Here is a 111196-nt window from a genome sequence, read left to right on the forward strand (position 1 = left end):
CCCCACCCTCCGAGGGCCAGGCCCAGGCGGAGTCAGCCCTGGGAGCCCCGCAGGCGCAGGTGGCAGGAGCACAGGGCACCAGTATGTGCCCACCTGGGGCCTGCACAGCTAACAGACAGGAGCCCACCACCTTGGTCTTCAAAGGGACCACACAGCCCAGAACGTGGGGACCCAACTAACTGCCCCACGTGCCCTGCCCACCCCACCACCCTGCCTTGGCCCACCTAAGACCTATTTACCTCCCTCCCTGCACCCCCGATCATCGGGCACCCCAGCCCCCACCTCCCTGGGTAACACGGGACTCTCCTTCAGGTTTGCATGCTGTTGGTTCACGGGTGCACACACTGAATCCCCGTAAATGTGTTTGGTCCTCACGAATGTCACAGAGGGATTCACTGGACCCAATTCGAGCCCCTGGAGCTGCATCCTCGTGTAGCAGGTGCTGCATAAGTGCTAGGCCCCCTCGCCCTGGCCTTGGTCACTGATGTGACAGAACTAAGTGCTGCCCCCTCCCCCATTCCCTAAGGGCCCATCAGTCCCCAGGGGAGGGAGACACAGGTGTCGTTGCCGTCTTGGCCTCGAGGCCCGGCCCCAGCTGTCCAGCTTGAGAAGAAGGCCCATTGCTCATTCCCCTTCAGTCTGCAGTTCGGGCAATCAATCAGTCACCATGGCAACCAGCATCCAATCAGAAGCAGGTACTTCTTGGCTGAACCAGCGCCACCTACCCACCCACTCAGGCCTGGCTTTGCAAGTCCCCAGCTAGGACTGCTTGGGTAGGGGGAGGGAGGTTCTGGTAAGAGCAGGAGCATCAGTCTGCATCACCCCCAAACCCTGGATTCCCAAAGTTGGGGCATTCTGTGGGCGCAGGATGTGTGGGGGTGGCATGCCCACACCAGCTGCTACCATTTTGCGAACGCGTGTGACATGAAATTGAACCCAGGACCTTTACACTAGACAGAGTCTTGCAAAGTCACTAAGTTGCTAGGCTGGACTCAAACTTGCGGTCCTCCTGCCTTAAGCCTCCGAGACATCTGGAATTAGGTGTGATGTGTGTCCCGATGCCTGGCTCCTCCCCTTGATGTTGCAAGGTTCACCCCCTTAGCTTCTGGCCTCAGCACTCAAAACAAGACAGCAAGGGAGGAACCTCGCACCCACTGAGCAGAAGCCAAAGCCAAGGCCCAGCTGCCGTCAGCGGCAGAGCCTGGCACGCACACCCCCGCCCGAGGCCACACCTCCCTCCACCCCCTCCCTGGCCTGAGGAATGGGCCCCACTGTGGCCTGCACCTGCCAACGCTGTGCCTGCCACATCCAGTGCCCACGTGTGCCGGGCCACCAGGGAGCAAATGCCGAGATCTGTGGACCTGCTCTCCTGCTGCCCGCAATGTCCAGCTGCAGCTCCCCGACCCAGACCCCTGGCCTTCCCACAAGCAGCCAGGACTGGGCAGCTCGCTGGCTCTGAGTCCCCAGAAGCCCAAGGTCATGGCCACTCCTCCCCAGACAGTTTGAGCCATCCAGGTAACCACTCTGCACCTCAGTTTCTGTTTGGAAAATGAATTTATTTATTCCTGCCTTACAGGAAGTGGTGAGAAGTCAGAACCTAGCACCGGGCCCGGCACAGAGTTCGGTGCACATGAGGCCTGCGTCCCCACTCTGGACTCTCTCGGCATACAGAACTGTTCCTTGGACCTGAGCTGAGGCTTCCCCACGCCACCCACCATCCCAAAGACGCAGGAAGCAAAAGCTAACTGATATTAATAACTGGTGGGGTGGCGGGGCAGGAGTTCCTGGGTGATTGATTGGCCTTCAGGCACCACTAGGAATGGGTGGGATCTCTGTCCAGTTCTGAGCACCGCCCGTCCTCAACGCTGCAGCCAGATCTGGCAGGGCATTCTCCAGCCAGAGCCTGTCACCTGTGCCACTGCTGCCCAGCTGTTCACTGTGCTCAGCACTGACAAGGACAGGCTGGCTTCCTGCACACCAGCACACGCCGTCACCTCTGCCCCAGCTGCCCTCCCGGAGTCTATTAGGGCCGCTAAGCAGACAGCACGAACCAGGAAGGCCAGAGGGAGATACGGACTCGGCAGTATAAGATTGCCACGCAGCCCCTAAAGGAAGCCGCTGGGCCTCCCCTCTGGGGCTGCCTGGGAGCCTCATCTCCCGGAGGACTAGATGGATGGAGGGAGGACGGCGATTTTAGCTGCTGTCACCGTTCTTTTCCTTCTCTCCCCTTCTCCCCAAAAAGCAAGCTGATCGCTCCTATTACCGTTTACTCTGTCAGGGGCACCCCCAGCAGGAAGCAGGACCACCAGCCCCCCTCAGCTGGGCCTGTCTCCGGCCAGCACACATGCAGTCCTCCGGCTCCATCCGCCCATGATTAAGCACTAATTGCAGCCACGCTCTCAACTTGAAGACTTTAATTTCCCAAAACGAAAAGGACATTCCAATCAGTTCCTCTCCCGGAGCACCCCTCCTCCAGCATGGGGACCAGCGCACAAGCCTCTAGGGGCCTCGGAGGATGTCGGGAGCTGCCTGCTGTTCCATCCTCCTGCCAGGCTGGGGACTGTTAGCTCAGCCTGGAGGGGACCCAGGTGGTGGATGCAGAGAGGTGATGCAGAGGTCGGTACAGACGACTGGAAGGGCAGGGCAGCTGCTCGGGTACCTCCCCCCACCACAGCTCCAGGTCTCGGGTCAATGTGGGCACTGGGTGCTCTGTGGCAGCTGCAGGCAGTAGGCTTCGAGGGCAGGGACTGAAGGACTGGGTGTCTGGGTACTTGGGCTTTTGCCACTCTCTGGGACCCAGGATCCTCACTGGTGCCAGGAGGAGCCCACAGGGGGTTGCTGGTCAGTACTAAGAGGGTTGTTTAGTCTGCACGGCCCAGGTACAAGTCTGGCCCAAGCAGACTGAAGGGCTCTGCTAATACCAAGTCTGAAGAGGGGCCAGGACCAGGAAACTCCTGAAAAAACGACCCAAATGATCCAGCTATGCAGCTGGGCTTGGAAACCTCCAGCCTAACTGACGTGAACCAACATGGGCCCAGAGAGGGTGAGTGTCCAGCGCAGGGGCACACAGCAAGACAGGGGTCAGGCTATCAACCCTTCCCTTCTAGGTGTTTCAGAGCAGCAGGGGAAGACAGAGTAGCCCCAGATAACTCTGAAGCTGAGGCAGAAGCATAGCATTAAGGCTGGGAGCTCCAGATCTGAGGGCGAAGGATTGTGGAGAGGGCTGAAGCCCAGCGTTCCCACTTGGGACCCTTCCCAGTGTTAGGTGCAGACCTCAGGCCTTTGAAGATAAACAGGGCCCTGGGGACTTTCATGCAGTGTCTCCAAGGTGTGGTCTGGCTCCAGGCGCCTCCAGCAGGGCCAGCTGAAGCTGTCATAAGTAATAATCTGCAGACCTTTACTGAGCACTTACTGTCCTGTCCTGGAGCTAAGCTGTGCTTCTGTGCCTTCTGCCCCGACACAGGCCCACCACCAGTGAGCACAGCAAGCCCCCGGGAGGAGGGATCTCTCCCCTGGATCCACAGGGATCAGTGGCTGGGCTGGATTCGAACCTGGGACTGGGTGAGCAGGCCACAGAGCCCGGCTCCCGGAGCTACCAGGCCCAGCACCCCGGGGGCTTCACTGAGGCCCAGCCCCTCACCCATCTTGGTCACCGTTAATGCACACTGGACACTATCAGATTGCACAAGCTGGGCGGCCAGCTAGGGCAAGATTCAGGCTGGCTGGAGAGAGGGGTGAGGGGAAACGGCAGTCACTCCAGGCAGAGAGAGGGTCAGGGATGTGTGGGCTCCAGTGGCTACCACCCCCTCAGTGTTTACAAGGCCCCACTCTCTTTCCAGAAACTGGTACTGCGCCCACTGTGTGATTCTAGTGTCTTAACCTCTCTGGAGGTTAGTAGTGTCTTCCCAGCCCAGAACCCCCGCGCGACAGAACGTTGCCCTGGAATGGGTTAAAGAGAGGGATGTCCAGATGCATGCCTGCCTTCGCAGGCACGTGTGTGCCTGGCAGCCGACACCGTGCAAGAAGCTGGCTCCTCCCAGGTGGGAGTCTGGTCCTGGGGGAAGCGAGGGGGCTGAGGCTCCGTATGGCACACACTTACCTTTTAAATATTGAAGCGTTCAAATGCATTAGTAATGCCGACAAACAAATAAAACAAAACACAAACATTTACAAGACTGAACTTTCAAAATATTACGATACCTGGCCTGCGTGCAGACGAGTGTGGGAGCTCCTGGGACGCTGCTGCAGGCGTGGTCACTGGGCCCAGCCAGCTGGCTTCTGCTCTCTGGGGCCCTCCCTCCCACCTCATCTGCATGGTCCCCTCCCCCAGCGCCACCCTGGTCACCAGGGCAACCCTGGCCACCTCCTGGGTGGAGCAGGCAGGCAGGTAGGGGTGGGGGACAGCTAAGCCTGCTCAGGCCCCAGGGCCACACACAGTAGGCGGTTCCTAGTCCAGCTTCAGGGACCCCCACTTCCCGGGCCCTGCAAGACACAGCCTGCAGTGTGAGCACTGTCCCCGGCGGCCCCCGTCGATCACGGGCTGCAGGATGCGGTCCTTCTCTCCCCTCCGGCTCTCCGTCCCTTGGCCTCATTGAGAATGTCCCCAGAAATGGTGACCACTATACGCAGGCTGGCAGAAGCAGCATCTTCAGAGTCCGGGGCCAGGGCAGGGCCAGGAGGTCTCCAGTGCCCCCAGGAGCTTATCCAAGGGGAACCCACAGGCCTCACTGGTCCCTCCAGGCCACTATGCACCGCACGGGCCCTAGGGGTCTGACACAGGTGCCCCAGTACATCCCCAGCTTCCTCACTGGCTCTAGAACCATCGGAGACTGAACGTCTTGGGAAAGAACACAAAGTGCTCAGGTTGACATCCAGACTTTGGACCTGGCCTGTGTCCAGGGGCTGCCCTGGTATGGTCTGGAGTCCTACGGTCGCTGTCCCCACATCGAGCAACTTTTCTTGGTTGCTGGAAGCAGCATCTCTTTGACAGTTTGGCTCAGGATGTCTCCCAGGCCACCAGGACTCAGACTTCCTTCTGAAGGTCCCGCTGCATGGCACCCTGGCTCCTTCCACACTGGAGTCTCAGGGGTGGGCCTTGTGGCCTGCAGCTCCAGGCCAGCTGTGATGACCCATTCAGAGTCCCCAGGGCCACAGGCACCACAGAAGGGCTCCAAGTTACAGCTAGGGTTACAGGTCAAACTCAGATTGAAGAGGATCATTCAATGGCCAGGCCATACTCCAAGTGGCCTTTGATGTGCAGTGGAGTCCCAGCTTTCTGTCCATGCCCTGGGCTTTGACCACAGACCAGCAAGCCCAGCAAGCCCAGCAAGATGGGCCTCTTCGATAGATGGAGAAACCGAGGCTCAGAGAATGTGAATTTCTCCAGGCTCTGTATCAGCCTGGATACTCTCCCCTCCCCCCCCCGTCTCCCCCCCTCCCCACTGTGCACAAACCCCTGCTGGATGTGGCCAGTGGAAGAACCTGGTGGGGGACAGACTGTGGGGACCCCAGGGATTTCTCTCCCCTCTGTCTGCATTTGGCACAGTCTGGCCAACTCAACTTCCGATGATGGTAGCATAGCTGTGCCAGGTTCCATGGTCCTTATGCTCCAGTAATGATGCCACTTGTGCCCACCAGCCCCTGGCCCTCCCCAGCACCCTGGGCATCCAATGCCCGGCGGCAAGTCCCCTGGGCCACCTCCAGCGCTGTTCCCACTGCCGGAAAGGATCTATGTCTCTGCCTCAGTGCAGTGTGGCCTCAGGCCGCCCTCTCTGACTCCAGCCTCAAGCAAGCCGCTTCCCCTCAAAGCCCTGGTGCTGCCTGAGCTTACGCTTCCTGGTTATTTGGGAGATGCCGGGTGCTTCTTGGAAGCTCTGCTCAGAAGCTCCTGAGGGCCAGGCCTGGCTGCGGTCCTGCAGCTGTGGTTGTGAGCCTGGTGTCTGCCTCCGGGCCTGGGCCGCCACTCACTGAATGAATGAGTCCATGGAAGATAAGCGAGTGCACGGCAGGCTATGCGTGCAGACAGAAGTGGTTTGTAGGCCAGGCTGCGAAAGGCTGTAGGAGAGAGGTGGGGTGGGGTCAGGGAAAATCTTCCCCCTCCCCTCGACTCAGCAGATGCCTGACTTGCTGTGTCCCCAAGTTCACACGGACAGCACAGTAAATGTGTCTCCCACTTCCTAAAACCTTCCCACCTGCCTGGCACTCTGAGCACTCACCACTGAGCCCAGTGGAGGTGGGGGGCTACACCAGGCAGGGTGGGTCACCTGGAGGCCAGAGACAGGCATCAGGTTCTCCTTTGCTCTGGGCGGCCCCTGGAGCCATGTCACTAGCTGTCAGCCTGTCCCCTCCCTGAACCACAGAGCCCTGTGAGGGCCGGTGTCAGCAGAGCCTGAGGCAGCCTGCGGGGCTGCTCATGGGGTCAGCCTCAAAAGAGCAAGATAGGGCCTACTTTAAAAAAGCCTGGCAATCCCAGGCACGCTGCACATCAAACCCGGGCCTGGCCCAGCTCCTGCCCCTCCCAGGGAAGCTAGGTGACCTAACCCTATCCCACAGTAGCCCCACATTGTGCACAAGCCCCAAAAGTGTAGTCTCAACCCAGGGTTCCCAGCTTGCTGGCCCCTCTGGCTGCCCTCTTGTCCTCTTCCCCAGAGAGGGAGGGGTGTAGCGGGGGGCACTGGTCAGACTGTCACCACTGTTAGCAGTGGAAACACCTCTGAGGAAGAAGGGTCTCAGAGGTTTCAGCCCGCGGTTACCTGCCTCACAGCAGGCAGCTTGGAAGACGGGAGAGCAGACAGAGCCAGAGAGGGAGGAGCCTCTTCAAAGCCACGCCCCCAAAGCCACACCTACTTGACCGCCCATCCAATCAGGCCACGAATCCTTACAGCACAGTCGCTATGAATTCATGGTTGCTTTAATCCAGTGAGCATAACCCATTCACATTCCTGAAGTCCCACCTCAGAACACATGAGCCTTTTGGGGGACAGTTTTGATCCAAATATGGCAGGCATGTAGGGGAGCAGAAGAGCCCAGGTGCAAAGGACCCTGGAGGAGGTGCACAGTCGGGCAAGTTCCAGAGCCTCTCTCTGCCTGGGTTTGCCCATATGCTAAAAAAAAGTCATGGGATTAGGCTAAGTGACATGAACCAGACACAAAGTGGGAGGGGCCTCCTGTCTAAGGGTTACAGGAGTCCCAGCTTGGGTGGCGGCAAAACTCGGGAAAAGGATTGTCCTGATGGTCACACAGCATTGTGAATGTATTCAGTGCCACTGATTTGTGCACTGGGAAAGCAAAAATACCAAATTTTATAATGCCAATTATTTATCCCAGTTTAAGCACAGACACGCACGCACACACACACACCCCGGGCCGCAGAGCTGGTATGGCTATGTGGCTGTGTAGGGACAGGAGGGGCTGGGAGGGGGACCACCCGCACCTCTGTCTTCCTGCCCTGGCCCTGCTGGCCAACCTCAGGCTGGGCAGAGCGGGGCACCCGGTGTGGATCCAGAGAGGTCCTGGGCACCCCCTCATCTTGCTCACACCCTATCCACTCCCTGCCCAGCTCTTTCCCTTCCTCAGGACCTGCCCATGAGGCAGGGGCCACCTTCCAGGAGGGGAGCTGAGGCACATCAGGTGCAGGGACACCCCAGCTCCCGGGAGAACGAGCCTGTGTCTGTGTCCCGCCCTGCCTCTCCCACTGCACTGAAGCCCGGCCCAGCACCCAGCTCGCCCCCGGCCCCCAAGGACCCTCGGTTGGCAAAGTTCGCCTTCCTTCTGCATCAGAGCCTCCTAAAGAATATCCATGCAGAGAAGGTGGAGACAGAGGACTCCTAAAAAAGCCCGGTCCCTTGGCGAGTCGCTGCTATTAACTTCCTAGGAAGCTCAAGAGGAGAAAGAGCAGAAGTGGGGCCTCCCAGCCCCGAAAGAGCTGGAGGGCAGGCAGCGTCAGGTGGCAGGTAGGTGACAGGCGGCTCGAGTCCAACTGCATTCGCCACCAATCTGCCGTCTGGCGGCTGCTGCCCGCCGTGGACACCTGCCCAGCGCTCAGGGCCCCTGCAGACCAGGTGGGCCTTAAAGGCCCAGGGCACCAAGAGTGAGACCCAGAGGGACAGCGGCTTGGGGACGTGGCCAAGGTCGAGCAGCTGAGAAAGGCCGGGACTGGAACCTGAGACTGCATCTTATGAGACCAGAGATGGACAGAGAAGTGGACAGATGGGGAAAGAGGGGGAGAGGAGAGAGGAAAGGGGGGGGGGCAGAGGAACATGGTACACGCAAGAGAGAAGCCGGGACAGGACACAGACACCTTCAGCACCGGAAGGGGGGGGCCGAGGGGCTGGAGGGAGGTCTTGGGGGGACCGGCCTGCTGCTCTGGCCCCGCTGGAGCTGGGAGAGAGGATGGGGCACCAAAAGCGTGAGGGATCTCAGCCCCCCACACATCTGCAGGCTTGCTGCCCACCCCAGGGCAGGGTGACAAGGCTCTAGGCCTTCTTCCTACCCACCCGGACCCCCAGTCACGGGGACAATCCCAAGACTTCGCGCCTGGGCCCTGCTCTGCCGCTGGTAGACTTGTGTGGCCTTCGGTAAGTCGCTTTCTCTCTCTGGGCCATGTTCCCAAAGGCCGATTCTGTCGTTGGAGGTTTCATGAAGTCTGAGGGCAGCCCCCCTCGTCCCCCCCTCCGCCCCATGCAGTGAAGCCTCTTGGGTGCACTTGAGACACATCAGACTCTGGAGCCCCGAGTCTCCCTCTTCACTGACGTCCTTTGAGGGGTGGGGGGCCTGCCACGTGCGTGGAGCCAGCCCCAAAACCACAAAACCTGGTCCATTTGGAGACCTCCTTTCTGATTAATTCTGGACCTTGGTCAGTGAGGTCAGTGAGAATGGAGGCAGGAGAAAAACACTAGGAGACTCCGTGGTCAGCCCTGCCAGGACCACTCACCTCTCCAGCACCCAAGGGAGCCCGAGATACCCCGCGCTAGCGCGCCCCATGGTCCCTTCGCTGCCCTGTCCTCCACTCCCCACCCCATGGCAGGAGGAGGGCCCGAGTCCCTGACAGTCCTCTCCTAAGTGGCAGAGTGGGGAGGTGGAACAGTCGTCTTCACCCCGTGCCCCCTCCAGGATCTGCCATGGCTCCCCATTGTCCAGCGGGGACCCCCTCTGCCCTTCCCTCCCTCTGCTCCCATGGCCCACCCCAGCCCCCAGCCCCGTCTGTCTTCAGTATCTCAGAACAGCCCCCCTCCCTGGAGCCCTGTCTTCCCTTGGAGGATGAGATGGGGCTCTCTGGGGGCAGCAGGAGTCCCCATATTCCGTGGAGCGAGGCTGTCCCTCCCTGCTCACCCCACAGCTGGCCCCGGGGTTTTTCCACCCCGAGCCTCCAGAAATCCACTCCAATTTCTCAGGCCCGGGCCTGGGAGTCGTGGGCTTCACTGTTGATTTGTCACAAGTGATTATTGGCAGCAGAATTTGTCACCTGCACAATGAGAGGAAAATGAACCTTTCATCAGCGCCAGCCTGAGCCCTGCGAGGCTTCCAGAGCTGGGGGTGAGGGCAAAGGAGGGGCGGGAGGAGCCTGGGCAGCACCCGACTGGCTGGTCTTTTGAAAGCCCCTGTCAGACAAGGGAAACTGAGGCACGGGTCGCTGGAGAGAGCTGTCCAAGATCCCAGGGGCTAAGGGACAATTTGGCTGTGTCCCCTCATTAATGGTGGCAGGGTGAGGACCCTGGGCTTCCGGTCACCAAAGCTGAATTAAGGCGAATGGGCCAAGGCCTCCCCCATTTCACTCACAGATAGGGAGACTGAACCCCACAGGGGACAGGGACTTTCGGAGACACAGTGAAAGCCTGGCCAGATCTGCAGCTCCTGCCCCACAGACTGAGCTTCCTCCTCTGCCCAAAGACTCCCCAAGGCAGCTGAGGGGGTCCTCCAAACCCCAGGATCTAGATCGCCCCCTCCTCTTGCTGTCCACGCTGCCTCCCACCACCCATACTCCAGGTCCTGCCATTCCAGCTCTGACTCGGTGGCGACCTGCCCGCCGCCCCGCCCCCACCCCACCCCCACCCCCACCCCCGCCTCAGTTTCCCAGCATTGAGAGGAAGGTTGCTGCTGGGGAGGAGGCGAGCGGCTTCGGGCACCTCCAGTCTGCAACTGTCTCTCAGCCCCGCCCGGCTCCGTCTGTGTTTCCGCCTCCTCCGCCCCCACCTTGGCCAGCTTTCCTCGCCCGCTCCGCTGGGCAGGCACTCGGCACTGTGGAGAGGATCAGACCTATCGCTGCCAGCCGGGAGACAGAGCCCGCCGGGGGCCTGGCTGCCACTTCTCACCCGGGCTCAGTCCGCCTCCTGCCACCTCCAGTGCCACCCTCTTCACCCCAGCCGCTGGCACCCCCTTGAGCTCTGCTGGGACCTCCATGCCCAGATCCACTCAGGTTGCCCGGATTCCCTTCCTCAGGCCCCTAAGGGTGGTGCTGGGTAGAGCCGGGCTGCGGCGCCCACCTGCCACCCGCCACTCCCACTCAACACAGGTTCCAGAATCGTAACCAGCTGCTGAACACAGTGGTGACAGTGTGGCTCACGGTCCCCTCCCTGCAGGAAAGACAGACGCCCGTCTGCATTGGGCTGGATGCCCCTTGTCTGTGCTCAGCGCGCACACACACACACCACGTGCACATGCTGTTCCTCGCCCTGGGGCCTCTGCACCCGTGTGGCCCACTGTGACCTCTGCAGTCACTTCCCCTTCCAGAGGGCTCAGGGAAGCACTGGCTCCTCAGCTGCCCCTAAGGGGTGCTCTGCCCTGTGTCCCAGCCCCTGGCTCAGGTGCCCCTGTGCCAGGACACGGCTGGGGAGGTCCCAGGCTCAGTGTCCATGGGCAAGGTGCTCAGTTGCTCTGAGCTTCAGTTCCCGCATCTGTAAAATGGGGCAGTCGAGGTGTCCCCTTGTAGGATTGTCCCTGTGAGGCCGCTGGGGCCCTCCTGTCCAGAGCTGCCCAGGCCCTGTCCCCTGGTCTCTGCCCAAGGCCTCTACCCGGGCCTCCCCGCGCCCCCAGCCGTGCTCCAGGGGTCTAAGTCATCTGTTCCCCACCTGCCAGCCTGAGGAGCTCGATCCCATCGAACTGCCTCCTCTTGTCCCTGCTTTCCCCCCACCCTGTGCTGGTCCAGGAAGCTTCCTGACACTCTGTGATCTGTGATCGGGGTCCTGCCACCCCGCTGTGTGACCTTAGGCTCACTGCTCTACCTCTCTGAGCTTTAGTTCCTGATGCATAAAACGAGCTAATAAATGTTAAACCTGAGCACCCAGGAGAGCTTCAAAGGACCCTAGGCATATACCTCCCTCGGGAAGGGTCTTCCCACCCTCCTCTGGCGGCTGTCTGTGCCTCACCCCCTTTTCCACGGCCCAAGGTCAGCAGGCCTGGTGTGGCCCACGAGGTGCTGTGGGTGCCTCCACCCATCTCCTTGACCCCCACCCCCACCCCACATCCCCACAATCATGGTTGATGACCCCGCCAGCCCCAGGCCCCACTTTGTGAGAAGTTCGACAGCAGAAAGGGCACTTGGCCTGGCCCCAGGGGAAGCATGGCAGCCTGTGACTCGGGGTTTGTGGAAGACACCCCATTCCTGGGCACCCTGAGGAGCCGGGGCTGGGCGCGAGGCGAGGGCCCCAAGTCCCTGCACCAGGCCACAGTGGGGTCCCCTGCCCCAGACTGATGCAAAGCCACCCGGGTGGCCTCCTGCCCAGCACTGCCCGCCCGGCCCAGCCTTCAGCCCCCCCCCCCAGCCTGGCCCCCAGGCCCCCTCTGGCCGCCCTCCTATTTCTCTTTGGATTCGCTTCTCCAAAAGCTCATTTTGAAAGAAATCGATTTCCAAGCTGCTCGGAGATGTAATTTGGTTTTTCATTTTGGAGAAATGATGGTTATGAAAAAGTTTGGAGACTTAATCACCGTGGAAGGCCACGGAAATAAAGAATCCTCTGCCCTCGGCTGAGACTGTCGGCTTGGGTGGGTCCTGCTGAGACGGCAGGAAACGGGCGTGCACAGGGTGGCACAGCCACGTGGCACATGCCTGCTCACCACTTGGGTGCACACACAAAACACGTGGGCACGCACACCCAACACGCAACCACACGCGGTACCTACAAACATACACCCATGTGTACGATGCAGCCTTCGCTCCGGGAAACACCCTCCACCAGCCCCTCCCCCCCAGCAGTCTGGGGAGGGGCAGCATTCTGCCGTGACCCCAGCTCTCTGCCTCTGTCCTCCGCTCTCGGGCCAGTGTCTTCCTCGTTGCTTTTGGGAGGTGTTGACTGTGACACCCGTTTCAAGGTCCTCTCCAGGTCTGACCCTGTATTCCAGTTGTCTCTACAACCTTCAGGAACATTCGCAGGCTGCCTATTGCCTAGCCAGACACCCCGGCCCGCCCCAGCGGTGGTCCCTCCTGGAAGCTGTGGGTCTTGGCCCTGGGCTCCATGCCCCTCCCCTGGCACAGCTCTGAGCCTTTGCGGTCCTGTGGGGTGCCCTCTCCATTCCAGGCCACCGGTCACAGGGAAGAGATCTCAGGGCTGCTGTAGTCCTGGACATTCACAGACACGCCTGTGGTCTGCAGGCTGTGGAGGAAGAGGCAGGGATCTGCCCTCAGCGCCCAGCTGCTCTTCTGGGGTTTTGGGGGGATGCCAGGGGGAGGAAGGAGACAGCTCTGCTGAGGGAGATTGGGGGGGGGAGAAGATTCCATTCACCTGGGGAATGGGCGGGATGGAGAGGCTTCACAGAGGAGATGCAGCCGACCGGGAGCCCCAGTGGGCATGCGGGTCTGGCCAGCCCAGGGTGCCCAGCTCCAGGGTGGCAGCCTGTCCACGGCCCTCACACCTGCTGGCCGGCTTCAGACTTGCATTTATCCACACCGGGTGCGTTGCCCACTTCAGCTGGTTGACAAACGATCTGCGGGCTGGGTTGGTGACCCTGATGCGGCAGGCTGGGGTCACCGCTCCCTTCAGCAACATGGCACCTCTATGACAGCAAAGGGCAGTGTGCCCGTGACAGGCATCGGTGGAGGATGGGCCCGTTCCTCCTCCTGCAGGGGCGGCAGAGGCCCAGCCCCAGAGGCCGGCCCAGCCCTCGACCCAGATTCCCTGTGTTGGCCCAGTTTGGGGCAGCGGCACCAGTGGCCCAGCAGCCCGGCCTACTTCTCAAGGATGTGTGGAGAGCCCAGAGAGTCCCCCGGAGCCCTCCCACACCCACCTGCTCTGGGCACAGAGGTGAGCCCTGGCATGGGACCCAGCACAACCTGTCCCCTCCCAAACTGATGCCCATGGCCTTCGGGGCCTTCTGTGACTACAATACAAATTTGAACACCGTGCCAGAGAGAAAGAGGTCCAGGCCCAGCCCACGGGCACGGAAAGGTATCAGGGATGCCCGTTTCTCCCAAGGACAGTGGAGTCACATAGGCGTGGGTTCCTGGCATTGAAGGGCAGTAAGGGACAGGACCCATCATATGTGCCCACCTGGCATAGAAATGGGCCCAGAAGCAGCAGGTCAAAGGAGCATTGTGCTTCTGCCTCTCACGCTGGCAGGCACCGCCATGTCACACGCTGGGCAGCCACGGGGGACAGGTGGCCCCTGTGAGCTCCAGCGACCCTCTAATGTCTCTGGAAAAGATTTCAGGGTGGACCGTGCCCCTTTTTCTCCCCACCTCAGGTGCTCCCGAGCCATCTTCCAACACTGCCCACCCCCTGGCCACTGCGCCCAGCGGAACTGAGAGGACAGAGCTCGCGACGCTGCCATTAGCGCTAATGACAGGAAGCAGCACCGCAGGGGTCGAGGGTTGCTGGTGCTCACTCCAGCCACCGGCAGTTGGTGCCAGAAATGCCCAGAACCCATGCCCATGCCCATGCCCTGCTCAGCAGCGCAGAGAGACAGACAGTGGCATAAGCAGACAGGCAGGTGGTGCCCGAGGGCTCCCCCACCCGAGGGTCTCAGACGGTCCCCTCTTGCTCCTGCGTGGTTCCAGAAATACCTTTTCTTCCCTATCTTTCTTGGTCCTGGCCTGCAGTGCAAGTGACCCAGCTGCACTGCTCTCCTGCCTCAGCCTACATGGACTGTGCGACCCCCCTGAGTCTCTGCTTCCCATATTCCTGGGTCCTCTTTTGAACAACGGGTGGCATTTCTTGATTTCCATCCAGCTGCAACACCCTACCAAGTCTCCTCCCCGGCAGCCACAGGTGTCTGGGGCCCAGCGCCCACCGCTTGCGCCCTCCTCCCCGTCCTGCCATTCCTCCTCCCCCAGTCCCATCCTCCGCAGCGGCCTCCTCTGACCCTGTCAATTAGGTGGGCTCCGGCAGGAGCAGGCTGGGCGCCCAGCTGGAAAATTGGGTGTCGGGAGCTGCCTGGAATATAATGCCCTCACCTCTCCCCTCCTCAGCTCCATCCAGAGATGGGTCTTGCCAGGCCAAGGCTCCAAAGCTGCCCCCCGCAAAGGAGTGAGCCCCCACCTAACCCCAGAATCCCCAGCTTCCCATGAAGCTCTGGCCCTCGCAGAGGTGCAGGCCGGGCAGAGAGAGCGCTGGGCCGGAGGTCCAGCTGCCACCTGGTGGCCAGGACCCTCCCTGTCTGTGCTCAGGCTGTGAGGCCCCTCCAGGCTGCCAGGGGACCACTCACACCTGCTCTGGGGACACTCTACTTATTTTGTTTCTCTATTGACTCAAGGGCCCCGGGCTGGGCCCGGCTCTGGGTCCTCACAGGCCATCTCCTCACCCTCCATCACAGGGCCATGCCACGCCCCTGTGTTCCTGCTAGGACCCTGAGGAGACAGTGTCCTTTCTCCTCCTAGGACCTCCAGGCCTGGTGGGTTTTAGGTACCCGTGACTAGGCTGCTAGCCCCTCCTAATCTCTTCCCAGTCAGCCCTAGGGACCTCCTGCTGTCCTCACCCCACCCTAATCTGTTCCAACCAAATCTAGTCTCAAGGACCCACAGAAATTCAGAAAGAACGTAAGTTGGCCAGGGTTGACGACCCTGATGGCCCACCCTACTCAATAGTTTCCTTTTCTACAATCACTTTACATTTTACTGATTACCCTGGTAATGGGAAATTCCAACAGGCAGCTTTTTAGCATCGCCTGCCAGGCACATATTCCACTGCTAGTGGCAGTCCCATAGGACTCCTGAAGTGACCCCCATCACCTCCAAGGAACCATCATTATCAAGCGCCATGCTGAATTCCAGGGCACAGTAAGGGATCCTCCAGGGGTTCCGCACACCCAATCCTCTAAGACGACCAAACAGAAGAACAGATCATGGCACAGTGACAACACCTCAGGGGAGATGGCACTGACACAGGGCCTGAAAGACAAGTAAAGCCATCATAAGACGGCTTGGGAGGCCAGGGGTTTAGCTCAGCGGCGTAGGAGCCTGCTTGGCAAACACAAGGTCGTGAGTTCGCTCCCTGGCATCAAAAAGAAAAAAAAAGGGCTTGGGAACTGCCTTTCTAGACAGAGGGGACACAAGTCCACAGGCCCTGAGGCGGAGGCATGTGGGTCACTGGAGGAACCAGTGGCCATGGTGGCCTGAGGGACAGTGGTAGGAGATGCTGCCTGGCAGAGGTCACGTCCTGCCCCCCAGAAGGGGTTGGCATGGAGTAGCCTCTGGGGCTGTGAGAGCGGTCTGCACCCTGCAGCACTGTCGTGAGCATCACTCTTTCTCGGCGGGGTCAGGATCCGCAAATGCCCCCATGGGGCTCCTGCACCTTAGGCTAAGTGTCTCTGTCCCCTCCCCAGGCTTGAGTTGCTTGTCAAAACCCTGCTCTGTGCCCTGTGTGTCTCCAGGAAGCAGGAAAGTCTGGAGCATGAGAGGAGAGGAAAAAAGTACAGTGTCAGAGAGAGATCTGCACCGGGACTCACAACAAGCCCGAGAGGGAAGCTAGCTTGCCTAAGGGAGAAGAGTGTCTTCCCCAGGGGCCTCACGCAGTGGGTGACCGTGACCACACAGCGGGAGGACGACACCAGTGACCATCCCAGGAGTGAGCACTGGACACGCCCACAAGAGGCACTGAGATTCAATTGCTGGACTGTATCAGAGGTGACACACCCAGAGCCATCACCCTCCACTTGCACGCGTGGCGGACACATCTTCCAGAGCTGAGCACACATGCATCCTAGGCCTGCACCACTCACCACCCCCTGGGCTCCTTCTGAGCAGAGGAACGGTTGCCTCTGGCCACCGAAAGCCCTGGGGAAGGAAGTTCCCACCAGCTGTGACCCATCCCAGTGCCAAACAGAAACACCTTCAACATCCATCAACAGGAGAACGAAGAAGTCATTGTAGCACATTTCCCAGCAGTGAGAAGGACCCGGCCACTGTCGCGCTCAGCCCGAGGGAGCCTCGAGCCACGCTGCAGAGGGACAGACGGAAGCTGTGCGGTTCAAGTGGCATCACTGTGCTCATACGAAACGCTCAAGGGGCTGGAGGTCAGGAGAGTGGTCAGCTGGCCCTTCGGCCCTGGACTGCCACACGGGAAGGGGCCTTGAGGGTCCCGCGGGGTGCAGGACACATCTGTGTCTCAGCAGGAGGGGGCGCCACGGGCGTCATCACTTTGCAGGAAATCCCATCATTCTGATCTGTCCAGCCTCTGAACGTGCAAGCGCTGACTTCAGTTCTTTAATTCTGGCGACATCCAAACAGTGAGTCAGGTTTAAAGAACAAACATGCACAGTGGAAGTATAGAGCAAAACGCAAGATCGCACCCCGCTTCACGAGACCGGGTGGGTGACCCGCGTCCCTTTTTCTAGGCAGCCGTGTGGCCTCTTTCAGTTATCAACATTTTCACCCAACAAGAATCGACCCGCAAAGATGAGTTGGGGGCTTCCCAGCCCCGTGGCATTGGCACCGAGGATGGCTGTGTAATTCTTCGGGGGTGAGTGGCCTCTGTGTCCTGTCTCATACTGAGCAGCTCCCTGGCCTCTCCCACCAGGCGCCACGATCCCTCCCCACCCTCAGTGCCAACCAGAAATGTCCCTGGACGTGGCCAAGCAGCCCCTCGGAGCACAGTTGCCAGATAAAGCACAGGACCACGATTAGTACGCCCTCTCTGGGGCGCATTTAACTTTGAAAAGCAGTGGCTGCTCATCTGAAATCCCCACATCCTAGGGCTACCTTATCCGTGTAGAGAACCTAGTGTCTGGGTCACCGGTTCCCTGGAGGGAGGCAGGACACCGTGATTAGTGGGTCCTTACTCTCGCCTTGCCCTCCAGCAAGTGACAGAAACACAGGGATCATGCTGGTGACGCTGTCCCTCCTGGCAGGGAGACCCAGAGACACCTGAGGCAGGTGCAGCAGAAACACCTTCTTCCCCTGCTCTCCCCTCTGCCAGCGCAGGCTTCACAGTCACCAAGAAGCAGACGAGGACAAGGCTGCCAACTGTCCCTCATGATTCATTGGCTGAGACCGGTCATGTGCCCACTCCTGACCTATCACTGGCAGTGGGTGTGGTTATGCATAGGCCAATCAGGAACAGCCATGGCACCGCTGACTCTCCATGAGGGGTCTTCCCACAACGCAGCTGCTGCGTGTGCAGGGTTGGCAGCAAACATCACCAGGCTGATTGAGAACTTTCTGTTGCTGCTGATGCTGCTGCCCAGCTTGGGACAACAAGAGAGCACTTATACACGTGGCCTGCATTGTTGCCCAGCTAGCTGACCTTTGCAATATTATTCCCCTTTAGCTTCCTTGCTCCTCCTCAAACTCCAGAACTACCTCAGGGACTTTGCACCTGCCATTCCCTTGCATCCCCTGAGCCTTCTCCCATCAGGCCCTTTGCAAGCATCTCCTCCACAGATGGCCGTTCCTGAGTGTCCCACCCTTGTCTCCATGCTCTGCCAAACTCTGTCATGTGTGTTCACAGACTGACTGTCTCCTCTGGCTTCAGTGGCAGCTTTTTGAGGGCGAGATCCTCCATGTCCTGGTCACTGATGAGTCTTCGGCCCTTATGGCACTGTCAGTGGCCCTGAGAAGCTCCTTGTCACACAGTCTGGACTCCATAGCAGCCCTTTCCTGCAGCCATGAAGGGCAGACACCCAGACCCAGCCCCCTTTTCCACACTTATTGGTACCGAACCTGGCCCACGCTGTTGTGAGACTATCTCTGTCACTGTTTATCCCATGGAAAAGCATCCCCCCCCACCGTTTTCAGGGGTCGCGCTGGGCGGGCTCCCCATGAGCAGGTGGAGTCAGGACGTGGTACTTGTGGCTAATACTTAGAAGAAGATTGGAATCAAAAGGAGGAACTGGGGACCGAGGGACAGGGAGGTGCCCACGCAGGGCTATTGTGGAGGTCACTACAGAGGGCAGCCGTCTGGGCTCCCCAGAAGTTGGAGGCTGCCAGGCTCGTCCCTGGCCCTGGGCTGTCTGCCGGGGTGGCCCCAGTGGGTCTTCATTCCCAGGACTTCCCAGTGCACTTGGGATGGGAGAGGCTGAGATCAGATGCAGGATGGAGACCCCAGGGGGTCTGCTGCCTGGGGCACCCGGGCGCTTTGGAGGGGTCAGGGGGCTGGGGACACCTGCCAAGTCAGCCTTGTGGGGGGTGAACCCCTCCTGGTCCCAAGGGAAGGGTGGCTGAACCAGAGGGACCCACTGGGGGAAGTCCAATACATGGATTTAACATTTTAACAGAGCGCTACCAGCCCCTCCTGACCAAAGTGGAATCTGCCCCCCCATTGCCAGCCACCCCACACCCCAGGACCCTGAAACAACAGTTTTGAGTCTTCGTGGTAACGACAAACAGTACAGCCCTGACCTTCATGGTTCTGTATTTGTTTCTCACCGTGACTCTGCGAACTATGTTTCTCTCACGTTTTAGGCAAGGAAACTGAGGCACAGAGGTTACAAACGCGCATCATCCGAGTTTCCACACTGGGTGCGTCCAGGGTGAGAGTCCAGTCCAGGTGGGACATTGGCCACAGGGTGATGGTGTCTCGAAGGACCGGTAACCATTAAAATTTTGCCAGACTCACAAGAGAGAAGTGATACTTCATTTTGTCTTATTTTGCATTTCTCGATGGTTATTTCTTTGGTCAGGAGTAGGACTGGACAGGTACCAGTAGCAAAGAACTGAGCCTGAAATATACTGAGTAAAATCTGGAGTATGGCAGACCTGAGCCGGCACATCAGGCCTGCCACTCAGTGTGTGGGTCAGCCGGGCCTTTCTCGTTCCTTAGACCTTTGTGATTTCTCTCCCTGCACCCTCACCGCCCAGTGCAGCTGCAGGAGCCCCAATCATCGTGTCTGGTGTCCCATGAAGAAAGAAGAACAAAGGAAACAGAGCACCTAACCGTTAGCTTGTAAGGGAGGTCTCTGGAGTCTGCTACTTCTCGTCAACTAGAGCTTGGGCACGTGGCTCATCCCACCCAGATGGGATGCTGGGAATATCTTTATTTTATATGACCACTCACCCTGCTAAAAATCAAAAGAATCTCTTGTGGGAGAAGGGAAAGTGGGTATCACAAAATGTCGTACGGTTTCTGCCACCGTGGAGAAGTCTATTTACCTAGGTTTCTTGGCCATATTTATTTCTCAAATATATCTCAATATGTTTTCGTCTTTCTATTGCAACTGTTCTTTTCCTAGTAAGGGTGCTTTCTATGGGGGTTCGCTGCTTCTCACACCGACCTGTCACCACAGTGCTTGGCTCCGAGGGTCTGTGTGGGCACTTGGGGCAGAGCCCGTGCCACGCAGCGGGGCCCTGGGTTCCGGCCGGGGCTGCATGTGCTCCTCTCCCCTCCGTCAGGGTCTCGGGGGCCGCTGAGCCTCAGGGCTCCCTTGAGGGCCTCAGTGTCAAAAGACAAGGCCGTCTGAGTGCTGAGCCCCCCAGCTTCACTCCCGCAAGTTCACCCTGGGTGCACTGTGACCTCTCCAGCCAGAGTGCAGACAGTAAAAAGAGCACAGGGCACACACACACACACACACACACACACACACACTCGTCTCGACTTGATATTTCTACTGACACAGCCCAGGCCTCGGCCCTGCAAACAGCGCCGTCACTCTGGGACCTGTCAGAAACCACAAATCCATGACACTTTCCCAAAGGAAGGGCGACAGGGAAATGGTGTATCTCTGTGTAGGGCTGCAAGCACTGTTTTCCTGTTTTTTAAAATTTTATTTTAAAGAAAAAAGTTCAAAACAAGAGAGTAAGAGGTAACCATGGTTACTGCATTGCATATGGTTATCTTCATTTTGTTCATACTGTTATCTTTAGTTATTCAAAGTACAAGATATTGGCACTGAATTGTCCAGACAATATTTGCCTTTCTTTTCAATGCACTAAAGGAAATTAGTAGCATAACCATCTTAGCAATCTTTTACATCTGCATTCTTTCTTTCTTTTTTTCTTTTTCTTTCTTGTCCCCCTTCATTTCCCCATCCTGGATTCTCTGTCCTCTTGAAGCTTCTCCCCATTTTCCAACAGGTATTGTACATTTTAGATGCTATGACTTTTTCAGCTTCTCACCCTCGGGGAACAAATGTTCACACATGTACATCTGCTTCACTTCTCATAAATAGTTGCATCCATTTAACTTGAAAAGTCCCCATGGTCTCCTTGTTTTGGGCCGAGTAGTACTCCATTGTATAAAAAGATCACATCTTTTTTATCCATTCCTTGGTTGATGGGCATTGGGGTTGTTTCCAAGATCTGGCTATTACAAATTGTGCTGCTATAAACATGGGTGCACATATATCACTGTGGTATGATGCTTTTCATTCTTCTGGGAAGATGCCCAGAGGGGAAATAGCTGGGTCAAATGGGACCTCCGATCCTAGTTTTTTGAGGAATTTCCACACTGATTTTCACAGTGGTTGTACCGGTCTACACTCCCACCAACAGTGGACAAATTTTCCTCCCCCCCCCAGCCCCTGCAGCACTTGTTAGTAATGGTCATTCTTTGTGGGGTGAGGTACAATCTCAGGGTTGTTTTAATTTGCATCTCTCAAATGAGCAGTGACGTTGAACATTTTTCACATATTTGTTTGCTATTTGTGTTCCGTCATCTGAAGAGTGTGTATTCATCTCAGATGCCCGTTTTTAGATTGGTCTTTAAATTTGGAAGGTCTGACCTTTTTCTGAGTTCTTTATGTGTTCTCAATAGTAATCCTTTGTCTGAGGAACACTCAGCAAACATTTTCCCACATTGTGTGTTGTCTCTTCACTCTGTTGGTGGCCTCTCCTTCCAAGCAAAAGTCTTTCAACAAGATGAGATCCCGGGTCTGATCCTCTGTGACAGCTCCTGTGCAATCACGGGTTTGTAAAGTCTTTGCCTACGCAGTGTCTCTGATAGTTCATCTCTTCCGGCAGACTCAATGTTTCTGCTTTAATAGTTAGATCTCTGACCCATTTCAAATTTAGTTTAGTGCGTGATAAAAGATACAGGCTCAACTTTAATTTTCAGCATGTGCAGAGCCAGTTTATTAAAGAGGCTGTCTTTCTCCCAGTGAATGTATTGGACACTTTTGTCAAAGATTAAGTGACTTAACATGTCTGAAGTTGTTTCTGCATCTTCTGCTCTGTCCCATTGATCTTTGGGTCTTTTTCTTTTTTCCTACTACCACACTGTTTTTATCACAGTAGCTTTAAAGTATAGTTTCAAGTCAGAGCTTGTGACAAGGCTGCAAGTATTGTCACCAACCAACCAAGGGCGGCTCTTTTGCTCAGTTCAGATGAAAATCACAAAATTAGCATGTTACTGGATCGAGTCCAAGGAGGTCCTCTTTTATGGTTTAGATCTGGGGTGTCCCTCAAAAGCCTCATGTGTTTGGAAGGTAATTGGTTTGTGGGGGAGTTATATCCATCAGTGGATTCATTCATTGATGAGTTCATACCTTAGTACATTGTCAGGAGGTGGGCACTGGTGAGAAGAGGCAGGTCATCTCATGCTTGCCAGGCAGGTGCTTATGCCACTGAGCCCCTGACCATGTGTTTTAAAAGGCTTTGGAACTCAGTTACAGGAAGATTTTGAGTTTGTAAAATTATAGCAGTGCCAGCTAGTGAAGCCCCACCGTGCTGTAAACTGAGCCTGATGGAAGCTGACGGTCAGAAGACCAGAATCTATACAAATACAGACAGTAAAGACCAGGCCCAGGAGGTTTCAGTTAGGAACAAGGATTCCATTGGCAGCTGGACTCAAGACCATGTGTGTTTATGCTCTGGCAGAAAATATGTCATTATTTTGCCCATGTCCTAAGACTTCACGGGAGACTAGAATTAAGGACAGCAGACTAGTTACCCTGGCAGGGGAAATTTAAAGGCAGCCCAACGTTTACACTGTAGCTCGGATACTGTTGCTGCTTTTAGCAAGAACTATAAGGAGAATCAGGAGCAAGTGGCAGAGTTAAGTGGTTTTAAAGGTAATCAATTCCATCAGGAAGGAAACACTTAAAAAAACTGGGGGTCTTTGAAAACACCATTACTGAAAAAATTAGCATTAAGACGCCAAATCCTTGTTATCAAGACAATGAAAACATGCCTTGAAGGCATCTGAGGAATTAGGAAGATCTTAACTTGCACAGGTGGATGTGGAAAAATAGAAGACTGCTTTGGGAAGAGAGCCTGAGGGCATCCTGCTGTGGGAGGACTGCCTAGGATACCAATTTTGGGGGGGACTCATTTGGCAATGCTCAGCCGTACAGGTACTGCGGGGCTGCTGCAGCCGTGAACCAGGATTCTCCAAGTGCTGCTCAGACTGGCTGCCTGGGCTTCGGGAGGCCACTTACACCTAGATTTCAGAAGGCTTGAGAGCAGAGGAAATCATCACTCAGGGCAGAGCATGAAGCTGAGAGGAACACTAAGCGCAGGGGAGACCTCGGGAAGTTGGAGAGACCAGGAACACAGACTGTCTGCTGAGGGAAGCCGCCCCCGGAGAGGTCATGAGGGCTACAGCCAGCCACGTTTCAGGGCCAGGTCCCCAGCTCACAGCTCATCACCACAACGTGCCTGGACACAGAACTACAGTGTTCGCCTGGCTGGATTTTCACATTGATTTGGTCCTGTTCCTTCGTTCCCCGTTTCACTGTTTTTAGATGGGAATGTTGGCCCTGCGTTCTCGGGAACCCGACCAAGAGTCCAACTGTCAATATCAGGAACCCGGTCAAAAATCTCGATAGACAATACTGGGGAACCAGCCAAGAATCTCGAACGTCGCAAGAAAAATAAAAAACAGAGACCAAGCCTTGTATTTTAACAATGGCTGGGGAGTCAAAGTGTCTGGATCTGATGAACCCCGTACTCCCAAAGCAGCCACTATTTATTTAGCCGTCTCTGGTCATAGGTGGGGCCGGGAAAGGATTGCAATTTATCAAAGACTCTTACTCTAGAGGGCGTAAGATAATCCGATGCTTGAAGTATCTTGACCCAAGCGTTATCCTGGGATGACTTAAAAAGGCGTAGATGATCTGGCGTTTGGAAGAGTCAGCGGGAATTCCCAGATGGGTGGCATCAACAAGCTCAATCTTTTCTTTCATCCCAAAGGGAAACAGGCAAAGCCAGTCACTGTGAATTGGTGGCCCCCAACACTGTGCGTCAGCAGTGTTTGGCTCTCATTTTTATTTTTCCAGGGGCTCCCAGCCAAGAAGTTGCCTTGCGTCTCAGAGGACTTGGACTTTTTAGCAGTGCTGAAACTGTTGGTGCGTCTGAAAAATGGACTAAATGAATTTTGCATGAAGAGATGGAGGTGAGCCCTTTGGGGCCCAGGGATGGGATGTTACGGTTTGGATCTGGCGAGTCCCCCAAAGCCTCGTGCTTGACTGTATTGTTACAAGGTCAGGTGTCATAGGGAGAGTGGGTCTCTGGGGAAAGATCTCAAAGGGTGTAGCTCCCTCCCCACCTCCTCCCTCTTCCAGCTGCTTCCCGACCACCATGAAGCGGGCTTTGTCACCAGATCATTGCTGCCCTGGAGCTGGCCAGCATGGGCTGTACCCAGAGCCACAATAAACTTCTCTTTCTTTAAGTTGCAGGTGTTGCAGGTGTTGCATCCCAGCAAGGATTACTCAGATACCAGTCACTAGATTGGCATGTTACCGGGTAGCGCCCGAGCAGGGTCCCCAGCTTGATGCTCCCAGGAGCTGCATCAGCTTCCGCCATAGAAAAACAATTTCCGGACATGTCAGCGAGAAGATAGGGGCTTCTGGGAAGCTGAGCGTTCATGATCAGACTGGCCCATTAGCAAAAGGACGGGACTAATTTTTGTGGCTTCACGGGGGTGGGTAAGGGCTGGTGATTTCCCATGAGTATTGGTTTTCTTAGACTTCTCCCTCAGGTTTTAAGGGTTTTCCTACCTGTAAGATAGTGATCAGCGGCCATTCATACCCTTGCAGATGCCCTGATGTCCTCCCCACTGGCATGGCACCTTGCAATAAGGGTAGAGGGGTGAGGGGAAGACACAATCCCTTGTTAGCAAAGGGGGACAGGGGGAGAGACTTATCTTCCTCCTTACGGGGTGGCAAGTCATCAGCTAAAGCCTACGTATCTCTGTCTCTTGACCCCATGACGGCCCCTGTCCTAACACAAAACCCCTACTCGGCGAGTTTAGGCGGAGACACTGTCTCTCATGAACAAGCAAAAGAATGCAGGCCCAGCCCCGGGTGACCCTCACTGCCACTGATTCCCCAGTGCTGAGCCTGGCCCCGCGCTGCTTCAGTCCTCAGAGAAGGTCTGGGTGTCTCACCAGTGCAAAGACGGAGAGTGGCTGTGTCCCAGGGAAACACAAGCAGGACAGCCAGAGGACAACCGCTTCGGCCGCAGAGCCTCCCAAGAGCTCTCTCTTGTCTGGTCAAAACCGGGTCTCATGATCGTCCCCAAACCGATCACTAGCAAGGAGTACGGGACTGCCAGACACACGTGCACACTGGTTGGTGGCATGTGTCGCCGGGGCCTGTGTGCCTTACACAGAACGAGCCTTCAGTGAGGGCAGCAGGGGAGACACAGGGGTTCCATGTGAGCAGGTGTTCAGGGAGGGCACAGGGGCCAGTGTGGGACCCGTAGGGGAGGAGAGGCAGACGGTGTCCCCCGGCTGTGTCACCTCGGCCCTCTGGCCGTGGCGTGGAGTGTGCTCAGCTCTAGAAACCAGCAGGATGCTTCCACATCTCTCCAGTAAAAGGTGATGTGGCTTGGACCCCGGGTGTCCAAGGAGGACCAGGGCAAAGAGGATCCCTAAAGAAGGTTGGCCAGGTATCATCTAGATGTGGGCGAAGAGCCCTGGCCTGCTGGCTTGGCTTTGAGGACTGTTACACAGGAAGTCAGAGCTGGGGGCCGCCGGGGAGTCTTCAGGGAGCAGCTGAAAGCCATCAACATATGGCGTGGAAGCCTCAGGACCCGGAGCGCACAGGAAGCAGTGGACCAATGCGCAGCCATCGCTGGGACAGTCAGATGCCTGGGCCTCTGTGGCCTCCCTGGCCAGGCAGCTGCTGGCTCCCACCTCATGGCCCCAAACCCCTGCCCCACGCTGGGGAGCCCCGTTATGGCTGTGGGTTCTGCTCCCACGGCTGCCTCCGGCTTCTCCTCACTGTAACCGATAGGCATCTGGCTCCATTTCACAGAGGTAGAAACTGAGGCGCTCACATTCAGGTGAGTGTTCTTGGCTACTGTCCTCCTGTGGCCAGGACACCCTGGTGGGGAGCCCAGCCTTTGGCACATGCCTGGCCTGGGATGTGTCATTCTCAATTCATGGGCACAGGGGCAGCCAGCTGGGGAACGGGCATGAGAGACTGGGATCAGGGTGACCGTGGGCTTGCCTGGTTCATCGGCCCTGGCTCACACACTGGGCTGGAGATCCCGTGACTTGATGCCTCCCCAGGGCACTGTCACAAGGCCTTAGTGGCTAATTCTTCATTTTCAGGGCCCACACAGGAGGCAAATGGTCCCCTAGTGGGATTCTCTAGGGGACGAGCTGAGACCAGACCTTTCCCAGGGGTTGCTGAGGGAGACGGCTGGCCGCTGCCATTGTCACTGAGGAAATGTCTACCCTCGGGTCCTAAAGCTGGCAAAGTCCTTAGACTGCAACGCGGGTGCAAGGATTGGAGAGGGCCAGAGCAGCATCAGAGGTAGAGTCTGGAGGCACTGGGCAGCCTCTGGCCCTGGGTCAGCTGAGCAGGATAAAGCAGGGGCCAGCCCTGGGGAGGCCTGACTCCTGCAGGGGCTGTGGGGCCTCTGCAGAGTTCACAGTGGCTTCCTGACTGCGCTGTGGGGGCACAGGCCGTGCATTTAGAAAAGCGTCTCTACAGGGGCCACACTGGACCTGCTGTCTCCACGGCCATGTCCCTACCCTCCCATGAAGACACGACGGGCCCGAGGACCAGCTGCAAGATAGTCACATCCAGCAGCAACAAGACGGAGACCGCATCTCCTTCGATGGGAAGGCCTGTGGGGCTGCGGGCTGAGGCCTGGCCGTGGAAGAGGGGAGGATAAGCTGCTACCTTAGCTGGAGACAAAGAGAAAGCCGGCCCTGCCAGGAGACTGACATTCTGACCTGCCTTTACCCGTCGGCTTCCGCCCTTGGAATGAGTTCTGCTTCCCAGCACCCCTGCGAGACAGGTGCCAGCCCCACCCCGCTCCTGGGCCCACACTCTGCCACTGGCCCTTGAAGCCCTCTCCCGCCCCTCAGTGGCCTTCCCTGCCCACCCCACCCTGGCCCAGGCACAAAAAAGCAAAGCCATTTCCTCTCCCAATGTCATTGCCAGAGCCTTCTCCCCCAGACTGGGCCCATCACCTGTCATCCAGCTGCCACCCAGGCACCCCTGGCCCCCAAGCCCAGCTCCAGCTACCCACTGAGGTAACAAATCTGAGAAAGATGACCAGAGGTGTTTTGAATATGATCAATCTAATAGCAAAAGGTCAGGAATCAAGCTGAGGAGCCGTTAGAACAGCTCTTGCCTTGACAACTGTCCCTGGCCTGAAGGGAGCTTTGAAGTTCCAATTGCTGGCAGTCCTCTCCTGTGGCAGCCCAGGGTAAAGGCCTGGCCCACACCTGTACCCTGAGCCGGTGACACTGGAGGCAAGTGCCTACACGTGGACCCCCCAAGCCACCTTCCAAGCTCTATCCACATCCCCCACCCCGACCCCCGGAACCCCTTGGCCATCTGGGTGCTGAGGGTATCCGCATGGGTGACACAGGCCCCCCAGAGGCCAAGCTGTGGTCACAGGTCTAGGGCCACCTGGGCCACAGTCCTGAGTCCCCAGGTATGAGGAGAACAGTCTAGAGAGAGGAAGCTCTGGCATGCACTTGTGACCCCGTAGCCTCGCCCCCATGGGGAGCAGCTGGGAGCCGAGGGAGGGTCAGTGCCGGCCTTTCTAGTGTACGCAGCCTGTGGCGGGGCCCTCCTGACCCAGCGCCACCTGTGTCCCCCACCCCCACTGAGTCACACTTCCTATGACCTGGCCTCCTTCCCACCTTAAACAAAAGATTACGTATCTCAGAGGTAACCAAAATTTTAGCAGTGTGGATCAGCACGTAGGGTCTGAGACATTGTCACTTAAGTCCAGGACCTGAGCGCATCACCAGCCCTGTGCCCCGGTCTCCCTGGACTCATGGTGACCTCCAGGTCAGGGTGTGGTGTGCAGCTCTTGCTGGTGCTTAGGCCTTTGTGCCCTGGCCCTCGGGTGGGTGGCTGGACAGAGCAGCCCAGCACAGGCCACACTTGGGGATTAAACAGGCCAGCGTCCTTCCCTAAACTGCCCCCTGACACGCTGCATCACCTCGGGGGCACAGCTGTTCCTCAAAATGTAAAACAGAGCTGCGCCGTGTATTGAGTGGACAGCAGCTGGCCAGCTGGGGCTGCAAGCCTCGGGAGGAGAAGGGCATTTGGCCCGGGGTTCACTGGAGGTTGGACCAGCAAATCAAGGATGAACCCTGCAGGCAGCAGTGACAGAGAGGGCAGAACCCCACCCCAAGAACCCCAAGAGGTGGGGGTCAGAGCAGCTGGTGCAGCTGCAGGGGTCGGAGAGGAAACCTGGGGCCCCAGAGGCTGCACCCCGACACAGTGGCACTGGTTCCATTACTTGAGGGTAAAGGGTCATGGAAGAGACTTCATGGGCCCGCGCCTGTGCCAGGCACAGTGGGCAGCGCCATACTGTGACCTGAAATCCAGAGCACAGGACAAGGGGCCTGAGAGAGAGCCCAGATTCGGAACTAGACCCCCCAACCTCAGAGACCATGAGGACAGTGAAGAAAACCCTGTGGTAGAAGCCACAGTCAGGGCCTGGGTGGACGGAGGGAATGCAGTGCTTCCCTGGGTCAGTCAGGGAAAGGAAATAGCCAAGCAGGTGCCGGGGGTCAGGCCCCAGGGGCAGCCCTGGGACAGGCTCAGGACTACATCTGTGGCGGCCTGGACAGGGACCAGAGTCCGGCAGAAGCAACCTGGCGACACCCACCTTGGGGACTGCGTTAGGACCCTTGCAGGAACATAAGCCAGCAAGAATCAGCCAGGGGAAGGGTGAGGAGACCAGGCCAGGGCCCTCGCTGCGGAGGAAGGGAACAGGAAGCCGTGGGCCCCCACTTAAGGCCCCCACCAGGGCCACAGCTCCAGCTGAGTTGAAGCTGCTCCCGTGAAGCCCACTCCCGTGCAGTCCCAGGGACCCCGGCTGGTCCAGGGCCTCCCAGGGCAGGGTCCACATGGAAGAGCCGGAGAACCGGGGTTTGAGAAGTGGGCAGTGGATGCTGCTTCCAGACAACATGACCTGGACCAAAGTTTGGGCAATTCACTCTGGGATGACAGGATAGTGACTTCCAACCCTGGGCTTGATCACAGCGACAAGCAACATCTCTTAATTCTCAAGGGAACAAGAAGAGTCACTCGCTGTGGAGAGAGGGTGCCCAGGACAGGTGACCAGGCCAAGGCTGGAGGAAGCTTGAGGACGACTCCACGGAGCCCTGACCACCACCCAGACAGGAAGAGGGGCGGCAGGCCTAAGGCCCTCTGGGGAACCCGGGGGTTGCAACCAGACCCCTAAGAAGCAGCCGGGACTGCGGACCCCTATAAAGGGCATCGCTGGAGAAAAGACTTCACTGATGCTGAAGCAGGGCCTGGAGCTCAGCAGCGACAGAGAAGAAGAAGTTCCTTGGCTAAGGCTGGCGGAAGCCGGCGGAAACCTTTTTACTATTGTTCCAGAAGCGCTGGGCTGCCCGGCCGCCCGAGGTCCTCCAGGGTGAGGAGGAGTCTCAGGGAGCCGGAGGGTAAGAAACCCTGGCTGTGGAGGGCTGGGCCGGACTGGGGGCTGCCGGGAGGCTCCAGACTCCAGGACACACGGGAGGCCACCCGCAGTGCACCCGGTTAGAAGACACAGTCCAGGAACGTATAAAGGGGGGCTTCCCCCTGGTCAGTGGGATTCTGCCTACAGCGCACAGCTCTCCTGTCCTTACCAATCTCCGGTTCAGGACTCAGCCTCTAGAGATTTCACCAACAGGCGTCCACAGCCTGGAGCTAAATTAGGAGAGAGTTGTCCCATCCCGGGGTGAAGAGGGTCACTTCAGAGAGAAGTGGGTGTGTGCACAGCTGGCAGGCTGAGGTCTGCCTGATTAATGTCTTGGGTTAAGATACCTGTGTGAAGCGGTTCGGGCATTTGTGATATTCACCCTATTGAGACAACCACAGTCTCCTTAAGGTTTGTGTCATTTGTCGATTTCAGGTCTTTTCCCTCGTGAGAAGACCACCAGGACGTGACGAGAACCCACAGTCGCCATGGGCGTCGGTGGAATTTATTTGGTAACAGGTTTGGCTCACTTTGTAAATAAGTGCCGGAAACACGGGATCAGCAAGTATATAAAACCAGTGACTACGAGCCTGGGCTGGTGGAGGACGCCCCCTCCATTATGTTAAGCAGGGTCACAGTGACCCAAGGCCACCCTCACCAATACATAGTTAAGGTGTAAGGTTACTAGAATTATAAGTAGAACATTTGTGGTTGAAATTAAAAGACAACAATCTTGGCATTTATGGTGTAATGAACCCCGAAAATATGAATATGTCTTTGAAGACATTTCCAAATTCCCAGCAACACCCGCAGAGGCCCCCAGGGGAAGGATTTGGACAACCCAGCCTCGTGTACACTTTGGGTCACATCTTGGGGGTAAAAACCAGCGTTCAAGAGAAAGCCCAGTATAGCAATGAGAAACTGAGGCAATTGTGTCCCAGGCAGGGTATCAGTGCCGTGCCTGGAGCCAAGTCAGGCTTGGGGATCGGGCAGCCCTGGCGCCGGTTTTGATGAGACAGATACAAGTGCCCCTCCTCCCCGCCCTGGTGTGGCTTAAGTCCACATTGGAAGTTTTCTGGGAAAGGGGGATCTGGGCACTTGGGGCTGAGCCAGGGGACAGAGCGGAAAGATGGAGGCCCAGCTGCAGCCCCTAGGAAGCTTCCTAGGGAACTGTGTGAGGACACAGGGTGGGATCAGGCAAGGGAAGGTGAGGAGACCCAGGGCAGGGCCATCTCTACGGTCCCACTCTGACTCCGGTAGAGGGACTGGGACGCCACGGGCTCCCTCCTAGAACCACCAACGCCACAGCTCCAGCTGACCACCTGGTTCGAAGCCTCTGAGGCCCACCATGTAACGTGCCTCACAGGGACCACTCTGTCCTCTGGCACACACTCCAAGCGGCCTATCACAGCTCAGGCCGGCTCAGGGCCTTGGGGAGCAGAGCTCATGTGGAGCAGCCGGATAGTGGGGGTCGGGGAAGGGGAACCTGGAGCCAGTCCGGGCACCCGTGGCTCCCGACTCCCTCTGGGCCAAGCTTTGGGCTGTTCAGCCTGAGGTCACTGAACGGTGACTCAGCTCTGGAGCCTGACCACAGAGACAAGCAGCATCTCTTGGTTCTAAGGGAACAAGTGGCCAGTAGCTTTGGAGGACAGCAGTTAGTGGAGGGCACCATGGACAGGGCAGGCAGGGTACAAGGGCAAGTGCCCAGCTCAGGCCTGGAAGAGGCCTAGGGGTTCCACAGAGCAGTGGCTAAGGGCCTCCGACGTCCCCAAGTGACCCTATACTCCATAGAGCGGTCTACAGAGTCTGAATCCAGGGCGAAGCAGCCCAGGAAGGAGTGTGAGGCCATTTGGCAGAGGAGAACCTAGGTTTGGGGGACAGGAGATCATGAGGCCCTCATCTTGCGGGTGCTGGGGTATGTAAAGGCCCTGTATTCCCTGCCGCCCACCCTGTGTCTGGCAGACCCATTCATTTCCCCTTGACTGAGGGCAGGGATGACCCCATCCATGTTCCCCACGGTTAGTCCCATGGGCAGGACCCTGGGGGGAAAGACAGCACGGGGCCAGGGAGCCAGAACCGGAGGGCAGGGGGCATCCACACAGCAGGACAGCACTCCACAGAAACCTTGGCCCTGTTGTTTTAAATAAGAAATTTATTGCAAATATAGAAATTGATTCTCTCCATACAGGAATCTCCGAGTTGAGGAAAACAATTTCGTGCCATTCAGTTTAAAACAGGAAATGGGGGTGGAGGGCAGATGGAGGGAGGAGAAAATAAATGAAGTTACCCCCATAAATGAAAAGGAGCAGGATCAAGGCCCCCAGAGGGAGACAGGGTCCGTACACAGCTGGGGTTCACAGGTTCGGAGTTCAGGGCCTCGAGCCCAGCTCTGTAGAGCTCAAAGCAGGTGCCAGGTCACAGCACACCAGGGGCCTGGCGGCCCCTGAGGAGGACAGGGACAAGGAGGAGAGGATGGCCGCCGCTGCTGGACCCGAACCCCTGCCCCAGGCCTGTGTGTGCTTGGCAGAGGGGCAGAGGCGTGGAAGAGGCGGCCCAGACCCTGCCCAGACAGCCCCAGGGCCCCTTGCCCTCTCCCTGGGAGTGACTGACCTCTAAGGAAAACCCAAAGGGGACAGACTGACTCTGTCTTCCAAGAGCTGGAAGGAAGTCCCCGTCCTGGGACGCAGGGCCCTGGGGGCAGCCGTCTTGCCATAGAGGGCAGACTGCGCTGGGCAGAGACGGCTTCGCATGCAGCCACACCCCAGCCAAGGCCAGGCTGGTGCTGGCGGCAGGAGGGTACCAGCCAGCCGCTCCAGGCCCTAATCTCTTTGTCACAGCTGCTGGCCCCTTCTGCAGCCCCGTGTCCTGAGGATGCAGCTGTCTGCCTCTTCCTCTAAGGGGCAAGGGACCCCCCCAGCCCGTCCCCCTATTTTCCTTCCCTGCATAGGGCTCACCACTGGAAAACATCTGTCTGTCTGTCCCTTCACTTTATCCTTATAATCAGGGGTTCCGTCACCCTGGCCCTGTCTGTCCCCTTGCTGTCACTGTTTTCTACAGGCCTTTCCATTTCTCTGCACTGCCTTTGTCTCCCCTTCTGTTAAATTTCCCAGAGTGGGGCAGGGAGTCAGCAGGATCAGGGGCCCTGGCCAGTCCCACACTCTTCACCCAGCTGGCCCCAGGCACCCTCGGGAGTGGCCTGCGCCAGACCTGCCCAAGTGTGTCTTGGCCATCGCCACCCGTCATCCCCAGCATTCCTCAGCCAGGGGCTGCCCTGTCCTCGGCAGGGGGCAGAGCTGAGGGCACTTGGTGCCCAGAGCACGGGCCCTTCTTGTTCTGCAACGAGCCGTCCACTAACACAATCACCCCCCCCAGACCTCTCAGAGAGAGTGGGTACCTCTGCGCCACCCCAGGGGAGTGGGCTGCAAAGGAATGGGCAGGCCCAGGTGTGGCCTCACGTGGGCCCTGGGCAGAGTCCACGGTACAGCACCCACATCTTCCCCAGCTGGCTTGCCCAAGCTGCCCACACTGGACCCTGCTGCACTCCTCCCTGGCCCCTTCCCTCCACCCAAGACACCACCCTCTCAGCCTGCCCAGGCCGGGCCAGGACCGTGGCCCGCACACACAGGCTCTTGGGGGGTAAATGTTCTTTTGTTGCTGTAGTTCACTTCTGCTTGGGGGAGAAATCATCCCCAAAATGACACAGATGCAGGGGCTCTTCACAGAGAGGCCTGGCCTGGCCTGGGCAGCTGGGGGCCTAGCCCAGCTCTGCATCTAGAACCTGCTCTGTCTCACGGTGTGCTCTGATTATTCTAGGCTGCCTGATCAACCAAGGGGGTCACGCCCCTCTATTGAGATGGAGCCTTGACTTGAAAGCCCCCTAAAATGAACTGGCCTGAGGGTTTATAGGTCTCCAAGAAGGAATGATGGCAGAAGGGCAGAGACAGCACCCAAGCTGCCACTGGGAACCTTCCTGGGCCCGGGCCGGGCACCTGGCAGCTCCCTGTCCCTCCCATCACTCGTCCCAGCTGTCCACAAAGCCCCAAGCTCTTGGCCTCTTGTCTCCAGCGGTGGGACTGACCCCGTCCCCCTAACCTGCAAGTCACCTCGCCTGCAAAATGGGGACAACTGGAGCACATGAGAGGGACTGTGAAGGTCCTCCCCCCGCACTGAAATGGGGCTTCCCTCTCCAGACATCCCTACGGCCACCCTCCCTGGCGTGGAGGTGGAAAGGGACCCGGAAGGAAGAGGTACACAGAGGACAAAAGAGATGGTCGTGGAGAGACGAAGGGAGCAGGGAGGTGGCACTTGTGGGCCTGATGCCCAGAAAGACAGGAGCCGGGGGTCGGGGCTGTGTTTCGGTGGCACCTGTTTTGGGTCACTGGCAGAGCTGGCCCCTCCCTGGGTTTCAAGAGCTGCTTAGATCCAAACGGAGGGAAGCTGGAAGGGAAGGGGGGAAACTGGACAGACTGGCACATACACGACAGATGTTTGCTCAGAAAAATACAGTAAAATCGTCATGCAAATGTAACAGGGAGCCTGCTTCCCACCCCGCTGGCTTCCCAGCCCGCCAACTGAGTGTGAGGAGAGGCCGCGGTCTAGGGTTGGGGAGGTCTGCCCTGCACGATCATGCCAGCCCAAGCCCTCCGTTCCCCAGGAGAACAGTCTTTTTCTTTGCAAATGTTACCCCTAGCCTGGGCTCAGCTCACCCCCGAGGTGACAATGCTAAGTGCTCGGCTGACCCCCTCCCCGCCCCCTGTAGCCCCCCTAGCATTTGGGGGTCGGTGTCCCACCCCAGAGATGGCACTCCACCCGCAGTACAAGTCTCAGTCCCCCCACCCCTCGCCAGTGTCTACCCTCACCCCAGTGTGTCCTGCTGTCCCAAGAAGCTCAAAAAGGTGACAAGCCAGGAGCTGGGGAGCCCTGGCAGGGACAGGGAAGAGCAGAGAAGGCTCCCCCACGCAGAGGGGCAGGGGAGCTGAGGGCACACGGGCAGGGTGCCCAAAGCCACCCAGGAGAGTCCGGCCCACACTCACCGACCCACCTCCCACACAAGGGAAGGGACCCTGGCTCGGCCCCTCAGCCTGCTGGCGCTCACGGTCCCAGGTCTCAAGGCCCCAGAACTGCTCCTCCCTGGGACTTGTCCCCAGAAACCCCCTTCTTGAGAAAGGCAGCCATGGCCCAGCCCTGCCCTGCCCTCCCTCACTGTGCTCAGCTGCCACCCACACTGAGAGAACCCCAGAGCCCAACGGCTGCTGACTCTGGGCACCAACTGACAGGCACCGGGTTGCCATGGTGATGGGCTAGCTAGGGAGGGGGCGGGGCCGAAAACCCAACCTGCTCCCCCCACCCCGCAGGGCAGTGGGGGAGGACCTCACTGTTTGTGCTTCGTTTGATGTTGGGTGAGGGTCAGAAAGGGAAGTGGCCATTTCCATGGAAACATGGGAGCCCCTCTGGCCAGGAGGCGAGGCAAAGATGGGGTATCAGGCACCTTCCTTCCTGTGGGCAAGCTAAGACCTGTCCAGAGACCCGGAGGTGGATGCCAGGCAGGGGCAGGATGTGAGGTGCAGGCAGGAAGTCCCCCGCCATTCCACGCCACTTCCCTGCTTCCCTCAGGCTACACAGTTCACTGTCACACCTCTGGGAAGGTGCGGGTCCCCCAAGGCCCAGGGGAGCTGGGAGCCTGGGGCCTAGGGCCTGCACCTGAGATGCCAAGGGACATGATCTGCCCCCACCCACCCCAGGCAGCTCCCGAGCTACTTGGAAGACACTTGAAGGAGTTTGGTGGCCTGTCCCCTCGCCCCTGCTCCCTTCCTGCTAGGGGGACCTCCTAGAATTATGAGCCACCGCCCCAGACCTCAAGGGTGCTTCCGTGGACTTTCTAGAGAGGAAAAGCACCTGCCTGATTCTCACAACCCTCAGCCCCAGAAACCTCAACCTTGATGGGGTGAGGAGTGGACCAGCTGGGGAGCCCAGGGGAGCAGCTGGGCGGAGGCAGCACTGGGCTGGAAAGGTGGGAGACTGAGACTGACCCGCTGTGTGGCCAAGGGGCCACCACTTCCTTTCCCTGGGCCATCCAGAGAGGAAGGGAATGACAGTGCCCATCCTGTGTCCAGTGTCCACCTGTCCGGTCCCCACCCTGAGGACCATGTCAGTCCATCTCCACCTCAGTTCCCTTTGCCCCCAATCCTGTCCTTGGTCTCAGCTCCCTCAGCCCCACACCCTCCTGGCTTCCTCGTCACCTGTCCTAGTCCCCAGCCCCACACACCCCGGCAGAGTCCCTGGGCAGCACAGTAAAGACGCCTGGTTTCGGTATCAGTTTGTAAACTTTAAGGAAAATGTGTCTTTGTTTTCCTGTCCGTTATTGTCGGGTGTTGGTTGGTTCACAGTCAGGTGGTGGTCAGGTGTGTGTGCGTGGTGCGTGCGTGCGGGTGTGCGTGTGCGTCCACTCCGAGCCCCCGGGGCCCTCGGTGCGCTGCCTGGCCCGGCGCCACCCTGTGGGAGGGCCCTTCCCGAGCGCCCCGCCCCCCCCTCCAGCCTCACCAGGGAGGAGAGGGGTCACAGCTTTTGCTGGGCCGAGACCCCCTTCCAGTAATCGAGGATGTCATGCAGGTCCTCGTCCTTGGCGAACTGGACCTTCTTGCGCAGGGCGTGGCCGGCGGCCATGTACACCTCCTCGCGGTGGTGCTTCTTGTAGGGCCGGAAGCGCTCCCAGATCTTGTGCGTGCTCTCGGAGGAGTACTCGGGGCTGGAAGAGTACCCCGAGTAGTAGTGTCTGGGGGAGAGCTGCGAGTAGGTGGGGTCTCGCTTGGAGCGGGTCAGCGGCTTGAGGAGGGACACGCGCTGGCTGAGGCTGTCGGCGCCCTCCTCGTAGTAGAGCGCGGGGAAGCTGTGGCGGTGCTCGCTGCAGTGATACGCCGGCTTCACCTCCAGGTGGTGGATGCCCCCGCCCGCGCCGCTGCCCCCGCTGCCCCCCGAGGGCACCAGCGGGAGCCGGTCCAGCGGGCTGTTGAGCGGGCTGCCCTTCTCGATGTACTTGGAGTCGCCCTTGGCCAGCGCCGAGGTGGCCGGGTGATCAGGCACGTCCAGGCTGAAGACCTTGGCGCTCTTGATGGAGCCGCTGGACGACACGCTGCAGGTCTTGCGGGTGACGGCGGCGTCGGCGCTGAGCTGGCGCTGCAGCGGGTGGTGCGAGCTCTCCTTATAGGGCGGAGAGAGGAAGCTGGGCCGCTCCAACGCCCCGGGCGCGGCGGCCGTGGCGGTGGCGGTGGCCGCGGGGAGGGACTGGCACTCGAAAGCCAGCTCGGGGTCCCCGCCGCCACTGCTGCCCCCCAGGAAAGAAGCCGAGTCCAGTTTGAGGGCGTCGATGCAGTTGTTAATGATTTGATTCACCTTGTCGACCTCCTTGGCGATGGTGGAGATCTCGGCAGCAGAGCCCTGGCCGTTCTCGAGGTCTGGGAGGTCATCCTCCGGCCGAGCCAGTCCATCCCCCCCAGCACCCGTGCGCACCTCAATATAGTTGCCTTTGGTGGCCACCTTGGGCGTGTCCAGCCCGGCCTCCAGTCCCTTGGAGGTGGGCAGCTTCTCCCCAATCATGGAGGGGATGGAGGACATGCGGGCCACGGGCAGCACAGGGGGCTCCCCCAGCTTCTGAGCGGCGTGCACAATGGAGCCCGCATCCACGTCGGCACCGTAGCGCATCTCCAGGATGGTCTTCTTGACGTTGATGGACTTCTGCTTCTCCTCTTGCATGCGGCGCTTGCGGAGGCAGTAGTAGACGGCGCCCAGCACGATGACCATGCCGAAGAGGCAGCCCAGGATGGTCATGATGTAGTGCGTGGTGGTGGAGGTGCTGGGCGCCAGGTCTCCGGGCACGGGGTCCCGGGTGGTGAAGGTCAGGCAGGTGTGGTTGAAGCGGCGGCTGTTGCGCAGGGAAGTCACGCAGAAGGTGTACTCGGTGTGCGCCCGCAGCTTGTCCAGAGTCACGATCTCCTTCTTGTTCTTGAGCGTCATGACGTCAGAGAAGTAACTGTTGTTATATTGGACCAGGACGTACATCTTGCTGTAGGGGTGCGGGATGATGACCACGAGGGTGGCCGAGGTGAAGGTCACGTGGTGCAGCTTGATGGCGGGCCCCGTGGACGCATCCGTGGTGGACGAGGCCGGCGGCTCCACCGAGAGGATCTCGTCGGGGTTGAAGCCCGAGTTCTCATCCGGCTCCCGCTGGGCGTCGGTGGAGTAGGGCGTAGGGTGGCTCACGGGCCGGGCGGGTAGCGAGCCGTTGCGGCACTTGGCCTGCAGGACGGTGATGGCGTTGAGGCTGTGGTAGGGCCGGGGCACCAGCAACGGGTAGCCGGCAAACTCCCGAGGCGACTCGCACTGCAGGCGGTCGTAGTTCTTGGTGACGTTGTTGAAGACCACGAGCCAGGCGAGGAAGCCAAAGAGGTCACACTCGCAGTTGAAGGGGTTGCCGGCCAGCTCACACACCATCAGGCTGGCCAGGCTGGCGAAGGTGGCGCCGTCCAGGCGGCTGAGGCGGTTGGAGGACAGGTCGATGCTGATGAGGCTCGGGCACTCGGAGAAGGCGGTGGGGGTGACCACCTCGATGAGGTTGTGCTGCACGAAGAGGAACTGCAGGCGGCTCATGCCCCGCAGCATGCCCTCTGTCAGGTTGCTGAGGCGGTTGTAGCCCAGCTGCAGGACCTGCAGGCTGGACTGGCCCAGGAAGGCGCCGTCTTCGATGTAGGAAATCTCGTTCTTGGTGAGGTTGAGGTCCGTGAGGTTCCCGAAGCGGTTGAGCGAGGAATACAGCACGGCCTTCAGCTTGTTCTCGTTCAGACGCAGGTCGTGCACAGTGCTGTTGATGTGCTGAGGGATGGTCTCGTAGGGCGGCTGGTTCTGGCTGCAGATGGCCAGCCACACGTAGCCCTTGTCCCCCTCGATGAGCCAGCAGTCCGCACGCACCGCGCCTGGCCGGCACACGCACAGCAGCGCCGCCGCGCACAGCCCCAGGCGCAGCATGGTGCTGGCCTCGGCCCCCAGGTGGCTGGGGGGGGGGCGAGGGGTCGGAGCTCAGGGACCTAGAGGCTGGAGGCTGGGGCTGGCGGCACAGTCCTCCCTGGGGCCGCCACCATCTTGGGGGCAACCCCTGGAACGGGGGTCCCAGGCAAGGTGGTCACAGCCGGTTCCAACTGCTGGGGACCTTTCAGGAGGCTGAGCGGGCACCCCGGGACTAGCTGAGGTGTGGGGAATCGAGGGCAGCTCCCCGCGGTGCTCCTTGACTCCTGCTGGGAAGGCGCACAGGGTCTCAGGCTTGGACTTCCTCTCCTTGGTCCTCTTCTTCCTCCTCCTCCTCCTCCTCCTCCTCCAGGTCTGGGCTCAGAGCTTCAGACAGTTCCCACCGGAGAGCAGGGCGCAGCTCTGCAGGAGAGCAGAGAGACGGGGGGCAGGAAGGAAAAGACCCATCTGTCACCTGGTTCCTGAAAGGCAGCACCGAGGGGGTGACGGGTCAGTGCGAGGGCCCAGACCAGCCCACTGGAGCTCCAGCGCAGGGCCCGGTCCCTCTCCATACCCCTGCTGGGGCCTCCGTGCCATGGAGCACCCTAGGGTCCCTGCTACATAAAGGAAAGGAGAGCAGGTAGGTGGCAGGGTGGGGGAGGGTCTGGGGGAAGCAGTGAGATAGAGATTAGTGGCATCCTGAGGACCAAGGACAGAGACAGGAGCCTGGACGGAAGGGAGTCAGGTGCACTCACACACGCACACACACACACATCCAGGACACTGGTGTGCACACACCCGCCACCCTGCACGTGGTCCCCACAAGGCAGCGCACCCTGGCGCGCACACACACATGGACACAGCCTGGCGCGCACACACACACACACACACACACACACACACACACACACACCCCTACCATCTGTGTACCCGATAGACAGACACATGCACAGGTCCACATACCCAGGTGGGCACCCCAAATCCAGAAAAAGAATTAAGAAGCCCAGCAAAATGCCTCCTTTCTCCATGCCCAAAGATAAATAATTCATTTGTTGTGTAACTGCTCTTGTTCCAAAAATAATTCCCTTGTCTCAGCTTCCATGGGGGAGGGGAGCAGAGTGTAGTGGCTGTGGGTCCCCCTCAGAGGGGGGGCGCAGAGGCTGGGGTCTCTGTGGAGGGAGGATGTGGGAGAGCTCACCCCACAGGCCCAGCTGAGCCAAGTGGAGGAGGGTAAGAGGCAGGGGACCTAGAGATACTCCCCAAGGTCATCGCCCGGGGAGTACTTTCCAGGAGGGACCCCTCATCCAAAAAGGGGAGCCTCAGACCTCTGAAACAGCCTAGCCAAACCTCCACATCTGCTTCCTCCGCTGGAGAGTCAGAGGCTCAGAGAGGGACAAGGACTTGCCCCAAGGGACACAGCACAGCCTAGGCCAGGATCAAGGCTCCCAGGCACAGTGAGCCCAGGGCAGGGTCCAGCAAGCCCAGGGCCCCGGCTACCCAGCTGCCTAGCCAGGCCATCCACACCTGTCGATGACTGCTTCCCAATCCACAGAGCAGGGCCCAGTCGATGTGGGAAGAAACAAGGTGATTTACACCATCCATCTCCAAGACACGGGCAGCACAGGGCCATAGCCACAGACTATCTGAGCTAACCCTTACTTTCCAAGTAGGCACACTGAGTCCCAGGCCCAGGAGAGGTATGACCAGGTCCCTTAGCAGACTAGACACACCATGTTGGCCAGGCCCAGCCCCAGCCCCCACTCCCACCCCATGCCCTAGACACAGACGGTCCAGTTCCGGCTCCCTCTGCCCTCAAAGGGGCCCAGAAAGCGAGGGCGAGGCCAGAGAAATCCGTGTTTAAAAAGGAAGGCCAGAGGCCCCTCGTGGGCCCTGCCTCCTCCTCCCCGACTCCTTCCCCTGGGAAACTCCAGGAAGGAGTGTGCTGGGGGGACGGGGATGTCGGACCTGCGCTGCTAAGGCAAAACCAATTTACAGCCCTGCGCCCCAGAGGGTGGACAGTGTGGGGAAGGACCCAGAGGAAGTTCAGAATGGACAGTGCTGGCTGAGAAGGTGGCAGGTGACAGCGTATCCACACAGCCCCCTGGGTCTATGACCAGTGCCAGGTCTGAGGCTGGACGGATTGGAACCTCCTGGGCTGGCTTCACACCTCCCACACCCGGCAGGGCCATCATGAGGTGGCAGGGGGCAGACACCATCGCTGTCCTTGGCCAGGCCACACAAAGGTTTCAAGGCTGGACAGACTTTGGCTCTGGGACAGTGTGGCTCATAGGGTCAGTCCTCACCCTCTCTGGGCCTCAGTTTCCCCGCCCAAGGCAGCCAGGCTTACTGGCGGAAGCTGAGTCCCCACGCTCACAGCTGTGGGATCCAGGAGCCCCTGGCCTGCCCCTCCTCCTCCTGGGGATGTCTGGGAACTGCATGTGTGTGCAGGTGCTCGTGCAGGTGTGCAGCCAGCTCAGGGCAGGATACAAGGATGCGCTGATGGGGGCAAGGAGACAGTGCACAGGCAGGCCTGGGAGCACGCGTGGGTGCGCATGCACAGGACATGTGAACACGTGGTCAGCCACAGGAGCACATGCAGGGGTATGCAGGGCACAAAGGTACGGGGCCAGCGGCCTCTTGGGAACACAGGTGGGGACCCACTTGCGGTCTGTGTGACATGCGCCACTTTGGTCACACCCGGCACCCTGGTCCACCCCTCCTAACTTCTGTGCTGCGCAAGCCAGCACCGTGTACTGAGGCCCCAACCCACCTCTCCCGTCCCCTCTCCAGGGCAAGCAGGGATCGTGGGTCCCCCCAGCCTGGACACTGAGTTCCGTTCCCCACCCTCAAGGTGACCGTGCTGGTGGCCTCTGTCCTGCTCCGCATGACGGCTTGGGCCGGGGCCCAGCTCCTGCATGCCCTGTGACTCACACAGAGGGGAGGCTCCTGCCCCATCCCGTGTGCGTCAGCCACCCTGTCCCTGTCCCTGGGCTGCCTGCCCACCCCTCACTGAGGCTTGACACAGCCAGGGAGGGGACAAGGAGGCCAAAAAGGCGCTGACAGCAGCACTTGGGCCCTGGCCCAGCTGCTCACCCACTCAGGGGCAGATGAACAGGGAGGGGGTGCAGCGTGGGTCTGATCAGGCTGAGGCGAGGATCCAGGGTCAACAGGCAAGGTCATGGTCTTCTCCTGCCCCCTCGAGGGCCTGCTTTACCACACATGCTGGGGGCGCCGAGCTGCGGGGGGCGGGCAGAGAGGAGTGAAATGGAGACAGCTGGAGAGCAGGGTCTGCGGGAGAGAAACCTCCACCACAAGACGGCAGATCCGGGGGCAGAGGAGGGGACGGGCAGGGAGACAGATGGCAGGGGCCCGCTGAGCCCCGAATGCAGCCTGTGACCAGCCAGCGGGAGGGCAAGCCGCGGGAGCAGCTGCTGCAAAGCCGGCCCCATGGTAGACGCCACTGTACCCAGGTGGCCTGGGAGGCACCAGGCCATGCAGGGAAAGGGAAGCCGGTGGCTGGCAGGTGGTGCACCCCAGATCAGCCAGTGCTGGCAGAGACCAGAGCTCCGGCTGCCAGGCTGGCCAGTGCCAGGCTGGGTGGCATCCCCTCTGGTAGGGACATCCTTGGACAAGAGAGAGAGAAAAGAGTGGGAGACCGGTGGGCACAGGCCGCCTGAGGGCCAGGACCGCTGAGCCACTGGGCAAATGCCCCCTGGTGGGTATACGCCTGGAGGGTGAATCCACCTGCCAGGGGCCATTTGGTCCCTGTGCACTCAGAACCCTAAAGCCTCCAAGCTGGAAGACTGAGGAGCCCTGGCTCCACCCACTCCCAGCCTCACAGAGGGGAAACTGAGGCTGAGACCGGAAGGCACCCGGTCGGGATGAAATGTCAGGCTGGGAGCAGTGCAGTCCCAGGTCCGCGGGGCAGTGAGGGATCCTGATGCGACAACTCTGAGTCCTCTCAGGGACCTTACTGTCCCCTGACACGGGCTCTCCCCAACTAACCCAGGGACAGTAGTATGTATGACCCCTGGCCCTCACCGGCATGGCTGTGTGGGAGACACAAGCTGCGGGATTAGTGTGACTTTATCTTCCCAAGATTGGGGCCTCTGGGTCCAGTTTGAGGGGACTCTGGGTCCAGGTTTGAGGGGACTCTGGGTTGCCACCTCCAAGGTCCACTGCAGGCTCAGCTGGAAGGGCTCTGGGTTCAGTCCCTCCCGCCCTCCACCACCTCGGTCTACACAGGGGGATGCACAGAGCAGGGTGGGCCATGAGTTGGGCCTGGCCGCAGGCGGATGGAGCCCGGATGAGCAAGGCAGATGTGGGGCTGCCCAGCTCTGAGACCTTACGGGGGGGGGGGGCAGGCCCTGTCTGCACCTCAATTTCTCTCCTGTGTGGCAAGGTGACTGCCACTCAGACTCCCAGGAAACCCAGGACAGAGTGCAGACAGGTTGCATGCAGGGCAGGAGTCTCTTCTGACAGATGAGAAAACTAAGTCTCCTCTGTGTCCTGTGAAGGGCTGGACTCCTGGCAGCCACTGTCCAAGTACTGGCCATGGTGGGATGGGGGCTCCCCTTGCTGTCACAAGAAAGTGTAAGGACTGTTCATAAGCCTCCAGAGACTGACTGCCCTATCAGTCAGGAAGTGCTTATTCCAGGCCAGCAGCACTCACCCCGGGCCCTTTGCACATGCCAGGCTCTCTGCCTGGAATGTTCTCCCCCAGTGTTCTCATCATCTTACTTCATTCAGATCTCAGGGCAAATATTCTTACGCTGTCTTGGACACCAGATCTGGGCTAACTCCCTGGGCACTCAACCTGGGCTTTGGTGCCCTCATGGCACTCCACCTGGCCTCTCTCAGTTCTTTATCTTTTACCCCTCTCCCCTGACTAGGCTCCCAGCAGAGAAATAAAGCAAGATTTATCTTGCTCTCCATGTGAGCCTGGGCCAGGGCTGAGCACGGGGTGTGGGAATGCCAGCTCGGGGCTGGAGACCAGGGAGAGCACCTGGAACATATGGGGGGGGGCAATCAGGGGAGCCCCACCCACATAGGGTGCTGGTGATGTGCCCCTCTGCTACTGCCCATCTTCCAGATGAGGAAACTGAGGCTCAGAGAGGTGCAGCAGTGAACCCCAGGTCACAGCACCAGAGCTGACAGGCAGGGACGATTTCTCACACTTGCACACTTCTAGCCAGGGGGCGCTCCGTACCTGCCTGGGACCACTCCCTCCCTTCTCACAGTCTGATTCTGGTAAAGCCTCTGTATGCCTCTTTTCTCGGGCCCTGCCTGCTGTCTGAAGCCACTGGGAAGAGACCGACATCCCCACGCGGCCCCTCCCAGGCTGTGGGTCTGTTACTGCTGCCCTCACCTGAGCTAAACAGTCCCACGACTCCACCTGCTGTGCCAGGCTGCGGCATGCAGCCCCGCCCACCCGGCTCCAGCCCGCGGTCCAGGTCCCTCCTACGCTGTCACCAGCCTGGTCTGAGCAGCGAGCGGCACTCACTGCCGCTGTCTGGCCCTGCAGTCTGTCAGCGCACAGTGCTGTGTCCTTACCTTGTCCTAGACGTCAACCAGACCAGACCCCCGGCCCCGTTACACGCACCCCACACGGCCCCAGTGCCACAGGACGTCCTTGGGCCACTAGGGCCAGGTCCGTCTGGGTCTCCCCCAAGCTGCTGTCCCGGCACCCCATTCCATCAGGTCTCATTACCCTCAGCCCCTCGCACCAGCTGCTCCAGGCCTCCGGGGAGCTGGCCTCAGCGTCCAACCCAGGCTGTGTCACCCTGCAGAGCCAGCAGGCCCTGGCCACACTGCGCCACAGGGACATGAAGAGCAGACCCAAGCCAGGCAGCCCCACTCTGGGTGGGAGGCACCTGCGGTCCAGCCAGCCACGGTCCTCCCACCTCGGTGAGGCAGGAAGACGGGCCCCCGTCCCCAGAGCTGCCAGCTGCCTCACGACAGCGGAAGACGACAGTGGCAGGGAGGGGACGCTGAGGCTTGGGCCTGCTGACCCTGGTCCTGGGGCTGGGGCCCTGTGCGGAGGGCCCCTCTAAGAGGTACCGGCCCACGTCGGCGACGCCTCAGCGCCTGGCTTTGGTGTGACCTCCAGCAAGCCAGCACCTTACCTCGCTGGGCCTCGGTTCCTCATCTGTTCGGAGAAGAGCAGTGCGCATGAGTGTCTCTGGCTTGCTGGGAGCCCCCTGTCAAGCTTCTGCCACTGTCCCCTAGGCCAGCGGGACTCACGGGTGCCCACGGCTCCCCGCTCCCAGGGCATCACAGTTGTCATTGGCACCTAACCACACCCAGCCCAGCAGAAGGGATAGCAAGAAGACACAGACTTGCTCCGCCTGACCAGAGGCCAGCCCTGAATGGCCAGCCCATGCCCAGCTACTGGCTACCTGTTCTCGTCCACCACTACAGGCACAGGGGACAGCAGACAGCCCACCGCCAAGGGAACCCTGTGACAGAGTCCACCCTGATGCCACCCCAAGGGTTGCCTCCCAGAGCCCACCCAGCTATTCAGACTTCCTACGCACACCTGGCCTTCACCTCTCCTCCCCAGAACTCCACCTCCCCTCTGACTCAGCCTCCCCGCAACACCCTGCCCTCTTCCCACGTGACCTTTAGCCCTTGACCCCTGCCCTCTTCCCATTTGACCTTTACCCCCTGACCCTTGCCTTCTTCCCACTTGACCTTTACACCTGACACCTGACCCCTCCCCATCTGACCTTTACCCCTTGACCCCTGCCCTCTTCCCACTTGACCTTTGCCCCCTGACCTCTGCCCTGTCTCCACCTGATCTTTACCCCCTGAAAACCCCTACCATCTCCCCACTTGACCTTTACCCGCTCTGATCCCTGCCCTCTCCCCACCTGAACTTCACCCTTGACCCGTGCCCTCACCCCACCTGGCCTGTCCTCCCCCACCTGGCGCAGTGGCAGCCCCTGGGCGCTACTCACCAGTCTCCACTGGACCCGCTTTCACCAGTGCCTGTGCACCACGGCTGCCTCTGCCTGCATGGCCTCCATTCATTCATTCAATAAACATTTATGGAGCACCTACTATGTACCAGGCGCTGGCTAGGCCCACCCCAGCCCTGCCTCCGCCTCCATCGTCCTGTTGGCTACTCCCTGCCTTCCCACACCCTCAGGGCTGTCCCCAGCCAGAGCAACAGGTCAGAGCCCACGGGAGAATGGGGTTTGGGGCTGAGAGCTCAGAGCTCAGAGGCTCCGAGGAGGAGCCAGCAAGCAGGACAGTTGTCCTGGGGCCTAGACACCTCCCAGCTCCTATGTCCACTCAGTCCTCAGTATAAGCCCTAGAGTCAGAGCTATCACTGTACCCACTTTACAGAAGAGGAAACTGAGGTCCTCCAACTGCTACTCAGTGGCTTCCCCTCCACAGACAGCGTCAGACCCTGCTCATGAGATTTTGGGGCACCCCGGCAACTCCAGACAAGGATTACACTTTTCATTGTTAGTTGCCTATATTCAAAACCTCCTTCCAGAATCCACTGACAACTCCGTGAACTGTAGCTGCGCTGGGTCTGTATGATACAGGGCAGAGCGAGGGCCCCACCCTCCACCCTGGCTCCCTGGCATAGGGTGTCCTGGTCTTGGGCTCCTGCAGAGGGGGAACAACTAACTCCCCACCTGCATGGGGGACTCCATGAGCCTCCCGTTCTGGGACCCAAGGGGCGCACAGGCTCCCCCACCCTGCTTCATCCTTCCTGGCCGAGGGCTCTGGGACACTGACAGTGTGGGTCTGCCCTTCTCAGGGTCCCTGGCACTGAGCGTGGCACTTGAGAGCACACAGGGTACATCTGGGACTCTGGGCTCCCGAATGCTGCTGAGTCTCCACCCCTGGGTCACACTTCTCCATGGTTTTAAGCACTCCGAGACCTGAGGACCCCGAGTCAGGAGAGCACCCCAGCGCCTCTCAGACCTGTCTGGCAGTCTGTGGGGCCTGCTCTTACTCTGAACCCTACAGGGTCAAGTCTGGGGTCCCTGCTGGGTCCGAACAGGAACTTCTAGCCCCAGAGGCCGAGGCCTGCTGCTGGGCAGAGAGCCACAGGGATCTCGGGGTCTGGGACAGCCCCTCTCCTCACCAGCTCCCCTCACACTGCCTGTGCTCCTGCTCCCTAACCAGGCCCTAGGGCCCTGCACCCTGGCGTCCTGCTGGCCGGGCTGAGGGACCCAACCCAGGGCCACAGCCCAGAGACCTGTCTCCTCACCACCTCCAGCCAGGGTCACAAGGGGTCTGCACTGCACGAGGCTCCTGGCCAGTGGGAAACCTTCTCCTCGGCCCAGCCTGTGAGGCTCTGAAGGGCGGGTGCCACTCCGGTGGGGGCCGCAGCTGCAGCTCTGAGAACAAGGGGACTCTTGTCAGGGCCCAGGGGCTGCCTCGGCCCCGGAAACGCCGGGGGGGGGGGGTGCACCGGTGACTCTGGCCATGGCTAGCTGGGCAAAACCAGGGGGCCCTGGACGATGTCAGCTCCACGTCCACCAACGCCTGGTGACCGACTCAGTGAAACTGGCCCTTCCTTACGACCACATCCCCACTAATCCAGGCTGCCCATTTAACCATCGCCCTGGCAGGCTGCTGCGTGTCAGTTTCCTCTCCAGTAAAATGGGCAGGAAGGAGACCAGCCAGAGGGAACAGCCACAGAGCAGGGTCTGGCACATAGTAACTGCTCAGTAAAGTCAGCTGCTGCAGATACCTCCTGACCCCGACCAGGAGCCTGGCACCCGCCTGGCACGTGTAGGACCTCGCCGTCCATGGCTGTAACCATTACAGTGAGGAAGGCTGAGACCTGACCCCCAAGAGCAGCCCCTCGGCCCTGCCCTGCCCCTTCCCTGAGGTCCAGGCCCTCGCAGGCCTGCTCCATCCACTCAGCCTGTTCCCGGCCTCGGTTTCTCTCCCATTGCCAAAGCACGATGGCTGTTATAATTAACGGATTATCTCAGTGCGACAGCTGTGGTCCTTTGAAAATTAGGTTGAATAACAAGATCCTGATGTATGGTAATTTCTTTTCATCTCTCTCTCTCTCTCCCCCCCCCTTTTTCTCTCCCTCACTTCGGCCTTGTTATGCATGCAAATGTTTCTGCCTCCTTGGCAAACACCTTCCTCCCTGGGGCCTCCTCTTTCTGGGGACAGACTTAGGTGCTGACTTCTGGGAGAAGACAGGAGCTCAGCCCTCCCTCCAGCCACCCGCACCCCACCCTCCACAACTCCTGGAATTCAGATTCTCCGGCAGACCCAAGCCCAGCCGCGTCCTCCTAGAAAACACTGTCACCCTGGGCAGAGGGCCCGCGCCTGGCTCTCCCGCACTCCCTGACTCTACGCACTGGGGAGGCCCTGGGCCCAGCTCTGTCCCTCTCAAACTGCTTCCTCTAGAACCATCTCGGCCCCTCCCAAGGCTTCTGTATCAGCCCCAGGCTGACCACACTTCAACAGCCACGTCCCTGGCTCCTCCCTGGCACCTAGAACTTCACCCACCCTCTACCCTCACCCCATCTAGGCCTGGACACCCAGCCTGCTACCCACCTGGCCCTGACTGGCTTCTTCCCAGCCCACTGGCCCGTCCGCCCAGCAGCCCACACCCGGGGGGCCTCTGTGTCCACCATGCTACTATGGGTGCTCTGGTTCTGCCCCGTTTCTAGCACCTCGCCAAGCTGTCTCTGATGCCCAACTGCACCCGGCCCCCAGCCTGGATCCGCTTTCTACACTCTTAGCCTGAGCGTGGCACTCACAGCTGATTCCAGGAAAATTCCAACACATAAAGCCCACCCACGAGGTTCTGCGGGAGCTGGCACCTGCCTCCCTCCCTGCCCTCACCTGGCTGGGTTCCCACGGCCCCTGGTCTCCGTCCTCGGCCCGGGATCCACGACTGCTGGCTGCCTCCCCCAGGGAACAGCCTGGCACCCGGCCCCCAGCATGTGCTCAGTAAAAGCGTGCTAATGACAGAAGGGAGAGGTCTGTGTTCCCTGCTGCAGATAAAGAAACCGAGGCCCAGAGGACTTCATGACTTGCACACCACCACACAGCTCATCCGAGACAAAGCCAGGATTTGAACCCAGGTCTGTGACACCAATGCCAGCCCTTCCCACTCCCTGGGGAGGGCCTTGGGCGTCCTCTTCTGCACAGGTCTCAAAGACTGGAACCCTCCAGCCTCAGTCAGATGAGAAGATAGGCTCCTGCCCTACGCTGTCTCTCACTCAAATTCAGCCCTGGCCCAGCAGGGTGACCCTGGGGACCTCAGTGTGCTCATCTGTAAAGTGGGAAGGAGCTCGGGTGCTGGAGAAAGCTGGCCCTGCTAACATCTGAGGAATCTTCCTACCTTTACCCCCTTCCCAAACCTGACTCTGGCAAGCACCCAGAGGCCTTGGGAAAGGCAGAACAGAGATGACCTCAGCATGGGGGCCTCGGGGCTCACAGCATGACCTTGGCAAGTAGCTTCCCCTTCTGAGCCTCAGTGTCCCCTCTGTGGATGGGGCCCAGTAGTGTCCACTGACGGATGGGCCTGCGTGAGGACTAGCGTGGAAAGTGCCCAGCACAGTGCTGATGCCACCACGGCCACTCAGCTGCAGGGCCCTGGGGGAATGGACCCCAGGAGTGCAGGGGCAGTGCGGGACCATCTGTCTCTGGCTCTCCCTCAGCAGCATTCCGTGGCTCCCACTGCCCCGGGACAGAGCTTACAGTCCTACCTGTGGCCCTCAAACCCCTCTCTAGCTCACCTCTCACCCGTCGACCGTGACCCTTCGAGGTTTCAGGGGCGTCCCCTACCTGTCTCCCAGACCTTTCCTGTGCATTCCTGAGCCAGGGGAGCCAGGGGAGCCAATCCCACCTGTCTCGGGCCCTGAAGTCTCAACCTTCACTCCTCCTCCTCCTCCTCCTCCTCCTCCTCCTCCTCCTCCTCCTCCTCTGGGAAGCCTGGTGGGGGGACAACCTCCCCTCTGCAGAGCGATGGCCTCCCTGCTCTGTCCCTACCCCCATGGTGCATGCATGGCCCATGGGATCCCACAAGGGTCCTAGAAATCATCTCACTTCCTCCCATTTTATAGGTGGGGAAACTGAGGCACGGGCCAGGCACAGTCACTGTCCTGGGAAGCACTTAAACCCTCGTCCCCACTGCTCCTAGCCCTCCACGCGGCTCTCTCGGTGCCAAGCTGTTGGGCCCTTGCCTGTCTGTCCACGCCCCTTCCTCACAGGCCCAGAGCTACCTGAGGACGGGACCCCACCTTCCTCTCTCCACCCCACCCCACCCCAGTGCCTAGCCCAAGGCCTGGCGCATAGTAGGCGCTCAGTAAATGTCTGTTGAATTGAATTGCGCTCAGGGCGGCCGGCCGTCTCTGCTCTGTAAGAGAAGCATAGAGTTAGTGAGTTGTTCCCATGGCGACCAGGGCGGGAACCACGCCGGTGGGGTGAGGACTTGGACTCACCCAAGGACCCCAAGGGCCCTGGGGAGGGGGTCTGCGAGGTGGGGGCATTCAGACTTAGAGGAGTCCGAATTCCGCCCCAGCGGACTGGCAGCGCAGCGGCCAGTAAGTCACGCTGCCCCTGGGGCCACACAGGCCTCCTCTGTCAAGTGGGGATGACACTGCAGGCCCTCAGGATGTGAGGACTTCGCGTCATGAGGCCAGAGGAGACACAAGAGGGTACACAGCCTGCCGGGCCGGAGATGGGTGGGCATTACATCCATTCTACAGATGGGGACACTGAGGCTTTCCGAGAGGGGGCTGGCTCGCACATGCCCTCAATCGCGTGCTAAATACAGTCTCCTGTAGAGCTAGAGGGAAGCAAGGCGTGACAACAGACCCAGACAAAGACACTGTCGCCCCAAAGGCTGGCCCCACATCTGCCAAAGACTGCAGGCAAAGGGCCCAGCGTGAGCCTGGGGCTGCGAAGCATAAGGTGAGAAGCCGCGTTCACCCGCCCCGTGGGGGTGAGCTCTGAGTCTGCAGCCCCCCAGAGCATTCAAAGCCGACCTCAGATCTCAGACTGCAGAGCCTGAACGGGCCCTGGTGCTAATATAGATCAGTAAGGACTATAAATACATAGGCAGGTGGGACACGGGGCCGGGCACGCGAGGCGGGTTCCAGCCCCAGCCCTGCCCTGCAGCCCTCTTCCCTTCTAGACCTCCGTCAGCCAGTCTGTGACTGCGGACAGCGCCGTGGCCAAGATTACAGAGACCCTATTCAATCACACACCTTGCAGACCTTGGGGAGCAGGAGAGAGACCCAAAGCAGGCTGCGCCTCCCCGGATCTTCCCAGCACACTCGCACATGGGGCTGGAGCCGCACAGAGAAAGGGAACGAGGCCGGGAACATTCACCCATCCGTCTGTCCATCCATCCATTCATTCGTTCCTTCATTCACTGATCGGCCATTCCTGGAGCTGCGACCCAGCAGCCAAACGACCTGGCCGGGGATCGGAGGGTGCACTGGGGAGACGGAGCTGGACGGTCCCCAGCCCCAGCCCAGCTTGAACCGCAGGACCCCGGCTTCACTTCTGCCCTACGCCCAAACCAGAGGACTGTTGAGGATGGGGGAGACTCGGACACTAACCCACACTGGAAACTGCGGCCCCAGCCCGGCACCGTGAGCCGCTCCATCCCGTCCTGGGAGTGAAGGGTGAGCAGAGAGGAGGCCAGGGAAGGGACCGGAAATGGCCCTCCCGCCCCCAGCCACAGGGCCTGGGCCCTGCACACTTGATACACAGCACTGTCCCGTCATGCCCATTGGATGGATGAAGAAACTGAGGCTGAGATAGGACAAGGGACACACCCAAGGGCCCCAGCTAAAGCGGCCTAGCACCCACAGCTTCCAGATCCGAGATAAACCCACACACCACAGTCCAGCAGCTCGAAGCACTCAACAAACAATGTGTGCAGAGTCGGGGCAGGGGTGGGGTCGGCACCCCAGTTTCTCACAAAGCTTCTACAGAACTTGAATGGTAGACAGACCTTCTCTGGTGGAGAAACTGAGGCACCAAGAGGGCACCCCACTCCCAGGTTCAGGCTCAGTACTCTGAGAGCCCTCCACTCCGCCTCTCTCCATAGGCACAGAGCAGGGGTGCAGACCTGGCCCTTGCTGGTGGGTGACCTGGGCAGTGACCGGCCCTCCCTGAGCTGCGGTGGCCCCCAGACCCCTCTCCTTTCCCTCACACGATTGGTGACCCTTTACAAACCGTAAAACGCTGCCCCACTCGGGGGAATTCACTGGCTCTCTTGGACCACCTGTCTCCCGGGGGGAAGGGCTTGTCTCCTGTGGTCCCCAGGAATCATCCTGCGGATGGGGAAGTGGAGGCCCAGAGAGGTTAAGTGACTCACTCAGGATCACACAGCGAGGCAGAGAGAGCACTTAGCCACGACATCGTGGGCTCGCCCGAGTGCCTCTTCAGCCCTCTGTGACCACCAGAGTCCTCCGCTTCGTTGATGCCCACCTGCTCCCGGTTTACCCAGAGTCCCAGATGTATGCAATATTCATAATTCCATCAGCAGCCGCTGCGCCCCCTCTCCAGGGCCTCCGGGAGCCCCATTAATCATTCAGAAACACCTGCATATTCATTAACTTCCGAATTAATACAGGGTCCCTTACTACTTGGGGCCTGCTGCCTGCATTAAAGACACCTCGACTCCATTCATTATTAAACTCCCCTGATAAATAACCACATCTCTCCTTCACAGAGGGGGACAGCACCCAGAACCCCAAGTCCACAGGTCTGCTCCCAGCACTAGCTGCTGTGTGACCTTGAGTCAAGTCCTGTCTCTCTCTGGGCCTCCGGCAGGTTTACCTTGGAAAATCAAAGGGTGGCCCTGCTCCATTCTTTGTCCCTTCTGGCTGTGTCTTTCTTGAATGCTTGCCAGGAAGTGGGGACCTGTCCCCTCTTGCCTTGCCTCCCCTCAGCAGCCTCCCCTGGCACCTGGGGGCTTGGGCCTCAGGTCCTGGTATCAGCCCATTCCCTTGAGTACCTCATAGGTCCCCGGCCTACCTGGTTCTGAAGACCACCACACCATCCAAATCAAGTCAGAGAGGCCAGGTCACCACGTAGCCACCCAGGGTGGACTCCAGTGCCCAGAGCAATGACAGGACAACAGTGGCAGCTGGCATTACCAAGCATATGCCCAGGTCCTGTGCCCCATCCTCTCCGTCCTGTCTTTGGAAAAACCTCACTTTACAGACCAGGAAACTGAGGCCAGGGAAGCCAAGGTCGGGCTCCCCAGGATAGGCTGGTGGGCAGCCCAGGTCTCTCCCCGGGACCTGAGTGCCTCCCAGGTCACACGCTCAGCCACCACATGCCCTGGCCTCACCCAGCTGCTCCTTCCCCAGCCAATCCTGTCAGTGCCAGCCCTGCCTCGGGGCAGGGGCACAACTCACCCCCTCACCGCTGGCAGACACCCCCCCCCCCGACCGATCCCCATCATGCCAGCTCCCACAGAGCCCTTGAATGAAGAAGCATCCTGATGACAACCAGGGCAGCCCCCGGCTTCCACCTCCATCCCGTATGCAACAGGGCGCCACGGCCTTGTCACCAGCGCCGCCCCTCCCAAGGGGCAGCCTAAGGCTCTGCGCCCGCCTGCCGGCGGTGTGACCGTGGGCCTGTGACTGAATCTGTGTGCACCTCACCCCCATAGCTTTCACCATGCTGAGCCGCACCCTGTCCACCTCCCTCAGCTCCAGGTCTTCCTGACCCGTCCAGCCCACACGCCTGAGGAGCCCGAGCCCAAGGTGGCTCTGGTCCTCTGGACCCCGCCCCCTCCTGCACCCGCACCCCACTGTGTGCCTACTGAGGCCCAGGCCCCCGAATCCCCTCAGGAAGCTTCCTCGGTCCCCAGGGTGAGGCCACAGCCCTTGCCCCAGCCGACTCCCCCCTCCTCCCCTGTCCTCCTTGTCGGCTCTGTCCCTCCTGGACATCAGGCCAAGAGCTGCCACCCTGCATCCCCCACAGCAGCTGGGGCCCAGCTCACAGTGAGTGTGACAGAGCAGAGCTTCGGGGACCACAGGCGACAGTTAGGGTCACATGGAGGAAGGACACACGCACCTTGCCTGGGGGTCAGTCCGGCCAGCCATGCCCTGGACCAGCTGCTGTGACCACAGCACCCCCCCACCCATTTAGCAGGTAGAGGTAGCCAGACCCACTTCTCAGACGAGGAGACTGAGGCTCCAAAAGACCAAGAGGCCTCCCCAGAACAGGGCAGGATGTGGAGGGCGAGGATTCGTGCCCACTGGGAAAGACCCAGAGGGAAGTCCAGAGCACTCAGCTGACCACATGCCTGGCCCCGGACTCCCAACCCTTCCTCGGGCCCGGAGGTGGGCACTGTTATGCTGCCCACTTGAGAGATGAGGAAACAGGACCACAGCCACGAAGCCACGGCCAAAGACTAGCAGGGAAGCAGAAGGCGAGCTGAGCCCCTCGAAGCAGAGGTCCTCAGGCTGCCCCGACACCCCTCTCTGCCCAACCCTCCTCTCCGGGACGATGAGCGCCCGCCACTAAGCCTCGCCTCCTCTTCATAGGCAAGTGGACAGGACAGCACAGAGGTCACTGGGGCGATGGCAGGGCCCCCAGCCTCCACACTGCAGCTGTGAAGACTTAAGAAATGAGTCGGGGGCTTCAGGGCGTCACTAAGGGTGGGAGGCCCCGGGCGGAAGGGACAGCGAGGGGCAGAGTCCTGACTGCTGCCACAGGAGCACCACTCAGCCAGGAGGTGCCCCGGGGTAGCTGGCCCCACACTCACAGCTGATGATGCCTTGGGTGGCTCAGGACCCCAGAAGACCTCCGGCCACGGGAGGGGCTGGGGACCCGAAGGACACTACAACCTCCCCCGGAGCGCCCACAGCTAACGGCACGTGGCAGAGGCCACAGTGACAAGGCGCTCAGGGACAAACAGGCACCTGGCACAAATGGACTCCAGAGCCCCTCGATTAGGGAAGCTGTCCTGCTTAAAGAATGTCTCCAATTTCTCTTATTTAAAAAAAAAAATCCAAATTTGGCCTAGGCGCGGCGGTGCACGCCTATAATCCCAGCAGGAAGGCTTCGAGCTCAAGCACAGCCTGAGCAATTCAATTCAGTAAGACCCTGACTGAAAATAAAAATAATTCAAGAAAGGAACTGGGATATGGCTCCGTGCTAAGGGCCTGGGTTCTGGGAGAACCCCGAACAAAAAAAAAAAAATCCCAATTTGTGGGCTGGGTTTGCTTAAAGTGAGGTGATGCTCCTGGCCTTCTGGGTGTTTCTGAACTGCACCCCTAGTGTGAGCCCACAGGTAGAGGCCACAGCCAGCTGCACCCCACCCTCTAACCCTTACACACACACCATGGGGCCCTAAACACTGCCAGAGAAAGTGACACACCCTCAGCACCTCCACGCCGCAGTGTCACCCAGGCTGCACCCGAGCCGGCCACTGTCAGACCCTCGGAGGCGCCTTGGAGGGGGTCTGAGCCATCAGCGCCCTCAGCGCCACCCGCACCCGTCCTGCCCTGTGAGTGACACGCGGGCAAGGCCAACACCACCACACAGCTGGCTGCTCGGGCTGCAGGCCCTGACTTGTCCTCAGCTCCTGCCTCTCTCACAGGAAGATGTCTCAAAATAAAAAACCGACCACCCTGCGGCTTTGGCCTCCAGGACAGGCCACCACATCGCTCCTCGGATCACCGAGACTTCTATCTTTCCCAGCAGCCAGAAGGAGTCTTCTGGAGAGACTCGGGTTTGCCTCTCCTGCTCGAAGTCTGTCCTGGGTTCCTGCAGCCCCCGGGAAGGAGCCAAGCTCCTCAAGGACACATGAAGCTCCCACGCTGTGAACACCAACCAGCTTCCGGCTTCTGCCAGGTGTCACCTCCTCCAGGAAGCTTCCTGGAACCCAGGTCTGGTTTTGCCTCTGAATAGCACCTTCCAAAGCTTATCAGCTCCAAGTGGCCTCCCTCAATGAAAGGGTCCCTGTTTCCCTTCCAGAGAGCTGGGACAGCCTGGGTACAATTCCCTGTCCCCAGGGCCCAAGGAAAGCCAGGCACAGAGCAGGCATCCACCACATGGGCCCTATTTACAGTTGCAGAAACTGAGGCTCTGACTGCAGCCTGAGATTGGGATCTGAGTCTTGCCCGTGTCTCAGGTCATGCTGGACCTGAGAGTCTCTCAGGCCACAGAGGGCTGAGCACCCTGGATGGGCCCTTGGGGAGGCCAGGGCACTGAGGATGGTCCCCGAGCTTGGGGTGCTCGCAAGCTGGATTCAGACCCTTGCCCTTTACCCCTCCTGGCTGTGTGTCCTTGGGCAGCCCTCGAAGCTTCTCAGAGGCCCTAGCAGGGCCACAGGCAGCCAGAGATGTCCAATAGGACACCGCACACCGTGGGGCCCACTGCTGGCTCTGGCTCTGGCCTTCCCTAGGCTCCTTCAAAGGCACCAGCACACACAGGGCTGCCCTGGCCTCTCCCAGCCCCAAGCTTCGCAGGGACCTCTCCAGCCACCTGTGGCGCCCTCCCTCCACCCCAGAGAGCAAATGCTCGTCCTTCCCAGTTCTGACCAACACCACCTCTGGGGAGCCCTCCCTGTGCCCAACCCGGGACAGCTCCCTTGGGCAGCTGCAGCAGTTGCTAAGGGACAGCCACCTCTGACCACTCTGCTCAGCCATGTCCTCGAGGCTGGTTGGGGAAAATGTCCTAAAGCACCAGCTGGCACCTAAGGGCCCCACCTGCTCAAAGCCCCCAGTACCTGCCCAGTTCCTGGTCCCCACACCCCAGGCCACCCAGGATCTGGCTTGGCTCTGATTCTGTAAATCTGTCCCACAGCAGCCCCCAAACCCCGACGGCTCCTGTCTGTGCACCAAGGCTGCCCCACACATGTGCACACCTGCACCAGGGTCCTCAACCCCGGCCCCACCCCCACTCCAGCCCAAACCCACAAAGTCCCAGAGCCCCCTCCCCAGTTCTTCAGCTCCCTCCCCATGCTCCGTCCTGGACACATCCTCACACCGTGGTTCCTAAAGCCCAGCCGGGCCTCTGCTTCTGCAAGACCAAGTCCAGGCCCCTTCCTTCAGCCTGCAGGGAGTCTGGGGTGCATCGGATCCTCATCTCCACCCCAAGTTGCCACAGGGGCCTCTTTCCCCTCCCTCTCTGCTCACATCTCTGACATTTCCCCGTGAGGCCGCCATGACCTGCGATACCCATCAGAGCCACTGGCCCCTGGCAAATGCTACTTCATTCAGAGGACTCTAAGATGCCTCCTCCAAGAAGCCGCAGCCCATCTGGCACGGGTCACCCTGTGAGGACTACCGCCAAGCCCGCCCTGCCCGGGATCGTGGGACCCCTGGGAAAGAGCTGTTTGCTTTCCCCTTGGGCCACTTCATCAGCTCCTCGAGGGTGTCCCCTTCTCCCTGCCCCTGAGCTCTGGGGGCAGCAGGAGGACTTCTCCACCTCCAGGAGCCTCCAGCCAGCAGGCACCTGGCAGCCTGGCTGCTCCCTGGGCTCTCGCTCCCCCAGCTGGGGCAAAATCTAGGTCTCCCCAGAAATCCTTCCCTCACCTACCTGCTCCTCACTCAAGGGCTCTACCACGCTGCCCCACGCCCAGAACCACCTTGCCCCCGGGTGAAAGGAGGACTCCTGACCCTCCATCTGCCGGCTCTGCAGCCCCAGGGCACAGACCAGGAAACGGAGGCACAGAGCGGAGAGGCGTGCAGGAGACCAGTGAGTGCAAATGGAAGGCAGAGGAGTCATGCGGTCCTGGACAGCACTGCCGAGGTGGATGAGGGTCTAGCTCTTGCCCATCGAAGACTAAGGAACCCGAAGAGCTGAATTACTCGGCCAAAGGGACATGGTTCCCCACCAGCCAGCATCGCCGGAGGCAGGCAGCGTGAGGGCCACGCAAACCAGCAAGTGTCCGCAATCACTGCCCCCATTTTCAAGAGGTAGAAACTGAGGCTCAGGGCTGAGGCAAGAGGCATTACGATTCCAGAGCTCTTGGACAGCCAAGCTGGTGGTCTCAGGGTCACAGCATCCAGGCCTGTGGCTCCCAGATTCCAAGAAAGCCACGGCCGTGGTCAGTTACTACCAGGCCACAGCGGGCCCTCAGGAGCGTTCATGCATCTGAGTGAAAGCAGCCATCCCCTAAAATCAGCCGGAAGCAGCCCTGGGGTGGAGGGACCTCGGGCAGGTTCTACAGGCTTGAGGTTCCGGTACCGGTACCGCAGTCGGCCCGCAGCTCTCCCTCTAATACATGCAAACGAAGGACATCAATTTCTGCTTACTTAACTTCACAAATGTTAACAAGCTCATAAAAAATAAGTTACTCTTCCTCAGCCCTACAACACCCTCCGTGGGTGGCACAGCGTTCCCCCTCCCTCCCCCGGCCTCCTCGGTGGTGAGAGACGTGGAAAGCTGCGATTTCCAGCTTTTCCAGCCAAGCGGGACTGCCCTGGGGAGGCTGGAGAGAAAACCCCCCAGATTAGGAATTTTCAGAACAGCCCCGGGAGTCCTGCTGCCCCGCCCTCCGCTGTGTGACCTTGGGCTCTGGACTTAACCTCTCTGTGGCTGAATTGCCGGTCTATGAAGTAGGAGCGGGTGGCACCCACCTCCTCGCCTCAGGGCTGGTGTGAGGATCAAGCCAGATAATCCGCGTAAAGTGCTTAGTTGTCTCCTGGCACGGAGCAAGCCCTTAATAATGTTAGCTCTTGTTATTATGTAAAGGAGAGTTAAACACTCCCACCAGTTAATCCATTTGTAGTTTGCCTTCTGGGGCAACCTGGCAGCTCCAAAGGCAGCCACAGCCGAGTTCTGTCAGCCAGCGTGGCGTGGATTCGGGTCAACGCCAAGGCAGAGCTGGCCGCTGCAGTTGGCCACAGGCCCTACCACGCCCACCGCCCCACTCAGAGCAGACACGCACCTCTGTGCACCCTGGCCCGCCTAGGTGCCTGAATCTGCCACCCCTCACTTAGGCCTCTCAAAAGTTTTACCAGCAAGCACTCTCAGAGTGCATCAGCCTGTCCTGGGCCTGGTCCTGCCAGCCCAGACGGGCACCTCTGTGGGCCCAGTTCAGCACTGGAGGCTCCAAAAGGGGGACAAGAGACGACAGGCAAGGGGCTTGTTCCTCAGGTCCTCCCCGTCCGCTCATCTCCAGGAGTGGTTCAGGAATGGCTGCCCGAGTGTCCCCTCCTGCTGGCACAGAGCATGAAGAGTGTGGCTCCTCCTGTCAGTGCCGCCAGCCACACCTCCACCGATGCCACACCTCTCAGGAGCAGGGAGGAGACGACCCAGAGCCCTGGCCCTCAGCCAGCACCCCCTGCAAGCCTGTCTGCCACAGCCCTACCTGCAGCACCGCCAAGCTTACGCTCTCCTCAGAGCAAAGAGGACGACAAGAGGGCCTGACCCCAGCCAGGCAACCACAGGGTGCGTGCATCCCACAGTAGCCCAAAAGGGCCGCCAAGTGGTCACAGAGGACTCATCCAGAGCCTCTGCACCCCCCCGAAACCTGCCAGGCAGGGCCGCCATGCCCATTTCTCAGACACGAAGCAGGAGACGGAAGCTAATGTTCTCCCAGAGCCCAGAGTAAGAATCAGAAGTGGGCAGACTGATGGACAGGCCAGGGGACACGATGAGAGGACCTCCCTGGGGATGGTATTCTGATGGGCAGCTCAGAGGACAGGGTCAGGATGGGAGAGGTGCCCCGAGCCTGGCAGGGACAGAATCCCATCAGCCACCCGGGATGCTGGGCCCAGGGACACCCAGCACTGCACACCCACCGTGGAGCCCCCACTCTATCCCCACCAGTACCTCGAGTCCAGGCGCTTCCACTCTTCCTCTCGCAGACCCCCCTCAAAGCCAGAACACCCCAGCCCACCTCCAGGGGCTCCACCCTGCACCCACTCATCCCTCTGGGCAGTGTGACTCTTGGGGCTCAGGGACCTGCCCAAGGTCCTTCCAGGCCAGGAGTGCCCAGGCAGGGACCCTACAGCAGCTCTGACACCCTCTCACCTCCCTCATTCTGGGACAGTCCCCAAGGGCGCTGCAAGCCGCGGCAGGGGAGGGGGCGGGGCCTAGGCTCAAGGGGCGGGGCCACGAGCGGCAGGAGAGGGGCGGTGGGGGCGCAGCCCGGAGAGAAGACTGGATCCCGGATCCTGGTCCAGGTTCGGTTGCCTTGGCAACAGGACTAATTAATTCCGACTCAGGCTCCATCTGTGCCTTGGCTGGCTGGGCGGTTTGGGCTCGCGGGTGTTTGTTTTGAAGCGGAGAGAAGTTGGGAAGCTGTGGTCCTGAGGGCTGGGCAGGGGGGCTGTGACACCCCGCCTCACTCACACACAGCATCCCCACCACCCATAAGGATGGGCCCGGCTCAGCCCCCAGGGACCACCCCGGAGCCCGATCTGGGAGGAGGCGGCCGAGCTTCCCAGCCGGAACACAGCCTGTCACACAGCAGCAGCGCCCGCCTGAGTGTGCACACATGTGCACACACACACGTGTGCTTGCACACACGGGGCAGAAGAGATAGACTCAGTCCAGATGCCAGCTGAGCTGCCTGGCCTCAACCTCCCGGCCTGCTACCTGGATGGCTCTGCAGGGCCCTGCTCCGCCTCACTCCTCCCAGGCCAGGGAGGGCTTTGGGGGGGTTGGGGGGGGCTTATCCTGGTGAGGGAATCATGGACATCGTATCCAGAAAGTGGCACTTTTGAGGAACTAGAAGGAGATCTCCAGGAGGCCTGGGCTGGTGGCACGTGACAGGGAGACCGAGTCACGGCTGGACCGAGTCCTGGCAGGTCTCAGAAGCCAGGACGAGGATTCTGGATCTTGGCCGAAGGGCAGTGAGGTGCCAGTGACATGCTGGGGAGCTGGCACCAACCGAGGATGCTGCGTGAATCACGGCGAGGGGGGTGGCAATGACAGCACAGGCCCGTGATGGTGACGCAGTGCAGGCAAGGAAGACCTCCAAGCAGGGCTGGGGTCCGCAGGACGGTGACAGAGGACACAGTGAAGTCCAAGGATGGCACCCAGGACAGGAGGGGAAGCTGGGAAATGCCAGGAAAAGGCAGCCCACGGAGGAGGCTGAAGTGCTAGGAGTTGAGGTTCGGGGGCCTGAGGGTCGCCCCAAAGGATGTGTCCAGCAGCAGGTGGCCACAAGCGATCGCCAACAACAAGAGGTCAGAGCAGAGGTGGGGACCCGGCTGTGCCCCACACACAGCCAGAGAAGTGGAGGTGCCCCTGTGCAGTAGTGGGGAGCAGGGTGGGCTGGGGTCACCCTTCCCTCAGGCAGAGCAGGGGCCTCGGATAGGGGCGCCCCAAAGCCTACAGAGCAGGTTCTGGGCTGAGCCCCTGGCCCTCAGCACGGCCTCACCCTCGCATCTGTACAGGGAAAGAGCAACACCGTCCCCGTGCTGCTACGGGGACGGGCAGTCCGCTGGGTACCCGAGACCCAGTGCTCCAGGCTGTGGGTTTTCAGGAACAGGTCAGCACACCACCCTGGCTGGAGACCTGTCATGTGCCGGCACCTTGCCTGCACTGCAGACCCCAGTGTGGCTGAGGAGAAAGGCCTGCCCCAGCCCCCAGGACCGTCCTGCCCTCACTGCCCCAAACCAAGCACCTTCAAGTGTCCAGCAGAAGACCAGCACGGTGGTGCATCACACCTGTAACCCCGGCACATGGGAGGCTGAGCCAGGAGGACTTGCTGTGAGCTCAAGGCCAGCCTGGACTACACAGCACGTCCCTGATCCAAAAAACTAAAAAGTGAAAAAAATACATAAGATATGGAGCCAGGCCCAGAGTTACATTCCTACAAATCCAGCACTCTGGGGGTTGCACTGTCCAGAGGGATGGGTGGGTGGAGGGATGGAGCCCCTGGAGGTGGGTTGGGGTGCTCTGGCTTTGAGGAGGGCAAAGAAGCTGAGGCAGGAGAATCACAGGGGTGATGCTGCCGGCCTGGGCAACTTAGCAACTGACTTAGTGACACTCGGTCTCAAAAAACAAAAAATTTAAAAATGGGCTGGAGATGTTTCTCAGTATAAATGAAATTCCCGGGTTCAATCCCCAGTAACACAAAACGAAAAAAAAATCCAGTAGTAATAATGGCCCCGCCCCAGAGCTCCTGCCCGGCATACAGCAAGCACTAAATAATTAACCAAGGCTGTCAATACTATTGTCACTGCCTCTGCTCCTCCCAACACCCCGAGGTGATACTCTGGCCCCCTGACACACAGATGAGGAGGACGCAGGCCTCCAGGATTCGCACTGACCACCATCGGACCCCAGGACTCCCCAGTGCAGGACAAAGCTGCCGAGGTGCCTGGACCTGACCCCTGCCCTGATCTGAGTTGTGTGATCCGGAACAAGTCACCTCACCTCTCTGGGCCCCAGGGTTCTCCCCTGAAAAATGAGGATCCCCCAAGCTGCCCCCCAGTCCTAAAGACCGAATGTGAACAATGTCCTGCCCGGCGACTGCACACCGGAGGTGCCCAATAAATGACAGCAGTGACAGTGAGTGACCGGAAAGGGAGACGCAAACGCCCCCTCCAGGGAAAGGGCAGAGAGCACAGGGCCCCTCCCCAGCCACACGTGTCCCCCAGCCCCGCAACCCACCGCAGCGCCTCCCCTCGCCCACTCTGCACCTGCTCCATTTGGGAAACCTGGCAGGAGGGAGACAAAGACTTAATTTCTGAGCTAATCAGCCTGCCTCGGACTAATTACCACCCTCGCGGCATCGGGGCGACTTCCCGGGCAGGGGGAAGGGAGGCCAGGCCCGGGGTGGACGCCTCTCCTGCTGACACTCCAGAGAGCCACGAGCAGCAGGGCAGTGGCAAGGGGTGACCAGGAGGAGTGGGCAGGTGGGACAGCAACTGGGGCTCACGGATGTGGCCAGAAGTGGGACACAGGCCCACCACACACCAGCAGGGCACTGGCCATGGGGAGAAGTCCCCTGCACTGGCCCTGCCTTCCCAGGGCCCCTTCCGGGCCTGCTGCCCATCTTGGGGACAGCCAAAGGCTGGGGAGGCCCCAGAACAGGTGCCCCAGCTGGTGTCCAGCCTGTGGCCTTGGCAGAGAGACGGGCAGATGGGCACTTTGAGGCTGGAAAATTGGGCAACCATCAGAGGGAAGCTTCTGGAGCATGGCCGAGTATGTGTGCTTTACCGGCATGCAAATCTGTGTGAGTGTACACGCGCGTGTACCCGCGTGCATGTGCACACACTCTCAGATTGCAGGGCTCAGCACTGGGAACCAGGAGGCCACTGGGCTCACCAGCTGGAGAGGGCGGCTTTCAGAAATGATTTTAGAAGACATCCGAGAGCCGCTTACTCATCAACAAACACTCATGGAGCACCTACTACATACAGCAGGCCTCCTGCCGAGCTGCAGGCACAGCTGTGAACAGGCCAGAAGAGGCCCTGTCAGCCAGGAGGGGCGATGCATGTCTACAATCCCAGTTCTCTGGGAGGCTGAGGCCAGAGGGTTGCAAGTTCGAGCCCAGCCTGGGCAATTTAACAATTGAGCAAGAGCCTGTCTCAAAATTTTACAGTGCAAACGGCTGGGGATGTAGCTCAGTGCAAAGGCCCTGGGTTCAACCCCCAGTGATGCCAAAAAAGAAAGAAAGGAAAGGAGCAAAGAAGGGGAAATGCCCCCCACAGAGATGGCGATGCGTCCCCAGGCCCCGCCCCACCCTGCAGCGCGCAGTCCTCCAGCGGCCTCTCCCTCGCCCCGTCCTGGTACCAGCACAGCTGCTGGCCACAGGCCGAGCACCCAGTGTGCCCGGGACCGCCCTGTTCCACAGGCAGAGAAACTGAGGCTCGGCTAGGCCAAGTGACCGCCTGGTAAATGAGAAACTAAAGCCTGGCCCGATACCGAGCTGCCTCACCACCAGTCGCCGGGACCTTCTTCCTGGACGTTCTCCAGGCCCCTGGCTGGCCGGGCTCTCGGTTCCCGAGGACAGCGCAGAGTCCGATGGCCCAGCACGGTCCCGCCCCGCCCCACCCCGACCTGAGTCCCTGGGTGACCCTCTCTGAGCGCCAGGTCCCCCCACTGCACAACGGGGACGTGACTGTATCTTGCTGGGTTGCTCGGAGGACATAGCTGACTTCTGTGTTTTTAGAACAGTGCCTGGGATGTGGCGCTACTTAAGTGACCGGGACACACACACACACACACACACACACACACACACACACACAAATGAGTTCCCTTCCCAGGGGGCTCCAAGAATTGGGCCCTGCTGGAGGCTGGAGACTTAGTTCAGCGGCATAAGCACCTGCCTTGCAAGCAGGCAGTCGTGAGTTCGATCCCCGGTACCGATAAAAAGGAAAAGACAAAAAATAAATAAATTTAAAAAAAAAAAAGAATTGGGCCCTGCACGGGGTTAGAACCCTGAACCCAGGACTCCCTGTCTAGTTCTTCCTCCCAGGGCCACCAACCTAACTCCCGCTCAGACAAAAGGACAAAAAAGTCCCGGAATTGACCCAGGCCAGGCTCCAAGGAGGAAGGACACACTGAAGAGGGCCGGGGGAGGAGGGAGAGGATGACTCTCGGGGCCCCTGTCCTGGCCGCAGGCACCTTCCCTCTTGGGGAGCTGGTGCTCACCCACCTGCCCCACCAGCTCCAGAGGCTGCAGCAGACCAGTGGGTGCTGGGTCCTGGGCAGCCAGGACTTAACACAGCGCCTCTAGCACCCAGGGGCCCCAACGCCCAGTGACCCTGGGTCACGGCAGGCAGAAAATGGCCAGGGACATCAACTGCTGTCACCCAGGTCCCCAGGGAACTCTGGACCTGCACCCCGCCCTCCCTTTCTGCAGGTCCCTCCAGGCGAGAGCCCCATCTGAAGGGGGTCCCCCCCTAACGCATTCAGCCAACAATAGCAAGGGAACCCAGATGACCACGGCCAAACAGCCGCCCCACACGGGAGCCACAGGAACTGTCCACCATTGCTGACCACACAGTCACCGGCTCGGCGACACAGCCAACGAGAGAAAGCCAGACCAAGAATCAGAACCCAGAGACTCCAGCTGTGGGTCAGAGGCCAGGTTCCAGCCCACGGCCCAGGGGCTCGGGACGCTGCTCTTTTCTCTCCTCCTGGTGGTGGCACTAGGGAGTGAACTCCGGCCCTCAGCACTGAGCTACTTTCCTGGAGAGGACAGGGAAGTAAAAGGATTTAAGATGTGTTGTGCACGCTACCAACTCCCAGCAATGCAGTTTTAGATTGCGAGAGAGGGTCTTTCTTGTTGAAGTCCCTACACTGGCCAGGCTGGGTCAAATTTCCTGCCTCGGCCTCCTAGAGGACTGGGTCGAGGGGCGTGCGCCGCTGCACCCAGCTGCCCTTTCTGTTTACCCTCGGGGCACTTGAGACAGCTCCCTGGCTCCCCAGAGGGGCCGCATCCCTGCGCAGTCCTCAACAGACACAACGCTGCCCACCCAGGACACTCGCCAACGCTCCCTGGCCAGAGCCGCAGCCCAGGGCCGCACAGGAGGAGAGTGCGGACAGCAACGGGGGACACAGAGAGACAAGCGGAGCCAGCTCAGCCAGGTCTGGGGTGACCCTGCTCGGGCTGAGGCCTGGAACAGCAGTGCCCACCCTGGAAGCTGGCAACCCCAGGTGCCACGCTCAGCCAGGCCACCCCGGGCCAGCATCCTGCCCATGACTCCCTGTCCAGCTGCACTGCCCTCACCCCAGACCCCTCAGAATCCCTGCTGCCCTCTGAACAGGCCCCATGACAGCCGGAGCTCCCTCCCCACTCAGGGATACAGCAACCTCTGCCCGACACAGCACGGAAGCACAGCACGGGGCAGGCGCCAGGCACAGGCCCTCAAACCCTTTCACAGAGGGAGAAACTGAGTCAGACTGTGAACTGCCCAGAGCATCGACCAGAGTGGGTGGAGGGGCTGGGGTGGAACCCACACTTCGCCACAAAGCCCATCAGACCCCAGACCTCAGAGACCAAACCTTCTCTGCCCCCGCCAGCAGGGAACACAAACGCAGAGCTGCTGCCCGGGGGTGGGGACAATTTTATTCCCAATGCATAGAGGCAGCCACTGAGGCATAGAGAGAAGCAACTTGTTGGGGTACCCAGAAACTGACTGTCTCACTCTCTGGGGTGCCCTGCTTAGATCCCAGGCCCTCTCTGGCCCTAGACAGCACCCAGCTGTCCTTGAGGAGACAGGAGCAGGGTCTCAGCCTGAGGACCAGGGAGAGCGCAGGACTTGAGAGGGTCTCACGGCAGGCAGCAGGGAGCCCTGGGGCTCGTCCCCTCCCCTGAGCCTGAGGAGTCTAAAGTGGGTTTAGCTGGGCTGTGTGGACGGGGCAGAGACATGGTTCGCCAAGGGGACCCCGGGGCCCACTGAGGCAGGTTCCCTCTGACGCCACACAGCATCCCCATTCCACAGACGAGCAAACTGGCACAGAGGCGGCCACCTTTGGGAACTGAGAATTGGGATCCTACCCGTCGCCCTGCCCGCACCCAGCCCTCTCCAGCCGCCCTCCCCCTAAAAGGGTCCCCAGCCCCACTAGCTCCCTGCAGGCAGGACACAGACCTCCCACAGCTGCCGGGTGGTGTCCTGTCCAGTCCCCTCCCCTCCACCCAGGACCAGGCTCCGGGCGGGTGGGCTCACACACACAGGCCACGCCTGCTGTGCCCCCTCCTCCCAGCTGGCGCCTCTCCAGGCCTGGCTGGTACCAGGCAGGCACCCCCCCTGCCCCGGGGCTGCCTATGAATCCCACCTCTGTTGGATGCCACAGACCCCCTTTCTCCTCCCCAAACAGATGGGGTCTTGAGCGAGGCTCTGGGACGCCACACACAAGGCCAGATCTATTTCCCTGGGCCCTCGGGGCTGCGGGGGTGGGCAGCCAGCAGGGGTGCGATCTGTCCAGTCCACGGCCCCTGAAACAGGGCCCAGGCACTCTGACCTCCATCCTGGGTCACAGGCACCTCCGCTGCTCCCGCCCCAACATGCTCACAACAGGGACAGGAAGCTCCCCGCTGCCCCGAGGTCTGACCACGCGGCCAGCGCCCCCAGGACTGCAAGCTGCATGCACTGCTGTGGCCATAGGAGGTCACATGGACGGCAAAGTCCTTGACACACAATAGATGCTCAATTAAACAGCTGCTGTCTGATTTTCCCTCTGTCTTTCACAACTCCTGACCTAGAAGGGTAAGAGACCAGGCCAGCAGGACAGCGTGCAAGAAAACCTAGGCCGGCAGCCAGCAGGGCAGAATGTGGCCTGTCCCAAGCACCTGAGTCCCTCTGGGGCAGCAGTGAGGCCTCCCAGGCAGCCACAGTTCAACAGAGACTGTCTGTGTTTCCGGCCAAACCTATAAATCAAAGCTCAGAGCCATCCCCTCGGGAAGCCAGTGAAGAGATGGCCCCTTTTCACAGACAGGTAAACTGAGGCATGGAGTGTTCAAGTCACTTGCCTAAGGTCACACAGCCACTCAGTAGCTGAATGGGTTTCTTTGGACAATTTGGCCTGCTTCCATGGCCCTACATCCAGGGTTAAGTCCAAGCACAAGCTCCCTTGACCTCCACCCCCCCCGAGAGACAGAGCACAAGCAGAAAAAAGCACAGGACCTGGGGCAGCCTTGTGGGGGGTCAAAGGCAGGTCTGTGCCCTTCCTTCTGCCCAGCTTCATCTTCCTTCTGGTAAAACGGGACAGGCCCAGCCTCCCAGAGCAGCTGGCAGGGAAACAAACCCACCCATGCATTCGCCCCATTTTTTTTTTTTCAGTACTGAGGATGGAAGCCAGGGCCTTTGCACTGAGCTACATCCGCAGCCCAGTTTGGTCTGGTTAGGTTTGATTTGGTTTGATTTGGTTTTTTGAGACAGGGTCTTACTATATAGTTTAGACTGACCGTGAAGTCATGGCAATCTTCCTGCCTCAGCCTCCCAGGCTGTTGGGATTACAGATACTGCACCAGCATTCCTGGTCTTTTTAAAATTAAAACGGGGTCTTGCTAAATCACCAAGTTGTCCGTGCGGAGCTCAAATTTGGGATTCTCCTGCCTCAGCCTTTCAGAATGCTGGGATCATAGGCATGCACCGTCACAGCCAACCACACCAGACGTTTACTGAACTTCTAGGTACCAGGCCCCATCCAGGCATCCGGGTGGAAGCAACAGGGAAAAGGCCGCTACTCCACAGAGTACGGAGGGCAGACTGTGAGCGCCCAAATAAACAAACCTGGGCCGGCTATGCCCCTAGAAGGAAATGAAGGAGGCCTGAAGTAAGTACCAGACAGGGTGGGCAGGGAGGGCTTCCCTGAGGTGACCACGGGGGTCTCAGGACAGAGATGGAACCTGCAGACCCCACACACACACACACAGCACATCTTCATTCATTTAAAAGATCTGCATTCTATTACTGTGCCCCCACTTCACAGATGAGGAAACTGAGACTCCTGAGAGCCCACAGCTTGCAAATGGTCACTTAGGGTCACAAGCTGCAGTCTGGTAGGCCCAACCCTTCCTAGTCTCTCCCACAGGCACCCCACTGCACTGTCCTCACCTGCCATAGGGGAAGCCTCGCACTGTGAATGCTCAAGGCTTGGACAGCCCCTTGACCACCCTTTGGGGTCACCCAGGACAGCCCTTGTCTTCTCCCTGGGCTGATGGGAAATAAGAGGTAGAGGCAGGTTAAAGATTCCACTCCATCTCACCCTTGCCAGCCAAGCCCATTGTACAGATGAAGAGACTGAGGCCAGAAAGATTGAGGACCTTGCCTAGAAAGCAGCAGTGCCAGGACCTGAATTAGACCTTTGTCTTTCAAAGACAGGCATCTGCCTGCAACGAAGCCCCTCCAACAGCCCCCTTGGGGAATCTCTCTGAGCCCTGCCTGGGTGTCCCCTGGGATGCCAAGGAGGTTTTCAGAAGCAATGACGGTGGGCACCCCTGCCAAGTGCCCACTAGAGCCAGGAATCACACTGCCACATCACACATCGCACTCAAACACAGCAACCCTGCAAGGCACGTGCCTCACCCCCATCGAATGGAGGGGGAAACTGAGGCACGGGTCACACAGTATAAGAGCCAAGGCCAGGATTCAAACCCCAGTCTCACTGCTGTCCCAGGTGGTTTCTTGGTGGTATTATCTCAGGGAAATGTTGCTCCAGGAGAATTGTGGGGTCTGGGGACACAGAGAGAAGACAGTGGCCCCAGGGAGGCAGAGACAAGCTGCTCTGGAGCAGACGTCCCTGGTGTAGAGATGCCAACATGCTAGGGGGCCAGGGGGCCGCCAGGGCTGACGCCCTCAGCCCCTGCTGTGTGAGCCCGGGCAAGCTGCTTCCCTACCTGCCACCGGAAAGGCACGGTCGGGGCCTGGACAAATTGGACTGAGGGAGGGGACAGAGCCCAGGTGGAACCTGCACAACCAGAGGCCCCGAGCAGGGACAGAAGGGCCATGAGGGGGCACAGCTTTGGAGAGGGCAGACACAGCAGCGACAGATAGCTCAGCCTCACCCCCTAAGCCCCACTCCCTAAAAACCCCCACAGAGCAGTACCAAGTCCCCACCAAGGGGACCTGTCCCCGGGGCTCCCCGCTCCTCGGCAGCCTCAGCCCTCCACGTGGGGACCAGTGGACCTCGAGACAACGTCGCCTCTGCCTAGCAACCGCCAACTGGGAGCCAGCAGCCAGCCTCCCCCAACCCCCTGGCCTCCTCCTCTCTCCATGGAGACCACGATGCCACTCAGCGCCTGCCTGCCGGCCAGGACAACAGCTCCCTCCACGTGGCCACCACCAAAACAGCCGTGGTGACAGTGACAGCCGAGCCTCTCCTCTCCAGGGCCAGCCACCAGCTCCAGCCAGGAGGGAACAGCACCTGCCTCCTGCCTGCTGCGGCCTCCGGCTGTCAAGCTGCCTCTGACCTCCCGCCTCCGTGTTCCATGACACAGGCTCCAGCCCCGGGAGAGGCTGCTGCCCCCGGACCCCAGTCTGTCCCCTGCACAAGGCAGAGGCCACTGCTGCAGAGGTAGAAGAGGGCATGTTGTCCCGGGCTGTTCCCCGAGGCTGTCCCCACCCCCAGCTGGGACAGAGACTCCCACGGCCTGGGATACAGGCCCAGTTGTCACCTCAGCTGGGCACAGGGGCGAGAGCCTCCACCCCACCCCCCTGCGGCCCCGTCCCAGCCCCCAACAGGCCTGCAGCCCAGCCAGCTGCCTCAGAGGCCCTGGGGGAGGGGAGGGGGAGAAGCTGGCCGGGGAGCCCAAGGCCGGGGAGGGACCCCAACCGGCCAGCAAGGGACACACAGCAGACTGAAGCCGTGCTCGCGCTCATCACAGGTTCGCAAGGCCGGGTCACATGAGCCGCGCTCACACAGCCACACGCACCGTCAGAAGGACCCTGTCCTTACCGGTGTCCGCGGCCAAAGGAAAGGGGAGCCCTGCTGCCAGCGCAGCCCTGCCCCTGGCCTGGGTCTCCAGGAGGTCCCCGGGCAGCCGGGCAGCGGCGATGGCAGCGGGGCTCAGGGTCCCGGCCCAGCACAGCAGCCGCAGCGACTGTCTCCCAAGTCCTCGCCTCTGCCAGGAGGCAGGCAGGGGGAGAGAGGGAGGGAGAAGAGAGGAAGAGAGGAAGGGGGGGGAGGAGGGAGGGAGGCGGGAAAACGCTGAAGTCTTGAAGGGTACACTCACTTCTTTCTTAGGGTTCCCATAGCAACCGAATATACCACAAATGATATCAGTGAGAAGGCGCAGAGGGAGAGGAGGGAAGAAGGGAGCCGGAGAGAGATGGAGATGGATGGAGCAGAGCGGAGAGATGGGCTGAGAGATGGGAGACAGGGGGGACAGATGGAGGCCGGAGACAGGCAGGCACAGGAGAGAGTCGCGGAGAACTGGAGAGCGCACAGGGCCGGGTGAAGGCCGCAGAGACGGGGAGAGGCAGGGAGTCATGCAGACGACGGGCGAGCTACCAGTGGTGTGCAGGTCCCTGATCCCAGCCCTCTGCGAGGCTGTGCCGGAAGGGTCCAAAGTTTGAGCCCCGCCTGCACAACTTAGCAAGACCCTGTGTCAAGACTCTTTTAAAAAACTTTTTAAGGACTGGGGATGTAGCTCAGTGCAAAGGCCCTGGGTTCACTCCCCAGTACCACAAAACTATATCTATACATAACATAAAAATAGATGGAGCCAGAGCACTGGAGAGGAAGGGCCTCGAGCTGCCGGAGGGTCAGGGGACTCCCAACCAAAACTGCAGGGCTCAGGGACAGGCAGGTGCCACCGATGTCCTTCCAGCAGCTGGGAAAAGCGGACAGGCACCAGGCAGGGTTTTCTGGGATCCTCCAGCCAGTCTCACATGTCCCGCTCACTGTTGTGATTACACACATCACACCCACACGTGCAAGAGCACACACTCAGCCTCACACTCGGCTGGCACCCAGCGGTGCCGACCATCCCACCTTGGTGCTGGTCACCTGCAATGCCCGCCACTGCCTACTTCCGCCGGCCCCAAGGCCTCTGTCGCCAGGACTGGAGTCCCGTCCCTCTCTCATTCACAACTCTTGGGTCTGGCACACACCTGTCCTCAGGTGCCCCCTTCCAGTCCCCCACTCACACTCACCAGGACTTCACCCTGCAGGCGCACGCCGGACCCAGGGTCCACTGTTCCCATGGGGGCGCATGCGCACGCACACGCGCACACTTGGCCCGCTCCCTGTCTGGCCCCACATCCTCACCAGCGCAGATGGTGCTGGGCCTCCCCCACAGGAGGGGCTCACACCTCGGCCCCCTCGGCGGTGCCATTCACAAACATATGCAGACCCACCGTGCGCTGGCAGCCAGCTGCGCTGGGGAGAACACAAACACAGCCCACTGCTCCCTCCACCCTGCCCCTTCCCCACTGCAGGAAAGGTGCCCAGCCCTAGCCACGGCTCACTCGACCCTGAGAGCCGTGGGCAACAGGGATGGGCAGGCACCCTGGGCGCACACTGGACACACAGCCTCCTCCCCCCCCCCCCCGGGGTGCTCGGGCACAACCAGCACACGCAGCCGGCCAGACGCAGGTGCCCTGCACTGACACCCAGACACGCAGCTGGGCCACCGTGCCCAGGGCCACCGCAGACCGCACCAAGGCGCCCACAGGTCCTCGCGGCTGCTCTACACGCCCCCTCCGGGCCGGACCCCCAGGGGAACACGCCCACACGCACAGGACACTCCGCGGAGACCGCACGCCAGCAATACGTGTTCCCAAGCCGGCCCACGCGCGGGGCCAGAGCCCACGTGCACCCTGGCCACGCCCGCGCCCCCACCCCGCCTGGGGCTCGGCGCTGCGGACCGAGCGCACCCACCAAGGACGGCGCCAGCCCGGGTCACCCCCGCCCGGCCCGCCCGCAGCTCCCCATCCCGCGCACCGCGCCGAGCCCAGAGGCCGTGAAATTGGCTGCGCGCGGCAGAGGCTGCGAATTTCAAGCACAGGGAAGGAAGGCGGAAAGCGGCCGCGGCCGCGGGGCGAGCTGAGGGCGGGGACGCCCAGCGTGGGGCGAGACCGCGACCCGGAGGAGGTGCCGAGGGACCTGGGGGGGCTCCAAGCTCGCGCTCCCACACGCCAGCTCCACGCCGGTCTCCGCCGCGCGCCCTCTCCGGCCTTGCTCCGCGCCGCCACCTCCAGGACGCCCTCCAGCCCTGCAGGCCTCCTGCACCCCACCCCACCCCACCCCACCCCCGCAGGGCCTGGGCTCCGACGCACAGCCGCAGGCCTGGTCCCTCGAAGGCAGCTAGGAAGCGCGCGCGCTGTCCGAGGTGCTGACCGGCCCTCTGCAGCCCTGCGCCTGCCCACCACGCCGCCTAGCTGGTGGACCTCCGCGTCTTCTGTGCTCAGGGGCCTCTGAACCTGGATGAAGACTCCCCGATGGGGTGCAGGACGCGGCCAGCGGACAGACGCGTGCTGTCAGCACCCGCCCCTGCCGTGTAGCTGTGGCCCCCAAGGAAGGCAGGGCCGGCTTTGAACTCAAGTCCTGCATCCTGGGGAACATACAGCCTCCCACACACACTGCACACATGGCAAGGAGCTGTTCCAGCACAGCATTAGAAATAAGGGCTCTAGCCCGGCCTAATGGGACACACACCTGTAATCCCAGCACTCTTCGAGGCTGAGACAGGAGGATCCCAACGTTAAATCCAGCCTGATTAATTTATGATTCAGCAAGACCCTGTCTTAAACAGTTAAAAAGGGGCTGAGAATGTAGTTCAGAGCAAAAGCCTTAGGTTCAATCCCCAGTACAAAAAAAAGTCCCTGGGCCCAACATCACCCCTACAGAATCAAAATGCAGCAAGCAGGCCCGAGAATCTGCATTTTAACCAGAGACACGTTTAACAAAAGGCTCAGTTTCTTCGTCCACCATTTATATCGCTGCCCTCAAACTACTCCAAATCCCCTCCAGGGCTCCCCACACTGCTCACGACCCATCCAGTCACTCCCCAGGGTGCGCTCACCACCCAGAGGCCGAAGGACCTCGTTCAGAATCCTGCAGCCAGAATTAATCACACAAGTAGAGAGCAGCTCGTGCTGAGGCTGGTACATGGCAGGTACCCAGTCGATGGAGTTCCGCAGTGCCCAGAGCAGAAGGCAGCCCAGCCTCCCAGCCCTGCCACAAGGCTGGCTCAGCACCTGCTGCCAGCCGGCAGCACCAGTCCTGTCGGTCAGGTCACACACTAACAAGGACCACCTGCCAAGTGAGCCCTACTGTGTGCATCTGCTGGCTGTTCTGTGGGGCCTCCAGGGCCCTCAGCTCCCCCAAGCAGGGACTCATCTCTGGAGGGCTCCTGCCTGAGCCCCCAGGGCCCAGCAGTCCTCCTGGGTGCAGTGAGCTCCTAAGAGCACACACATGTGGGCCCTGATTGGTCCTCAGAGCACAGCGGTGCAGGGGTTTGTTCAACAAGTATTTTCCGAGGGCATGTGGAGCCGATGCGCAGTGGGAGAGACAGACAGGAAACGGAAGGGACAGACAGGAAATGGCCCGCTGCAGATGGAGGAATCCTCCCGGAAACGAGGAGGGCTAGGAAGGGAAGGTGGCAGGCAGGAGAGTGGTCCCACAATCTGTCTCCCCAAGATCGAACGAGGACTGTTGAGGAAGAGAGACGACAGGGATAGGTCCAAGAGGGAAACTGAGTCACACCTGAGTCTTGGGGCTGAGTGTGCTGGTCAGGCAGTCCTTGAGACTTGAGCCCTTTTTCTCTGAGACAGCTAGTGACCAGGGTGCACACATATGCAATCTAACACACACACGCACACACACACACACACACACTGCATAATCCCAAGACACAATAGATCCCTGACCCTCCCCACAGCCTGAGCTCTGGAAAGCAGACCAGCGCACCTTGGAGTGAGATGGAAAAGTTGCAAAGGATGAAATGAAAACACACACGCGCACACACACACACACACACACACACACACACACGCACGCACGCACAGCCTAAGAACCACTCCAAAGAGCAACGAAAGCGCGCAGAGGCAGATGGCAAAGAGGCGGGAGCCATCCGACCTCTGCTACACACGGCCAGGCTGCCGCGACCCAGGTTCGGAGCTGGAACCAGCAGCCCTGCTTTCAAGGAAGCAGGGACTTTCGGAGATGCGCTGGCCGCCCCAGACACACATGGCTGAGGACGCAGAATGTGACCCTGAGTCCCTGCTCTTCCCACAAGCAAGACAGTGTGGCAGGTTCCGCGGGGCAGCTGTGACCACAACTTAGCACCTGGACAAGACACAATCCCGGAGAGTCCCACAGCGATGCCTGGCCTGCCAACACGGAAGGCACTGGGGGAAGCCTTGAGGGACTCACAGGTGCCACCAGCGGGGTGAGACTGAGCAGCTGTCCCCAAGCCTCTTCCTTCCTGCCCCTCTGTCCCTCCAGCCACGGGAAAGGGCCCCCTACCTACTGCTCCCTTATAGCAGGGCCACCGTCCCCGTGTACCAATGCCAAAGCAGGGCCCCCAGAGGGTCTTCAATAGAGGGGCACCCCAAGGTAGAGGGACCCAGGCCCACCTGGCAAAAGAGCTGAGCAGTGGACGGTGCTAGCTCCAGGGTCAAACCAAGGGGGTTCCGGTCCTGGTCCGGTGCTGTGTGGCCCTGGGCTGGTCTGCGATCTCTCTGTTGCCTGTGAAGTGGGGAGCAGAGTATCTCCGCCCCTCAGGAGGTTTCTGTGGCTGGTGTTGGAGCACCAAGTGCTGCTCACAAGCAGCTTCACACCAGGCCTGGCTCTCAGTGGGAACTCGGTAAATATTAGCTCATATCTGCTGTCCTTACCATCGCTGTAATTATCATCATTTCAATCCGCAGCATTGGGGCCACCACCCTCCCTGCTGGCCCCCAGACACAGGCCTGCCCAGGTGACACCCCATCCCCTGGCATCTCCAGGGCTTCCTCAGGGACTATGCCCAGGACTGCGACACAGGGGCAGGGACTCTGGGGCTCCAACACCCTGGACATCAGCCACAGCTACACTGCCAGGGGCTAAGGGACGGGGAGAAGGTTAACTTAAGCAGAGTGAGTTTGGGCAGCAGGGGGCCGAGGGCTGAGTTAACCTTCTGGGCTCCTCACCCCACCCCAAAGAGGCCTGAGCCTGGGGTGAAGCCACAGAGCTACAAGCACAGTGCACGCACATGAAGGGCTCGCAGGATGCGGGGGGAGCCCAGGGCTGCACCCAGATGCCACACCTTCACCAAGCCCCACAGGCGAGCAGCCACTGCCCCCCGTACAGATGGACCCCCTCCGCCACCACCGTCATACACAGCCAGAATGGAGCACAGGTCACCAGGGAAGCCAGCTGTGCTTCCACAGAAGACGTCCTGCAGGACGTCTGGTGACAAGGAGGGCACAGTAGGGAGCAGTCACAGCACCCAGTGACCCAGACCCCACACCTGGCAGCGATGCACCATTTGTAGAAATTGGGTGGCCGAATCTGTGGGCTGGAAGGACAAATAAACAGCACTGCCTGAGAGACCAGAGCAGGCTCTGCCCCAGCCAGGGACGTCTGGGCCCCATCCCCTGGCTCAGCCCATGTCACCCCCTTACCATTCCTTTCCAGGAGGGACCAGCTGATAGAGGTTTCCCTGCAGCCATGCACATTAAAGACCAGAGAAAGGGCCTCAGTTTGCCCATCTGTCAAATGTGTACAAAATAGCCCCCGCCACCTCACAGGACTGCCGGCCTGATTCAAGGAAAGTAAAGAAAGTTTTTACCAAGTTAGATTCAACCAAAATGGAAAAGCAGCTGCCCTGGGTGGGAAGAACAGGGGACAGAGCTCATGGGGACTGAGCCCTGACAGCAGCCAGGCTCTGGCAGCCCACGGAGACCAGTGGCTCCTACGATCCCCTTCACCTCTCTTGTCCCCTCCCCAGGTGGCACAGGACAGGGATGCTGAGAGGTGACAGTGCCCAAATCGTAAAACAGGAGAAGCAGTCAGATGAGATGAGAGCCCCAAGTCCTGGGCTTGCTGGCTGTGGCAATTTTCTGTCGTCAAATGCACTTTTGCTCACGGGCACACTCACTGTCTAAAACACACGTGTCCGGGCTGGGCCAGGTGCTCCATGTGAAGGCAGAGAGGCTGCACTGGGGACAGGGAGGGGGCCCCACATTCCCTCGGGCCATGGGGAGATGAGGCCTCTTGAGAGCCCGGGCATCTGAAGGCTCCATGCCCTCCCCTTCTGCCCCCTCACACATGCTCCAGGATGATACCACACACACACACTGGCCGGCGGGGGTGGCTCCTTGCACAGCTGTCCCAGTGACGTCACTAGCAACCCAGAGCTGATGTCACACCCCAAGATTCTCCTTGACGTCACACACACATACACACCTCTGAGATGGCCCCCTTTGGTTTGTCCTCTTCCCTCCCCCACCACCTGGTGGCCCACGGTCCCCGTGTCACCATGCATGGGTGCAGAACCCAGGATGGCACTGGTGCATGCCCGTACCCACACACACACACATACACGGCACACATGCACACACATGTGCAAGTCCCCACGTCCTGTTAACAGCCTAGAGATGGCACATCCCACAGGTGTCCACAGGCTTCAGGGGCAGGGGTGTGAACAGGCACGCACACACATGCAAATCCTCCCAGCGCCCCCTGTTAAAATGTCCCCACAACTGCATCAGGCAGCCTGGGCCGGCAGCTTCTCCCACATTCCCGGTGTGGCCAGCACTGCCCCTTCCCCCAGCTTCTCGCCTCCACAGCCTGGCCTGCTGACAGTGACAGCCGCAGCCTGGACACACGCGCGCGCACACACACACTCCACCCCACACCTGTGTCGCTCAGCCAGGACCAAGCCAATGCCCTCCCGAAGCAGCTGCCGGCTGGGCAGAGCCCAGGGGGAGGGCACAGGCCGAAGCCAGAGCTGCAGGAAGTGCCCTCGAGGACCACTCTCCTCCCAGCTGACCAAGGGTCATTGCCACTTCCCCCTCCTCTGCGTGCGTGGGCACGCCTGACACACTACAGCCTGGCAGCCTGCATCCTAAACACAAGCTCCCCAAGTGTGCACACACACACATGCACACACACAAACACACCAGCTCTCTCCTCTCCAGACATCCTGGGAAACCCCGTGGGGTCACAGACTGTGTGCACATCTGTGCGTTTGCATGTGTGCACACAGACATCAGGATCCACCCTGTGTCCACGCCGGGTGCCCACATCCCTCCCCACGTGCACAGTGCCCCGGACAACACACCCACCCCCTCCCCTCCCCCACCAGTTGCTGGAGCCCACACATGCAAACACACGCACTGGCACACGCACTCGCGGGCGCACACACACACATACCCACACACACACACACACACACACAGAGCCAGCAGTGGCCCGGCGCTGCCAGAGCTGCAGTCTGCCAGCTTATGCCGCTTCCCCGGGCTGCCTCCTCGCTCGCCCCACACCAGCCAGCGGAGGACGGGGCAAAGCCTCCGCAACGGTCCCCACCCCACAGTTCTGGACCTCCCCACCCAACCCGCCGCCCCCTGCTGGGCAGGCGCTAAAGCCCCACCCTGGACCTCTTCCCGGGGCCAGCCATCCCCCCTTACCGGTTAGAAGATGAATTCCTTCACCGGCAGGACCTCGTAAGAGGGGGGTCAGGGCCTTCCATTCGCAAAGATGGGGGCAGAGAGATGCGGTGTGGCCCTGGCTAGCACAGCCATCCACCACCCTGCCTCTGCACCACCCCCCAAAAATGCTCACCTCACCGATCTTCCTCCGTGTCCTCACCCCGCCTCCGCCCACCCCGCCCCCACCGCCTCCGCCCAGGGTGGTCCCCTGGGGGTCTCGCGGGGATCCCCTGACCTGGAGGAACGGGGGCGGCTCTCCCGCTCTCACCCTCCCCTGCTGGATCCCCTTCCAGGCCCCACCCCCGCGGCCCCCGGGCCCTCCGGCTCCGGCCCGACTCCCCGTCCCCGCGCCGCTCCCGAGGAATGCACTCACCTCCAGCCCCGCCAGCCCCGCCGAACCTCGCCTCCGGCAGCGGCCGCGGCGGGCCCTGCGCGCGAGTGTGCGTGTGAGCGCGGGGCGAGTGTGCGCGGCGCCCGGCCGCGGCTCCGCGCGTGTCGTGTGTCCGTGGCGTGGCTGTGTGTCTGTGTGTCTGTGAGCGAGCGTGTGCACGCAGACACCGCCACCCCCGCCTCCCGCCGCGGCGCCCGGGAGGGGGCCGGAGCGCGGCGTGCGTCAGGGCAGCGGCCGGCGGTCTGTCCGTCCGCCCTCGGCCGGCGGGCGCCCGGCTCCCGGCTCCTCCGCAGGCCTCTGCGCAGCAGCCCCTCCGCCCCCCTGCCGGCCGATCCTTTCACGGACACACGCGCACTCACGGACACACACCCGCGGGGCGGGGGCCGCGCCCGGCTCCCGCGCTGCAGCTGCGGCGCCGCGGACCTGCGGAGCCCCGGGCACCCGCCGGGCGCGCCCCCCGGCCCCGCCCCAAGCCAGTGCCCTGCTCACCACGCGGGTCCTCGGCGCCGCCGCCGAAGGCTCGAGCAACAGCTGGAGGCAAACTTGCGGTGGGGCGGGCCGAGCGAGGTGCGCAGCGCCCCCCAGCGCCTGCCGGCGGACGCCCCGCCCCCCGCCCGCCTGCGTCTCCGCTCCTGGTTCCACCATCTACTGCGAAAGGGGACTGCTGCGTGCCCATTTTACAGGCGAGACAACTGAGGCTCGGTGGAAGGAGGGCTCTCCCAGTTTGCTACAGAGAGCTTGCAGAGCAAAGTATCCGTCTCCATGGCCCCCTGCCTCTAGTCGGGGCACTTGGGAGCTGATCACTACCTCTCTCGGCCCCCCAGAAGAGTCCCCGAGAGAAGCGTCACAAGACCTTCGTGCCCCATTTCAAACCTCCCACACACATACACCCATGTCACCTGAAAGGGGGAGGCTCTAGCACTGCTTGGGGACAACAGCACGAGGGAGGGGGGCCTGTGTTTAGTCTCAGATTGTGCCAAGCGCCTCCTCCTGTCACTGTCACCCGCAAACCAAGACAGCCCAGCCCGATTGCCACTGACAAGCCCTGTGCGTCTCAATCACTTTTACGAGGCCGCCTGTGCCGGCCCGTGTGCAAGTTCTGCGCAGCGGCCGGTGCATTGCACAGGTCTGGACGTCAGAGGACGGAGGAATAAGAGTTGGCCGGATTGAACAATGGAGAAGGGTGTCCCCGGCTGCGGAAACAGCGTGTGCAAAGGTGCAGAGGCGTGAAGCACCTTGGGGGTAGAAGGGAGATGAGGGAAAGGCCACAGAGTGGGACCAGAAACAACGGCTATTCAGAAATTCTTCCCTTTATGCATAGGAAGGCTGCCCGGGATGGGGCTAAGAGGACAGACAAGCGCTGGGAAGGAGGCCACCCATGGTCTGGGGGTATGGAACGTTCTATGCCTATGCCAGACTGTCTGGCGAACTCCTACCCACTCTTGAAGGTCCCTCGCTGCAGACCCAAACAACCCATGACAGTGTCTTTGCCCTCTAACCCGAGCTTTCCTAAAGGGCAGGGGCGGTGTGGAAGGCACTGTGCATCCGCTCCTAAGGCTGGGCACTAAACAAGGTCCCACTCAGCGTCTGGGCGAACTGGCCCTCTCCAAAGCCCCGCCCTCTGCAGGCGAAGACACAGTGGCCCCTGTGCCCTCTGGCGGATCTGGCGCGCAACTGCAGAGAGCTCCTAATCTACCTGCAGGGTTGGGGGTGGTTGTTGGGCTCAGGCGTTTCTGAGGAGGGCGCTGGCTGACATCCACCTAGAAAGGCCTCAAGGAACGGCAGGAGTCAGAGCAGCAAAGGAGGAAAAAAAGGTCTGTGGCTGCGTCTACGTAACTCTCCTAGTTACCTACAGAGCGCAAGTTCTAACCCCCTCCGATCCTCAGTTTCCCCCTTTGTAGAAAGAAGCTAAAGGGGCAACCCTGATACCCCTACATGGAAACTCTCTTCTCCCTCGGAACCCCAGTCTGGTAAGCTAAGGCTCAGGGTGGTTTGAGATTCTCCCTGTGTAAATGCTGTCCTTGCCAGGCAGAGGCAAATTGGCACGTTTCAGGTCCTCAGCTGAGTGGCTGCGCAGGTGAGAAGGGGGCAGCTGGCCTGCGCGGGGTGTCACGGTGGCTCACAACATCCGGGTACTCAATTGATCTTTCTGTAGACCCATGCGGTCTGATACTCTCTGCTGTGGGACACAAATATATACACAAATATAATCTGCGTTGTCTAAAACAGTAGCCACTAGCTCCATGTGGCCGTTGAGTGGTTTAAATTTGTGGTTACTGCAACTGCAGGACGGAACCTTTAATTTTTATTTTTATTGATTTAAATTTAAATAACCATATGTGGTTTGTGGCTACCACGTGGGACAGTGGAAATCTAGAAATATAGGATCCTCCTTGCTGACATAGAAACCAAATGGATAATACACACGCATGCGCACATATGCGTGTGCACACGCATGCGCACATGCGCATGTGCGCACACGTCCGGGAACGTGGGACATTCGGACGAGGTCGTGAGCAGGGGCTGAGACGGGCGTGAGCAGCAGTGTGCCCACATCCAGAGCCTTGGTCCTATGCAGGCCTCGCCATCCTGCACTTGTCCACCTGTAACCACCCCTCCTTGCTCCTCTGGTCAAATCCTAGTGATGCCCAGAGCCCAAGAAGAAGTGCAGAGATGCCTGGTTCTCGTGCCAGCTTTATGTGATTGGCAGCAGCTGCCCGGATGCATGTGTCTTGCACAGCGTGTGATGTATGCCTCAGAGACACATGGGAAGCCCTCTCTGCTAGAAAACAAAACCCAAGCTCCCTCCCTTGCCCGGTTAAGGCTGGTTACGATGGCTTGTATGTAAATGTTTCCACGAATCCTCCTGCAGCCACAGGTGGGGCTTTCTGGAGGTGACTGGGTCCCGGGTGTGTGATCTGGGATCAAGGATGAGATGCTGGTATTAGGGTTTGATCGCTACCCGTCCTAAGGGTGAGTGGCCTGGATGAGTGTGGTGGCCTGTTCCGTCTCCCATGAACTGTCTCTCCCCTGTGATACCCCTCTGTCAGGCCACCCTGCCTTGGAAGCAGCTAACTATGAACTGAAACCTCTACAAACCGTGAGCCAAATAACTTTAACCCTGCATGTTGGGTATTTTGTCTCAGCAATGGGAAAAGTAGCTAAGACAGGTTCTTTGCAGTCAGGGCCGTCTTACCCTTTAGCAATTCTTAGGTCAGGCACGATCAATGCCCAGCAGCGCCCAGTGCCTGCCCTGTCCCCAGCACACCCTGCGGCTCACCCAGGATCTCTACCTCTGTGCTTTTGATCCTGCTGTCCCCTCAGCTTGGGGAGACTTTTCTCCTCTCACCTCCTCTGTCAGTCTACAATCAGCTCCCCTAACCCTAATGCTACTCAGAGGTCACCCCCCTGTGACAGCACCTCCCCCAGCTGGCCAGTTCCAGCTGGTGGCCACATTACTTCCTCCACCTTTGGGCCTGGATCATGTGGCAGTCTAATGACAGTACACATCATATCGTGTTATTATTCATTCTCCCTCGTGTCCCCCTCCCAATTTATCCTTCACTGGGTCACCTCTGTCGAGTAGCAGCCACATCAGGGCTGCTCAGGGCCAGGTGCTGGCCAGGACCCTCCACACATCATTGCCATAAGTAACCAGCAAAATAGCAGGAGCATCTGTCTCTCTCCCACCCACACCCCAGTTTCTCCTCCCCACCGGGCAGTCTTGGTGGCATAGGCATGGGTCACCTCCCTGCCCGTAGCTGGCTTCATGGAGTCATAGGTGGTGATGCGTGGACAGGAAAGGCAGCAGGCACAGAACCATTCCAAAAATTCCAATGCCGGAGGACATGGAGCATCGCTCACTGCCCGGTCCCCTGCCCTCACACCAGACCCCTGGTGCCCTCTGGAATGGACCCGTGGTGCCCAGGACATGGCCCTGACAGCCCACCAGCAAAGTGCCCTTTATTACCCAGGTGCTAGATGTGGCTCACATACAAGTGACCCCAATGCCCCAGCTACATCGTCAGGGGACATTTATTTTCCAGGAGAGCTTTCCTTCTCTAGATTTAGAGAACGGAAAGGTCAGAAAGAGGAACGCTGGAATGTCGAATGCTTCATGCATTGGGATACCCTTTGTACGGAGGTGAAGTTTTTTTTCCCACTTGATCTACTGGGCCTTTTGAGTTGAGACTAGGAAAATTAGGTTAAGTGATTCTTTTAGAGAAACGCACACACCCAGGGTGCATCCAGGGTCATATTCCTGCGCTGGAGTCAGGCCAAAATATCAAACTTTCTGCTGGGTCTTGGCACTGCCCCTGAGGGTTATGACAGCGGAGGACCCAGCAGAGAGGCCGGGGCCTGGAAGGAGGAAAGGAGCCCGGGAGGAAACGCTCAGATGTCCCCAGAGAACTGGACAGGACGTCTGAGCCTGCACCAGCTTCTAGGTAAGGGGGCCCTCTGATCCGGGGGAATGTTTTGTTTTTCTGGGCACCGTGACAGTCACAGGAAGCCGGGACACAGGCAGGGTCAAGGGCACGAACAATTCCTGGTTTGATAAGAAGGATGAGCGGTCTTGGAACTGAGGGCAGGGGAGAGGGGCTGGGGGGAAGGGGACAGGGAAGGGCCGGGGGAGCAGGGGACGGCCTGCCAGAAGAGGGGTGAAGAATTTCAGGGAACACACACCTCTAAAAGGGGTTCCCGTTACTTCGCTGTGGAGTGCTTAAGGCGAGCCCAGCCCCCTTCTGCCTGTGACACGTCCTGCCCTACTTCGTCCTCCGAAACCTCTTCGGCGTGTTGATCACATTACTCATCTATTGTTGTCAAACGGATTACCTCAAAACTCAGTGGCTTAAATCGTCTGAAAAACAGGCCATAAAAACAAAACACACCAACTCTTTCGGTGCCTGGGGTCGAGGTGAGGCGGGGGAGCCCCCCACCAGATTGAAATGGAGCAGTGCAGCCAGGACGCCCCCTCCTGGGGCCGGATGGGGCTGTGAGGCTGCTTTCTGGGTGGCCCATCCTCACAGTGACAAGTGACAAGTCCAGCAGGGCACTGGTAGGAGGCCTCAGCTCTGAGTCACATGGTCCCTCCACAGCATGGCGGGAGTGTCCTCCTAGCATGGCAGCTGTGTCCTCTCTGTGGCTGACCAAGGCAGGACCCGTGCTGTACCCCTGCACAGCTTCCTCAGAGGTCGCCCTCGGCCGTGTCTGCAGCCTCCTCTCCGTCACGCAGGGCCCCGTGCACACAGGAGGACACAACACAGGTGCGCATTCTGGGAGGAAGGGCCATCGGCTGGCTGTGAAGCCGGAGAGTTTGGGACTGGTTCTCTGGGGATTTGGAGAGGTTCTATGCATTGTATCCAGCCATGCAGAGATAGAGGTAGGGGTCAGTAGGACGTGACACCGCCGGACTCTTCATAGCCCATAAGTCAGTCCCAGTGCTCAGGAGGCTGAGGCAGAAGGATCGTCACGAGTTCAAGACCTGCCTGGGCTACATGGTGAAACTTGCCTCAAAACAAAAAAATACACGGTAGGGGAGGAAGGACTGTGTAAAGTGCCTTGTAAGTGGACAAGAGCAAAGGCTGCTGGGAATCAGGCTGTGTGAGAGGACCAAGGCCAACAGCTCGCGCCCTGGGGAATGCCTGGAAGCACCCGGTGAGTGAGCACCCTGGGGCCCAGAGAGCTCTGCACAGGAAGCCTCGCTGGGACGCTGACGGCAGCTGTGTTCCGGCCTGGGGCTGATGATGGCGTCAGTGAAGCAGTGTGGAATGTGCCCAGGGACGGAGAGGCACAGCAGTCCCTCTGCTGATACATCCAGCGTCCCCCGCTAGAATGTGAACAGTTCCAGGCCCAGCTCCTGGCCTGGCAAAGAAGAGGCCCCAGCGGGCTCCCCACCCCGTGGGGCAGGGGTCAGACTGAGTGTCACCCCCAGGAGCCCTCTGAACAGGGAGCTCCTCTGCGATCTCCAGGGAGAACAGAAGAGCGGGCCAGGGAGGTCGGCACGCTGCATCCACCTGGCGGAAGCTGCCGCAGCCAGGGCCTCTGAGCCTGCGCTGCTGGGTGGCTGCCATCTGGGCCCGAGCACCCTGACACGGAGCTCCAGAGCCCTGCCACGCAGGGATCCTGCTGGAGCCAGGCCCTGCAGCCACAGCAGGGGACAGCAGGAACGTGGGCTGGCTCCAGGGCCACAAAGTCACCCGGGCAGCCTGTGTTATTAAACCATCTATCTGGCTCTGCCTGGAAGGACGCTGAGAGGCGGGGAGGGCCACACTCACTGCTACTCCCTGGGCCAGAACTGGGGCAGCTCGATGCCCCTGGGAACTGGAGGTCATGGGCCTCACGGCCTAGCTGGTCATCGCTGCCCCAGCTGCTGCAGGCACTGGAAAGGCGCTGACTGGCTGGGTTTTTTTTTGTTTTGTTTTGTTTTTTTTCACATTCTTTCTTCGCTCAGAAACTTCCAGGCTCTGCCTCCAAGGAGTAAAGTGCCAGCTCCCTGCCTGGCATCTGGACTGGTCTGCAACCTGGCCACACTCTGCCCAGAACTGCAGTTGCTGATCCACACGGGGGTGCATACTATCCTCTGGGCTCTGTGCCAAGGGCTCCACATGAACTCAAGTCCCTGGGGATGAGGAAACCCTCCTCTGAGGCCGATGGAGGAGGGTCGGAGGTGCTGAGCAACTGACCAAGGCCACGATTCGCCCAGGTTTCCTGCAGACACAGCCACGCTGTCCCCACAGGGCTCCTGGGTATTTTAGGTAAGTTGCATCCTCAGCCCCGCGACAGCTCCTCTGTCCTTAGCACCTGGCCTGCCTGAATGTCATCCCTGCCTAGAACCTGGCTGCCTGAAGGTGGCTAAGTGGCGATGCGTTCCCAGGGCTCCCAGACAAGGTGGGTTTGTGTGGCTGGCGCCAGGTTACCCAGGTCCAAACCTAGTGGGCCCCAGAGGCTCCCTGACCCCCACAAATTGATCCTTCAGTTACTCCTGTCGGCTCTGCCTCCAGAACGTGTCTTCACCTGCCCTTCTGCCGGCCCACACTGCTGCAATGGCTAGGGCAGCTGTGTCCTTGTCACCTCCTTTGCTTGTGGTCTGGCTGAGGAAAGGACACAGTGGTGCCTGCCTACCACAGAACGGGCAGCAGGAGGAGAGGAAATGCATGCTGAGCAGAAATCGGGGGTGACGTCAGGTTTGCCCTGGGGTCCGGAGTGGGGTGCCTGGCAAAGGGAGGAAAGTTCACCACGGGAAGAGGTGGGGTGTCCAGAGGATGAGATGGCCGGACAGCAGGCCGTGGGGGGCAGAGGTAGAGGGCAGCACCCCTGCAGGTGGGCAGCACTCCCGTCACGAAGCTAGCCCAGCCTCTGCATTTCCCAGTGGGGCGACAGGAACCCAGCCTTGCCCCTCCCCAGGTAAACTGAGTCCCTCCCACTCCAGGCCAGGTGGCCATCACCTGTCCCTTGAACAAAGTGGCTCTGTCTCCTGTCTTCACCCCAGAGGGTCCCCGTGGCATCCCTTCCTCCTTGGCCAACAGCCCAGACCCAGGCTGTAAGGGCAGTCCCCGCGCTGCACGCTGAGTGGCTCTGCTGCTCTGCCCGTGACTTCACAGCATCCCAAGTCTGTTCCTCTCCTGCCTCCCTCACCCTCAGGTGTGCATGGGAACGTGGGACTCCCGCCCCCGCTTGGAACAAGCCCGAGTGCACCCTAGGCATCCCAAGGCCCAGTGACACAAGGCTCCCCTGGGGCTGGCCAGGACAGTGTCACTGATTTTCCTCTTCTGAGAGGAGGACTTTCTGCTGATTCCTTCCCCAGAACTAAGCCAGTCACAGCCAGGAACTTGGCTCCCAACACCAGGAGGCTGGAGCACAGCCTGGGGTTGGGGACTTGAAGCAGGATCCGCACCAGGGGCCAAGGGAGCACAGGAACAGGGCGAGGGCGTCTCAGGGCCACAGCCAAGTTAGCTGCCATCTAGAGCAGCCCCAGGCTGCTTCCTTGGAGAGGACCCTAAGTCCCCGCCATTTATGGGTTGTCAGGTATCTCTCTGCTGCCCTGCCCTCAGAACAATTTGAGAGGAAGTGATCACTCGGGACTCAGTGGTTGTAGGTGACAGGAACCAATGTGAGCCCAGTTTGAATGGGCTGGACCTCAAAAGATGCTACAGCAACTCCTCTGCCAGTGCAGGGTTCCCTGAGGAAGATGGAAGAGGTCACCTTGCTGCCATCTACATCTCCTTATGCCATTATCTCCCAGGCCACTGTCCCCACTGCAGTGGTTAGGAGCAGCCACAGGCCCACAGCTTCACACATTCACAGCCAGAGAGAGAGAGAGGACTTCCTCCAATTCCACTCAGCAATTCCAGGGGAGGATTCTGATTGGCCCTGCACAGGTCACGTGTTCACCCCTTGGACCAATCATGACAGCCAGGATATAAGGGCAGATTAATGGACCAGCCTGGACCAGGCAACCAGACCCTGGTAACAGGGGGAAGAACCTGTCAGTGGAAGAATGAGGGGGAGATACCAGACAAAAAACAGCAATAGCGGCCACCAAAGAGTCCCTTTAAAACACATGTTCTAAACTGGTGTGGTGGTGTGTGCCTGTCATCCCAGCACTCCGGAAGGCTGAGACAGGAAGGTCACAAGTTCAAACTCAGCCTGCAAAGCTTAACAAATTAGTGAGACCTTATCTCAGAATTAAAAAGGGCTGAGGATGTAGCTCAGTGCAAAGGCCATGAGTTCAACTCCCGCTATTGCAAAAAATCAATTAATTAATTTAATTAATTAATCGTCACTGCTGCACGGCAGGGGGCACGGGACATCCATGCCATTCCTCGATGATGAGAACCTCGGCCACTTGGCCGAGGGGGAGTCTTCACCCACACAACGGCCCCTAGGGAAACTGAGGCTTGTAAAGTGCTGGCACTAGCCTGAGGGGTAGGGCCACGTGTGAACCAGGCCTGTCTCACCGCCAACACTCCACAGTCCTCTGCAGCTGGAGGCAGGGAAACTGAGGCAGGAGCCTGAGTCCACAAGGAGGCAGGTGGAAAGAGGCTGCACTGTGGAGCCTTGGAGGACCGAGCCCAGGATTTCTCTGGGGGAACCTGGCCCCGTTCACATTGGCCCTACAGCCACAGTCTCATCTGGCCAGGAGCAGTGGGCAAAGAGATGGGCGCTAGCAGACAGAACTTGGTCGGGGAGGGGTGAAGGCAGAGGGCAGAGGGGAGCTGTCTGGGCACAGCAATCCAGGAAGGCTCCCTGGAGGAGGAGGAGGAGCCGCAGTTGCAGAAACAATCAGGAGAAAAGGGCAGCTGGGAGGTCCATCCCAGGAGGCCAGAGGCTACAGGGCTTCAGACCCCAGGCCTCGGAACCTCACAAGCCCCGCTCCAGATCTCCAAATCCTGGGGCTCCCGCTTCCTGATGGGTGGTCTTGGGCCCTGATTTCCACCCCATTTCAGGTTCGCTGACCCCAGGCCTTGCCTACCCCACTCCCCAGCTGAAATGCCCACCCAGGGCCAGTGTCCAGGCCCTAGAGTGACCAGCCAGACTTCGGGGGTCCAGAAACATGAACACGTGGGAGATCCAGCTGGAGAAGCACGAGCACTCACAGGCGGCAGCAGAGCAGAGTGTGGGGTCCCTGGGGGTGCCGGGCCACCACAGCGGTCACAGGGTCACACAGCCCACCCTGTCCCCATGCCAGGCTTGGGGCAGCGAGCCCTCTCCCCCACAGCCCTTCCACCGCCCGTGGAGGGGCCGGTACATCCTTTTCCCGTGACTGCCTTGCCCTGGGTGGCAGGTGGCACAAGGTGGACTCCAAGGTGCCTCCAACAGTGTCTTCCGGAATTTTATGGCTCTAATATCCTCCACCGGCAAGCTGCTGAGCGCGGGGACCCATGAGGCTACAGAGTCCAGGGGTCAGGGCACTTCCACAGCTGTCATCCTGCTGGTCCCGGGCAGTTTGGAGGTATTAGAGGCAAGGGGAGGGTTGCTGGATTTTGTTCCCTGCCACGCTGCAAGTTTGAAATGCAACATTGATTGTGCTTTTTGTAGGACTGCTGGGTCCTGAAGATGGAGGGTGCTCCCCAAAATGTGTCCCTCTTGAAGAGGCCTGGAGGCAAACCTTCCCTCCCAGGGGACTGGGAGCTCTGCGGGCACACCTCACCCATGGTCCCTTCTGGACTGGGAGCTTTGCTGTCCCCTGCGGAGAAAGAGCCTTAGAACCCTGCGTGCTGCCCTCCTGGCTCTGAGGGGAGCAAACAAAAACATTCCAGCTGTGTCACATGTTTGTCATCTTGAAGGTTGAGTATCCTGGAGGGGCACAGTCAGAGGTTCTTCTAAAGTGGCACTCAGATATCTGCTGGCACTGCCACCTTCTAATAGCACAGCCGGCGGGGCTCAGCCTGACAGCCAAAGTGGCCTGGCTGGACCGATCAGGAGCTGGGCTGGTTGCACGGTAAACGGCTTCTCCCAGAGCCTTATCCCCCGGACACCAGAGAGAAACTCCTCCCTCCCAGACCCCGGAAGAGCATGCCACTAGGCCCAGCCCAATGCACAGGGAAGGACCACAGGCACCACCTCACAACAGAAGAAGTATAGAAAAACTGAGGACATTTTAAAAACTTCCACCATATATGTGTAGAATAGATAAACCGGCACAGGGCCCAGAGCCAGCTCTTGGCCTGTGTTTGCTCTTGCAGTGTGGCCACAAGGAACAAAAACAGTCTGAGAATGAAAAATATTTCACTGAACCATCAAAACATCAAAAAAAATTCTGTAATTCAGAATATACTCGGCCGCAATCAGTGATCGTGAAAAAGGACTGTGGTGTGCCTCTGGGATGCACTGGTTCAGAAATGTCAGATTTTGCACAAGCAAAGTAGAAACCCTCAAGTAGAAGTCAGAACCTGAACCCCCAAAGGGAGACGCAGTCAGACCTGAGACTACTGCGGGCGCTTGTGGCCGGCGTCCGGGAGGCCGGGCGCCTCTGAAATGTTCACATTTTGTCTCCCACGAAACCGTGAATGCACCGCTCTGGGAAACCACTGGAGTCTTTCGAGAACAAGCACAAAATAAAGCTTTCCAGCACATAATCAATGATCTCCATCATGAAAGGCAGAAGAGAGACCAAAAGCCCAGAGGTGTCACTCCAAGTCGCTCAGTGGAAAAGCCAGACATGAGCTATTCTATCGCCAGGACACTTACAAAGCCAGCCACATCGTGAGTGAAGAGTCGGGGTGAACAAATTAAGTTATTTGTAAAATTACTTTATCTTATACCAGATAACACTCACCGAGGAGGGGACCGTGTAATGTATGGCCAACAACCAGGGAGATTGATAGTTCTCACACCTGCTCCCTAGCAGATATTTTACCCATAGACACAAAACTGATGGCAGGAAAGGCACAGCAGATTCCTGCACACGGGGAGGATGGTGTGGCAGGCACACCCCCTTTGTCTCTTAGTTGAACCCTGAATGCACTGGGGAAGGCAGTGTTCCCTGCTCTAGGCCCATCCTGAGAATCCAGTTCCTGATTTCCCAGCCTCCCTTGCAGCTAGGGTAGCCATGTGACGCAGTCTGACCAATGAGATCTAAGTGGAAGGTGGCAGGTGGATTCCCAAGGAAGTTTTTTCTTTTATAAGAAGTCAGACATCGCACAAGGATGGGGCCTGGTTAGTTAGGATTCTCTAGAGGAACAGAACCAACAGAAAGCATATGTATAATCAGGCAAAGGAATCTATTAGGTAGTTTGCAGGATCAAAGGCAGGAGTCCATCATGGCCTCCCATAGGCTGCAGTCTCCTGTCTCTCTCTGCTTGTTCCCTCTCAGGTTGGCAGCGTCCTGGGTTCCTGTTTCACCAGGGGAGCAGAAGCCATCAGAAGAGGCTCCTCCGAGGCCCGCATTCCTCCTCCTGAGGCTGCTCTGGGGCCGTGACCCTCACTGGGCCCTGTCCCCCCCTCTTCCTCGGGGTGTCCTCTGCTCCCCCTCGTTCTCCTCCAGGCCTGTTTCTCCCCTGCAGCGTCACACCCAGTGCCACACACCAAACGCTGCTGCCTGTCACCTTAGCAGAGCATGTCTGGATGGTGCACCCCAGTCTCTCCTTAATCAGAAGGAAGTGAACCCCAAAGCTCTTTTTTCACCCTGATTTCCATCCAGCCGGTCTCTGTAGTCCGCATGGGCCTCTGTGCTACTGAGAGGGACCTTGTCAAGGTCCCAGACATGCACCCCACCCCTGACTGCACGGTCAGTGATGTGTCCCACTGCCGACCCTCCCCCTCCTCCCGTCCTCTCCTCCCAAACGGGAGCTCGGTGAGAAGCAGCACCCTTGTCCTCCTGTCACTGCATAGACCCAGAACAGCACCCAGCCACAGTGTGGGCTCAGCATAGTCACTGCAGCAGTGAAGAGACAGCCAGCTGCCTCTCCAACATCTTAGGTAACAACCACCTTCCTAGCTTGTTAGTCAGATGGGTGTGGCCTCAGGACTGGTGACTGTTCATGCTTCCAAAAGGAAAGGTGCATGACTCTCATTGTTTTCCCAATATTTCTCATGGCTGAAACACAGATGCAATGGCAGGAGCTGGAGCAGCCATCCTAAGCCAGGCAGTGGAACCACCCGCAGTTGCAGAAGGCAAGAAATTCAATAAAAGCAGCACCTTATCTGCTCTGGTCACACAAGATGCTTACCAGGCAGGGAGGTAGACGCCCACCTTATGTAAATCAGTCGCTTGGGCCCTGGTGACAGCAAGCAGACCTGTACTCAGGAAAGCAGTAGAGCGGTTTTAGTTGGGTTTTCCACCCCTTGCAACAGATCCCTGAATGCGTGAGGGGAACAAGCTGCAGGGTTTCTCTGGGTCCTGTTTGTCACGCAGCCCCGATGCCACACAGGAGGACGCCTTCAGGATGACGTGATGGTGACTCTGAGCCACGATCCAGGCTGATGAGGAAGATGAGGACCAGGCTGAGGGTGCACAGATGCTGCCCCGGGTGGAGGGACTCGTTCCCATGACAGCACTGGCACTCATGCATGGCGAGCGGCCAGCACGTGACAGTGCCATCTCCATCTTTGTGTGGTGTGGAGAGAGATGGAAAAGACGTGACTGAACCAAGGCCACCAAGTATCCAGCTTCTGGAGCGGACATGGGGCAGGGACCTGCTTTACCAACCTGCAGAACTCTCACTGTGGAAACTTCTGGAAAGGACAGATAACCTCCAAGTCTTGCTGTATGACATGGTGGCGCCATCAAAAGCCAGTGCTTTGATCTGAAGAAGGACTTGGTGACCCCATCAGCACCTCAGCAAACCCGACTCCATCGATCTGGAGCTAAGGTACCATCGTCTTTTCTTTTTCTGTGGTCTTGGGTATCGAACCCAGCACCCGTGTTCTGAGAGAGCTCCGTCCCCAGCCCCATTTCATTTTGGGACAGGGTCTTGCTCATTTTGCTGGGTTGGACTGGAGCTTGCAATCCTCCGGTTCAGCCTCCCAGAGTGCTGGGAGTTTACAGGGGTGCACCTTCACACCCAGCTCCCATCTTCATAGCCGGTACACAGCGGATGTCATGGAACCAAATTGTGAGGCAAACTTCTTGATCCCCGAGAGGCTGACACTATCCCAGCGCGTGACACTTTTTGCACAGCTCAAGAGAGAAATCAATGACACAGCGTGGAGCACATGAAAAGCCACATCCAGGCACCGCCGCCGAACAAGCGAGATCCTCTCCTGCGTGAAGCGAGACCAAAGCCAAGGCCAGCACCGGCGTGCCGTGCGTGGCATGTCCTCTTCTGAAAGGAAACTTCCGTGAAAAATCGCTTCAGTGTCACCTGGGAAGCCGTGTCCAATCCTCAAAGCCCAGGACAGCCTGACAGCCACCAGACTCTCGCTGGCGCCAGCGCGGACACCCTGCAGACTCGGGATGGTGTTTGATCAAGAGGAAAGCGAGGCGGCAGTCTGGATGTGAGAGGGAGCCACGGGCCGCGCTGCTCGGCGTGGAGCCCCTCGCAAGCCGTTCTGTGTGTGACTGAGGCCCTGCTGTGTGCGGAGACCAGGCACCCACCCCTGTGTGCTCGGAATGCGGGAGGCACAGAGGAAACACACAAACCTCAAACCGTCATCCCCAACACAAACTCTACCCATTAAATACAAACTCCCACACCCTTCTACTCCAGCGATTGACAACCTCCATTCTCCCCCTTCCTATGAATTTGAATATTCTACCAGCCTCCTGCAACTGGACTCGTACAACATTTGTCCTTTCGTGTCCAGTTTCTGTGACTTAGCACATAATTTTGAAGGCTCGTCCCTATGGCTAGATATGTAGTATTTCAGCCTTCTCCAGGGCTGTATAATAGTCCATGTGAGTTCATGCCACAACGTGCTTGTCCAGGCCTCCTGTTGATGGTCATCTAGGCCACTTCCACCTTTGGGCTGCTGTGAGTAACGCTGCTGAGAACACGAGAGGGCAAGCGTCTATCTGACCCCCTCCTTCGGTTCCCTCAGGCAGGGCTGGGAGTGGACTTGCTGGTCACATGATAATTCCACATAATGGTTCAAATGTGAAATGTCTCCCAGACTCCTGGGTGGAGCGCTTGGTCCCCAAGGTGGCAATGTTCAGAGGTGGGGGAGAGGCCTAGAGAGGTGACTGAGTCCCCAGGGCTTTGCATTGTGGGTCTTCCTCCATGATGTTTCCGTCTCAGTGCTGGGCAACCATGAACTGAACCCTCCAAAATAGTGAGTCAAATAAACACTTTCTGCTTTTAAATTTATATGTCAGGTATTTTATCCCAGCAATGAAAAGCTGACCCAGGTACTCTGTTTAACCTTTTTGTTGTTGTTGTGTGTTTCTTAGCAGTACTGGGAATTAAACCCAGGACCCGGCCCTTGCTAGTACCATAATTTCTTAAGGACCTTCCAAACGTGCCCTCAGCAGATGCTCCCCCTTCCATTCTATCATTAGCTTTAAACCTCAGAGTTGATTTCGGGGTTTTCCAGTTCTGATAAGTCCTGTCTTACTTTACCTAGGATTGGTGGCTCCCGTGGGCACCCTGCATCACTCTGTGACCTACGATGTCACATGCTGACGGAGGCTGCTCGGGGCATTCCCACTCCAAGGTCTCAGCTTGAGGACTGAGAATCTATCGTCTTGTTTGCTTGGACTGGGGCGAGTGGTCTCCATCTGAGGTTCCGTGGGACAGGTTTGGAGTGCATCTCCAGGCCCCCCGTGGTAGATGGGAGAACAGCCAGCTATGTCCCCCTCAAAACTGCCTCTGGCGGAGGTCACTGAGGCTGAGGCAACTGGGAATGGGCAGGAATTCCTTACCAAGCAGCAGGGCTGGAGAGGAAGAGGCAGACACAGAGACGAATGAATGAGACAGTGGGAGACCACTGGAGAGCAGTCGTGAGCCCCAGGTCCCCCACCTGAGGGCTAAGGCTGGTGCAGTGTCTGGGAACAGCTAAGAGAAGAGAAATTCTGTTGGGAGCCGCGGCCGAGCCCGGTCGCCTTACTTGGCGGACGTGAGGCCTGTAGGAAAGAGCAAAGCCTGAGCTAGATTACCCCTCCCATCGAGTGTGCTAAGATGGCGCTTATCTCCTGCTTCCTGCTTGGTAAACAACCCGCCCTGTAAGATCTCCTGCTTCCTGCTTGGTAAACAACCCGCCCTGTAAGATCTCCTGCTTCCTGCTTGGTAAACAACCCGCCCTGTAAGATCTCCTGCTTCACAACCCGCCCTGTAAGATAGTCTGCCTAGCAACAACTGATGTTAGCCAATCAGCCCGCATCGCGCGCTTTGAACTGATTGGCCACTGTAACCCTATAAAAGTGAGTGCCTCTCCCGCCACGAAAAAAGAAGCAGAAGAAGCACGCAAGGAGCCGCGGAGAGCGGACCAGTAGAGGCTTCGGGACAGACTGTAGGGAGAAGCACGCAAGGAGCCGCGGGGAGCGGACCAACAGAGGCTTCGGCCGGGAGGATTCCCGGGGCAGGCTGTACGGAGAAGGAAAATAAAAGAAAAGGTTGTCCACTGCCAGACTTTGTTGTGTGTCCTTCCTGCCGGCCGGGAGTGACACCGACAAAATTCATTCAGTCATGCAACAAACAGCTACTGCAATAGCGTGACTGGGTGCTGGGCTTACAGGGGCAGGAACACTCTGTGCTTCTCCTGCGTGCTTTTCCGCATGCTCAGCGCCACCAGAGGAACCCATATCAACCCTCTAGCGTCCCTTGCTCTGAGTTCTTGGCTTTTCCATGCATTTTAGAGGTCACAAGTTGGGAGGACCCCCACCAGCTTTGGGGTACACGACAGACGCCCAAATCCTCTGGAAGATGACGTTAGTTGCTGAATGCCAGACCCGGGAAGAGCCAGAAGTCGCACCACGCATGCGCAGACCATCAAGTACATCACTTCCCCCATCCCGCAGCCACCCTGCTTCTTCACCCGCAGATACCCTGCCTGCCACCCCACCGAGGTGGATCTGAGCCTCCCGGCCCTCCATGCTTGGCTGCCTTTCCCAAAACGCATCATTTCAGCGGCAGGCCTCGTTGGGTAATATCAAACACTCGGCGGCACCGCGCCAGCCTGGCGAGCGCAAGGTCCTGAGTTTGATTCCCAGTAACAGAACGACACCAAAATGTGAGCGCCTTTGCTGAGAACACGGAAGTGAGAGCCGGGAGAGGGTGGATGTCACTGCGCAGGATCTGCCGTCTCCCAGAATCCTCCGGAGCCTGGCCCACCGCGGGACTTCCCCGTCCAGTCCTTGTCCTGGGTCTCAGGTCCTCCTTCCTTCTGCCCGCTCTGCCCTCCACGGCCCAGCCTTCAGGAGCCTTCAGGAGCCTTCAGGAGCCTTCAGGAGCCGGGGCTGACACGCCCGGCCCACCCACACCCACCCGTGAGCAGCGCCACCTCCTGGGGAGCACTCGGGCCATGGAGAACAAACACTCTTCCCTTCTCCCTGTGTGGCAGGAAGCTTTGGGGTACAGAGGCTGGGGTGCAGGTGGAGAGGGAGGCTCAGCCAGTTGTCACACCAGAGGAAGCTGTTGGCGGGTGCGGCCTGGCTCTGTTACTGATGGTTTTTAATTATGTAAATCAGCCCAGGGCCTGCGCCTGGCACCAGCTTGGCATCCATCAGCTGGCAGCAGAATTAATCAATAAATAACCAGCTGCATGGGGCCCGGGCATGAGCATCAGCCACACCCCCACCCCGCCCGCGGGAGGGGTAGAGGGAGTGCCAGGGCTCAGCAGGCACAGACAGGGCTCGAGGTGGCAGGGTTGGACCTGCTGCAAGCCCAGAGGGAGGATGTGCAGGTCACGGGCTCAGACCCTTGCCCACTGTGTCCTGCTCACACCCAGGAGCCTGGCAGTAGGGGGCGAGGTCCTCACCCCAGTCTCACGCTTGCCCCCATCTCGGGGCACAGCCACATCACCTCACCTCAGCGACACTCTGTGAGGTCACTGCACTGGGCTGGGCTCAGGTCCCTACAGATGAGGAAACCGAGACCCAGAAAAGGAATCTACCAAGGTCGAGTCCAGGGGTCCACCCTTCCCTACCTCCAGCACCTCTCAAAGGTGCACAAAGGCTGGTGGCCCAAAGCACGGCATGGGGAGGCCTGCTGGAGCCCCAGAGCCACTGAGGCAAGGCCCCTCCCGGACAGCAGGGCCAGGGGCAACAGCAGTGAAGCTGGCTGCCCGCAGCTCCCCCACCCTGGGAGCCCTGATGGATGGTTACACCGCTGTGGCTGCAGGCTCGTGCTCCCCAGTGCCGCCCCATAAATCAGCCCCTCATCTGGGCCTTGGCTGTTTCTTGGTCACATTCCAGTGCCAAGGAGAGGGGGCTCCCCACCAGCGATGGCAGGGACAACCGTGAAATTAATGAAAAGGTTTCCTCTCCTCCTGTCTGCCTCTGGCTGTCTGAGCCTGGGCTCTGCTCCGGCTGGGGACCACTAAATACAGATGAGAAATGAGCTGCCACATGATGGATGTCAGAGGCGGCCAGCACAAAGGTCCCTGTCCCCGCGCAGGGGACGGTGCACACCCACTTCCTGTGATCCTCAGCCTCAGGCCGGGGTTTCCCAGCAGCCCCTGGAGGGCCGGTAGAGGAAGCAGGAAGGAGCTTTTGTGGCTGGGAGTAAATGTTTTGGGTCTGGGCAGGTAGGAGTCCCCGGAGGGATCTGCCTTTGGGGCTCTCCGTCCTGTGGAGCTGTGATAAGTTGTGGGCTCTGAAAGGCTCAGGGTGACACCAGGGGAACTTTGAAGCCATACAGAGCAGTCACCAGGGACTCAGCCTCCAAAACCACGCTCTGATGGTAGTAGCTTTGTGACCCAGGACAGGCTGCTTCTCCTCTCTGAGCCTCAGTTTCCCTATGTGTAAAGTAAGGAAGGCGATAAAACCCCCCCACTTTTGTCCTACTTTTGTCCTGCTGTCCTACTGCTAGTGGACAGATGTGTATTCTTTAGAAGAGCCACTGATAATACACAGTTCAGCACTGTAAAAATCACCAGCTGTCACCATTATTGAAGTCACTGGTTCTCATACATCAGAATCCCCAGGAGCTTTTAAGACCCAGTCTGCTGCCTCAGTTGGTCTGGGGAAGAGGCCAGGCCTGCCTTCCCTGCAAGCTACCACCCATGCTGGGCTGCTGCTATGGAGGCCCACGAAGGCCCGTGTTGACACCCACTGTCCCAGCGGGGTCCCCCTCCACTCTCCAGCTGAGGGCCGAGTGGGAACCAGTGCCCTGGGCTACACGGGGTGAGGGCGACAGGCTCTCAGTAGGGAGGAGAGGGGCCTGGAGGTGGAGGGGCACCATCCGCACCCCAGCTGCCCTCCTTCCACTCCACGCCCACCCCCAGGAGCAAAAGGGCAGAATTTGCCTTCCAAGCCAGACGTAATCTTTTAATCTCTCTGGCTTTAATCTTACAGCCCAACAGAAACCCAAATCCGCAGAGGGGAAGGAAGGGGGAGGGGGACAGAGCGCTGCTGTCCTGGGGGGCAGGCAATCTAGGCGTTAGCCTCCCACGTCACTGTGGTCTCCCTCCCCTTCCCCCGCGCCCTGCTCTTAGGAGCTGGACTGGGGCAGGCGGGATCCGTAGCCAGCAGCCAGACCCAGTGCGGAGAGGTAGATTCACACCTTAGAAAGATTCTTCTGTGGTAGGCAAAGCTTTCTTAAACAAGACACAGAAATCGCTAGTTTATTTACAGTTATAAATTTGGTCTTCATTGAAGTGAAAAATTTATGAAAGCTGGGCACAGCGACACCCATGTCTGATTTCAGCCTTCAGGAGGCTGAAGCAAGAGGGTCTCGATTTCAAGGCCAGGCTGGCCTATGTAATAAGACCCTCCCTTAAAAAAAACAGATGGAAAAAGAGCTTATGGTTGGCAAAAACTTCATGAAAGGCAAGGAAAGCTAATCCACAGATGGGGAAAAGATATCTTAATCTATACATCTGACAAAGAACTAGTATTACTATATATAAAGAACTCCTACAAATAAAAACCAACAGCCTGATAATTTCGTAAATAGGCAAAAGATATGAATGGCCACTTCACAAAGGAAAATATACAAATGCCAATAAGCACTTGAAAAGATACTCAGCCTCAACAAGCATCAGGGATGAGCCAATTGAAACGATCTCAAGTTACCACTCAGATTCACCAAAATGAACAAAATTTAAGAGCAGAATATGAGAACCAACTCTCATACATGGTTCCTGAAAATGTCCGTGGCTCAATCCCTTTGAAGAACTGTTCCGGCCAAAATTTTGTTGCCAACGTGACTGCATTAAGAGGTGGAGCCCTTTAGAGAGGGTTCGCTCATGAGGGAGGCGCCCTCCAAGATCGAGCATCAAAGGACTTGCTCCTTCTGTCTGCCCGTTCTGTCATATGCAAACCAAAGAAGAAGGCACAAGCTCTACAAGACACTGAATCTGCTGGCACCTTTGTCTTGGACTTGTCAGCCTCCAGAACTTGTGAACAATAAATTTCTATTTATATAAACTCTTCAGTCTCGGGTATTGTGTTATAGTAACAGGATCAGACTAGGACATGGCTCTATGATCTATCTACCCATTCCACGCCTAGAAATTTACCCAAAAGGAACGAAAGCATACAAGGAGTGCTCTAAAAATATTGTGAGTTCACATTTCAAAACCACCTTACAGTAAGAGGCATCACCGCTAATCCCCCTCACAACACTTCTGTTGCTCCTGGCACACTGATCCCGTCATCCCAACCACTTTTGGGCTCGGGATGTCCTCTCTAAGGGTCTTTACGAGGTGTGAGCTAAGTTGTAGTGGACGCTACTGTGTCCTTGTCCACCTCATTCTCTAGGTCCGGCACCCTGGGACTTCTGCTCTTTGCAAGATCAGGATGACCATGAAAGGGAAATATTTGAATTGATTCAGGGTTTGGAAGCAGAGGACGTGCTCAGGAAAAGGACTTCCACAACTGCTTGGGAAGGTGGCACAAATCACGGAGAAAGGGTCCCAGGCAAAGCCGAGTGTTTCAGAGATTAATCCCAATGCATCTTTTACTGGACTCTTTTCTTTTCTCACTTAAACACATTGTATTTTTCAGTCCCGCCTCCCAGGGCCACACAGTGACCACGGTGCTCTTGGAGAGTCACTCAGTTTTGCTCCAAATGCAACCCACGCAAGCGTCCACTCACAAGTCTCTGGTGCCAGCATCCAGGTCCTCACTAACCCTGGGCGCCACCTCCTGACAGACTTCCTGTTCGAGGGACACAGCCTTGATGTGATGTACACTGCTGCCGTTCAGCTCTCTGCCATTATCAGCAGGCAGCGGCCCTAGGTGGCCCACAGGGAGCCAGTGCTGTGCAACTCCAGCCTCCTGCACCCCCATTTTGCAGATTCTTCCCCCCCCACCCACCTCCCAGGTTCCCATCCAGTTGTCCATCACATCCGAGAGACCAGCACTCAATTCCCAGCCCAGAGGCTGTGGCCGTCTCAGCCTACGGAAGCTGCAATGACACCCCCTGTAGACAGCTGTCACCGCAGCTCTTTAACAAGGGCTTTGGAGCCCAGGTCCTGGCCAGGGCTGCAGGTCTTTGAAGGAGATGAAGGAGAAGCCGGAGAATATTCATAAATCACCCAAGGACACACAAGCAAAGTAAACCCTATCTGAGTAGGGAGCATTTGCCATTTGTCACCCTCTATCTTGCCACCCAGATGGAGCAGTCTGGTGAGACCGAGGTCTGCGGCCATTGGCAGAAGCACAGAGACGCCCCTACGGTAGCCACCTTCCTGCATGCCTGCAGCAGCGGGCACCGGGGCTGGGTGCTTGGTCAGGGTCAGCAGCCGGGATCCCATGCCCGCTTCCTTGAGCCCAAGACAGGCCGAGCCATCAGAGGGCGGCAGCACCAGTGACACCTGGCTTCCTCCTCCTGAGAGCACCAGCTGTGCCCTTCCAACATCCTCCACATTCAAAGTGGCGAGCACAGGGACGGGGGCAGGGTTTGGCCCCCCTAGAACGATTACTGCCCAGCCGCAAGCAAAAGACAAGACTCACCTCGCCTGCATTTGCCGCACGGAGAGGCTCGGCCCCATCCTCGAGCTCATGGCAGAGCCAGGAGGGTGGCAGGTGGAGTCCGAGGTCTCCAGCCCCACAGGGACAGCAAAGCTCCTGGGCCAGGAGGGACCATGGGTGAGATGTGCCCGCCAGGCTCCTGGTGCCCTCAGTAGGGAAGATTGCTCCCCAGGTCCTTTCCAGAGGGACACACTCAGGGGACCTAGCAGTCCTATAAAACACACGATCAATGCCACATTTCAAACTTGCAGAATGGCAGGGAATGAAATCCCAGCAACCCGGGTTCCCCTTGCCTCTACCACCTCCAAACTGCCTGGGACCAGCTGGGTGACAGCTGTGGGGGCAGCCTGACCTCTGGACTCTAGAGCTTGGTCCCTGAGCTTCCTGGTGGAAGATATTAGAGCCATAAAATTCCAGAACACGAAGCCACACTGTGGGGGCACCTTGGAGACCACCTCGTGCCACCCAGGGCGGGCAGCCACAGGAGAGGGATGCACCAGTCCCTCCTTGGGAGGTGGAAGGGCTATTTGGGGACAGGGCTCGGGTTGCCCCAAGCCTGGCATGGGGACAGGGCTCGGGTTGCCCCAAGCCTGGCATGGGGACAGGGTAGGCTGTGTGACCCTGTGACCGCTGTGGTGGCCCGGCACCCCCAGGGACCCCACACTCTGGTCTGCTGCTGCCTGTGAGTGCTCGTGCTTCTCCAGCTGGAGCTCCCACATGTTGATGTTTCTGGACCCCCGAAGTCTGGCTGGTCACTCTAGGGCCTGGACACCGGCCCTGGGTGGGCATTTCAGCAGGGGAGTGGGGTAGGCAAGGCCTGGGGTCAGCGAACCTGAAATGGGCTTGGAAATCAGGGCCCAAGACCACCCATCAGGAAGCGGGAGCCCCAGGATTTGGAGATCTGGAGCGGGGCTTGTGAGGTTCCGGGGCCTGGGGTCTGAAGCCCTGTAGCCTCTGGCCTCCTGGGATGGACCTCCCAGCTGCCCTTTTCTCCTGATTGTTTCTGCAACTGTGGCTCCTCCTCCTCCTCCAGGGAGCCTTCCTGGATTGCTGTGCCCAGACAGCTCCCCTCTGCCCTCTGCCTTCACCCCTCCCCCACCAAGTTCTGTCTGCTAGCGCCCATCTCTTTGCCCACTGCTCCTGGCCAGATGAGACTGTGGCTGTAGGGCCAATGTGAACGGGGCCAGGTTCCCCCAAAGAAATCCTGGGCTCGGTCCTCCAAGGCTCCACAGTGCAGCCTCTTTCCACCTGCCTCCTTGTGGACTCAGGCTCCTGCCTCAGTTTCCCTGCCTCCAGCTGCAGAGGACTGTGGAGTGGGGGTGGTGAGACAGGCCTGGTTCACATGTGGCCCCACCCCTCAGGCTAGTGCCAACACTTTCACCTCTGCAAGCCTCAGTTTCCCTAGAGGCAGTTGTGTGGGTGAAGTCTCCCCCTGGACCAAGAGGCCGAGGTTCCCATCATCGAGGAGTGGCGTGGATGTCCCGTGCCCCCTGCTGTCAGGAGAGCAAAGGAGAACCGGACTCCATCACCCGCCAGAGGAGGCTCCTGGCTGAGCTTTCTCCTGACTCCATCAGCAACTGCAGTCCCTCCTCCTCCAGGGAGCCTTCCTGCACTGCACCTCTGTAGCTTTCAAGTCATGGCTCCCTCTGTCTCCATTCTTCCTGCCCACGTCCCTGTGCTGCCTCTGTCCTCCTCCCCACTCTGCACAGTGGACCCCAGAAGGTGACCCAGGGATGGCAGGAGTCTGGGAATAGCCAGGCTCAGTGTCTCATTGTCAGGGGGTCATGGTGCGAATTTGGTCTCCGTCCCCATGGTTCCTAGAGGGGACAGAATCTGCCCTCCATGTGGAACGTCCCCTCTCTGCCTCGGTGCACGCTGCTCTGAGTGTCATTAACCCCTGTGAGGTCTCCAGGGTCGGGAGGGGCAGCCTCGGGCTTGTCCTCTTGCTCAGGCTCAAAGAGGCAAAAGCAAGTGTGATTAGAGAGATTCGTTCATCTAACCCAAGGTCAAGGGTCCCAGTGTGTCGTTGTCAAGAAGGAACCTCGGGAAACCCCCCATATCCCAAGCTATCTCCCCTGTGACAGTCACGGAAATTCCACTGTGAGAGCCGGAGAGCGGAGGAGGAGCGATTTGGAAGCCCAGCATCTTGGATTAAATGCACGTACCCAGGCCAGCCGGGGAGGGAGCACAGGAGACAAGCAAGGAAGGCGACAAACGAGGTTTGGGGACCTCTCCGAGCAGCGAGGATTCTGCAGTCGCTGTGCACACTCGTGTGTGTGCACACACACACACACTCAGGTAATCCCTTTGTCCCAGCAGTAGGGGCTTAAGCCTCTATGTAGGCTAGTACTCCCCCACGCTGCACCCCAGCTGCAAACCGAGGCCACCTCTGTCCCAGAGGCTCGCCAAGGACTCCCTGGAGGGCTAAAGGCAAACCCAGGTGAGCTGGAGCTGCCCGTGGCAACACACAGTCACACACACACACACACACACACACACACACACACACACGCATGCACACACAGGCATTCGCATGCACACACATGCACCTGTGCCCGACTGCAAAGTTGGAGACAGTGGGCTGGACACGGACACGCCGATTTGTCCTCCCGAAGACAGGAGAAAGCACCTGTCCCCGAGAAGCCACAGAAACACAGGAGGCACCCGAAGGCCACTCCCGTGGACTGCCCTGGGTTTCCCTGCCAGGAGGTGGCAGGGACTGTCCCTAGCCGCAGCCTCCCTGAGAGCCGCAGATCCATTTAGAGTTCCCAGTGCGCCCTGGAGGATTTAGGGGACCCAAGGCCTGCGCGGTCTGCTGTTTAATGCTTCTTGGCACAGCAGATGCTTGGCCCTGCCCCGCCCAGCCTGCCCCCGCCTGCCTGGCCTCTCCGCCCTCCCTCCTCTGCGGAGCTGGCCTCATCTTCCGGGAGAAGGGGCCACAAGCGCACGCATGAAAACACAGATTAGAACAATTAGCGAGGCGTCATCAGAGGATGCCACAAGAGCCGCCACCACACCTAATTACAGCCCTGAGAAGGCACAGCCGGCTCTCCAGGATTACAGACCCACGCAAACAATTCAGCAGGAAGGGGTGGCCAGAGGGGGCACAGCCACGCGCTGTCCTAGACCCTCCTGTTCTGTTCCAACCTCACTCCGCTGTCCACAGCCTGTCCTTCTGGCCATGCCCCCACAGAGACAAGCAGGGTGGAAATGATTTCAGTCCCATTTCCCAGAAGGGTACACTGAGGCTTAGGGGCCAATGAAGGACAGTTGGAGAAGACCCAGGCCACCCACGTGGGACTCCCTGGCTGGAGTGATCAGGATGACCCAGGCCTCTCAGGACCCCTGGCCTGCAATCCTGCTCCCTGCCCTTCTCTCTGGAAAAATCCGGCAGAGAACCCAAGTTGGAGGTTGGGCTTGGCATCACTGGACTGCCTGGAGTTCCCAGCGGGCTTTGCAAGTGCATAGGGACCACCCTTGCCCTTCTCCAATGATAGGATTGTTTAACTGACAGCTGCCACCTCTCGCTGGTCCCGTTTATTCAGCCTGGTAAAGGGGAGCTTTTTTAAAACCCTGGATGCACAGGGCCCACCTTGGTCTCATTTATCCCATAGCGCCCCTCTCAAGCCTTAATTTTCCCCCAGCAACACAGCCAGGCCCTGGCCGGGGTGAGAAACCAGTGACGGTGCATGAGTGCCCCCTGCTGGTGATGGCCTGCACTGCCCACTGGGCCCCGAGCCCTGGATCCCGCTCTGTGTACATCCATCTCCAGGAGGGCCCGGTGAGGACGCGGTGAGTACCTGCAGGTACGTCAGGCCGCTCCTTCCTGCTTCAGCAGCAGGGCGTGGCAGTGAGGACGTGTTTCAGGGTGCCAGGTGGACACTAAGCATAGTCAAGCAAGAGGGCAAGGAAAGGGAGGGTGCCCAGCACGGTGCATGGGCATCAGAGGGCTCAAGAGATGCAGGATGAAGGAAGGGGGAGGAAATGAATCAGTCAATCCACCATTTCCTAAAAGGTGGTGTGAAGAACATGTAGTCCTCCTGCCTCAGCCTCCTGAGTACCTGGGATTGCCGACACGCGCTACCACGCCAGGCATATGGGTGTTCTGCGTCGAGTGGCAGGTCCCACACGTGACTCTGTGCTGGCGTCACCTGGGAAGGTCTGTGTCTCTGAACCTCAGGAGGCTGAGGAGGAAGCCAGGGTGTCCCAATAGTCCTCAGAGCTGGGGAAAACCACAGGCATCCGACTCAGAACCCTATAGGACACAGCCTGGCCTCACTACCTTTGGACAGTGACACGGCCGTCGTCGGAGGTGACCTGTGACTTCTGTGCTGGAGAGGGCTCCGATCAGACAGGCAAACTCCAAGCTTCCTGCAAGAACAGAGGAGGAGAAACAAAAGCAAAAGAGGCAGGAGCTTCTATTTTTGTAAACCCACGCAGCGTCTGCATCAGCACGGTCTGAAGCTAATGCGTATTTACTGTGGCTCTAACATTCCCTGATTAAGTGCGTCTCGCCCGTTCGCCCCGTGCACCGAGCTGTCTGGCATATGTCTTTATTACCAGTTAATATAAATATTGCATCGGCCGCTGTGCAGAGCATATAGGATCTTCTGTCCTGCCTTTATTTAAAAGTGAGTTCATTGATGAGCCTCTTTTCCCCCGAACAAGAACCCCCCTTTTTCTTGAAAACTGTGACTGGAGAAGTTAATTATGAACATATATTAATACAATGTAGTTAATGCACTTAGAATCTGTTTATCTCTTTAATTGGGCCCCGATTTGCTCAGAAACAATTTTCAGCTTCTCTCTTGATGAAAGTTGGAGGAGCCTGCGGTGTGGTGGGGTTCGTCCCTGAACCCAACCGCGCTCCGGAAGGAGCAGGCTGAGTTAAGGCTGTTTCTGATGTGTCAGCTGCTCTGTTACCTTGTGAGACACTCTCGGCGAGAGAAAAAGAATTTCTAGTCATGAATTTTCATGGCTGCACCTCTGGGAAAGAATTGAGAAAACTAAACTTTGTGTGCTCTGGGAAGATTTGGCAGAAACATCCCAACTGAGTCTGATGTCTGACACCAGCTTGATGGTGCTCACAGGGGCCGCTCTTCTGGCTTAGAGAGGGCTTTTGAAACGTGAAGCATAATAGATTTGTCTGAGCACAGGGCCAGAATTAGTTCGTTGGTGGCAAGTTAAACGATATTAATTCTCCTTTGGGAACAAGTGCAGTAAGTCGCCAGCCCCTTCACTGCGAGGCCAGTGTTCTAACTGGTTTCAGATTATAATCCCCCAGGGAGACAAGACTAGGGCGCGATGCTGAGGACCTATGTGTGGGTTCTAAAGCTGTGCCCTCCTCTTCTCCACGGCTGGTGGGGATAGAAGTAGGATTTCTGTGCTCCAAGGAATCAGAGAGTGGCTGGCTAACTGATAAGTTCACCTCCCCTTTAATTCACTAGTTCTGCTATACAAAATTTATCTTTAGTGTGCACACAAGAAGTCGTACAGAGGAAAATTCACGCTAGCATTTTTGGTTTTTTGGGTACTGGAAATCGAACTCATGACCTTGGGCTTGCTAGGCAGGCACTTATGCCACTGAGCTAAATCTCCAGCCACGGTAGCATTTTTGAACAGCACACGACTAGAAAGAACTCAAGTACCCATCCACAGAGGCCTGGATGACAGAAAACGGTGTCACTGTGACCTGGAGCACTACACAGTGGCGGGAGAGGGTCAGGGCTCACCAGCTACAAAATGATCCAATTAAAAACAGGCCAAGGGACTTCACAAGACGCTTCTGCACCGGTCTGGTCTGTAAATGGCCACTAGCACATGAAGACAGACTCGGTGTCAGTGATCCCGAGAGACATGCTGATCAAAGCCACGATGAGAGGCATTTCAGGCCCAGTGCAATGGCTATTATCTTACACACACAGACACACTCACAGACACATCAGAAAGTAACAGGTGTGGTGGGATTTGGGTAAATTTGAATTCTTGAACACTTCTGGTGAGCATATAACAGTATAGCTGCTGTAGAAAATGTACGGTGGGTCCTAAAACACTTAAACAGAATTAGCGTATGATTCAGCAGTTCCACTGCTGGGTCCACGCCCAAAAGAACTGAGAGCAAAGACTCGAGCAGATATTTGCACACCCAGGTTTACTGTAGTGTTATTGACTGTAGCCAAAAGAGGGAAGCAGCACAAGTGTCCATCACCAGGAGAAAGGATGAACAGAATGTACGCACACACTGGAATATTATACTGTCGTTAGAAGGAATGGAGTTCTTGGTGGTGCACCCCGTCTAATCCCAGACCCCTGGGAGGCTAAGACAAAAGAATCAAAAATTCAAGCCCAGCCTGGGCAACTTAGCACCTTAGCAAGATTCTGTCTCAAAATAAAAAATAAAAAAGCTATTGGGTGTGTAGCTCAGTGTGAAGACCTCAGATTCAATTCCCAGTGCCAAAAGAAAAAGGAATTAAGTTCTAATATATGCTATGATATGGATGTATCTTTTATTTGGAGGGGTTGTTGTTTTGTTTTGTTTTTGTTTTTGAAATAAAGTCACACTAGGTAGCCCAGGCTGGCTTCAAAGTCACAGGAATTATCCTGCCTCAGCCTCCTGAGTTAAGGGTTTTCAAGCATGTGCCACCCGTGGCTAAATTTGAAAAACAGAAACCTTAAAATATTACATTTAACTGGGCAGAGTGACCCACACCTGTCATCCCAGCACTCAGGAGGCTGAGTCAAGAAGATCACTGCAAGTTCAAGCCAACCTGGGCTACGAGGTGAGTCCAAGGCCAGCCTGAACTATGTAGTAAAACCCTGTCTCAAAAAGACAAAAATAAATAAAACAAAATATTGCATTTAAACGTTATGAAAAAGTTTTAGTGGCAGTCGCATGACATTATGCTGCAGAGTTCCACACGTAACCAGCATTAAAATGGCAAATTTATTGTATACATATATTAACATAGTTTATTTTTAATTAATGTTATTTATAAAGGAGAAGAAGCTGGGTTGGGAATGTAGCTCAGTGACAGTGTGCTTGATTAATGTGCATAACATCCTGAATTCAGTCCCCAGTACTTCAAATGCTACAAAAAAAATTTTTTTTAATTCTCAAAAAAATTTTAAGCCAGGTATAGTGGCACATACCTATAATCTCAGCACTCAGGAGGCTGAGGCAGGAGGATTGCCACAGTTTCAAGACCAGCCTGGGTTGCACAGTGCCTTCAAGGCCAGTCTCAACTATACTTGGGAAGGATTGGAGATATAGCTCAGTGGCACAGCACCTGCCTGGCAAGTGCAAGGTCCTGAGTTCTATTCCTGGTTCAAAAAAAACTACATAAGGAGACTCTCCACAAAAAAAGCACAATATTTTTCATTTTGTTTTGAGACACTGTATAGCTTAGGCCAGCTTTGAAGTCACTATATAGCCCAGGGCGTCTTTGAATTCATCCTGCCTCAGCCTCCCAGGTGTCCTCCCTTTAAATAGAGACCAGGTTTGGCTCTTGGCTTTCAGTGATTTTTTGTTTTGTCACAGTGCTGGGAATCAAACCCAGGCCCTCACACATGCTGGGCAAGCACGGCACCACTGAGCTACAAACCCAGCTCTTGTTTCCAGTTTCTAATAAAGCGATGCTGCCCGACTTCCCACACAAAGCCAAAAGAAACAGAGAGCTTCTCCCAAACCACCTTAGCTGGGCACCAAGCTGAGCCGCCTGCACTGACCTCCTGGGGAGACCGGAAGAGACGGCAGGGGCCCAGCGGTTGCATCCCCCGTGCTGGCGTCCTCTGCACCCGGACCTCAGGCAAGCAAGGGCCTGCAGGTCACCCCAGCCTCGGCCCGGGACCACCTCAGATTACAGATCCCTGAGCCATTGCGCTGTCGCTGTCTGCAGCCACTAAGTTTTTCGGAGGTTACTTATGCAGCTGTTGATAAATGGAACATTAAATGTATTACATATGCATTAGAATTTCCTTTAGTTTTATTAAAATAAAATAGATTCCAGCTATGCATCTACCGCTTAGCAACCAAGTGATAAGTCGGGGGATTTTCATTGTCTCGTCTGCCTGAAGTCCCTAAAGGGGCAAAGCTGCATCTCCTGAATGACGAATGAAGCCAGGGTCTGGGGATCAGCAAGCCAGGGGACCGTGGCTTCATCTGGGGCCCCTACCCGGAAAGCAAGGCTGTGGGAGGGGAGGAGGAACGTTGCTGGGCACAGAGCTTGCAAGAGTCAGGTCTCCAAAGCTGTGCATCAAAGACCTGGTGTGGTCAGAGGTCCTGGAAATAAATCCAGGGTGTGGACGAGCTAAGTGGGTGATTCGTGTGTCATAGGAATGACATCTCAAGTCCAGCAGGAGATCACAGGGCCAGACCAAGAGGACTCCGGACCATGATCCCTGAGGAGCTGTAGAGGGCTTAGTTACACTGAGAGGAATCTAAAGCGAAGCCCATTATGTACCTTCCGCCCCCGGATTCTCCTGTCTCCTCGGTTCTCCCCTTCCTCGCTCTGTCGTTCTCTGAGACTCCTGCTTGTGCATGTTTGTCATCCGTCTCTTTCATCAGGGTAGCTACGTGCAGCAGCCCAGGCCTCCCAAAGCCAGGGTCTCGGCTCAGCACAGATTCCTCCCGGGGCTTGGGACAGTTCAGGCTGTGTCCTGTGCTGGGCCTTGGGTTTAGGGAGCGGCTGGAGCTGCAGATTGGCCACATGTGTGGGGCTGAGGCAAGGCCAGCCCCGGCACACAGAGGTGAGCCATGGAACAAGCTGTTCCAGCTCCAAGAACTCAGCGACCCGAGGCCAGCCAGACAAGCAAGTTGTGAGGCAGAGGAGTTTCAATGAACACCGACCTCCAGAGCGAGTAAGGAAGTGCATTGCAGTCACTGGCTGGTCCTTTTTCTCCACCCACCGCCCTGGACACGAGGATCCACCCGGCCTCGGCTTGCTGCTCTCTGACTCCCGTCTCCATTTTTCCATCCTCCGCTGTCCTTCCCCGGGGAAATTTGAGAGCTACGTTGCACAATCCATCTGGGCGCTCCCATCTGCAGGTCTCAGGGCTCCGCTTCTCCAACTTGAATCCTCCACATCCAGCCAGGGTGAGGACAGGGACAGCCCATCTCAGGAAGGGGGTCTGATGGGTCAAGGGGAGACATCCATAGACAGAAGCCGGTCACATGGCCACCCTCACCACCAGGGAGCTCCAGAAAGACGGGAGGAGCCATGTCTGCCTTACGCCCTAGAATAAGATGGTAGGTGCCAGCTCTTGTCTGCCTGGCATCATGTCTGGCACACAGGAGGCCATCAGTAAATGTGGAGTCTGTAAGTGAGTGCATGCCGTAAGGCTGGTCCAGGGCCCTGGGCAGGGTGGACATGTCCTTCCACGTGTCCTGTAGAGAGCCAGGGAAGAGGCTTCATCACCCCACTTATCGGACACCAACACCCCAACAACATGGCACATAGACAGCTGTACCCGGCTGCCGCACTCATCACGCGGTCCCCAGGAAGCCTCCGCCCCTGGTGGCCCTTCTCCTGGCCACCTCTCTCACTTTCTCACTCTCTGACTCCTGACCTGGTTATCTTCAGGCTGCTCCCCTCTCTAACAATCAACTAACCATGTAGGACAAGTTGTGGGGTCCCTGGCAAGGTGGCCGTAGCTTGTGCATACCAACCTGGCCCTTGGCTACTGGTGTGGCTCTTGGCACAGTAAGTGCCCACACCATGTTTGGGGATTAGCTTGTCCTCAGCAGTGCTGGCTCACTCTGCTGCTTACACAGTGTGGGAGTCATTTATGAGCTATAAAAGAAATCAAGAGGACATTTATTATATGGCCCCTCTGTGCAGAGTCAGAGCTGTCCCCAAGGCAGGACCAGTGGCCTCCCTGAAAGTCACTCCTGAAACACAGTTGTGGTGGTATCACGTGAGGGCCAAGCCCACAAGGGTCACCTGGCCCATCTGCGCTGGACTTCTGAGTGTACACAATGAGCCTGCCCACAGCGGGTCCCAGGAAGGTGCAGGGATGGAGGAGGTGCTGGCCTCTGTCCGTGGTGCTGAACTAACCTCTTCACCAGCAGCTCAAAACCTCCCCCAAGGAGCCAGGTAAAAACTGCAAATTGCCCGGCTCCTTCTTTGGAAATCTGGGTACAAAGAGGGTGCAGTGGAATCTGTTTTTACGAGGCACTTGTGATTGTTCACATCCAGTTTGGAAGCAGGGTCTGCTACCATTTCAAGCCTCTCTGCAGTGACCATTTGCTCCTCCTGGGGCACCCGCTATGTGTCAGGCACTGTACTAGATTCCATGAGTCACGGGGCTGCACTGAGGTGGTCTCTGCCCAAATGTTACAAAGTCATTTGGTAGAGGAGCGAGGGGATTCTGCTCTGTGTGGGGACAGCAGCATGCACCAGTCTCCTGGAAGGCACAAGGCAGTGGCCGTAACCATAATTATACCCAACGCTTGCCTCTTCCCTTAGGCTCTCTGTGCCCATCTTCAAGGCAGGATGCGACACACTCTGCCCCTTTCAACCTCCTCATGCCTCCAGACCCAGATCCGACACCACCTCCTACATCAGCCGCTCCTGATTCTTGACCCCACAAACCCCTCAGAACCTAGCCCTCCTCCCAGCTCCTCATGGCTGCAATTCATCACTGCTCCTGCGAGACGCCACAGTGCCGGTACTGTCCCGACTGGGCTTTGAGTTAGTGCCCTGTTCCACCTGATCCTCCTGGCTAGCGTCTAACAGATTCCACCCCCACCCTGCCCCAGTAAAATCCCACTGGAGGATGACTTGGGGGGATGCAAAGGAGGAGGGGGAACGTGCCCTGGGGAGAGTGCTACTAGGTTATGAAGAAGCCTGGAAGAGTGTTTAGAACCAAAAGAAAAGAGGGTGGGCCGGGGGGAAGTCAGGCGAGGGGCCAAACATGGATCCAGCGGGGCTGGGACCCGTCCAGCACCGCCTCTCCTGTCTCGGGGTGTCGGGGGAGAGGGAGGGGAGCCGAGGCAGCTGCCCTGGCAGGAAGCAGATGTTCTCTGGGTCTGAATGTGGGGCACGGAGAGGCGGCAGGCTCGGAGGAGGGAAGGGAAAGGCCACGCCAGCAAAATGAAACAGCCACAGACCCGCTTATTCCTTAAGGTGATTTTATTAAAAAATGCTCAAACACACACAAAAGTGGAGAGGATGGTGTAAGAGCTCCCCGGTCCCCGACAGCCCTGCACAGCCACCCCCACTTGTCTTCACATTTCATGCTCCCCTCGGGTACCTTTTTAACAAAATTCCAGGCACCGTATGACTTCACCCATAAATATTTCAGAATGCGCTTCTCACATATTAGAACATTTCTCAAAATAACTTCAATATTATTGTTACGCCTAGGAATGTGAGTAATTCCTCAATATCATCCAGCACAGCGCCTGCTCAAATGTGCTCATCCTCCTCACAAATCTTTTTAGGGTAAATTGACTTGAGTCCAGATCAAAGCCAGTGAGAGACAGCACATCTTGGGGTGAGGTCCCTTAGGTCTCTCGTCTCTCTCTCTCTCTCTTTCTCTCTTTCCTATGTCATTTTACCTGTGGGAGGATCCAGGTCCTCAGTTGAAGAACGTCCCTGTAGTTGACTTAGTGGGGTGAACCCTCATGGTGCACTTTAGCGTGCCTCACTGTACCCCGAGTTCCCCGGACACTGGCACAGCATTTAGATTCAGCTGACTGCAGGCTGGACTCACCAGTGAGCTCCATTGCAGAATGTTGGTGAGTCAGATTTGTTCGTAATCTGGCAAAGTAAGTCTCATACAATACACTTGTGAGTATTCTATGGCGTGGCTGTGGAAGTTCCTGACTCAGAAGTCAGGAACAGCCAGGCGTAGCCCCACAAACCCGTGGCCCCAGCACTAGGGAGGCTGTGAGCTCAAGGCCAGTCTGGGCTATGTAAGCAAGTTCAAAGCTAGTTTGCACCACATGGTAAGACACTGTCTCAAAACAAAACGAAACAAAACAACCTCCCCCATGTCAGCAGAAGCCATGCTGGGTCTGGGAGGAGCACAGCAAGAAGCCAATTTGCCCTTCCAGTAAGCCGCACAAACCACGCAGGGAAGAGAGAAGCCAGTTCACCCCTCCTGTGAACCAACTGACACATGTG

At 58.6% G+C, this 111196-nt stretch overlaps 1 protein-coding gene and 1 long non-coding RNA gene across 14 annotated transcripts; one reads left to right on the forward strand and one right to left on the reverse strand.

Annotated features, from left to right (window-relative positions):
- Positions 1-5511: 5511 nt before the first annotated feature.
- Elfn2 (extracellular leucine rich repeat and fibronectin type III domain containing 2) lies at positions 5512-78091 on the reverse strand. Of its 13 annotated transcripts, none has more exons than XM_063238501.1 (3): positions 77540-77972; positions 35744-38679; positions 5512-6054 (listed from the first exon to the last, which is right to left on the reverse strand). In XM_063238501.1, exon 2 carries the CDS (start codon positions 38219-38221, stop codon positions 35759-35761), a length of 2463 nt encoding a protein of 820 aa, XP_063094571.1. In that variant the 5' UTR covers positions 38222-38679; positions 77540-77972; the 3' UTR covers positions 5512-6054; positions 35744-35758. The 13 variants fall into 13 exon arrangements, with proteins under 13 accessions (XP_063094571.1, XP_063094570.1, XP_063094568.1 ...); XM_063238500.1 differs by lacking the exon at positions 5512-6054 and adding an exon at positions 9256-9463; XM_063238498.1 differs by lacking the exons at positions 5512-6054; positions 77540-77972 and adding an exon at positions 78047-78091 and having other exon boundaries at positions 31338-38620.
- A 5920-nt stretch (positions 78092-84011) lies between these two features.
- Positions 84012-92300, forward strand: LOC134473599 (uncharacterized). The gene is made up of 2 exons (XR_010043913.1): positions 84012-84312; positions 87596-92300. It is a non-coding gene; the product is annotated as an uncharacterized LOC134473599 (long non-coding RNA).
- The last annotated feature ends 18896 nt before the right edge of the window (positions 92301-111196 follow it).

Source organism: Cavia porcellus, unplaced genomic scaffold, assembly GCF_034190915.1.
Source record: "Cavia porcellus strain 051 isolate PalLab524CR breed Dunkin Hartley unplaced genomic scaffold, mCavPor4.1 scaffold_27, whole genome shotgun sequence".
NCBI classification, from domain to species: domain Eukaryota; kingdom Metazoa; phylum Chordata; class Mammalia; order Rodentia; family Caviidae; genus Cavia; species Cavia porcellus.

What these genes read in the sequence shown, in the direction of transcription:
- Elfn2 (XM_063238501.1), bottom strand. Translation starts at nt 38,221, where the DNA reads ATGCTGCGCCTGGGGCTGTGCGCGGCGGCGCTGCTGTGCGTGTGCCGG.